Raw genomic sequence first — 126,612 nt, 5'->3', positions numbered from 1 at the left:
TGGAGACCACATTGGACCTTACAGACCCTGGAGACCACATTGGACCTTACAGACCCTGGAGACCACATTGGACGTTACAGACCCTGGAGACCACAATGGACCTTACAGACCCTGGACCACAATGGACCTTACAGACCCTGGAGACCACATTGGACCTTACAGACCCTGTAAACCACATTGGACCTCACAGACCCCGTAGACCACATTGGACCTTACAGACCCTGTAGACCACATTGGACCTTACAGACCCTGGAGACCACATTGGACCTTACAGACCCGGGAGACCACATTAGACCTCACAGACCCTGGAGACCACATTGGACCTTACAGACCCTGAAAACCACATTGGACCTTACAGACCCTGTAGACCACATTGGACCTTACAGACCCTGGAGACCACAATGGACCTTACAGACTCTGGAGACCACATTGGACCTTACAGACCCTGGAGACCACATTGGACCTTACAGACCCTGTAAACCACATGGACCTCACAGACCCTGTAGACCACATTAGACCTCACAGACCCTGGAGACCACATTGGACCTTACAGACCCTGAAAACCACATTGGACCTTACAGACCCTGTAAACCACATTGGACCTCACAGACCCTGTAGACCACATTGGACCTTACAGACCCTGTAGACCACATTGGACCTTACAGACCCTGGAGACCACATTGGACCTTACAGACCCGGGAGACCACATTAGACCTCACAGACCCTGGAGACCACATTGGACCTTACAGACCCTGGAGACCACATTGGACCTTACAGACCCTGAAAACCACATTGGACCTTACAGACCCTGTAGACCACATTGGAACTTACAGACCCTGGAGACCACAATGGACCTTACAGACCCTGGAGACCACATTGGACCTTACAGACCCTGTAAACCACATTGGACCTCACAGACCCCGTAGACCACATTGGACCTTACAGACCCTGTAGACCACATTGGACCTTACAGACCCTGGAGACCACATTGGACCTTACAGACCCTGGAGACCACATTGGACCTTACAGACCCTGTAAACCACATTGGACCTCACAGACCCCGTAGACCACATTGGACCTTACAGACCCTGGAGACCACATTGGACCTTACAGACCCTGGAGACCACATTGGACCTTACAGACCCTGGAGACCACATTGGACCTTACAGACCCTGTAAACCACATTGGACCTCACAGACCCCGTAGACCACATTGGACCTTACAGACCCTGTAGACCACATTGGACCTTACAGACCCTGGAGACCACATTGGACCTTACAGACCCTGGAGACCACATTGGACCTCAGATTGTGGACTCACTGGAACTGTTGCTGTCACTGTCTTGTAATTGTTCATTTCATTTCTTCAGATCCCCATTGAGTCATCAGTTGCTATTCTTCCTGTGGTCTCCTCTACATTACAATTTTGATTATTTACATTCATCTGACACCATTCGCACACACACACACACACACACACACACACACACACACACAAATGGGACATACACAACAGCCCAATGCAATAAAAATAAACAAACAGAATAAGTGCTGTACATTTGTACTCCTTCACCACCCAGCAGCTGTCTGATACAAATCATAAGACATCTTTCAATATTATCAATACTCTTTCTATTTCAGGCCTGCTGTGTAAACAAGAAAAGTTTTAATTTCTTTTGAAAACATTTTGTTATTTTCCAACAACAGAAACCCTGGTGATCCATTCCATTCAACCACGGCCCGATAAAAAACAGTTCACTGTAGCTGATGTGTTCTACCTAAAGGCAGAGCACACTGTGTTTCACTGGTTTGTCTTGTACAATAATTATGTTGATCAGCAAAAAATGACAGTTTTCTGTGAATAATTTCTGGACTTTGTGTTGTTACAATGTTATGAATAAATGATAATAAAAAAAATTTCAATCTAGATTTTAGAGTTAACCATGTCAAACTGTTGTGCATGTGGTTATATTAGTTCTGTATGCACTGTAAAAAAAACAAAAAGCAAAAACAAAATGAAAAAGGGTAATATTCCGGCAGCAGGGGTGCTGAAAAAATACTGTTAAATAAACGAAAATAGCGATCTCATAAAAATATGGTAATTTTCAATAATTAAAATACAGTTTTTTGCCCTAACTTCACATGAGATATTTCTTTTTTTTTTTTTCTTTTTTTTTGACTTCTTTAATGTTTAATAAAGAATATTTTCGTGTATTAAAACAATCAAATTTCCTATAAATAAATAAATGAATATATATGTATGTGTATATATATATATATATATATATATATATATATATATACGAGGGCCATTCAATAAGTTCATGGCCTCACCCAGAAATACTGGTTGTTATAATACAGGATGTTACATTCTTTCGTGATGGGATAGTGATGCTTGAACATCAATGGACCAAGTGCATTGCTGTAAATGGAGATTATGTTGAAAAATAAAATATAAATTATCAGTCTGTGTTGTTCTGTTCTGGGTGAGGCCATGAACTTATTGAACGGCCCTCGTGTATATATATATATATATATATATATATATGTACAGGGTGGGGAAGCTAAATTTGCAATGAACATTTAGTTGTTTTTTCTCAGCAGGCACTACGTCAGTTGTTTTGAAACCAAACATATATTGATGTTATAATCATACCTAACACTATTATCCATACCTTTTCAGAAACTTTTGCCCAAGTAAATCTGTCTCATCAGATTTTGAATTATAAAAACCACTGAATTTCTAGCGCTGAATTTTTTTGCACTGAAATTAAGTATCTGAATTTTTTTGGCGTCACATGACCAACCTAATGTAACTTGATTGGCTGGTTGGCGGTTGGACTTGAGATAGAATCATTGCTTATCCTTAGTGTCCTGGATGCGGGATCTCAATTTTTTGCTTCTGAATTTTTGCATCTGAATTTTTTTTTTTATTCTAAATTTATGAACATAGTAAAATTGTGAGACAAAAAATTCAGATAGTTAATTTCAGTGCAAAAAGAATTTTGGATACTTAACCCTTTCATCCACGAATTGTGGGAACCTTAGTTAATATTTTTTTCTTGTGTGTTTTTGTTCCTCTTTAGGCATGAAAGACACAATGCAATTGATTTATTTATTTTTTTTAATGAACATATTTTTCATGGAGTCACAAAAATGTCCACTCAGCTGGACACCATGCATGTAAGTTTTAAAGCAAAGAAACATTTATTTAAAAATCATCATCAGAAAGTGATATACTGTGTGAAAACTATGAAATAAAAGCATTTTTAATGCCGCTAATTGCTAAATTGCTACTGTTTTCTCACATTTTATCACACTCTAATATTAGTTATTACTCATTTCATGGAGAGAATATTCTCCTGAGACCCTGGAAATGGACAGTTTTAGCTTCTTTACATTAAAAAATTGTCTTGATTGGAAACTGCATAATGCAACAGTTTTTTCAGATACATTTTTAAAACTTTTTTTATTTATTGATTGATTTTTTTATTGGAATGTCCTTTGTAATGGACAGCATTTCTAAAGTAAAATTGTCAAACTTTTGTCCCCTACAGAGGACAAAATGCACTGCTGGGTCCCAGGAGGATACGCAAAAAAAAAAAAAAAAAAAAAAAAGTTTGTTAATTACAGTCTAATAACAATTAGCAATTGATTTCCACTCAAACATGTTACTGCAGATCAGGTTTATCAAGAACAGCAAAGTTACAGTAATGGTATGAATTGCAGTGTTTTGGATGATGCATAAGAGTCCTGATATGGAACTAAAACAACAAAACCCATGAATAAACAATAGAACAGCTGTAGAATAGCTGTCCACTGGAGTGACCAGTATGCATGAAAGGGTTAATTTCAGTGTAAAAAAAGGAAAAAATTTCAGATACTTAATTTCAGTGCAAAAAAATTTAGCGCTAGAAATTCAGTGGTTTTTATAATTCAAAATCTGATGAGACAGATTTACTTCCATATTGTTGGTCTTGGTTTGCATCCTACTTAAAGGGCAGGGATTATTTTGTGTCAATAGGTAACTTTAAATCTGAGCAGACCAAAATTATATGTGGAGTCCCCCAAGGCTCCATCCTGGGGCCCCTTCTGTTCAACATCTACATGCTTCCACTGGCTCAGATCATAGAAAAAAACAAAATAGATTACCATAACTATGCAGATGACACACAGCTCTACATTTCAATGTCCCCAGGTGACCATAGCCCCATACAAGCACTGGGTAAATGCATGGAGCAAATATCTGAATGGATGGGCCATAACTTCCTTCAGTTAAACAGAGAAAAAACTGAGGTAGTCATTTTTGACCCAAGGAGGAACGTCTTAAAATCAGCATGCAGCTCCAGTCACTTCAGTTAAAAACATCAGACCAGGCCAGGAATTTGGGTGTTGTCATGACCTGAATTTTAAAAACCACATTCAAATAATTACAAAGTCAGCTTACTATCACCTCAAGAACATTTCTAGGATTAAAGGACTGATGTCGCAGCAGGACCTTGAAAAACTTGTCCATGCATTTATCTTTAGTCGAGTTGACTACTGTAACAGTATCTTCTCTGGTCTGCCTAAAAAGTCTGTTCGACGACTGCAACTGATCCAGAATGCTGCTGCTCGAGTCCTCACTAAGACCAAGAGAGTGGACCACATCAGTCCAGTTCTGAGGTCTCTACACTGGCTCCCTGTCTCTCAGAGAATAGACTTTAAAATTCTCTTACTAGCATATAAAGTACTGAATGGTTCAGGCCCAAAATCCATCAGAGACCTTCTAGTCCAGTATGAACCATCCAGACCACTCAGGTCATCTGGTGCAGGTCTGCTCTGTGTTCCCAAAGTCAGAACTAAACATGGAGAATCAGCGTTCAGTTTCTATGCTCCATAAATCTGGAACAAACTACCAGAAAATATCAGGTCTGCTGAGAGTCTGAGTTCTTTTAAGTCCAGGTTAAAGACTCACCTGTTCACTGCTGCCTTTGACTAAAAGGCTTTTGACTTTTGAAATTTTATATTCTCTTTGAAACTCTGCACTGCAACTTTTACTTTAATATGTGTGTGTTTTTATTTTTATTTTATTCTATATATATATATTTTTTTATTTTATGTGTTGTTTTATTACTTGCTGTTTTTAATCACCTTTTCTTTTATAATGTTTTAAATGTGTTTCTTTTGTTTCTTTTATTTCAATGTCCTGTGTGAAGCACCTTGAATTGCCTTGTTGCTGAAATGTGCTATACAAATAAACTTGTCTTGCCTTGCCTTGTAATGTGTGCATAAATGACCAAAAATAGTCACTTGCCCGATAAAGGGTTAAACCAGTCAGTCCTGCTCGTGCATCCTGACACTGAGCCTGTCCAGTATTTACCCCCAGATCTGATCCTGATCCTCAGGTTGCCAGACAACTCCTGGAGCTGGTGGAGTGTGTGTTTAAAAGCCACTAAGTCAATATTGTCAAAGCTGCATGATCCTGTGAAGCACACTCAGTCATATGTGGAGACTTGTTGGAGGAGGATGGAGCAGTTTATTTGGTCTTTTACACATCTGAATTGTCCAAAAAAAAAAAAAAAAAAACAACAATAAGAATCCAAAATACTAATAAATGCTGAAATGCACCCGCCTGTGTGAGTCTGTGGGATTACCCTGGGTTTCTTTTCAGCTCTATCTAAATATATTCCGGTGACAAATCATCCAAATACAGTAGCAACCCAACTGTGATGTGGGGGTGGTGCGTAAAGGACAGCTCCCTCTCTGAAGTCCCCACACTGGTGGATCCGGATTCCGTCAAGAAGACCACAGAGGGACCAGGACCAGCGGCTCCACCTGCACCTGAACGCACCACACAGGGACGCACCAGACGCACACTTTGGATTGTCCTTTTTTTTTTTTTTTTTTTCCTTTTTTTTTTTTTTTTTTCCTTCTTTTTTTTTTTTTTTTTTTAGTCCTGGATCATGAAGAGACAGAACGCCCGGACCCTGGCCCTCATCATGAGCATCCTCACCTACCTGGTGGTCGGAGCCGCTGTGTTCGAGACCCTGGAGTCCAAACAGGAGAAGAGTCACAAGAGGCGGCTGGACGCGCGCAGGTACGAGCTCATGCGTAAATTCAACCTGACCAAAGACAACTACGACGAGCTCGAGCACGTCGTCCTGCAGCTCAAACCTCACAAAGCAGGGGTCCAGTGGAAGTTCGCAGGCTCCTTTTACTTCGCCATCACTGTGATCACGACCATAGGTGAGTACCAGGATGGGGGGGGGGGGGGGGGGGGGGGGGTCTGGGGGGTCCTGATGGTGCTGATGGTCCTGATGATGAGGTAACCATCAGCCTCCATAAACGAACCCACGCAGACACTGAACTCACCCACATTCCAACCCCTGGGACTCCATCTGGAAGCAGTTCCATGAAGGAATCTGTCTCAGCAGATTTGGAGTTAGAAAAGCCACGGAATTTATAACACTGTGGTTTTTGGCACTGAAATAAAGTATCTGAATTTTTTTTTTTTTTTTTTTGCACTGAAATTAAGTATCTGAAATTTTTTGTAATGAAATTAAGCATCTGATTTTTTTTTTTTTTTGTTGGCACTGAAATTAAGTATCTGAATTTTTTTTTTCACTGAAATAAAGTATCTGAATTTTTTTTTTTTTTTTTTGCACTGAAATTAAGTATCTGAATTTTTTTTTCACTGAAATAAAGTATCTGAATTTTTTTTTTTTTTTTTTTGCACTGAAATTAAGTATCTGAAATTTTTTGTAATGAAATTAAGCATCTGATTTTTATTTTTTTTTTTGTTGGCACTGAAATTAAGTATCTGAATTTTTTTTTCACTGAAATTAAGTATCTGAATTTTTTTTTTTTTTTTTTTGCACTGAAATTAAGTATCTGAAATTTTTTGTAATGAAATTAAGCATCTGATTTTTTTTTTTTTTTTTTTGTTGGCACTGAAATTAAGTATCTGAATTTTTTTTGTACTGAAATTAAGTATCTGAAATTTCTTTGCACTGAAATTAAGCATCCAAATTTTTTCACACTGAAATTAAGTATCTGAATTTGTTTTTTTCAACTAAAATAAAGTATCTGAATTTTTTTTTGCACGGAAAATAAATATCTGAATTTTTTTTGCAGTGAAATTAAGTATCTGAATTTTTTTTTTCACTGAAATTAAGTATCTGAATTTTTTTATTTATTTATTTATTTTTTGCACTGAAATTAAGTATCTGAAATTTTTTGGACTGAAATTAAATATCTGATTTTTTTTATTTTTTTATTTTTTTTTTAGCACTGAAATTAAGTATCTGAAGTTTTTTTTTGCACTGAAATTAAGTATCTGATTTTTGTTTTGCAGTGAAATTAAGTATCTGAATTGTTTTTGCAGTGAAATTAAGTATCTGATTTTTTTTTTTCACTGAAATTAAGTATCTGAATTTTTTTTTTTTTTTTGCACTGAAATTAAGTATCTGAAATTTTTTGTAATGAAATTAAGCATCTGATTTTTTTTTTTTTTTTTTGGCACTGAAATTAAGTATCTGAAATTTCTTTGCACTGAAATTAAGCATCCGAATTTTTTCACACTGAAATTAAGTATCTGAATTTGTTTTTTTCAACTAAAATAAAGTATCTGAATTTTTTTTTGCACGGAAAATAAATATCTGAATTTTTTTTGCAGTGAAATTAAGTATCTGAATTTTTTTTTTCACTGAAATTAAGTATCTGAATTTTTTTAGTTATTTATTTATTTTTTGCACTGAAATTAAGTATCTGAAATTTTTTGGAATGAAATTAAATATCTGATTTTTTTTTTTTTTGGCACTGAAATTAAGTATCTGAAGTTTTTTTTGCACTGAAATTAAGTATCTGATTTTTGTTTTGCAGTGAAATTAAGTATCTGAATTGTTTTTGCAGTGAAATTAAGTATCTGAATTTTTTTTTTTTTTTTTAGTGAAATTAAGTATCTGAATTTTTTTTTTTTTTTGCACTGAAATTAAGTATCTGAAATTTTTTGTAATGAAATTAAGCATCTGATTTTTTTTTTTTTTGTTGTTGGCACTGAAATTAAGTATCTGAATTTTTTTTGTACTGAAATTAAGTATCTGAAATTTCTTTGCACTGAAATTAAGCATCCGAATTTTTTCACACTGAAATTAAGTATCTGAATTTGTTTTTTTCAACTAAAATAAAGTATCTGAATTTTTTTTTGCACGGAAAATAAATATCTGAATTTTTTTTGCAGTGAAATTCAGTATCTGAATTTTTTTTTTCACTGAAATTAAGTATCTGAATTTTTTATTTATTATTTATTTTTGCACTGAAATTAAGTATCTGAAATTTTTTGGAATGAAATTAAATATCTGATTTTTTTTTTTTTTTTTTTTTTTTTAGCACTGAAATTAAGTATCTGAAGTTTTTTTTTGCACTGAAATTAAGTATCTGATTTTTGTTTTGCAGTGGAATTAAGTATCTGAATTGTTTTTGCAGTGAAATTAAGTATCTGAATTTTTTTTTTCACTGAAATTAAGTATCTGAATTTTTTTTTTTTTTTTTGCACTGAAATTAAGTATCTGAAATTTTTTGTAATGAAATTAAGCATCTGATTTTTTTTTTTTTTTTTTTTTTGTTGGCACTGAAATTAAGTATCTGAATTTTTTTTGTACTGAAATTAAGTATCTGAAATTTCTTTGCACTGAAATTAAGCATCCGAATTTTTTCACACTGAAATTAAGTATCTGAATTTGTTTTTTTCAACTAAAATAAAGTATCTGAATTTTTTTTTGCACGGAAAATAAATATCTGATTTTTTTTTGCAGTGAAATTCAGTATCTGAATTTTTTTTTTCACTGAAATTAAGTATCTGAATTTTTTTATTTATTTATTTATTTTTTGCACTGAAATTAAGTATCTGAAATTTTTTGGAATGAAATTAAATATTTGATTTTTTTTTTTTTTTTTTGGCACTGAAATTAAGTATCTGAAGTTTTTTTTGCACTGAAATTAAGTATCTGATTTTTGTTTTGCAGTGAAATTAAGTATCTGAATTGTTTTTGCAGTGAAATTAAGTATCTGAATTTTTTTTTTTTTTTTTTTAGTGAAATTAAGTATCTGAATTTTTTTTTTTTGCACTGAAATTAAGTATCTGCAATTTTTTGGAATGAAATTAAGTATCTGATTTTTTTTTTTTTTTTTGGCACTGAAATTAAGCATCTGAATTTGTTTTTTGTTTCAGATGCAAAAATTCAGAGGTAAAAAATTCAGATGCAAAAAATTGAGATCCCACATCCGGGACACCAAGGATAAGCAATGATTCTATCTCAAGTGGAACCACCAACCAGCCAATCAAGTTACATTAGGTTGGTCATGTGACGCTGAAAAAATTCAGATACTTAATTTCAGTGCAAAAAAATTCAGCGCTAGAAGTTCAGTAGCTTTTATAATTCAAAACCTGATGAGACAGATTTACTTCCATCCACACAACAGTAGTCAGGATACAGTAAAAACTATTAAACTATTAATTAAGTATCTGAATTTTTTTTGCAGTGAAATTAACCGTTTCATGCATGAGTTTTGAGAACCTTAATCCAGATTTTTTTCCTGAGTGTTTTCATTCCTCTTTAGGCATGACAAAAACAATGCCATTTACATTTTTTTTAATGAACCTGTTTTTTATGGAGTTGCAAAATTGTCCACTCAGCCGGAAACCATGCGTTTAATTTTTGAATCAAAGAAACATGTATTTACTGACATGCTGTGTGAAAACGATGGAATAATTCTTATGTTTTTTTAACCTGTCTTGTCTGGCAGCATCCTGACAGCAGAGTGGTAGTCTGGCTGCCTTTTTGTGCTGAACTAATCTGCTTTGCTGAGGGAAACTTCAGTTAGGCTCTCCTTGATGTTCTACTGTTTGTGTTATGAGTTTTGTTGAATCACAGTTCGATGCCGGACCTGACAACGAAACATGTATTTACTGACATAGTGTGTGAAAACTATGCTGCTAATCGGATGTTTTGTCACTTTAACATACTCTAATACTAGTTATGACTCACTTTATGGAGATAATATGAAAAAAAAAAAAGTAAAAAAAAAACAAACAAAAAAAAAAAAACTGTTAATTAGAATCAAATAATAATAACAAACATTTGATTTCCACTCAAACATGTTACTGCACATCAGGTTTATCAAGAACAGGAAAGTTACAGTAATGGTACTGTGTTGGCTGACATGGAACTAAAACATTAAAACCCATGAATATACAAGAGAACAGCTGGAGAAGAACTGTCCACTGTAGTGACCACTATGCATGAAAGGGTTAAGGATCTGAATTTAGTCCAACAAAAGTAAAACTAATTCTGAAAATATTTTCATTTACCACCTATCCTCTCAGAAACAATGAAGAACCACAACAACTTGAAATTTATTAAGAAAAATAAGTACGTTTGAGTGATATTATGCCTCAACTGTGCATTACAACAACTCAAACCGTTTAGTAAAAGGCATAATATTGTTAAAATTTTAGATTTAATTTGATTAAATTAAAATAAACTTTATTTGGTTTGTATGTGGAACCTGAACTCAAATGATTTGGACACTACTGATTGTTAAATTCTTCAGTGTCATTTTTGCTTTTCACTAACTGGTCCCACAGGTTGGACTGGACCCTTCGGTGGCTGGTTTTGGCCCTTGGGTCGTATGTTTGACATCCCTAATCTGTGGTCAAAAACCGAACGTAGCCTTCTATTTCCAATATACGCAGCGGTGTGTCACTGTTAGGGATGGGAATCGAGAACCAGTTCTTTTTGAGAACCGATTCCCAGTAGCTCGATTCTTTGGAATCGTTTGCCTGCCTGCTTAATGATTCTGCTTATCGATTCCGCCTTCGCTGTGCATGCGTGATGACGTCACATGTATGCTGCATTGTTTTGGTCAGAACGTAGCCAACATGGTGTTGAGGCAGAAACGGTCTAAACAGACGACACCAGGTCCACCTGAACACTGGCAAAGCTTCCATGTCTTCAAAAGGGTGGAATCCCTCCAATCTGCTCAAACATTTGTCCACAGCATGTGAGTCATTTACAGGAATGTCACGTATTTGATACTCTACTTAGCGGCGCTTGTGAATGTAGCGGCAGAGTGAACGCCGGGCCGGTTCCGGTGTAGGTAACAAACGTCGTGACTCCTCAAATACAAGTTTCTGAAGGGAAGAAGGGAAAGGAAATGATGCACAACAACGGGAGACAAGCCGAGCCGAGTCGAACCGGTTCCACGCAGTAGAAATGCAGCAATAGAGGAATTAGTAAAGTGTCTTTAGTTTCACTTTCACTGCACCCCCACCCCCCCGAACTGGGCCAGCGTCATCTGTTATTATTATTTGTACATACTGTATATGTTCTATTTTCTGTGCAGATGGAAATATAAAAGACACACCTGTTTGTACTCTTCTATTCACTCACCCAATGAGAATCGATAAGAGAATCGATAAGGAATCAGACTGACAAGCAAGATTGATAATGGAATCAGAATCGTTAAATTCTTAACAGTTCCCATCCGTCACTGTACTGATGACTGAATCCTTACGCTCTCACAAATACTTTATTTCTAAAGTTTTACTGATTAAGTGAACAGTGGAAATCGTATTTACTTGAAGCAGAAGCAGAGCATCTCAGTTCGTTCTACACATGGAAAGCCTTGAAATTGTTCTTACTTTATTTTACCAGGTCCAATCAGTTGAGAACACCTTCTTATGCTGCGTTCCAGTCCACCAGTAACTCATGTTTTTCCGACCTTCTATCGGTGAAAATGCACTGGAATGTCAGTCAAACCTGGGACCTCCCACCTGTGAACTCGTACTAGATCGATGTACTCCCAGTTCTGACGTCATGTAACCTGGTGTTTATGCAGATTGTTTATTTAAACAAGGTATTGCTCTGATATTATTTATCTGCAGATGTTCTGCATAATCAGCAGCTACTCTAGCGTTAGCTAGTTTTCAGTCCAATCGGTGCAAAAATAAATTAATACCAAATACATATGCAAATATACAAATAACATAAAAGGTAGAACAGCCTCTCTTGCCTGATGTGCTGTTTTTCCTCCTGTTTCCCTCAAATAAGCGAAGAACAAACACCTTTGGCGATAGAAATGACTATAAATGAACATAACGAATGGTCCACCATGCTGGTTTGTTTACATCTAACTACCACAACTCCTTGCGCTCAGGTAGTTTGGCGTGACTTGCCTGGAACGTTACAAAGTTGTGAGTCGTGGTTTGAAGTCGTGATTTACGGGCTCAAAAACTGACCTGGAACGCAGCATTATTTACACTGATGACCTGGCAAGAGGCCCAACAGACGAACACTGTGACAAAACAAAACACATCAATAATTTTAATAAAACACTTTTATTTGGATATGTGAACGTCATCTGAAGTCAGATCTGAAGGTTAACTTAAAGGTTAACTCGCTTTATTTTCCCTGTAGGGAAATTCAGTCTCTGCATTTTATCCACAATAATACACACAGTAGCTAGCATTAGCATTAGCATTGTATTTCTTTCTGTAGACAGGGACACAGTGTACATGAACCTTAAACAGGACAGACGGAGTGTACCAGGCTGTAGCACTAGTGTTCATTTCCACCTGTAGACCCTGTTCAGGCTGATGTTAGCATGACAAAAACAGACATTAATAAAAACTAAAACATACAAAAAACAGTAAAAAATGCATTTCTATAACTCCATTTATATAAAATATTAATTCCCATCCAACAGTTCACTCTTACTGGTCCCACTACAGTCTGTCACACACTGAACATGTTTACATCACATTTCTTTACATCTGCAGGTGTGGTTTGACAGTAGCTGTTTATTCACTGTGTGTAAATGTGGGATAGTTTGTAACTGTTCATAGTTCTGTTGGTCATGTGATCCACTGTCGCATGGCCACACATGATAAGGTAAACCACAAAGTAAAATCACTCCAAAAGACTAGATTTGAAAACATAATTTGTGGCAATTCTTTCTGGTTAATCTTTTATAGAAATACACCAGAAATCATCGTGTTCTTATTAAGTGTAAATATTACTGAAGTTAAGTCTAAATAACTCACATGAAGCAGTCCAATTAGGTAGAATCTGCTACTTTTATTTTGATTAAAAAAAAAAAAAAAAAAAAGATTATTAAGTGCTTAAATACAAGTTTTATTTAAGTTACTGGACTATTTCCATTTCCACCAGTAACTATTGTACTTTCTACTCCATTACATTTTTTTTTTTACATTAGGTGATACAGTTATAAATATCTTTAAGGTAATATCCATTTTCCCTTTAATTTTGGGGTTTATTTGTTTGCATTCTCAGTTACATCAGAAATCATAATTTCTTATTATCTTTTATTAAATGCAAATATTATTTAAGTTCCTGGATTATTTCTATGTCATGCAGGTAATGTATTTTCACTCCACTATATTTGTCTGGAAGCTTTTCTAGTTACATTACAGCAGGTAATGTAACTTTCAAGTAATATATATTTATATTTATATATTTTTCCTTAATTTAAGGGTTTATTTGTTTGCATTCTCAGTTAAAATATCAGACAGTGTTTGTGGTCTTAAACAACAGTCTAAATAAGGCTCATAAAACAGTCCAATAATTAGAATTTGGTTCTTTTGTTTTTTTGTTTTTTTTAGGTAAAATCACTTCAAAAGACTAGATTTCAAAACATAATTTGAGGTAATTCTTTCTGGTTAATCTTTTACAGAAATACACCAGGAATCATCATCTTATTATTATTTCTTATTAAGCACAAATATTATTTTCACTCAAAATCATTTCTATTTACATTAGGTGATACAATTATAAATATCTTTAAGGAAATATACATTTTTCCTTTGATTGATTGATTGATGTATTTATTTCAAACATGAATGTCAAACAGAAGAAAATAAATAGACAAAACACTTAAACATAAGACATATAATACATATTCAAAAAGGAGTGAGAAGAAGTACAACTTATAAACTCCCACCCCTACTCCTTATATAATTAATAACAATAATAACCTTCCTCGTCTAATCGTATTTATACACTATGCCATAATATGACTGATACTTACCAGTAAATAATTTGGTTTCTGGCTTTATATTATTATGAACAAATATAATATGATTTACATAAACACATAATACAATAACACATAAATGTAAATACATATTCATACACAGATCTATATACACACACCTATACATACATATACACACACTTACCACATACTTGTACATCTTTATATCACCCAGTGATCCCCAAGCCCTCCCTCATCCCTGTACCTCTGAAAAATTGTGTCTTTGTACCTCTTTTTAAATTCTTTCATGCTTCCTTTAATTTTAGGGTTTATTTGTTTGCATTCTCAGCTAAAATACCAGACAATGTTTGTGGTCTTAAACAACAGTCTAAATAATGCTCATAAAACAGTCCAATAATTAGAATTTTTTTTTTTTTTTTTTTTTTTTTTAAGGTAAAATCACTTCAAAAGGCTAGATTTGAAAAAATAATTTGAGGCATTTCTTTCTGGTTAATCTTTTATAGAAATACACCAGAAATCATCGTGTTCGTATTAACTGTAAATATTATTGAAGTTAAGTCTAAGTAACTCACATGAAACAGTCCAATTAGGTAGAATCTGATTCTTTTATTTTATTTTTATTATTTTTATTATTATTAAGTGCTTAAATGCAAGTATTATTTAAGTTACTGGACTATTTCCATTTCCTCCAGTAACTATTATACTTTTTACTCCATTACATTTATTTGAAAGCTTTTCTATTTACATTAGGTGATACAATTATAAATATCTTTAAGGTAATATCCATTTTTCTATTCATTTTAGGGTTTATTTGTTTGCATTCTCAGTTACATCAGAAATCATAATTTTCTTATTATTTTTTATTAAATGCAAATATTATTTAAGTTCCTGGATTATTTCTATTTCATGCAGGTAATGTATTTTCACTCCACTATATTTGTTCGGAAGCTTTTCTAATTACATTACAGCATTAAAGTAACTTTAAGGTAATATATATTTACATTTGTATATTTTTCCTTAATTTAAGGGTTTATTTGTTTGCATTCTCAGTTAAGACATCAGACAATGTTTGTGGTCTTAAATAACAGTCTAAATAAGGCTCATAAAACAGTCCAATAATTAGAATTTGGTTCTTTTTTTTTTTAGGTAAAATCACTTCAAAAGACTAGATTTTAAAACATAATTTGAGGTAATTCTTTCTGGTTAATGTTTTATAGAAATACACCAGGAATCATCATCTTATTATTATTTCTTATTAAGCACAAATATTATTTTCACTCAGAATCATTTCTATTTACATTAGGTGATACAATTATAGATATTTTTAAGGCAATATCCATTTTTCTTTTAATTTTAGGGTCTATTTGTTTACATTCTCAGCTAAAATACCAGACAATGTTTGTGGTCTTAAAGAAGAGTCTCATAAAACAGTCCAATAATTAGAATTTGCTTCTTCTTCTTCTTTTTTTTTTTTTTTTTTAGGTAAATCACTTCAGAAGACTAGATTTGAAAACATAATTTGAGGCATTTGTATAACTCCATATAAAAATTCATTCCCATCCACCCGTTCACTCTTACTGGTCCCACTGCAGCCCGTCACACACACTCTAAACATGTTTACATTATATCTACAGGTTTGGTTTGACAGTAGCTGTTTTGAATGTCTGTTTGTAATTGTTCGTAGTTCCGTTGGTCATGTGATCCACTGTCCCATGCCTCGGAATCCTGCACTCACCATGGGCTGTTGGTTGAGTAATTTGAGATGTTTTTCCAGAAGTCCAAACTCAATCCATTAGCATTAGCATTAGCATTAGCATTAGCATTAGCATTAGCACATTCAGAGCAGTGAGCTGCCACTGCAGACGTTCAGGGACTGACTCCACATCAGCGCCATGGTCAGAAGAATTCACCTAAATGCACCTGTTTTTAACGGTTTAAAGGTTCTGAATGTATCCTGACTACAGTTGTGTAGTCTACAGGGGGCGCTGTGGCGTCGTCTCAGGTTAAGAAGACTGACTTAAACTCACTAATTTTGAAATATGAGAATTTGAGAAATACATGTCTATGTTACAATGATATAATCCCTGTAATATAAACATGTTTTTATTTTCATTTTAGAGACATTTTTAGCTGGAATAGCATAGATCACAGGTGTCAAACATGTGGCCCGGGGGCCAAAGGGTCCAATCTGACCCATGGGATGAATTTGTAAAATGCAAAAATTACACTGAAGATATTAATAGTCAATGGAGTTAAAATAATTTTAGGTCAGTTCAGTCTAAAGTGGATCAGACCAGTAAAATACAATCATAATAACCTATAAATAATGAAAACTGCAAATATTCCTCTTTGTTTTAGTGTAAAAAAAAAAAAAAGTAAAATTACACAAAAATGGTTACATTTACAGACTGGCCTTTTACAAAAATGTCTGAAATGTGGAATTGTACCAGTATTCTGCCTGTTACTAAATTATTTTGTGTATTTGTAGATCCACTGTGATCTGCAGGTTGTGATGCACGTGCATAAATGATAAATTAAGGCGTAAGACTGTTAACATTGCACTTATTTTTCGTAAGATTTTCAGGTTGTTCATATTTGTTCATGTTTTGCTCAAGTACAGTTCATCGATGTAAACATTTTCAGTACAGAATTTTACTTTTTTCACTCAAAAACATAAAGAAAACTTTGGTGTCAGCATTATTTCTAAGTTCTTAACCTGAACCTCATCTTGTCCTGGTTTAACCTGTGGTCCTTCCTCCGTCAGGTTACGGCCACGCAGCCCCCAGCACCGACTCAGGGAAAGTCTTCTGCATGTTCTACGCCCTCCTGGGGATCCCGCTGACCCTGGTCATGTTCCAGAGTCTGGGCGAGCGCATCAACACGTTCGTCCGGTACCTGCTGCACCAAACCAAGAAGTGCCTGGGAATGCGTCACACGGCGGTCTCCATGGCCAACATGGTGTCGGTGGGCTTCTTCTCCTGCATGAGCACCCTGTGTGTGGGGGCCGTGGCGTTCTCCCACTGCGAGGGGTGGAGCTTCCTCCATGCCTTCTACTACTGCTTCATCACCCTCACCACCATCGGGTTCGGAGACTACGTGGCGCTGCAGAGGGACGACGCGCTGCAGAACGACCCCCGCTACGTGGCGTTCTGCTTCGTCTACATCCTCATGGGCCTGACTGTCATCGGCGCCTTCCTCAACCTGGTCGTCCTTCGCTTCCTGACCATGAACATGGAGGACGAGCGGCGCGACGCCAAGCAGAAGGCGCTGATGTCAGTGGGTAAACCCAGAGGGGAGGTGGCGTGTCTCATTCCGATCTCAGCCTCGGCTTCGTCCACGCCTGTAGCAGAAGACGCCGCCAAGACTAAAGACCTCAAAGGCGTCTACACGGAGGTTCTGCACTTCCAGACCATCTGCTCCTGCCTCTGGTACCGGAGCAAAGACAAACTGCAGGGTTCCACCGTCATCCCCCAGGAGCTGACCTTCTCCGACCCCTACCTGCAGCAGAACAGTTCTTGTCCTCACTACGTGGAGCCGGGCTCGACGGGCTGCGTTTGCAGTCCACGTCAGTGCGCCAGCATCAGCTCCATAACCACAGGCCTGCACATTCTGTCTCCGTTCCGGATGTTTAAGAGACGCAGCTCCGTCTAGCCTTTGGACGCGGCAGGTTCCGGTTCTGTTCGACATGTCCGCTCTGCCGAGACCGTGACAGACCCTCAAAGGGGCAGGACTCGCAGCAGAGACAGGACTGCGACCTGATGTTTGTGGTGCTATCATCCCAGGAAATCCAAGAGTAGGACGGAAAAAAAGGGAAAAGCACATCAAGTTCTGTAAACAGTCAAGTCTTACTCACATATGTGTTTGAGGAAGCACAGCCCCTGGTTCAGACCTGAGGTTCTATTCTGGGACCAGCTCTGGGTTTGGGAGCTCTAGGAAAAAACAACACCATGATGACGACGATGACGACGATGACGGCGATGACGGCGATGACGGCGATGACGGTGTGTATCTGTCGACAACGTTACACATGGATTCACTGCATGTGTTCGACAGGGAACACAACGTTGAGCAACAGAGGGTACCTATGTTCCCCAGTACCTGTGTTCCCCAGTACCTATGTTCCATAGGACCTATGTCCCCTGGTACCTATATCACCTGGTGCCTATGTTACCTAGTACCTGTGTTCCCCAGTACCTATGTTCCCTGATATCTATGTTACCCAGTACCTATGTTTTCCACTACCTATGTTCCCCTATACCTATGTTCCCTGGTACCTTTGTTCCCTGGTGCCAATGTTCCCCAGTACCTATGTTCCCCAGTACCTATGCTCCCCGGTACCCACATTCCCCAGTGCCCATCTTCCCCAGTACCTAGGTTCCCCTATACCCATGTTCTCTAGTACCTATGTTCCCTAGTACCTATGTTCCCTAGTACCTATCTTCTCTTGTACCTATGTTCCCCGGTACATATGTTCCCTGGTACCCATGTTTTCCAGTACCTATGTTCCTTAGTACCTATGTCCCTGGTACCTATGTCCCCTGGTACCTATGTTCCCCGGTACCTATGTTCCCCGGTACCTATGTTCCCTGGTACCTATGTTCCCTGGTACCTATGTTCCTCAGTACCTATGTTCCCCGGTACCTATGTTCCTCGGTACCTATGTTCCCTAGTACCTATGTTCCCCGGTACCTATGTTCCTCAGTACCTATGTTCCCCAGTACCTATGTTTCCTGGTACCAGTGTTCCCCGGTACCTATGTTCCCCAGTACCTACGTTCCCCAGTACCTATGTTCCTCAGTACCTATGTTCCCCAGTACCTATGTTTCCTGGTACCAGTGTACCCCGGTACCTATGTTCCCCAGTACCTACGTTCCCCAGTACCTATGTTCCTCAGTACCTATGTTCCCCAGTAACTATGTTCCCTGGTACCTATGTTCCCTAGTACCCATGTTCCTCAGTACCTATGTTCCTAACCCTAACCCCTAACCCTACATGGGTACCAGGGAACACAGTGCTGACCCCCAGCAGACGGTGGACTGGACTGAAGGTCCTCCAGAGAAGGTGGACCTGAACCCAGACCACATCCGAACCACATGAGCCCAGTCCCTCAGACTGGTACTGTTTTAGAACCAAACTAGTTCATGTTCTAGTCGTAGCAGCACAGGAAATGACCCAGAAAAGTACCTGAAAGGAAGGTTAGTTGAACACAGTCACAGGTTTAATGACAAAGTAAAAGTACATCTGAGACCAGACCCAGACCATCAGACTATTACAGACCAGCTCACCTGGACCTCTCAGCTCATGTCAGGGATGGAACTGGAAAATCATCAGTTATACTCCAGCCTCCTCCAGCACAACAAAGCCTCTTTATTTTGTATGAAAATTTGTTATTTTTTCTATTTGAATCAGGATATTTTATTAATCACAGACGGAAGATATTGTGTGTTACAGTCACTCCATTCAAGCATAAAAAAAGAAGCAAGAAAGAAATTAACAATACAACAACAACAAGATAAATAAATAAATACATACATACATACATAAATACATAAATACATAAATAAATATTAAAGCACTTAGAACAGCAATTTGTACAATATGTACTCGACAATATGATAATTAAAGAAATATACGTATATATAGAGGACTGAACCTGCCATATTCAAAAATATATACAGAAATACAAAAATGTGAATTTATCAAGCCATGTTTATATTTCTGTATATATTTTTAATATGGCATGTTCAGTCCTCCATACACACTATGTTGTCATGTAGGAATTATTATTTTTACCCATTTTTATTTTATTATGTGGAGAAAAAAAGTGATTTAACCACATGTGTGCAGTTCATACAGTGGCTTTCAATGCTGTACATGATGATGACAAATGAAAAAGTAGAATTTATGACACAGACATCAGTTTAAAAGTCCAGATTTTACACCAAACACACATTTGTATGAGTATGTTCACATGCACACTGTTATCATTCTGAATCTGAGTGTTTTCTGATTCACACATGTAGAATTGGATGATTTATTTGGGTTTTATTTATTGAGGATTCTTTGGAGAGTGAATTTTACTGGAAGTCGTGACCTTTGACCTCTGTTTACCATCACCTGGTGACAAGACAAAGATCCTCTATGGTACAGGTGGACACTCTGAAGGAAAATCCACATTTCAGTCTGAAGGACAAACAGCTGCTGTTAAACATGACAAAGGATGAAAACATGAGCATATATGGAAAAGTTGACCTTTTCCTGAAGGTGTTTGAAGGAAAGAAAAAAAAAACGCTGAAGGCTGAGGTTTATACTGATATTAGAAGAATGTTGATTTTTTTTTTTTTTAATTACAAAAAATATATTTACAACAGTTTTATTTTGTTTTTGTTTTTTTTAGTGATAGATAACAAGACATCGTGGACAGAAAAACAACAACACATAAACAAAGGGAAAATCAAACAAATAAACAAACAAAAAACACAAGACAAAGATCCTCTATGGTACGGATGGACACTCTGAAGGAAAATCCACATTTCAGTCTGAAGGACAAACAGCTGCTGTTAAACATAATGACAGAGGATGAAAACATGAGCAAATATGGAAAAGTTGACCTTTTCCTGAAGGTGTTTGAAGGAAAAAAAAAACACATGGACACATTAATTTTAATGAGATTTATACTGATATTAGCAGAATATTGATTTTTTTTTTTTTTTTGCTCAAAACAATATATTTACAACAGTTTATTTATTTATTTATTTATTAGTGATAGTTAACAAGACATTGTGGACAGAAAAACAACAACACATAAATCAAACAAATAAACAAACAATAAACAACAACAACAGAGTAATGACAAACAACAGCAACGACAACATCATATTACAATGAAAAAGATAATAAATGTAAAGAGCAACTAAACAGTATAGCTTGGTTAGCGAGCGATAGGGAAAAGGGGAAGAGGAGAGTGTGAATGAAAGTGAGAAAAAGAGAGGGGGACAATAATAATTGTTGTATAAATACAAAAATATATAATAATAATAATAATAATAATAATAATAATAATAATAATAATACCAGTAGTCTAATTTGCTAGTATTATTGTGGCGGCGGTAGTGGCGGAGGCAGCCACAATACAAACAATGAGTTAATTTAATATTTGTAATAATGTATTTGTATCAATTACTATCTGTTTGAGTTTATATGAATTAATTGAAACTAATATGGCAGGGACCAGACCAGCCAAATATATTTACAACAGTTAATTTTTTTTTTCAAAATTAGACAAAATAACAGAATAATTGTGTGCATGTAAACATATTCATTGAATTATCCTCCTGAGACCCAGCAGTGCATTTCTGTCCTCTGTAGGGGACAGAAATTTGACAGATTCGCTTAAAAAATGCTGTCTATTGCAAAGGACATTCCATTAAAAAATAAATAAATACATTAAAATAATATTAAAAATATATCTGGAAAAAAAAACGTTGAATTATACAGTTTCCAATCAACACAATTAGCTAAAAATGTAGGATACGACCAGTTTAATCCAAAATCAGTGACGTCTTTCCTCAGTCGACTGTGCTGAGTCAATGTAAATATTTATCTTTGTAAAACCCATGACATGAACTGGGAGAACAGGCTGAACTGGTAAACACTGAGAACTGATCTGCAGTAAATACCAACTGGAGTCATGATTTCTGTCCTTTCCAGTCAGGAGTCTTTTTGTTTTTTGACAGTTTGTGCCTTTATTTAATCTGGAATGAGAGAACTGACAGTAAAATAAAAGGTACAGCGATAGAACAGATTCATTTAAATGTACTGTCAATCTGAAACAGAAAGGAAAAAAAGGACAAATCCACCCTCACATACTGTTTCCTGTGTTTCACAGACAGTTTTGGTGCTTGACGGTGTTGACGTTACTTCTTTTTAGCTCCTCGAGATACTTGATTTATACATAAACTGCCAAAGGGAAAAAAGAAATGGTTTTGTTCTTTGTTTAAGAGACATTTCAGTCACGTTACAAAACATTGATTTTACAGAAAAAGTCACAAAATGAAGAATGAGTTTTAACAGTAGGATCTGATTTCTTGTTAAGTCTTATCTGATTCCATAAAGTAATGTTTTGACAGTTTCATAGCAGAGAAACAACAGGAAAATAAAAGAAAATTACAACAAATATCCCAGATCAGGGTTCTGACTAATGCTGCCTTCAGGTGCTGTCAGGAAAATGAGCATTTCCACCTGTGAATTTGAAATGAATGACAGTGATCTCTCTGTTATCTTTGCTTCCAAAATGCCTCAGAGATGTTTTTACTTAATTTCTCTCAGCATTGATTTTTTTTTTTTTTTTTTCCGTGATGATGATTTTAAATGTTTAACCTCTAAATTTCTAGAATATTTTTCATAATGTAAATTTACTTTTCTCACTCTCAAACATAAAGAAAAGTTTGGAGTTGACATTATTTATATATTACTATGTTATTATTTTTCCGGCCCACTTCAGATCAAATTTAGCTGAATGTGGAACTGAACTAAAATAATTTTGACATCCCTGAGTTAGACAGTACAGGCTAAGTATTTCCCATAATTCCCACAGCACCTGAAGGCAGCAGAGGCCACTCTGCTGCCTCTCTGTGTTCCTGTGTTAGTAAATGTGTGTTGGATGCTGGTGCAGTTGCGTCCTCCTCATCAGTGCTTTTACAGACACATTTGTCAGAGCCGTATTCGAGCTGACGCACACTGACTACTTTCACATGACTCAATGTGTGGCTGTTGTTGTTGTGGGTTTGGTTGTCCTGCTGCTGCTGCTGCAACAGAGAATTATGTAATGAGACAAGTGGAGAAGTTCAAGAAAGCACGATGACAGCGAAACACCATCAGTGAATAATAAGAGCAGGAATCACCAGCAGGCGCTGGGCTGAACAGACCCAAGCACAGTCAGCAGGACTGAAGCACAAACAGCACAGAGGAGCCACCACGGAACTGGAACTGGAACTGGAACTGGAGCTGGAACTGGAGCTGGAACTGGAACTGGAGCTGGAGCTGGAACTGGAGCTGGAACTGGAACTGGAGCTGGAACTGGAACTGGAACTGGGAGATCTACTGGACTGATATATGTGGGGGAGGGGGGGGGCAGGTACGGATACAGGTACAGGTACAGGTACAGATACAGGTACAGATACTGATACAGGTACAGATACATGTACAAGTACAGGTACAGATACTGATACTGATACAGATACTGATACTGATACTGATACAGGTACAGATACATGTACAGGTACAGATACTGATACAGGTACAGGTACAGGTACAGATACAGATACAGATACAGGTACAGATACAGATACTGATACTGATACTGATACTGATACTGATACTGATACAGGTACAGGTACAGATACAGGTACAGATACTGATACAGATACAGGTACAGGTACAGATACTGATACTGATACTGATACTGATACAGATACTGATACAGGTACAGGTACAGGTACAGATACAGATACAGATACTGATACTGATACAGGTACAGGTACAGGTACAGATACTGATACAGATACTGATACTGATACAGGTACAGATACAGATACAGATACTGGTACAGGTACAGGTACAGATACAGATACTGATACAGGTACAGATACAGATACAGGTACAAATACTGATACAGATACAGATACTGATACAGGTACAGGTACAGATACAGGTACAGGTACAGGTACAGATACTAATACTGATACTGATACAGATACTGATACTGATACTGATACAAGTACAGGTACAGATACAGATACAGATACAGGTACAGATACTGATACTGATACAGATACAGATACAGGTACAGATACTGATACTGATAGAGGTACAGATACAGATACAGGTACAGGTACAGATACAGATACAGATACAGATACAGATACAGATACAGATACTGATACAGGTACAGATACAGATACAGATACTGATACTGATACAGGTACAGGTACAGATACTGATACTGATACTGATACTGATACAGGTACAGGTACAGGTACAGGTACAGGTACAGGTACAGATACAGATACAGATACTGATACAGGTACAGGTACAGATACAGGTACAGATACTGATACTAATAGAGGTACAGGTACAGATACAGATACAGATACTGATACAGGTACAGATACAGATACTGATACTGATACTGATACTGATACAGGTACAGATACAGATACAGGTACAGGTACAGATACAGATACTGATACTGATACAGGTACAGATACAGATACTGATACAGGTACAGGTACAGATATGATAAGTTTTTGTAAATTTTATTCTATGAATAATTGAGGTAAACTGTATTTTCCACCAGTTATTTCCATGCATTAATAGGATCAGTGGATCAGCAGGTGTTGAACAGTTCAGGTCAGTGGATGTTTGGGTCTTTATGGGTTAAACATATTCCCTAAAACTGGAAAACTAACCTTAAACCCTTGTGTGTTTTCACCTCGTTAGTCTCATTCTGATCTTTTTTAACCACTCACTCCAGATATTGTCGCAGCTGGAACACTGAACAGACCCACGTTCACATGTGGATGTTTGTGTTTTTTTTTCCACCTGAAGGACTGCGATGCTCCTCACATTCATGTTCAGATCCGTCCAAACTGCGTCTGGATCAACGCTGTGAATGGAAACTATTTTCTGTGTCAGCGTGTAGAGGCAGATGGGAGGGAGTTTACAACACGGGGACAAAGGATCATAAGACGCTTGTCAATCACAGACAATTATTCCACAAAACTCTGTCAATCTCTGACTGGAGGCAAAGACAAAAATCCACCCTCGGATTCTCTTCCTTGTATTTCTGACACTGTTTTGGTGCTTATTGACATCACATCGTTTTTTTTGGGTTTTTTGGCTGAATTTTAATCCCAAAGGATATTTGGTTTATTCATATCTCCAAACAGATATAAAAAACAAAGCTTTTTTGTTTTGTTTTGTTTCGTTTTGTTTAAGAGATGTTTGATTGACTCTTGAAACATATTATAACGGAAAAGTCACATAAAATAAAGAAATATTGTTTTGCACTGACAGATGCAACAAATAACAGCAGGAAACTGAATACGTTTTGGCATTTGGAGAAAAAATTGGAGAAAAAATCTAAAAAGTTATTAGTTGCAAATCAAGTGCACATAATATAATAGAAGTAATAATGTAAGTCATTTATTAGTAATGATTAAAAAAAGAATGATCAGGTTATTAAAAACAAATGCACATTAATTATGGTTTTTATTATAATTGCATACCTGATTAACGGAAAACTGTTAAAATTGTTCAGACTCATTATCATATAAAACATTTCAGATTATTCCTGCAGTTATAAATGATTATAACTTATACATGTGAGAAAATTATGGAAGCGTATTGCATTCACACAAAAAAAATACATTCGGCTCTGTTTTTCAGAATTAATGAGATAATTATCTCGTAATTACAAGAAAGAATAAGTAAAAAAAAAAATAGGCTCTGTTTTTCTGAATTAACAGATAATTATCTCATAAAAACAGAGCCAAATTTTTATTTTTTAAGAAAACAGTATAAAATAAGAAAAAAAAAGAAAATGGCTCTGTTTTTCAGAATTAACGAGATACTGTTTTCTGAAAAAAATAAAAATTTTAATCTGTTTTTATGAGATAATTATCTCAGTAATTCAGAAAAACAGAGCCGAATTTAAATTTTTTCAGAAAACAGTATCTCGTTAATTCTGAAAAACAGAGCCAAATTTTATTTTTTGTGTGAATGCAATACGCTTCCGTAGATTATGTATTCCAATTTATCCATTTTTAAATAAAATAATTAAAATTTGCTCTTTTATGGATTGAAGAGATTTTTCATTATCTAAAGTAATGTAAATTTAGTAGAAAATGACTTAAATGACATGTTTCTTATCGTTTTATTATTAGGTTTGTTTTACTGGTTAATTTCCCATCTGGTCAATGGATGATAAGGGTTTAATACTGATCGATTATCTTCTGATCAAATTGTCATTTATCACAGTGGGATCAATACTGACAGTTCACATGAAGTCATCGTTGCAGTCAATTTTTCACATCAGTTGATGTTGATAATCATGACAGTAATCGTCTTTGTCATAATTGTCATAAATTGTTAAAAGTAAAAGAAATGAAGCAAAAAGATAAAAAATGAGGAAGAAAACTCACATTTTTGACAAATTAACCTTAAATTAGGATTAAATTGGTTCTTTTCATTTCTCAAAGTTACAGTGAAACATTATTTGACAGTTTTTCAGCTCAATTTTTTTTTAACTTTGTTAATTGTTGTTTGTTGACAGAAACAGAAATATGACCTTTTATGATAAAAAAAAATGAAAAAAATCAGGTAGGTTTTTTTGAATTTTCTATCTGTTATTTACTCCATGAGGTGATTCTGCAACTCAGTTCAACCGAAATATCATTGTCATGGTCAGTGTTCATATCAGATAGTGTCAATAATTATCACAATAATCGTCATAAACTTCAAATATCAAACACATCATCTCTGTTTAAGTTTGAAGGCTGATGTTTGAGTCAAAGTTGGAGAAACAAAGATGGATATTGAAACAAAAATGAGACAAAAACAAGACAAAAACACACCTTGATTCTGTGGTTCTTGTGTTATTATGATTTTGTGGTGGAAATGACATGTTGTTTCTTCTTTAAAGCCAGAGTTTTACTAAAAGTTCAGAACATTTCAGAAATCTAGCAATAAAACATTCAGTAAAATATAAAAAAATGTAAATTAAAATGAAGTAAAACAACAATGAACACTGCAACATTCGTTTTATTTGACAGTGTGAACAAAATAACCCTGAAGGACAAAAGATTTTACATTAATTTCTTTTCTTGCAGAAAGGCATCATGGGAAATGTAGGTAATCAGTTGTTTCAGGATAAACACATATTTAATGAGCTAGAAGCTGTTTTTGTCTGAATTCAGCGTCAAACATTGATGATGTTCCGAGTCTCTGAGGGTGTATTTTTCCTTTTCACTCCCCGAAGGTTATGAATTTACCCAGAATGCATTAGCCGACTGTACGCTTATGCAAGTACTGTATTAGTTCCTAAACGACACCATGTTGCACTAACGTGAACAGGTTCCTCTGTTTGTCACTTAGAAAAGCACAAAATACACTTGAAGCTCCTAAAGTTGTAAGACTTGAAATAACTGTCATGACTTTTTTATATTTATCTTTTGAGAAATAAATGTGTGTGTTGGTGAAATAAACAGCACACGTCACAATGATGTCGACAGAAAATATTAAAATCATCAATGTTTTAATCTAATGCTTGTGTCTTTGGATCTGTTTTTGTTAAAAATACAAAAGAAAAATGAAACATGGTTCAGTCTGTTGGTCTGGCCCTACTCAGCTCTACTCAGCCCAACTCAGTCCTACTTGGCCCTACCTCGGCTCTACTCAGCCCAGCTCGGCTCTGTTTGGCCCTACTCTGCCCTATTCGGCTCTGCTCAACTCCACTCAGCCCTACTCTGTTCATTCAGTGGTTCACTACCTAAGCTCCGTCTGACCGTCGCCGGCAAACTAACCTCACGATTAGGGATGGGAATCGATAAGAATTTAATGATTCCGATTCCATTATTGATTTTGCTTATTGATCTGATTACCTCCGCCAAGGAGGTTATGTTTTTGCCAGGGTTTGTTTGTTTGTCTGTTGTCTGTCTGTTTGTTTGTTTGTCTGTCCGTTAGTGTGCAACATAACTCAAAAAGTTATGGACAGATTTGGATGAAATTTTCAGGGTTTGTTGGAAATGGGATAAGGAAGAAATGATTAAATTTTGGTGGTGATCGGGGGTGGGGGGGCCCACGGGGGGGGGGGGGCACTGATCAGCCTGGCGGAGGTCTGCGCTCTCCGAGTGCTTCTAGTTCCTTATCGATTCTCATTGGTGAGGGAATAAAAGAGTACAACAGGTGTGTTTGCATTAACTGTCTTTATATTTCCATCTCTGCACAGAAAATATAACATATTACAGTATGGACAAATAATAAAAACCAGTTTGGGTGGGTGGTGGTGGTGGTGGGGGGGTGCAGTGAAAGTGAAACTGGTTCCACTCTGTCCGTCTGCAGGTTGTTGTTCACCTCATTTCCTTTCCCATACCTTTGGAAACTTGTATTTGAGGGGTACGACGTTTGTTGCCCACACCGGAACCAGAACTGGGCCCAGATGACGGCCTGGTGTTCACTCTGCCGCTAGATTCACAAGCGTCGCTAAGTAGCGAATCAAATATGTGACATTCCTGTAAATGAGTCACATGCTGTGGACAAACGTTTGAACGTATTGGAGGGATTCCACCCTTTTGAAGACATGGAAGCCTTAACAGTGTTCCAGTGGACCTGGTGTCGTCTTTTTAGACCGTTCGTTTCTGCCTCAACGCTATGTTGGCTACATTCTGACCAAAACAATGCAGCATATGTGTGACGTCGTCGGTGGATGCGCAACGAAGGCAGAATCGATAAACAGAACGTTAAGCAGGCAGGCAATGATTCAAGGAATTGTAGCTACTGGGATCCGGTTCTCAAAAGAACCGGTTCTCGATTCTCATCCCTACTCGCGATACAAAAGATGTTGCCATGGAGACGACCTGCTGCACAGTGCATCACACAACACTTCCGTGTCCGACTTAATGAGTGATTCTGACCTGTTTATGTGGAAAGTAGAGGTGATTTTCTCACAGACTACAAGGGAGGCCCGGCTTCCCCTAAAATTATGAAAATTAATGGTTTTAAATATGTTCGGTTGTGTTAACATTTCATTGACTACAACTGTGTTAGAACACGTTCATCTCACAGACCGAGTTCGTTCAGAATCATTTTTATCACAAATCATCAGACTCGATGTTGTTCACTTCTCATACATTCCCGTTGCGCTGTTTTCTCAATACGCATTCTCTGCTCAGTGCATTTGTCCGTAGACGCTCAGCGTCCATGCACTTCAGTGGGACTGAGTGGAACAGTTTTTTTCATTGCCTCAAAACTGGACGGTAATTGGATAAATGCTACGATGTTGCCCCGCCCCCGGATGCCAGCATCTCTGGGGGTGAATGGAGCTGTGGGTGGAGCTCGGCTGGGCTGGACGCCGGGCTTCCACGTGCTGATTGGAGGATCAGTCGAAAGGCTGAATCCCATTTGATTGACAGCTGTTTTCAGATCTCCTCCTTCACTGACACAGTTCAGTTTAATACCGTCACACATTCTGCTGTGAAATCAGAGAGAACCACTACGAAATGACCTTGTTCATTTCTTGCACTGTAAATAAAACACACTCATTGTACTTCCTTGTTTCATTTCAACATAATTTCAATGCTTTCTTGTTTCAGTTACATTATTTAATCATCTCTTGTTCGAGTTTAATATCGTTTTGTAGATAGTTAAATCAGTCCTACTGTTGGCTAGGTCAGAGTAAACTAGCTGTCAAGTCCCTGGAGAAGACGCCTACTTGGTACGATAAGGTCACTGATCTTTTTCTTAAAAAGGAACGGAGGGCCGAATTTATGTTTTAATAACTTGACAATTTTTTTGATGTAAGCCGACAATGAGCTTCCCCTCTGTGAAAGATTAGCAGCCGCCACTGGTATAAATAAATAAATATATAATATATATATATATATATATATATATATATATATATAGTATATATATATATATATATACATATATATATATATAAAAACTAAATATTAGCAAAGTGCTGCTGAATCAATTCATTTGCGTTGGCGAATTGATTCACTCAGCCACTTAAATGAATCGATTGTTTTGAAGGATTCGTTCATGAATCGCTGTCACTAATGAAAACTAAACAATAGAGGTTAAATTACAAAGTCCACCTTAATATTTAAAGTTGAGGCCTTAAATTAGCAGATAAATAGAAGTGGAGCCTCAGATCTCTCCCAGACTTTGAAGCCGGTCCACCTCCTGTATATGTGATATAAGCTGGGTTGGTTTGTCCCTGCTGTTTACCACATGTTGTGAGAGAAAAGCCTGCTGAATGTATAGAAATGACCGTTCGCTCCAGATGGTCCCCCCTGGGAAATCTGACAGACGTCCAGTTCCGGACAAACCTTCAGCAGGTTAGTCACGAGCTGAAGTACGGGGGTCCGGGAGTCTGCACGGGTTACGTACACTCAGAGACAAATGAAAGGAAAAAAACATACAAACATGATGATACAATGAACTGGTGTCGAACAATACCATCTCAGACTGTGGTCTGAAACTAAATAACCGATTCACTGACCTGAAATTCATCATTTATTCATCTTGTTATGGAAGTAAATCTGTCACATCAGATTTTGAATTATAAAAGCCGTTGAATTTCTAGAACTGACTTTTTTTTGCACTGAAATTAATTATCTGAATTTTTTATTTTTTTGCACTGAAATTAAGTATTTGAATTTGCTTTTTTCAACTGAAATTAACTATCTGATTTTTTTTGCACTGGAATTAAGTATCTGAATTTTTTGTCTCTCAATTTTATTATGTTCACAAACTGAGAATAAAAAAATTCAGATGCAAAAAATTTAGAAGCAAAAAATTCAGATGCAAAAAAACTGAGATCACACATCCGGAACACCAAGGATAAGCAATAATTCTATCTCAAGTCGAACCGGCAGCCAGCCAATCAAGTTACCTTAAGTTGGTCATATGACACTGAAAAAATTCAGATACTTAATTTCAGTGAAAAAAAAATTCAGTGCTAGAAATTCAGCGGCTTTTATAATTCAAAATCTGATGAGACAGATTTACTTCCACACAGTATCTTGTCCAAACAGATGAGTCTGCAGTGATTTTAGTCAATGATGCTGACCTTCATTTTTCTGTCTTTTTTCATGAAAGTCTCTAATGTTTTGCAGAAGATACTGGTTTAAAAGGAGTTTTAACCCTTTAACCCCTGACATGTCTGTGGTGGGCCTTCAAATGTATGATTTATTTTAAATATTCGTAAAAATTTAACCGTTTGCTCAATAGGAAAAATTTCCAAACATGCCTTGTTCTTTCCTTAGACATCTGAGCATGCTCAGTTCACCCCCGTCCACCTGTGGAATAGGGGGTAAAACACAGAGCAGTGAGTGAGACCGACTCACTGTAAAAATAGACGGTTTGGGCTTTTTTTTTTTTTTTTTTTTTTCCCTCCATTTTCCTTGTGGGTTTTTATTTTTCCTTTTGTTTCCAGTGTTGTGGTGAATTTTTTTTTTTTTTTTTTTACTGTGTTTTTACTGAGTTTTGTTTGTGGAACTGCTTTTATGGAGATCAACAGGTGTCAAAGAGCAGCTGGACTGATTTAGACAAAAGAGCCCAAAACATAAATGGGACCAAATTCAAATCCTTGTAACTTATTTATTTGACTTCATTTTAGTTCATTCTTTACTTATTTTTTCATGTTATTTTTTATTTCGTAAATATTTATTCATTTTTGTCATTTAGTTGCTTATTTTGTTAATTTTTCTACATTTTTTAAAATTTTATTATTTCTACTTCAATTTTTGTTCAGTTTATGGTATATTTGTCCATGTTACTTATTATTTTTGTTGGTGTATTCTTCACTTTTTGTTCATTTTATTGATTACTCTGGCTATTTTTGTTAATTTTGTTACTTATTTTATTGTTTGTTTTTTTTTGAACGTGTAACTGCTTTATGGGAGGTATACAGGTGTCAAAAGCAGCTGGACTGATTTAGAAAAAAAGAGCCCAAATCATTAAACTACTGGGACCAAATTCAAATACTTGTTGCTTATTTTTTCTGTTTTTTTTTTTTTTTTTTTTTTTTTTTTTAATTTCATTTAGTCCTTTTTGGAACATTTTATGCTATTGTTTTGTTAATATTTACTCATTTTGTTCATTTAGTTGCCTTATTTTGCTTATTTTCCTACATTTTGTTTTTTATTTTTTCTTCAATTTTGTTCTGTTTGTGGCTTATTTTGTTCATGTTACTCAATTTGTTACTTTATTCTTCATTTTGTTCATTTCCATTGATTCATTTGGCTGTTTTTGTTCATTTTGTTGCTTATTTTAGTTAGTTTTTTTTTTTTTTTTTTTACCCTGGAACTACTTTTTCTAGGTCAACCAGGTGTGAAAAAGCAGCTGAACTGATTTAGAAGAAAAAAGCCCAGAACATAAACCACTGGGCCCAAATTCAAATACTTGTTGCGTATTTTATTCCTGTGTTTTTTTTTTTGTTGTTTTTTTTTTTTAATTTAATTTTAGTCCCTTGTTGGATAGTGTTTATGCAATTGTTTTTTTTTTTGTTTTTTTTGTTTTTTCAGTCCATTTTTTTTGTTTTTAAAATATTTTTTAATGTTATTATTTTGTTAATATTTACTCATTTTTGTTCATTTAGTTGCTTATCTGCTTATTTTCCTACATTTTGTTTTTTTTTATATTTTTTCTTCAATTTTGTTAAGTTTGTGGCTTATTTTGTTCATGTTACTTATTAATTTGTTGCTTTATTATTCATTTTTGTTCATTTCATTGAACCATTTGTCTGCTTTTGCTCATTTTGTTGCTTATTTTATTTTGATTTAGAAAAAAAAAACATAAACATAAACTACTGAGCCTAAATTCAACTCCTTGTGTTCCACATCCTAAATCTCTTACTGTCGAACATTCTAGTGCCTATTTATCCCAAACCAGTGCAGTTTAAGGTGCTCAATGAGCACAGTCTTTATTATACAAGCAGACAAGCAGCAGATGAGGAGCAGGCAGAAGGTGAAGTCGGGACAGGCGAGGGGTCGGTAACCAACAGAGCCAGACGAAGCCAAAGGGGAGCAGACAGGAGCGAGGTCGGGGGCAGAGGGGCGGGTCGGTCATCGGGGATCAGGCGGAGAGATGTGGTCGGACAGGCAGGCAGGTGAATCTCCAGACGGGCCGAGCAGGTCAGGAACAAAACAGGATCAGGATCAGGAGAGCAGGCAGAAGAAAACGCTGGAGCGTAAACACAGAGGGCAGATACAATCTGGCAGAGAACAGAGGAGAGAGGAGTGAACATATCCCCTCTACCTGATGAGCCCAGCTGTGCTCACAGGTGAGGGTGTTCAATGATGAGGAGGTGTGGGCTGAGAAGTGAATAGAGAGAGAAAGAAAGAGAAAGAAAGAAAAACAGCAGAACAACTAGACAGAGAGTTACAATAACCTGTCAAACTCTCAGTTCCTCTCTTTGTCTTGTTCTGTTTTCTCCACTGCTTTACAACTAGTTCCATCTTTTTTTTTCGTCTGGTGCTCTATTATTCTGAGGCCTGTTTGCAGCATGTGGACTTCACACGTTTACTCTTATCCTTCTGGTTTCTGTGTGAAGTCTTGCTTGCTGCTATCTTTGGTGAAACGTCTTAATAAAAGCCAGATTTCCTCTATGAAGATGTGAGGAGGAGTGTAGTGGTGCACGGCTCTGATCTGAACACACTAGACCCTTCAGTTAGTTCAGGACTGTCAGACTCATTTTAATTCAGTTTCCACATCAGCTCAATATGAACTGACTGGACCAGCAGAATAATAACATAATTAACCCTGTAAAGCCTGAACCATTAAATCAGTGACAGAAAATTCCAGATCTTTGAAACTGGAGCCTTATTGGTCCTTCTGAACAACCAAAAAAAAAAAAAAAAAAAAAAAAAAAAAATTCAAATATCAATTTCCATGTATGACTTTCAATTTTGTATCATATTTGATCCATTGAGTCTCAATGCTCAAATATTATTTTTGAACAAACAAAACATAATATAACAAAACATGTCAAACAAATAGTTAATTCCTTTTCTAAATGGTCCAGTTCTTCCTCCCTCCTCATTAATGACAGTCTGTAGTGTCACTGGAAAGGCCTCTGGTCGACACTCTCCGAGTGCTTTTCTAGTTGTTTATTTGATGTTCAGGAGTTGCTAATCTAAACTTAAAGGTGCTGAACAGACTTTTCTGCGTGATCTTGAAAAAGTCTCATTTTTATATATATGCCTGATCGTACTCTGCAATTTAAAATGAGATCATCAGCACCAAAATAGGTTATTTTCCAAATGCTATTTCCAGCGTCCCTGTTAGGTCGGACAAGACTGGACTGCTTACGGCAGACTCATGTCACTATGACAAACAGCGCACTGACCGGCAGAGTTAAGTATGAGACGTAAATGAACGAGTGAGGAGTAAGATCTTGTCTTTTCCTGAAGAAAGGGATTTAATGATTTATTTTGTTGTGATGGTGAGGACACTTGGAACTGGACTGAAAGAAAGAAAGAAAGAAAGAAAGAAAGAAAGAAAGAAGAAAGAAAGAAAAGAAAGAAGAAAGAAACTGAAGGGTAGAGTGAAGTGAGCCCAGACTAGACAGCTGTAAACCTGTGCATGAACCCATGGATAGAACAAGGATAGAGTTAAAGGATGAAAACAGCTGCCGTTGCCCTCTGCCTTCTCCACAGGTGTAGAATTCTTCTGTTCTTTACACACAGCTGCAGAACATTGGATTGGTCTATAGGCGTCTGTTGGTAGCTCAGTCCAACACTTGGTAAACACTGGTGTGTTAGCCACAGGGTTAGCTCTGTGACGGACGGGGGCTAATCTTGTTGGATTTGGAGCACTGGTTCAGTCCAAACTAAGGGCTTTGGAAGGTCCCACTGAAAGGGTTCTGGATGGAGTTGAATGTTGATGCCGGGGCCTGGATACTAAAGTGTCCTTCAGGAACCAGAGTATTCTACTGGTGTAATCCTGTGAATGCAGAAGGCTGAAGCAGCGAGAGCTGAACTGAACTAATGCACAAAAGGAAGATGAAGAAGGACTGAAGGCATTTAGGAAAAGGACTGAATACTGTGGGTTAAAGCTCCAGCAGATGGATAATATTACTGGGGACAGGTGTGAACCAGCGGTGTGTGAGGAACACTGAGGAGCTCCAGAGAAAACACACATGGAAGCAGGAGTCACACTAACCAGTTTGGTTTACCTTCGCTTTTCACTCCAGTTACTAAACTACGACACAAACGGACTTTAGGAAGTTTGTTTGTCGTCTCGTTTCAAACGTCACTTTGCACCTGAAAGTTACTGTGTGGAAAAAAGAAATGAAGAGTTGGAAAGAGGATCCACTCCTCATTCATTAGCTTCAAACACACGCCTTGTCCAGAGTTATGCCCTTATGACAGTAGGTGCTAGTGCTCATGGGAAGTGGAGTCTTTGTCCCTTAAAAACACCACCGGACTCTGGACGAAGGTGTCACTGCAGTCCACTTTAAACCAGTTATCTGTACAGGACCTGTAACACTAGTCAAACTAAGTCACTGTTGTTGACCCTCAACTCTCAGACTGCAAACTACTCATCCTTACTTTGAAAAGTACTATATTATGTGACTGTTCTGCTGGTGTGATCCATGTTGGATCATACTGGTCAGAATAAGAAACCTGATCAAAAATGACTGTAACATTAATGATTACCTCCGCCAAGGAACGTGGAGGTTATGTTTTCATTGGGGTTTGTTTGTTTGTTTGTCTGTTAGCAAGATAACTCAAAAAGTTTACCGACGGATTTTCATGAAATTTTCAGGAAATGTTGATACTGGCACAAGGAACAAATGATTAAATTTTGGTGGTGATGGGGGGGGGGGGGGGGGGGGGGGGCGCTATCTGCCTTGGTGGAGGTCTGAGCTCTCCGAATGTTTTTCTAGTTGTTATATCTTCAGTGTAATTTCATCATCCCACAGATTCCGTGGGCCGGACCGGACCCTCTGGGGGGCCGGCTTTTGGCCCACAGGTCGTATGTTTGACCCCCTTGTGTGTGTGTTTTGGATGACCAGCTGCAGAACATAAAGCCTCCACGGCTGCGTCCTGGTGCAGATATGTGCTGCCTTCGCACCGTCTTCAGGCTGCGGAGGCCTGGCCCGGTGCCGCTGAGTGGGCCTTCAGCCATCAGACCAGAGCAGAACAGCAACAGAAGGAGCATCCATTCGACAAATCCCTGTATTGACCCCCCGTGGACGGAGCATCTGCTGTTTTCTGCTTTGGCCATAGACCTGAGTATCTATGTCAAAGATAAAAATAGTTCCACTGAGAAGGTCAGAGCTGGCATTACGTCAGCCGGTTGGACGGCGTCTGGATCCACTTTCGGTCACTGGGTACAAGATATGGACAAAAGTATGTGGACACGTTGGATTCAACAGGGTCTGAGATACAAAACAATAAGGACTGATGTCACAATATAGTTTTATATTATGGGATAAATATCAGTGCATTGGTTAGTTTGGGTTAAATTATTATCTTTGTTTCTAAAATGACTCAGAGATGGTTTGGATTGAATTATATCAACAATGATTTTTTTTTGTTTTTTGTTTTAATCCATGACTATGATTTTAAATGCTCTATGTCTACATTTATAAAATATTTTTAGATGAAATAATAATAGAAAAAATAAAATCTTACATCTGTAGACATGATGTGTCTCAATATTTATGTCCAAACCCACATCAGTTCAGATTAACTCAGAACCAGACCCATAAACTGAACCAAACCCACATCAGTCCAGATTAACTCAGACCACAGGATAAACATCAAACGAAGCCTGGAGATAGAACTGGTCCAGGTTTTCATCCTGTTTGGAGCGTTTTAATGTCATAAATAAATATCACTTTCAAACATTCCATTTGAAATGTATTATTATGTTTATTCTGCTGTTTTACTTGGTATTTTTATTTCACTGTTTTAATTATACAGCTGTTTTTATGTCTTCTTAATCTATTCTTGTATTTTAGTGTATCATTTTGCTTTTTTAATCTTCTGTACGACACTGTTTTTAAATGTATAGTTGCTTTATGTCTTTCTATACTTGTATTTATTTATTTAGTTTTTTTTATCATTTATTTTTTTTTCATTTTGGTTTTCCCCTGTAAGTCGCTTTGGAAAAAAAAGCATCTGCCAAATGCATAAATGTACATGTATAAATGTAAATAATAATCATCAAAATAACTCAAATATTATAATTGAACAATAAGCAAAACCAGTCAACAAAATATAGTAAAATAACACACAAATGAATGAACAAAGTGAACAAATGTCCATAATCATATCATCAATGCTCATTAAAGTAACCACAATAATAAAAAAAAAAAAAAAAAATGTAACAAACAAAAATGAACAAAGTGATGAATAACCAATATTGTGTCCCAGTATTTATGTCCATATAGTTTATAAACATCAATATTTCCTTAAAGTTTAATGGGAGATTTTTCTTCCTCAAAGTAGATGGTTAGATGTGGTAGAAAATTATTATTTACAGTCAGAGCATGACAATATTTTACAAATGTAGAGGAAGAACATTTAAAATAAGAGTCATGGATAAAAAACAAAACAAAACAAAACAAAAAACAAATTCAATGTTGAGAGAAATTAAGTCAAAACCATCTCTGATGCATTAGGGGAACAAAGATAATAATTTAACCCAAACTAACCAATGCAATGATATTTATCCCATAATATAAAACTATATTCTGACATTAGTCATTATTGTGTTGTATCCCAGACCCCTGTTAGAAAAGAAACACCTGAATTCAATGTGTCCACATACTTTTGTCCACATAGTTTACCTTTAAGCCACTTACTTGAGTTCGTTTTACTGTTTTCTTTGCTGTATTTCTGATGGGTTGACAGAATCTAACACCTGGTGGATCTAATGTTCCGCCTCAGGGTCAAAGGACGATCATGTCACTCATAAATATTTTCTGAGTGTTTAAGTTCAGGGTGGAGGTCGATCCAACTTCAGGCTTCTATAAACATTTGTTCTGTAAGGTGAGGCAGGTTTATGTATATAAAACACATTTCATGTACGAGACAATTCAAGTTCTTGTACATAACCTATAAAAACATTACAGCAGGGAAGAATAAAAAGTACAGGCATTAAAAAAAAAAAAAAAAATAGATAAACTGAATAAAACTGATTAAACTGATAAAACTGATTAAAACTGATAAAACCGATTAAAGCAATAAAACTGATAAAACTGATAAAACTGATTAAACCGATAAAACTGATAAAACCGATAAAACTGATAAAACAGATAAACAGATAAAACTGATTAAACTGATAAAACTGATAAAACTGATAAAACCGATTAAAGCAATAAAACTGATAAAACTGATAAAACTGATTAAACCGATAAAACTGATAAAACCGATAAAACTGATAAAACGATAAACAGATAAACTGATTAAACTGATAAAACGATGAAAAACTGTAAAAAACCGATTAAGCAATAAACTGATAAAACTGATAAAACTGATTAAACCGATAAAAATGATAAAACCGATAAAAAACTGATAAAACAGATAAACAGATAAAACTGATTAAACCGATAAAACTGATAAAACAGATAAAACTGATTAAACTGATAAAACCGATTAAAGCAATAAAACTGATTAAACCAATAAAACTGATAAAACCGATTAAACCAATAAAACCAATAAACTGATAAACTGATAAAACCGATAAAACTGATAAAACTGATAAAACTGATAAAACCGATAAAACTGATAAAACTGATAAAACTGATAAAACCGATAAAACTGATTAAACTGATTAAACCGATAAAACTGATCAAACTGATCAAACTGATAAAACTGATAAAACCGATAAAACTGATAAAACTGATTAAACCGATAAAACCGATAAACCTGATCAAACTGATAAACTGTAAAACCTGATTAAACCGATAAAACTGATTAAAAACTGATAAAACCATAAACCAATAAACTGATAAACTGATAAAACCGATAAAAACCGATCCAAACTGGACCCTTAATGTAACCGTTCCAGACCTGCCCTCTGAATCTAAACTGTTCAAATGCAGAACAGGTGGGTCTGGAACCTGGACTGAAATAAACTGTTTCAGCTTCTCTGTGTCTGGTTCTGACCTCTGGAACGGTCATCAGACCAGATCCAGATGAGCTGGGGGTCTGGGGGGGTCTGGGGGGTCTGGGGGGTCCTGGGGGGGTCTGGTGGGTCCATACTGTGTCTGGAGGTCACATGTTTACTGTAGATTCATGCAAAGTTTCAACGTCCACCTTAGAGTTTATTTAGAACAACAAAGAGTCTGAACCCTTAGAGACGTAGAACTGTTTCTATGGCAACGGTCAGATACATTTTTTCTACATTTACTTTTTATCACCATTTATTATAATATTATCTTCTGTTTTTGCAAATATGTTTAATGCAAATACCCAGTCATTCAAGACTTAAGACCTAGAACTATTTTAGTGAAATTTTCCTCTATATTTAACCAGATTTTTATTTTTTTCTTTTATTTATTTATTTATTTGTTTGTTTGTTTGTTTATTTGTTTATTTATTTATTTTACAAATTTCAGTCAAAATACAGTATTCTCCTTTATGTAATTCACTGATTATATAGATGTTCATAAAAGCTCAGAGTAAATTCAGAGGTTCTGTACAGAAGCATATTGCATTCACACACAAAAAAATAAATTCAGCTCTGTTTTTGCAAATTTATTTTTTTGTGTGAATGCAATACACTTCTGTAGTTCTAATATCAAAACAGAAAACTGAAGAAAAATGACTTTATCAGCCAAAAAGATCATTAACTGAACATAAAGACCAGTGTCTCCATTCACTGTCATTTACAACCTTATTTTGTTCATTTTCCTTCATTTGTCAGTTTTCTTCAATTTGTTCAGCTTGTGCTTTATTAGTTCATTTTACTTACTATTGTATTGATTTATTATTAATATTTTGTTCATTTTATTCATGACTTCGGCTGTTTTTGTTCATTTGCAGGCTTATTTGATTGTTTTTACTTTATTTTAGTACATGTTTTGTTTATTTTTTCCACTATTATTTTGTAGGTTTTTTTAAAAATACATTTTTTGTTTATTTTATTCATATTATATAATATACGTACTTAAACACGTGTCTCCATCTACTGTCATTGACCTAACTCGTACAACCTTATTTTGTTAATTTTCATTTATTTTGTTCATTTTTTATCAATTTTACTTGGTATTCAATTTGTTTTTGTTCAGTTTGTCACTTATTTTATTTATTTTTCCATATTTATTGCCTTTCGTATTTTTTCTTCACTTTTGTTCAGTTTGTGGTTTATTTTGTTCATGTCCCTTAGTATTTTGTTGATTTATTATTCATTTGTGTTCATTTTATGGTCCAGTTTGGGTGTTTTTGTTCATTTTCTTGATTATTTTATTCTTTTTTACTCCATTTTAGTCAGTTTTTTGCAGATTTTTTCCATGTTATTTATTATTTTGTAAATACTTTATTCATTTTCCTCATTATTTATCATAACCCAGTTGTGTCCATCCACTGTCACTGATCCAACTCCATGGGTTTTACCGCTGAACCAATGTTGTAGAAGATGACTGTGTTTCCATGGTAACCACAGAGCCTCTGAACGTCCAGTTGGGTCATATCTGATGACCATGAAAGATGAAGAACTGTATTTTACACCAATTATTGACATGTATGATAGAATTAGTGGATCAACAGGTATTAACCAGTTTAGATCAGTAGATGGTTTTGTTTTTTTTGACGGTTAACACAATAATACAGGGTTTCTGAATGGTATGAAACTATAAACTCTGCTCATTTTCAAGTAGTTTGCTAATTTTTCCTCACTTTAGGAGGATTTGTTCACTTTTATGCCATATTTCAAGTTTTTTTGGTTATTTTTTCCTTATTCTTCAAGTATTTGCTAATTTTATTCTCATTTTACCAAGTTTTTGTACATTTTATCCAATGAATTTTGAGCTAAAATTGTATTTTACACAATTATTTACATGTATTGATAGAATAAGTGGATCAACAGGTATTAAACAGTTTAGATCAGTAGATGGTTTTGGTTTTTTGAGCGTTAACAGAATAAATACCAGGGTTCTGGATATTTTAAACTATGAACTTTCCAAATTTTTCAAGTATTTTGCTAATTCTTCCTCACTTTAGGAGGATTTGTTCACTTTTATGCATATTTCAAAGTTTTTTTGGTTCATTTTTCTCCTTATTCTTCAAGTATTTTGCTCATTTATTCTCATTTTACAAGTTTTTGTTCATTTTATCCTATTAATAATTGAGGTAAAACTGCATTTTCTACCAATTATTGACATGTATTAATAGGATTAGTGGATCAACAGGTATTAAACAGTTCAGATCAGTGGATGTTTGGGTCTTTATGGGTTAAAAACAGTCCAACCTGAACATTTGGAGAAAAAAAACCAAAGAAGAAACTGAAACTGTCAGATGAGGATGAAGTATTAAGAGAAATAGGGGAGAAAATGGAAAATACTTGCATCTCATCTGTTATGTGACGCTGTTAGTGCATGCAGCAGGACAGTATATCATACATAAAGTCAAATATCAGAGAACGCTTACTGCTGTTTTTGCCTGAAAACTTGGCATCGCTCTACGTTTGTGCTATAAATTATAAATTCAGATAAAAACGCTTCCAGTAAAATGTAATTTAAAAACAGCTGAAATCCAAATACATGTTCAGATAAAGCCTAGATGTTCCTGTGTGATTAAAGTAAATATTAGTCTTATCAGCAGCAGACCTCCAATGTAACCCTGATGTGAGGACGTTTATGAACATTTATGAGATTAGACTGAATATGAACCTGTTTGCACAGGTGCTGAAGGCACTGGAGCGTTAATACATTTCAGCTTTAATGCCAAGCTGTTGCACATTGCAGCTAGTCTAATTTATTTATTTATTATAAATTTCTGGTCAAAAAAAGTGGCTTTGTCCAATTGTAGTTGTCTTTTTCACAATTATTTGGTATTTTTTGACAAATTAAAACACAGGTGTCAAACATGCGGCCCGGGGGCCAAAACCAGCCCACCAAAGGCTCCAATCCGGCCCACGGGATGAATTTAAAAAGTGCAAAAGTGACACTGTAGATAGTAACAGTCAAGGATGTCAAACTCATTTACACATACAGACCAACAGGATCTCAAGTATCTCAAGTAAAAAAATAGCATCATAACCCAAATATCCTTCTTAGTTTAATGTGAAAAAAAACAACATTATTCCTCCAAATAATGACAATTTATTATTTGTTTTAGTGCAAAAAAACTCCATTAAGTTATGAAAATATTTAAATTAATAAACTATCCTTTAATAATAAAATGTGAAAAACCTGAACAAATATGAACAACCTGAAATGTTTAACCCATAAAGACCCAGTGCTACTTTTGTGGCAGTTCCAAAATGAATTTGTCCTGTATTTCAACCTTTCTTATCTGATTTATTTTATAATATAACCCTCTGTATTTTGCTTTTTTTTTTTGGTGTAAATCATGTATTTTCCTATATTTAATTCAAAGATCCTGTAGATGTTCATAAAAACTCTAAGTAAATTCAAAGTTAATTATATCAAAATAGAGAAAATGAAAAAAAGTCCATTTTTCAGCAAAGATTTTGCTGACGGAATGTAAAAACAAGTGCGTCCATCCACTGTCACTGATCCAGCTCCATGGGTTTTACTGGTGAATCAGTGTTGTAGAAGATGACGGTGTTTCCATGGTAACTACGGAGCCTCTGAACATCCAAATGTGGTCATATCTGATGACCATGAAAAGATGAAGAACTGTATTTTACACCAATTACTGACATGGATTGTTAGGATTAGTGGATCAACAGGTATTAAACAGTTTAGATCTGTAGATGGTTTGTGTCACTGGTGGCTGTTTGGGTCTCTATGGGTTAAAGAAATGAAGTGCAATTTTAACAATATTCTGTCTGTTACTAAATATTTTGTGCCTTTTGCAGACATACTATTGTTAAAATTGCACTTGTTTTTCTTAAGAAATTTCTGTTTTTTCAAATTATTCTCGTCTTTTTTGTCAAAGTTTGTGAATGTAAATATTTTCAGAATTTAATGGGTTTTTTTTTTTTTTGCACTAAAACATACAGAAAATTTTAGAGTTGTCATTATTTACAGGCTGTTATGCTATTATTTTACAGCTTTGGCCCACTTGAGATCAAACTGACTGAATGTGGCCCCTGAACTAAAATGAGTTTGACACCCCTGGATTAAAATGTTAAATTAACAGGATACAAGATTTAACGTCCAGTGTATAAAAATGATTAGGATCTAGATGCAGAAATGGAAAATAATACTCATAACTATGTTTTCATCAGTATATAATCACATGACAGATAAACATGTATATGCAATAGTTAATGTTGATGCAGTCATTCAGATTGTACTTATGACATTTTAACTGATCTGGTCTGTTTGGGTCTGATTTTGCATGAGTTATTTATCTCTGTTTGCAAAAAAATGTACAAAATTTAACAAAACATTGGACAAAATAAACCAAAATGAACACAATTACCAGGTTAATGGAAGAAATAAATAAACATGAGTAAAATAATGAACAAAACAAAAGAAAATGATAGATAATCACTGAAAATAACTAAAAATGAACAATATAATGGATACAATAATAAAATACAAAAAACAAAACAAAATAAGCATTAAATCAGTAATGTTTGTTTAAATGGAGGTTTTAAGACTTTTCAGCTTTTCTTGTCAAGTTACAAATATTAGTTTATATAATTGATTAAAAAAAAATGTAGCATGTAATGGGTAATGTTGATGCAGTCATTCAGATAATACTTATGACATTTTTAACTGATCTGATCTGTTTGAGTCTGATTTTCCATGAATTATTTATCTATGTTAGCAAAAAAATGTACAAAATTTAACTGAACAATGGACAAAATAGACCAAAATGAACACAATTAACAGGTTAATGGGTGAAATAAATAAACATGAGTAAAATAATGAACAAAACTAAAGAAAATAATAGATAACCACTGAAAATAACTGAAAATGAACAATATAATAGATAAAATAATAAAATAAATACATAAAATGAAACAAAATAAGCATTAAATCAATAATGTTTGTATAAATGGAAGTTTAAAGACTTTTCAGCTTTATTATCCAGTTAAAAAACACTTTTTTATGTAATTAATAAAAATTAATATAACATGTAATGGGTAATGTTGAAGCAGTCATTCAGATATTTCTGACCCTTTGAACTCACTCACTGGTTCCTCTGTCACATTTAAACCTGGTTTGAACTCATTCACTTCTACATGTGGGACCTGGTTTTAACTTAGACCTGGTCCGTCTGGGTCCGGTTTAAATTAGTTAAAACCCTGTTTCCGGGTCTCATCCGAGTCACATGGTCACAGTCTAGTTCCGGACTGTCCGGGACGGGGTCACACCGGGACCCAGACCTTAATTAAGTAGACCGGAAGGAAGTTTACCGAGCGGCCGTGAACGTCACACGGCGGGTTCTTTATTTTCAATCAAAGTCCAAAGTCCAGCAGAGACCAGCAGGGTCCGACAGAGTCCAGCAGGGTCCAGCAGAGACCAGCAGGGTCCGACAGAGTCCAGCAGGGTCCAGCAGAGACCAGCAGGGTCCGACAGAGTCCAGCAGGGTCCGACAGAGTCCAGCAGGGTCCAGCAGAGACCAGCAGGGTCCGACAGAGTCCAGCAGGGTCCGACAGAGTCCAGCAGGGTCCGGTAGAGTCCAGCAGAGTTCGACACAGACCCCTAAAGTCCAGCAGGGTCCGGCAGAGACCTCCTTGGTTCCTCCATGGACCTGAAGGAGCTGTGGGCCCACAGGAGGACCGCGGCCCTGGTGGTCTGCGGGGCCGGAGCCGCAGTCCTGGGACTCGGTCTCGGGTACAAACTCCTCCGGAGGCCGGAGACCCGGGTCCGGGTCGGAGTCGTGTCGCAGCTGCTCGTCCACCCCCTGAAGTCCGGGAAGGCCGTGTCCGTGGCCCTGGCAGAGTGTCAGAAGATCGGCCTGAAGTTCGGCGAGCTGAGGGACCGGTGAGTCCTGGTCCGGGTCCGGGGTTCGGATCCGGACCAGTCATGATGAGCTCACGGACCGGTTCAGACACACACAGACACGGAAACAGAAACAAACAAGCAGGGTTGACCTCAGAGTTAAAACCGAGACCAGAACCAGATCCGCAGACTGAACCAAACCCACATCAGTCCAGATTAACTCAGAACCAGATCCGCAGACTGAACCAAACCCACATCAGTCCAGATTAACTCAGAACCAGATCCACAGACTGAACCAAACCCACATCAGTCCAGATTAACTCAGAACCAGATCCACAGACTGAACTGTAGATCAATCCAGATTAGATTAGATTAGATTAGAACTAGGTCCAGGTTTTCATCCTGTTTGGGGCGTTTTATTGTCATAATCATCAGAACAACTCAAAATTAAAGAAAAAATATTATAATGAATAATGAGCAAGACAGTCAACAAAATGTAGTAAAATAATGCACAAATTAATGAACAAAGTGAACAAATGTGCACAATCATTAAAGTAACCACAAACAAAAATGAACGAAGTGATGAATAACCAATATTGTGTCCCAATATTTATGTCCATATAGTTCATAAACATCAATATTTCCTTAAAGTTTAACAGGAGATTTTTCTTCTTCAGTGAGATGTGAAGAAAGTAGATGGAAATTATTATTTACAGTCAGAGCATGAAAAATATATTATAAATTTAGTGGAAGAACATTTAAAATCATAGTCATGGATAAAAAAAAATAAAATCAATGTTGAGTCCAAATCATCTCTGAGGCATTTTGGAAACAAAGATAACAATTTAACCCAAACTAACCAATGCAATGATGTTTATCCCATAATATAAAACTACATTCTAACATTAGTCATCATTGTTTTGTATCCCAGAGCCCTGTTAGAAAAGAAACACCTGAATTCAGCGTGTCCACATTGTTGTTTTTTTTTTGTTAAATAAACTGAACTAAACTAAATCCTTCTAAATTGGCAGCCTATAAATTACATTTATTTGTGATCATATCAGACTCTGAATAGATTATTATTATAAATAGAATAGAATAGAATAGAATAGAACAGAATAGAATAGAACAGAATAGCATAGAATAAAACAGCCTTTATTGTCATTGTGTGTTCAGTGTTACTCCAGTCAGTGCAACAATATAAATAAAACACCAGTACTACAGAAAATAAGAATAGCGCGAATATGAAATCACAAAAACTAAAAATAAGATAAGAAAATACAATATAAAATTTAACAAAAGTAAGATAAAAGTACAGCTAAGTAGAATAGAATATAGACATAAAATATGAATAGACACAACATTAACAGTGTACATAGATAGATAGATAGATAGATAGATAGATAGATAGATAGATAGATAGATAGATAGATCTATGAACAATATTAAAAATATCTATCTATCTATCTATCTATGAAAACAGTCTGTATAAGTGGTGATAGTAAATGGGTCTGTTTTACTGGAGGGTTTTCTTCTTTTTTTTTTTCTACATATGGTTGAAATATGATGAAACCTGTTTTCATATATCGGTTATTCTCAGTTTACTAAAAAAGTCAAATGTGATGCAAATGTGGGATTTTCTGTGTGACTCATCTGCACCGCTGTATCCACGGCAACATGTGATGTCTCCACTCTTATCTGGTTTTCCTCCCACTTGTCCCGGTGTGTGTGGTTTGATAACATGGAGGCCAAGCGTCTGAACTCAGTGTGTGTGTGTGTGTGTGTGTGTGTGTGTGTGTGTGTGTGTGTGTGTGTTTGCAGACACTGGCTGGTGGTGACGGAGGACGGTCACATGGTCACGGGCCGACAGCAGCCCCGCCTGGTGCTGGTGTCCCTGACCTGCGAGGGGGGGCAGGTTTGTCTGAACGGCCCCGGGATGGAGGAGCTGAAGTTCCCCTTAACTCAACCGGAGAACAGCGTCATGGACTGCAGGTTCACAACACGCTACATTTTACGCGCATGCACCAAATCAGCAAATTCTGTTATTGGATTAAAGTTTAACCGACCAGTTCAGAGTTTGAAGTGAAGAAAATCCAGACCCTGCAAATATACAGCTTTGGAAAGACTCTGTTTAGACTGAGATAATGTGGTGAAACAGAGTCTGTCATAAATGTGACACATAACGACATCAGGGTTTACTCATGTGTCAGTGTGAGTCGAAAAGGTGCGAAAATAATCAGCAAAATGAACAAATGGTAAACAAAAAGAATGAAACACTCAACAAAATGAACCAAATGATGAAAAGAAAACAACAAAATGAAAAGAAATGAGAGAAATAATCAGCAATATGAACAAAATAGTAAACAAGAAGAATGAAATAATGAACAAAATGAACAAAATAATGAAAAGAAAACAACCAAATGAAAAGAAATGATTGAAATAATCAGTAAAATGAACAAAATGGTAAACAAGAAAAGAGATGTAATGAACAAAATGAACCCAATAATGCAAACAACAAAATGAATGAAATATCAACTAAATGAACCAAATAATGAAAAGAAAACAACAAAATGAAAAGAAATGAGAGAAATAATCAGCAAAATGAACAAAATGGTAAACAAGAAGAATGATTTAATGAACAAAATGATCCAAATAATGAAAAGAAAGCAACCAAATGAATGAAATAATCAACAAAATGAACCAAATAATGAAAAGAAAACAACCAAATGAAAAGAAATGAATAAAATAATCAACAAAATGAACCAAGTAATGAAAAGAGAACAACCAAATGAAAAGAAATGATTAAAATAATCAGCAAAATGAACAAAATTGTAAACAAGAATGACATAATGAACAAAATGAAAAGAAAATTAACAAAAAAATAAACGAAAGAATCATGAACAAAATGAAAAGAAATGATTAAAATAATCTACAAAACTAACAAAATGGTAAACAAGATTGAACTAATTAACAAGATGAACAAAAATTAACTAAACAAGCACCAAAATGATAAACAAAAGAACACAATTATCAACAAAATGAATAGAAATGAATAAGATAATCAGCAAAACGAATGAAATAATCCACAAAATGAACAAAACGAAAAGAAAATCAGCAAAATGAACTAGAAACGAATGAAATAATCAGCAGAATGGATAAAATAATTCACAAAATGAAGAAAAATGAAAAGAAAATCAGCAAAATGAAGAAAAATGACAAGAAAATGGACAGAAATGAATAAATAAACAAGAAAATACACAAAACAATGAACAAAAATGATCAACAAAATGAATAAATAATCAAAAACACTCATAAATAAACTGTATATAAATCACTTACAGCAAAAATCCAGTTTTCTCAATAACGAGACAATAAATTGAATCTGAGGATGAAAACTAATCTATAAACTAAAGGTGTTTTATATATTTTCATTTCATTTCATTGGTCAACACTGATTTAAGTGTAGGGTAAAAACTAAAACCCAAATGTGATCATTTCGCTGCAGAGTGTTTAGTACTGACATTCAGGGGCGGGACTGTGGCGATGAGGTGTCTCATTGGCTCACCCGTTACCTGGGGGTGGAGAAAACCTTCCGATTGGTTCACTTCGAGCCCCAGATGAAGGCGAGGAGGCCGGCCGAGAAGGAGCCGATGTTCCCGAAGTATGAGGTGAACCCCCCCCCCCCCCCCCAGCACCACCACCACCACCACCCTTCAGAACCAGTGACAGAACCAGGACCGGGTCTAGCCTTGTTGACTCTGAGGCATTTCCTGATCCTTCCAGCAGGTGGCGTACCCGGACATCGGCCCCGTCATGCTTCTGTCCGAGGCCTCGGTCCAGGATCTGAGCAGGAAGTTGGACAAGGACGTCACAGTGGAGCGATTCCGTCCGAACATCATCATCAGTGACTGTGAAGCATTTGCAGAGGTGACAACTCCAATTATTAATTAATGAATTAATTAGCTCAGAGTAAAGTTGAAGGTTTTTGTATCAAAACAGAGAAAACTGAAGAATGAATCTTGGGACACACCATGTCTACAGCTGTCAGATGTCCTGTTTATGAGGATCTGACATGTAAACATCAATATTTCCTTAAAGTTTAATGGTAGATTTTTCTTCTTCAGTGTAATGTGAAGAAAGTAGATGGTTAGTTGTGGTAGAAAATTATTATTTACAGTCAGAGCAGGAAAAATATTTTAGAAATTTACTGATAGAGCATTTAAAATCATAGTCATGGATTAAAAAAGAAACCCCACTAAAATCAATGTTGATAGAAATTAAGTAAAAAAACAAAAACAAACTGAGTCATTTTAGAAGTAAAGATAACAATTTAATCCAAGCTAACCAAAGCAATGATATTTATCCCATAATATAAAACAGCTAAAATTTACTTAGGGGGTCAAATGAGTGGCCATTTTTGTCAAAAAAAAAAAAAAATTGTAATAAATGCATAGAACTGTGTTGAAATAATGCTAATACATTTGTGCACAGACTACTGATATTATTTGACAGTGGAAGCTATATTTTCAGAAATACTGGATTTTGAATAGCACGTGTATGTAACAACTTTTGCTGGTGGACGGACGTGACATTTGAGAAGGGGGGGGCATTGAAATTAATAAATTCAGTACAGAACAGCATATAGCATAAAATATAAAATAATATCGAAGAATAGAAGAAAGTAAATTAGAATAGAATTCTTAAAACAGCATTAGAAAGAGCATAAATAACTGGTGGACGGACGTGATATTACCCATGATGCTCTGGTCAGTACCAGTACTTTATTAGTAATAAACTTATATACTTACTATTGCTAATTCTCCTCTTATTCATAAATGTTAGTATTGTGGATCTAAAACAATAACAGCTGACACAAAAACACAAAATGTGTCAGTGGACGGGTGTGACATGATTGTTACAGATCCCATCATACTGATGCTCGGCAGCCATGTCACCGTTTCCACAAATGATCCCTGTGCAAAAACTAGGATCAGAATTATTTATTGTATAGTTTATCATCATACTGAACAGTAAATAACATTATAAAATTGTTATTTCTTTATAAAAATGCTAATTATTAGAAAACTGTTGATTTAAAAAGTGACGTGTGACATTCTTAATGTATGTATTGGCGTAACATAAGCAGGATGGATCAGCACCATACTCCAGATTGAACCTGTACAAATAAAACATGTGATATGTAGGATAGAATCTTGTAAGAAAAACTGAGGAACCTAAAAGAATAGAATATTGATTTTTCAGGTAAATTCAGTTCAAATATAACTTGGCCATTTGTGACATGAAAATATAGCATTAATTGTGATGAAATTGGACATTTTTGAGCTGAAAACATAGTTCATATGAGCATCAACATGTTGCAACAGAAGTGAAATCCTGTAAATTTGCAGAACTTGCATTTACCAACACAAAGTTCCTTTAGGGATTCACTTATATTGATTTCAAAGACGTAAATAAGACCTCTAAGCAAATTTTAGCCGAGAACTCTATTCTGACATTAGTCATTATTGTTTTGTATTCCAGACCCCTGTTAGAAAAGAAACGCCTGAATTCAATGTGTCCACATACTTTTGTCCACATAGTGAATGATGCAATATTTAAATGACAGCACAGAATCTGAATGTACAAACTGCCCAGATCTGTCTGTCTGTTTTGAATAAAGAGCCAAAGGCATTAAAACAGTGGATTAAAAGCCTTAAATGTGTAAAATAAATAGCACCTCACATGTCTGCACACACAGCTCATGTGCTTTTATTTCTCCTTCTGTCTGAAAAGCGATCATTTGGTCCTTGGCTGACTAATACATGCGCCCTTTTCAGTGTGAGCAGCGTGGACTAATTTTATCTCCAAAACCAAATGCTTTGCTTTTTCAGGATTCATGGGAGGAGATCCAGATTGGCAGCGTTCGACTGCAGCGTGTAATGTCATGTGGAAGGTAACACAGAAGGAAACCGGAGCCAGAATGGTTTCATTTAACCAACACAGAGAATCACAGAGCTGCACTGCCAGGCTTGAACCCCAAGACGGCAAATTCAGTTCACCGCCAGGTTTAACCCTTTAACCCCTGACTCCAGGTAAAGGTGCGGAATCCGTCTATCAGTCGTTCTTTTCATAGTCAATTGAAAATCCACAATCGGAAAACAAACAGATGATGATGATGATGAAAGTCGTTATTCAGTCATCACATAATCCAACCAGTGTCAACACTACAAACATTATCAACAGGTTAGTGCAGTGTTTTCAACCTTGGGTCTGGACCCCACGTGGGGTCGCCTGAAATTTCTAGTTGTCAAGTTGTTCTGGTTTTGTTTGATTTTGCTGTTTCCCCAACTTGAATAAAAGGACAAACGTCTGCTGGAGGTTTGGACAACTGGACTTCACCTGAAAGATAAAGACTCCCAGGATGACTTTTTCCTCTTTTTTTTTTCTTTTATTAAAGCTCAGAGACACAGGCCGTTTGGGTGCGCATACACTGAATGCAGTCACAGTCTTTAGGTCTTTAGGTGGAAAACCTTTAAACAATAAACAACACAGAAACAAACAGGTAATTGACCAACAAGTGCAAAATGCTACAAATACAAAATCACCATCATATAGAAAAATAGATATTTACATGTAGATAAAATACAGTACAAAAATAGTTTAAATTAACAGGAAATATATATTTAACACGTCTGAATAAATAGAATAAGTAGAAATAGAAAATCCAATTAACTGCACTCAACAATATTTAAACCCAACAAACTGACATAATTAAATCAAACAACTGGAAACCTGTGCCCAGGCGATTTACTTTTAAGATACATGATTATATTTACTATAAAAACATAAATAAACCAACTGTTTACCAAACAACCCACCGCTGCAGTTGCAAACAGGCAGCTTTAAGTTTAACCCTTTCACCCATCGATAAAAAATTAAAACTTACTAATAAAAATTTACATTATATAGCAGTGGTTCCAAACCTTTTTTGGCTCCTGACCCCATTTTAACATCACAAATTTCTGGTGACCCCAGACATTCAAAACAGACTTTTTTTTTTTTTTTTTTGCTAAAATTAATTTGTTTTTGATCATGTAATAGTTTGCTATACTATGTTGCAAATAAACGTAAATTTTAGACAACATTTGGACTATATATTGTAAATTTTTATTAGTGAGTTTTAATTTTTTAATTTTTTTTTTTATAAGTTATTAGAAATTTCAGGAGACCCCAGACATTCAAAATAGAGACATTTTTTTGGAGCTAAAATTAATTTGTTTTTGATCGTATAATAGTTTGCTATACTACGTTGCAAATAAATGTTGATTTTAGAGGGCATTTAGGCTATATAATGTAAATTTTTATCAGTAAGTTTTAATTTTTAAATTTCTTTTTGGAAATTATTAGAAATTTCAGGCGACCCCAGACATTCAACATAGAGACATTTTATGTGCTAAAATTAATTTGTTTTGCATCATGTAATAGTTTGCTATAATATGTTGCAAATAAACGTTAATTTTAGGCAACATTTAGGCTATGTAATGTAAATTTTTATTGGTAAGTTTTAAATTTTCTTTTTTTTTTATAAATTATTAGAAATATCAGTCGACCCCAGACATTCAAAACGGAGACATTTTTTTTGCTAAAATTAATTTGTTTTGAATCATGTAATAGTTTGCTATAATATGTTGCAAATAAAAGTTAATTTTAGGCAACATTTAGGCTATATAGTGTAAATTTTTATTAGTAAGTTTTAATTTTTCAATTAGTAGAAATTTCAGGCGACCCCATTTGAATTCCAGGCGACCCCATGTGGGGTCCCGACCCCAAGGTTGAAAATCACTGTTATATAGCCTAAATGTTGTCTAAAATTAACATTTATTTGCAACGTAGTATAGCAAACTATTACATGATCAAAAACAAATTAATTTTAGCCAAAAAAATGTCCCTATTTTGAATGTCTGGGGTCACCAGAAATTTGTGACGTTAAAATGGGGTCAGGAGCCAAAAAAGGTTGGAAACCACTGTGTTAGAGACTGAAAAGGCCCAGGCAGAAGCAGAATTCTTCTATTAATGCCTGTCCTACAGAACAAATTCAGTTACCCAGTGTTCAGTATAGGAAAAAGAAAAAAAAAACAATAATACGTACAACCAAACAAACAAGCAAAAACATAAACAAGTGAAACTAAACCAGAGAAATAGAAAACTTAACAAACCAAATTAATGGTAATTTAATGTAGAGTTGAAAATAAATTATTTACTTATTACTTCTTAGATCTTAACAATTGTATCCTTCAAAAATTGCCCTACGGACCATTTTTTAAATATCAAAAATGAGCCACACATTCTTAAATGACTCATTATTTCATTATTCATGTACAAATAAAAAAAACAGTTGTTTCCCGTTCTTTCGATTGTATGCACAAATTAAAAATAGGAAATAATCAAATGTGGGGTTTCGTGTTGACATTTTTGATGTCTGATTTGGTATGACCCTAAAATTACTGACTTCTTCATGTGTTACTGAAGTGTCTTCTCCTTAGATTGTCTACCATGGACCCACTGTATTAGACAAAACAACAACAACTGGAAGATCCTGTCCATTTTTTCAGCTGTCATGTCATCCTCCTTCACAGTAACGTGTTTGCTACCTCTGAATTACACCAAATTCTCCATTATCGTAGAATGCATTAGACAGAATACTAGCAAACCCACGACTGCCCAGAACAACACACCAACAAGTCAGGAACTTCTGGGTCAAACCAAATCAGATATCAAAAATGTTAACATGAAACCCCACATTTGGTCCATTTGCTTATTTCCATTTTTTAATTTGTGTGTACAATCGGAAGAATGAAAAACTAATTTTTTTTGTTTTGATCTCTACATGAATGATGAAATAAGTTGTTTTCATTCTTTCGATTGTACGCACAAATTAAAAATTGGAAATAATCACGTGTGGAGTTTCAGGTTGACATTTTCGATATCTGATTTGGTATGATTCTAAAATTACTGACTTCTTTGTGTCACGTTGTCTGCCATGGACCCACTGTATTAGACAAAACAACAATACCTGGAAGATCCTGTCCATTTTTTCAGTTGTCATGTCGTCCTCCTTCACAGAAACGCGTTTGCTGCCTCTGAATAACACCAAATTCTCCATTGTCGCCGAATGCGTTAGACAGAATACTAGCAAACCCACGACTGTCCAGAACAACACACCATTGAATCCATGGATTAAAAAAAAAACAACACAAAAATCATTGTTTTGTTTTTTTTGTCATTTAAATATTTATTGGTTTTATCATATTTTCAATCATTTACAAAAAGTGAAAAAAACAATGACAAAAAAAGACAAAAAGGAAAACAATAAACAAAACTACCCGCAATTTTAAAAGGCAGCTGCAAACCCCCCCCCCCCTTCAGCACCCCCACAATTCTCATACACATATACTGGAAGATCCTGTCCATTTTTTCAGTTGTCATGTCGTCCTCCTTCAGTAGTTTATGTTTTGGCTCTTTTTTTTTTTTTCTAAATCAGTCCAGCTGCTTTTTGACACCTGGTTGAACTCCATAAAGCAGTTCCATGGTCAAAATTCAGTAAAAACACAGTTTAAAAAAATAAAATGAAATTCACCACAACACTGTAAACAACAGTAAAAACAAAACACAACAAGAAAAAAAGGGGAAAAAAATGGAGAAAAAAAAGCTCAAACAGTCTATTTTTATCAACGTGATATCATGAAATCACATAAATACACACGCCACTTCTAACTTTTGGCACTTTGACACTTTTGGCGTGTTATCTGTACCAAGGTTATTATCATTAACGAAAAGTTAACGAAATGATGAAAACTAGAACTGAAAAAAACATTTTCATTAACTGAAATAAATAAAAACTATAATTAAAAGAAAAAAATGAAAACTAACTGAAACTGTATTGTGTGTTTACAAAACTAACTAAAACGTATAAAAATTATGGATGAAATTCCCTTCGTTTTCGTCTTTGTCAGATTGATATAAAATTGATTTATTTTGCTCATGCAGTTTTAGCCAACGGCACTTCACGATCCATCTCTTCTGGTCACTTGTGGTTTCCAGTCGTCTTCTGGTCCCCACTCTACCTGGAAACATGGAGACTTAAGTTGGGAGAAAGCAGCAGAGTCCTGTATGAGATTAGTTTGAATGTAAAATAAAAGATATGAAAAAACTAAACTAAAACTAAGCATTTAGAAAAAAAACCCAAAACTAATAAAAACTATCAAACCTGCTCTAAAAACGAATTAAAACTAACTGAATTAGAGAAAAAAAGTCAAAACTAAATAAAATTAAACTATAATGAAAAATCCAAAACTATTAGAACCTTGCTCTGTACGCATTATAAGTTTTCACGTGTATGTTCACACCATCTCAGATACCACACACTGAGGTTTATGGTTATGTGAGCTGGAGATCTTAGCGTAAACTGACACCCGATCAAATAGTGTTGAATAACATGTGAAAGGACAAAAATTTGTACGTATAACACGCCAAATGCCATAAGAACTGGTGTGACATACGTGATTTCATGAAGTCAGTCTCACTCACTGTTCTGTGTTTCACCCCCCATTCCACAGGTGGTGGGGGGTGAACTGAGCATGCTCAGATGTCTAAGGTCTATTCTATCAGCATGATTAGAAATTTTTCCTTTTGAGCAAACGGTTGAATTTGTATGAATATTTAAAATAAATCATACCTTCAGAGCGCTCACCTCAGACACATCAGGGGTTAAAGGGTTAAACCCATATTTAGATGGAACCTGTTTGATTGTTTATGTTGGTTTTAATCCGTTTACATGTTTCACTTCACTTGTCTGGGTCTAACTTTAAACTCGTATCGTTGTCAGATGCATTTTCACGACCGTTGACCCTGAAACTGGCATCATCAACAGAAAGGAGCCTCTGGAAACGCTGAAAAGGTGAGTGAGATGAGACTGAATAACAGTCTGTTCAGTTTGTTGTTGTTAGAGAAGCTTCATGTTTAGTTTATTATCATGAAGTGAGTTCCATTCTGCATTTTAGACTGACGAGAAAAGATAAGTTTGTCAGAGATCCTCATGTCAGAAGTTGTTGAAGGGGTGACGACCTCAGCTCAAAAATGTAATGTAAAAGTATTTTATTAAAGGTTAAAAAGTCCCTGTGTTGACCTTACAGGGTAATCCAGTCTGTATTTACTCATCTTTAACTGTCATTTAAAGGGTAAACCCCTGAAAATGACTGAACATTTCATATTTTTGAGCAGAACTGAAGTGGTTCAAGAAATTAATGCAGAGAAAATATTGATATTTGAGGATTTTATATAAACAGAGGATATGAAAAGCGTCAGTAGTGTGTAATAGAACTGTGAAAGTAACTAACATTAGATTAAAAATGTCAAACAGAAACATTCATGTCATAAACCTGTAATACAGACATGATGATCAGCAAATCAAGTAAAAAAAATGAGAAAACTGACCTGAATTTATTTATTTATTTATTTATTTATTCATTTTTATTTTTATTTTTTAATTTCGAACATGCAAAGAAACTAAACAAAATGAAGCAAATGAAAACAAAAACAAAATAACATTTAAATGAACAGAATCTATCTTCAAGTACGTACAAGTATGAATTTTGCATGTGGTCGAAAGGGAGTAGGAAGAAGTATAAACTTATTTAATCCAACCCCTCAGTGCTTTTACACCTTTATCACTAACTTAATACAACAATCAAACAACACATCTTTCGCAGTTTTAGCACCGAACCACAACAAATGCATAATGCAGTAACTGAGCCGTACACAACAGTATGTTCATGGCAGTACAGTCATACAGACTCAACAGTTTAACAGTTTTCTCCAATAATTACAGCATATTTATCAATACAACATCGTCCATAAACCACCAGGCCTCATTATCATTATTCAATACTGTACCTCCCAAGAATCAATTCTTTATATCTTTTTTATCTTTTTCTTTTTTATATCATTTTATTGTGTGTTAAGCTAACACTTAGCATTAGCTCGCCTCCTATACTCCTGTAACCCCATCCCCTTTTGTCCATATATGGTCTCTTCTGGCTCAAAGAAGCTAACATATGGATGTAGTTGTTGGAGTAAAAGTATACAGAGCCAGTACAGGTTAAGAGCTCCCCCTTCAGGTGGGGAGGGAGAAGAACATGTAATGACGTCAGAGTCAGAGTCAGTTCTAGGTTTATTTACCAATAACTGATCAATAATATGTGTCTCACTCTATATTATTCATCTCTTATGGAGGTAATTGTATTTTAACACATTGTTTTTGAAAGTTTAATTATTTGTCTTGGAGATCTGATGTGATTTTAGTGATTATAGTGAGCGTTAGTGTTAGTTGTACTGATTTTCCAACACGATGTGATGGAAAATGAGGATGTGAAGAATTAACAGGTTCAGTGTGTTGTATGAGTCTGTCTGTACAACTGTCATGTATCAGACACAGAATACTTTAGTAATCCAAGGGGAAATGATTGTGCATTACAGTTGATCCATACAAGTATATTAAAAAGTAACAGGAAAGAAATGATTAACACTATCAATCAATCAATCAATCAATCAATCAAATGTTATTTATACACCACATCATCACAAAGGTTATCTGATGACACTTTACATTTAGAGCTGGTTAAAATCAGCCTCTTAACCACTACAGAAACAAACACACATACACACACACACACACACACACACACACACACACACACACACACACATACATATATATATATATATATATATATATATATATATATATATATATATATATATATATATATATTTATATTTATCTTACTGGCCAGACCAGTAAAATAATAACAGTGAAAAAATTAAATTACATGATGAAAATGTTTATATTTTATCAGAATCCAGGGGGATGAATTTTATCATATTTGGGACAAATGGGTTAAGTTTGTGTCCTCTCGCCGCCCAGAATTTGTATCACTCCTCTGAAAATTTCTTCTTTATAATCTCCCTGTGTTTATTGTTTGCTTATGTTTTACTTTTGCATAAACATGTGTAATGTTTGAAGAACCCAGAGGTGTTGAAAGCTGTGACTGCCTTTTTTTTTTTAAGTGAGAAATACCAAAAATGTAAGCACTCAGTTCATGTTAGTTTTTTTTTTTTTTTTTGGTTTTTTTTCTGTTTGATACTTTAGTATGTATAAAATAAGAAATACAAAAAAGGATTCTAATAGATATCATATGTATGAATGGTAATGCTGAGATATCTTGCTCCTTTTCCAGTAAAAACAAAAAAAAAAGAAAAGGTTTATATTTACAAACTATCCTTTATAAATAACATGAACAATCATGAACAACCTGAAATGTTGTCTAATAATGTACACACATGTACTTTAAAACATACAGATCCCAGTGGATCTAAAAATACACAAAACATTTCAGGTTGTTCATATTTTATTCAGGTTATTCACTTTTTATGAAAGGATAGTTAATGAATGTAAACATTTTCATGTAATTTTACTTTTTTACACTAAAATAAAGTAAAAATAATCGAGTTATTATGATCTAAAGTGGATCAGACCATTAAGATATTAATCATAATAGTCTATAAATAATGACAACTACACATTTTTGGAGTTTGTTGTATTTACATTTACCAACTGTCCTCTCAGAAACAACGAATAACCACAACAACTGGAAATGAAAGAAAAATAGGTACATTTTAACACTATTATGCTTCAACTCTTTATTTACACATGTGCATTTCAACACAAAACATTTAGTAAAAGGCATAATATTGTTACAATTTTAGATTCAGTTCCATTAAATTTAAAAACCTTTATTTGGTCTGTATGTGGAACCTGAATTCAACTGACTTTGACGTCCTGGATTGTTGATGTGTGCAAGGTATTTTTTGCATTTTACAAATTTTCTAATCTTTGGTGGGCTGGTTTTATATATAAAACATGCTATAAAAACACAATTAGAATTTACAGATTAGATTTACGAAACTGACTAAAAGGTGTAAAATTTATGGATAAAATTCCTTTCGTTTTAATTCTTTTGTCAATATCTGATTGATACGAAATTGATTTATTTCACTCGAGCAATTTTAGCTGTATGACACTTCATGGTCTGTCACGTGGTTTAGAGTCGTCTTCTGGTCCGAACTGTACCTGGAAATATGGAGGCTGTAACAGCAGAGTCCTGTGTGGAATTTATGTGAATATGACGGCGATGTGGAGAAAACATATGAAAAAACTAAACTAAAACTAAGCATTTAGAAAAAAACAAAACCTAATAAAAACTAGCAAACCTGCTCTAAAAACCTATTAAAACTAACTGAATTAGAGAAAAAAAAGTCAAAACTAAATAAAACTAAACTATAATGAAAAATCCAAAACTATTATATCCTTGGTCCACATCCAGTTTTTTTTTGCTTCCGATCCGATTTTTTTTTGGGTTAGTTTTGCACATACCGATCTGATACCAATCCAATACCAACTTTTTACAATAACATTTTGATTTAAATCTGGACTCATTATTTCTAGGTTGTTATTCTATTATTTTACTGCAGATCCCAGTTGGGCTGAATGTGGAACCTGAACTAAAACAACTGTAGTCACTTTTCCATCGAACATCTGCGCAAAACTTTACCGATATTTACTAAATATCGAAAAAACAGAAGTGCATAATGTCAGTTTTTCCATTAAATCACAAATGCGATGATTTGTTTATTTATTATTGCGAGATGTCACCAGAAGTCATTCCATAAACATGGTGACAAACGTAAATATGGTGTTTATTTACAGATATATTTATTATTCTATATTCCCCCTCTATCTCCTACTAAATTAAAAAATGATGGGGTTTCCTGGTGTGTCCACACATACCCACACATGTGTCTTCTTCTTCTTTGCTTGTTGTAACGTACGTCAACAGCCGTTTTTTTTAATTCACCTGACTCTAGTCTACCATATATATACAGGGTGGGGAAGCAAAATTTACAATGAACATTTAGTTGTTTTTTCTCAGCAGGCACTATGTCAATTGTTTTGAAACCAAACATATATTGATGTCATAATCATACCTAACACTATTATCCATACCTTTTCAGAAACTTTTGCCCATATGAGTAATCAGGAAAGCAAACGTCAAAGTGTGTGTGATTTGCTGAATGCACTCGTCACACCAAAGGAGATTTCAAAAATAGTTGGAGTGTCCGTAAAGACTGTTTATAATGGAAAGAAGAGAATGACTATGAAGTGAAGGAAGCAACGAAAAACATACTAAAGCTTTTATTAAAGCTCTCAAATCCAAAATCCTAAAGGATCCAACCAAATCCATGAGAAAAATGGCAATTGAACTTGAGGTAGACAACAAGAGCGTTAGAAATGCAGTAAAATATGATTTGAAGTTAAACTCTTACACAAGAACACCAGAACACTTGTTGACAACAGCTATGAAGGAAAAGAGATTGGAAAGGTGCAAGAAAATTATTACATGGTTCAAGAAAAAGTCCTCCGTTGTAACGATCTTTTCAAATGAAAAGATCTTCACTGTCCATGCTGTTCTGAACCGCAGAAATGACAGACTTCTCGCAAAATCGAAAGCCGAGGTTAAGGGGACATTCAGAACAAAACATCCTGCTCAAGTTATGGCTTTTGGTGTTGTGGCTTCCGATGGAAAGAAAATGCCTATAAAATTCTACAAAGCTGATGAAAATATCAATGTTAATACTTACTACAAGACTCTGAGATACCAGGTACTACCATGACTTAAAGCAAACTACCCAGATGGAAATTATGTATGGACACAGGATGGTGCTCCAGCCCACACAGCTAGAAAAATACAAGATTTCTGCAAATCCAACTTTAGCAATTTTTGGGAATCATGTTTATGGCCGCCTTCTAGCCCAGATCTAAACCCTCTGGATTCTGCTATTTGGGGCGTTTTAGAACATGCTACCAATAGAACATCACACAGCAATGTCGACTTTCTTAAAGATACTATTAAAGAAGAATGGGAGAAGTTGTCACCTGAATATTTGAGGAACACTTGCACAAGTTTCAGGAAGCGTGTGAAGGCAGTTATTGAGAAAGAAGGAGGACACATAGAATAAAAACATTTTCTATTATGTCAATTTTCTCGTGGCAAATTAATTCTCGTGACTTTCAATAAACTAATTGGTCATACACTGTCTTTCAATCCCTGCCTCAAAATATTGTAAATTTTGCTTCCCCACCCTGTATAAAATACCATGATACCTAATAATAATAATAATAATAATAATAATAATAATAATGTAGAACTAACTCATGCTTTTGTTTTTGTTTGTTGTTGTTTTTTTCCAGTTATCGTATGTGCGACCCGTCTGAGAAACACATCTACCAGTCGGCGCCGTTGTTTGGTCAGCTGCACACGGTCAAACAGACGGGGATCCTACAGGTCGGAGACGTGGTCTACAAGATCAGCCGCTAAAAGAGCGACTCAGACACGGAAACGGAGCGTAAAGCATTCACACACTACGACGTCTTAGTATCAGTGGATAAACGACCATGTCACCCATAGAATATATAGTTTATCTACAGGAATAATACATGCACCAATATGTACTTCTATATATGACACCGAAAGATACTAACTGTGAATTTAAACTTGTGCTAATTAAATGTCATTAAACGCATTCGGTTTCAGTCTTAAATCTGTTCACATTAAAGACGGGGATTCTACAGCAGATTAGTTCATTTTACCTGGAAATTATAGTTGAAAAGAAATACTTCCTGTCCAAATCAGCTGAAATGTAATATGTGAATGATCAAAACTCATCCATCCATCCATTCATTCATTCATTCATTCATTCATTATCCAGTGTGTTTATTTCCACATCTGTGTATATGACAGTCTTAACTACATCTCATCATTGGAAAAGTCGAACCTTATTCAACTCGGTCCATATTTTTAACAGCTGAATATTTTCATCTTTCAGCTGTTTCCTTCAAGATCAGCCGAATGGAATCTGGAATATAATGTTTTGTAGCAGTTCAAGAATTAAAAATCTATTGAATTTCTACTCTGGTGCTGATTTTTGACAAATACATCTGATCTTGAATTTCCTTAATATCTATATTTTTTATATCTATATTTTTTCTGTCAGAAGCTCTGAGTTTAACATCTTTGTTGCATTTTGTCCATAATTTTCAACATGTTGCATATTTTACATCTTTTACATCTTCTTGTTGCATCTTTTATGTCTTTTTGACCTTTCCATCTCTTACCTCTGCATTTTACATCTAAACATGTTGACGCTCTTCCAGAGAACTTAACTGATATTTTAATTGGGGAAAATAAACCATTGTACCATTTTATGATTGAATAATAAATTTATCTTAAATGACAATATTTGCATTTATTATTTAAGTGAAATGTGGTCAGTATGTTACAAATAAACATAAACAGACACCTTATCTTAACTTATCTTAATTTATCTTATGTTAAATGACAATATTTGCATTCGTTGGTGAAATGTGGTCAGTATATTACAAAATAAACATAAAAACAAGCACCTTATCTTAAATTATCTTAAGTTATCTTAAATTATCTTAAATGACAATATTTGCATTTATTATATAGGTGAAATGTGGTCAGTATGTTGCAAAATAAATATAAAAACAAGCACTTTATCATAAGTTATCTTAAATTATCTTATCTTAAATTAACTTATTTTAAATAACAGTATTTGCATTTATTATGTAAGTGAAATGTGGTCAGTATGTTGCAAAATAAACATAAAAACACATCTTAAATTATCTTATCTTAAATTATCTTAAATGACAATATTTGCATTTATTATATTGGTGAAATGTGGTCAGTATGTTGCAAAATAAACATAAAAAGAAGCACCTATCTTAAATTATCTTAACTTAGCTTAAATTATCTTATGTTAAATGACAATATTTGCATTTATTATACAAGTGAAATGTGCTCAGTATGTTACAAAATAAAGATAAAAACAAACACCTTATCTTAAATTATGTTATCTTAAATGATCTTAATTTAGTTTATCTTAAATGAAAATATTTGCATTTATTATATGGGTGAAATGTGGTCGGTATGTTTAAGTTATCTTAAATTATCTTAGCTTAAATTGTCTTCTGTTAAATGACAATATTTGCATTTATTGGTGAAATGTGGTCAGTATGTTCCAAAATAAAAGTATTCATTTCATCCATAAACAGTAGAACCAGTTGTATTTTAATTAGTTTTTCCAGCTGTTTACTGTATATTTAGGGCCTTCATTTCCATCCAGAACAGTTTGTTCATAGATAAAACCAAACAGAAACACTAATTACACTCAGACGTGGCTGTAACTTAAAGGTAAAGGTTGGTTTTAAAGGTTAATGTGAGGCGTCTGAAACCACACGACCCCAGGGAATTACAGACCACCGCACACTAATGACACTTTTCTACTTAAAGGTCACCGTTTCAGCTCCGATTGTGAGGCCTTTGACCCAGAAAAGGACGTTTCCTGTAAAGTATACGTTGTGTTGAGGTGCAGATGTTTGGAAGGGGCTCTTTCCGGTCCCACTGACTCCGTTTGTCATTATCTGCCGCTGCGTCGCCCTTTGAAGATGCTCCACTGAGGCTGCGCAGAACGTCAACCTGGTGGTTTGGTGTCATTTTCAGGGAGCGTGGACCCACTGTGGGATTCCACCAAACAAAATGCACCGAGGGGAAGTCACGCCAATGAAATGTAGACGATTAGGACCTGGAAAGTACAGCGCCTTATTCTGTTTTCTGTGTTTTGGTCTGAGTTTGGGTCCGTTTTACCGGCAGATTAATGGTATTTTTAGGATAAGACTTTATTGATGCTGCCATGGGGAAATGTCACTGTTCAGTCTTTTACCCTCCAAACACCAGTGACACGATCAAAACTCTAAAAAAAAAAAAATCATGACAACAAACAAGGAAAAAAAAAGGCAATAAAACAGTGTAAAAAAAAAAAAAAAACTTTTATAATGAGTCAGTCTCACTCACTGTTCTGTGTATTCCACAGGTGGTGGGGGGTGCACTGAGCATGCTCAGATGTCTATACAAAGAACAAGGCATGTTTGGAAATTTTTCCTTTAAACAAACGGTTGAATTTTTATGAATATTTAAAATAAATCATACATTTTGAACGCTCATCACAGACACGTCAGGGGTTAAAGGGTTAAAACTCCATTTAAACCAGGATCTTGAGACAAAATGAGACACTTTGATGAAAAAAGCAGACCACAGTCTGAGATGTTGTTCAACAGCAGGTCATTGTATCATCATGTTTGTATTGTTTTTTCCTTTAATTTGTCTCTGACTGTATGTAACCTGTGCAGATTCCTGGACCTCCAAACACCAGTTACAGTCAAAACTCTAAAAAAAAAAAACAAAAATCATGACAACAAACAAGGAAAAAAACCAACAACAATAAAACAGTGTAAAAAAAAATTAAATAAAGCCCAAACTTTAATAGTGACTCGGTCTCACTCACTGCTTTGTGTTTTACCCCCCATTCTACAGGTGGTGGGGGGTGTACTGAGCATGCTCAGATGTCTATAGAAAGAACAAGGTCTATTCTATCAGCACAACTAGAAATTTCTTGCATTGAGCAAATGGTTGAATTTGTCTGAATATTTGAAATAAATCATACATTCAGAACGCCCACCACAGACACGTCAGGGTTAAAGCAGTGGTTCCCAGCCTTTTTTGTCACACTTTTCATTGGTTAAATCTTTCTAAAACCGTCAGGCCAACGTGAAGACTGAACAATAGAATTGTTTAGTGACAAAAAAAACAACAACCAAAAAACAAAATGGACTTACAAGGTTTCTGCCCAACAGCAACGAAATATGATACAAATGGTTTTATATCAGTGGTTCCAACCTTTTTTGTCTCCTGACCCCATTTTAACGTCACAAATTTCTGGCGACTCCAAATACTCGAAACGGAAACTTTTTTTTTTTTTTTTCGCTAAAATTAATTTGTGTTTGGTCTCGTAATAGTTTGCTATACTCTGTTTCAAATACAGGTTAATTTTTAGAGGACATTTAGTCTAAATAATGTATATTATTGTGGACGGAGGCAGTAAAGCCAGGTGTAGATTACTGCACAAAGGGAGAGTTTTATTTTCCTTGGTCAGGATATGTACAGTCAGTCCAGTTTGGATTCACAAGGCTGACAATTAATACTGAACAAACAAGAACTCAAAAAACTATGAATTATGAAAGAGCTGCAGCATCTGAAACTGACCACAATGAACATTTGACAGATAAACAGAACCACAGTGCTGCAGTTTCACAACCACAGTTTGTCTTTTATGGACTGGGATTGGCTCTGTCAACTCAACATATGTTTTTTTATTTGTAAGTTTTTTGTTTTTTTTTTAGCAATGACTAGAAATTTCAGGCGACCTCATTTGAATTCCAGGTGACCCCACATGGGGTCCCGACCCCAAGGTTGAAAAACACTGGGTTAAAGGGTTACCCATGCCATTATTCTAAACCATTATTACCTCCGCCAAGGAGGTTATGTTTTTGCCAGGGTTTGTTTGTTTGTTTGTTTGTCTGTCCGTTAGTGTGCAACATAACTCAAAAAGTTATGGACAGATTTGGATGAAATTTTCAGGGTTTGTTGGAAATGGGATAAGGAAGAAATGATTAAATTTTGGTGGTGATCGGGGGTGGGGGGGCCCACGGGGGGGGCACACTGATCAGCCTTGACAGAGGTCTGCGCTGTCCGAGTGCTTCTATTTCTTGTTTTGTTTGTGGTTTTTTTGCCTAAACCATGACCATGTGAGTCTCATCTGGGGGGTCGTGGGTCTTTGTTTGGGCAAAAAAATAATGCTAATAAACCAATCCTATGTTTTATTTTTTATGGATCGGAGCTCTGTCCGTTCCCACTCCCCAACAGTAGGTGGCAGTAATGCACTTTAACGATAATGAACACCAGACATTTCACAGAATAAAAGAACCAAAAGTTTATATTCAGATCATGGTTAAACTCAGATCTGACACCGACTCCATCAGATCTAGTTTCACCAACACTGGACAAAAACCTCAGTGTGTTTAATTCTAGAATAAGTGACTGAATGAACTTTTAGTTTTTAACTGAGTTCACATGTTAGTTTGGGTTCAAATGGACCTAATTTCTGCAACACTTAATTTAAGAACAGACGCCCTTTTTTCCAAGTAGAGTTTAAATATCGTCTTCTTTGGAACTGTTAAAACTACCCCCTACATTCCTGACACTTTTACATCGATGCCTTAAATGTTTCTGTTGTGGTTTGTCGTGGCTCCCTCTGTCGTAAATGTGAATATTTTCTGCTTCGTCTCCGTTTCTATCGCAGTAAAGTCAATGTCCTCAAATAATACATCACAGGATGTTATCTTGGGTTTTGGGAAACAGTTTTTCAGCCTTTTCTGACATTTTCAAGAACCATTTAGTCCACAGGTGTCAAACATGTGGCCCAGGGGCCAAATCTGACCCGCTAAAGGGTCCAGTCCGGCCCTTAGAATGAATTTGTGAAATGCAAAAATTACACTAAGATATTAAGAATCATTTTAGTTCAGGTTCCACATTCAGACCAATTCAATCTCAAGTGGGTCAGACCAGTCAAATACTATCATAGTAACAGATAAATAATAATGACAACTCCACATTTTTCTGTTTGTAAATGTAAATATTTTCATGCGTTTACACTAAAACAAAGTATAATTTCACAACAAATCTGAATAACCTGAACAAATATGAACAACCTGAAATGTCTTAAGAGAAGTAAGTACAATTTTAATAATATTCCATCTGTTCCTAAATGTTTTGTGTGTTTGTAGATCCACTGTGATCCTAAAGTTATAATGTACATGTGGAAACGACAAACTGAAGCAGAATATTGTTAAAATTACACTTATTTTTTCAGTTTGTTCATGTTATTCACATCTTTTGAAAGGATAGTTTGTACATGTAAACCTTTTCATTATGTAATTTTACTTTTTTCACTCTAAAACATAGAGAAAAGTTTGGAGTAGACATTATTTATATATTATTGTGTTATTATTTTACTGGTCCGGCCCACTGCAGATCAAATTTAGCTGAATGTAGAACTGAACTAAAATGAGTTTGACACCCCTGATTTAGTAATTTAATTGAGAAAATAATGAACACATAAAGAAAATAATGGTTTTATTTTGGGTTTTACCTGCAGATTTGGAAAGAAAACATGATTGTATAAATCCTTTTAAGACCTAGAACTGTTTTATTGGTGTTTTTCGTGGCATCTTTCCTAAGTGATGTATCACAATTTATTAGAATATAATTCTCTTTATTTAGCATTTTTTTATGCAAATCATGTATTTTCTTTTATTTAATTCACCAATCATGTTGATGTTTATTAAAGCTCAGATTAGATTCAAGGGTTTTTATGTCAGAAACACAGAAAACTGAAGAAAAAGTAACTTTTCAGCAAAATGTCATAAACTGAACATAAACCAAGTGTCTCCAACCCCTGTCATTCATCAAACTACTATTTACACTAGATTACACATATTTCTACTCATTGTTGAACTTATATGAATGTTTATTTATTCATATTCATGTACACTATTTACTCCATAAACAACTAGAAATATTTCTAAGCAATTTATCCCCAATTATTTTAATATTGTCCTGTGCAATTTGCAGTTTTTCAGTGTAAATCATGTATTTTCCTATATTTAATTCACTGATCATGTAGATGTTCATTAAAGCTCAGAGTAAATTTAGAGGTTATTATATCAAAACAAAGAAAATTTAAGAAAATTTGACTTTTTCTGTCAAATCTGACATTAACGGAACATAAACCCAGTGTGTCCATCCACTGTCACTGATCCAACTCCATGGGTTTTACTGGGGAATCAATTTTGTTAGAAGATGACGGTGTTTCCACGGTAACTGCGGAGCCTCTGAACATCCAAATATGGTCATATCTGATGACCATGAAAAGATGAAGAACTGTATTTTACACCAATTATTCACATGCACTGATATAATTAGTGGATCAACAGGTATTAAACAGTTTAGATCAGTAGATGGTTTTGTTTTTGAGGGTTAACAGAATAAATACAGGGTTCTGGATGATATGAAACTATGAACTATTCACATTTTTCAAGTATTTTGCTCATTTTCTCTTCACTTTAGAAGGATTTGTTCACTTTTATACCATATTTCAAGATTTTTCAGTTCATTTTTTCCTTACTTTTGAAGTATTTTTGCTCATTTAATTCTCATTTTACAACTTTTTGTACATTTATCCTATGAATTATTGAGGTAAAACTGCATTTTACACCAATTATTTCCATGTATTGATAGGATTGGTGGATCAGCATGTATTAAAGTTTGGATCAGTAGATGGTTTTGGTTTTTGAAGGTTAACAGAATAAATACATAGTCCTGGATGTTATAAAACTATGAACTCTCCACATTTTTCAAGTATTTTGCTCATTTTTTCCTCATTGTAGAAGGATTTGTTCACTTTTAGGCCATATCTCAAGGTTTTTGGGTTCATTTTTTCCTTATTTTTAAAGTATTTTGCTCATTTTATTCTCATTTTACTACTTTTTGTACATTTTATCCTGTGAATAATTGAGGTAAAACTGTATTTTACACCAGTTATTCACATGCACTGATAGAATTAGTGGATCAACAGGTATTAAACAGTTTAGATCAGTAGATAGTGTTGTTTTTGAGGGTTAACAGAAAAAAATGCAGGGTTCTGGATGTTGTAAAACTATGAACTATTCACATTTTTCAAGTATTTTGCTCATTTTCTCTTCACTTTAGAAGGATTTGTTCACTTTTATACCATATTTCAAGATTTTTCAGTTCATTTTTTCCTTACTTTTGAAGTATTTTTGCTCATTTAATTCTCATTTTACAACTTTTTGTACATTTATCCTATGAATTATTGAGGTAAAACTGCATTTTACACCAATTATTTCCATGTATTGATAGGATTGGTGGATCAGCATGTATTAAAGTTTGGATCAGTAGATGGTTTTGGTTTTTGAAGGTTAACAGAATAAATACATAGTCCTGGATGTTATAAAACTATGAACTCTCCACATTTTTCAAGTATTTTGCTCATTTTTTCCTCATTGTAGAAGGATTTGTTCACTTTTATACCATATCTCAAGGTTTTTGGGTTCATTTTTTCCTTATTTTTAAAGTATTTTGCTCATTTTATTCTCATTTTACTACTTTTTGTACATTTTATCCTGTGAATAATTGAGGTAAAACTGTATTTTACACCAGTTATTCACATGCACTGATAGAATTAGTGGATCAACAGGTATTAAACAGTTTAGATCAGTAGATAGTTTTGGTTTTGAGGGTTAAAAGAATAAATACAGGGTTCTGGATGTTGTAAAACTATGAACTATTCACATTTTTCAAGTATTTTGCTCATTTTCTCTTCACTTTAGAAGGATTTGTTCACTTTTATACCATATTTCAAGATTTTTCAGTTCATTTTTTCCTTACTTTTGAAGTATTTTTGCTCATTTAATTCTCATTTTACAACTTTTTGTACATTTATCCTATGAATTATTGAGGTAAAACTGCATTTTCCACCAATTATTTCCATGTATTGATAGGATTGGTGGATCAGCATGTATTAAAGTTTAGATCAGTAGATGGTTTTGGTTTTTGAAGGTTAACAGAATAAAAACAGGGTACTAGATGATATAAAACTATGAACTCCACTCATTTTTTCAAGTATTTTGCTCATTTTTTCCTCACTTTAGAGGGATTTGTTCACTTTTATGCCATATTTCAAGGTTTTTCGGTTCATTTTTTCCTTATTTTTAAGTATTTTGCTCATTTTATTCTCATTTTGCAACTTTTTGTACATTTTTTCCTATGAATCACTGAGCTAAAACTGTATTTTACACCAATTATTTACATGTATTGATAGGATTAGTGGATCAACAGGTATTAAACAGTTTAGATCAGTAGATGCTTTTGGTTTTTGAGGGTTAACAGAATAAATCCAGGGTTCTGGATGTTATAAAACTATAAACTCTCCTCATATGTGACTTGTCATGTTCTGTTTAGTTGTTTCTAGTTTGTTCTGTAATTGCTGGGTCATGTTTCTTTCACCAGGAGTCAGTTGTCATGCCAGTTTCTGTCCAATAATTATAAAAACACTTCAGACGTGCCTTAAAACTCAGAAAAGACAAGAAAAAAAACCCATGTAACCTCATGTCAGGACAGTTTTCCATTTCCAGCCGTCGTTATGTGAGTGGCGGCGGTTCCACGTCTGATCAGTGGTGTGGACTGAAATTACAGAGAGACACTTTCAAAAGTTTATTTTTAACTCTGGCATGTGTTCTGTAAAAACTGAAACAGAGTTAAAGGCCCGGGCTTTGATATAGTTGGTGTGTTTGATGCTTCCGTCCGCTTCAGATCTCTGTTTGATATGTTTTAAACACAGACGAGGCTGCGATTACTTCGAGCCAAATGATTTTACGACTGTCGAAAATAACACGTGGAGGAAGTTACTGAGCAGGTGTCGCACACTGCAGCGTGTTATAACCGTCACTAAACCAACACACTGTAAATATCCTCATGACGACTCAGAACGGTGTATTTGAATTATTGCAGGGGGGTCAAACATGAGGCCCGTGGACCAAAACTGGACCCACAAAAGTTCTAATCCGGCCAAAGTTATTATCGTTGACGAAAACTAACAAAATGACAAAAAATAGGACCAATGGCCCTGTAGCTTACCGGCCAAATTAAAAGCTTTGGGAAATGTATCCAGATGCCATTTATTATCACCCAGTTCTGTGTATTTATTATATTACAGAAATAGCCCATGTTTTGGTCATCTCCCCATCAGGGCTGGACTGTTGAAATTTCCACTGGATATCATTTATATTTACTGAGTTATTGCATTTATCCACTTCCTATCTCTTGTAATGGGGAAATTTTTCAAAGTCGCACCAAATCCAGAATCAGATACGGATCCAAATAATTTCACTAACTTTTGTTGACATCATCATAAAGAAGCTGTATACCAAGTTTGAAGTCAGTCGGAATTGTAGTAGCAGAGAAGAACACGATTGAAAGTTTTGTAACGAATGCCGCCGCCGCATGACGACAATAGCTTACGGCCAATCAGCCGGTAAGCTAACTAGAATTTTTAAAAACATTTTTGTTAACTGAAATAAATAAAAACTATAATTAAAAGAAAAAAAAAAAAACGTTAACTAACTGAAACTGTATTGTGTGTTTACAAAACTAACTAAAACGGAAAAAAATTATGGATAAAATTCCCTTCGTTTTTGTCTTTGTCAGTGTCGCATTGATACGAAAGCGATTTATTTCCATCGAGCAATTTTATCTGCTGGCACCATATGATATTTAACCGTCCGTCACTTGTGGTTTCCAGTCGTCTTCTGGTCCCCACTCTATCTGGAAACATGGAGACTAAAGTTGGGAGAAAGTAGCAGAGTCCTGTCTGGGATTTATTTGAATACGACGGAGAAGAAGAGAAAAGATACGAAAAAACTAAAATACTAAAACTAAACTAAAACTAAGCATTTAGAAAAAAACAAAAACTAATAAAAACTAGCAAACCTGCTCTAAAAACTAATGAAAACTAATTGAATTAGAGAAAAAAAAAACCCAAAACTAAATAAAACTAAACTATAATGAAAAATCTCAAACTATTTTAACCTCGAATCCAGCCCATGGGAGGAATCTGCAACGGGCAAAAATTACGCTGAAGAAATTAACAGTCAAGGGTTTAACCTTCTGAGACCCAGAAAAGTACAAGTTTAGGCTGTCTTTAATTAAATAATTGCCTATATTGGAAACACCATGATGCATAGGTGTATTTTTTAATACAGCAATGTTTATACATGTGCATGGTCCCTATTAAATAAACCAATAAAATAAAATAAAAAACATTTTTTTTCAGATACATTTTTTAAAAATCCCAAACTCAAAAAATGTTAACAATATTCTGCCAGTTACTAAATGTTTTGTGCCTTTACAGATCCAGTGTGATCTGTAAAACACATGTATAAATGATGAGCTGAGGCATTATATTGCTAAAATTGCACTTATTTTTCTTAGGAAGTTTCAGGTTGTGCAGGTTATTCACATCTTTTGTGAAAGGATAGTTTGTAAATGTAAACATTTTCATAATAGAATTTTCTTTTCTTGCACTAAAACAAAGAGAAAAATTGGAAGTTCTCATTATTTATAGGCTGTTATATTATTATTTAACTAAAACGTAGAAGAAGTCAGTGAGCAGGAGTCAGATACAGCAGTGTGTTATAACCGTCACTAAACCAGTGCACTGTAAACATCCTCATGATGACTCAGAACAGTGTATTTGAATTATTGCAGGGGGGTCAAACATGAGGCCAGTGGACCAAAACTGGACCCACTAAGGTTCTAATCTGGCTCATGGAATCTGCAAAATGCAAAACTTACACTGAAGATATAAAAAATCAGGGGTTTAACCGTCAGAGACCCAGGAAAGTACAAGTTTAGGCTGTTTTTAATTAAATAATTGTCTGTATTGGAAACACCATGATGCAACAGTGTGCTTTGTTTTGCAGTGGACTTTTTTTTTTTTTTTGTATTAAGCTGTGAAATTCTTGTTTGTCGTGTAAAAATCTGGAAAAATGTGCATGTTTGAAGGACAGACAGTGAAATTTACATATAACAAATGCATGACATAACATGACCAGCTTCCACTGGTCTACAGGTGGATATGATGGATGGAGGAACCCGAGGCTTAGAAATGGAGTCGACTGATGTCAATAAAACTCACTCCAGTACGAACAGATTTACACAGTGAACCTTTAAAACAGGAGTCGACACTGTTTCATAACAAAATATAGACTAAAATGACACAACTATCATCAAAAAGTGCTTGGACTTCACTTGCTGTTTTGCCTTAAATTGTTCTGTTACTTTTCACATTCAACTTAGTCCTGGTTTGATTCATAAAGGTGGGTTCTGTGGTCTTTATGCGGTTCTCCTGGTTCCCCCTTTGTTTCCTGTCCATGCTCTTCTTCTTCCTGTAGATGGCGTTGTCCTTCAGACCGTTGGAGGCGGTCGTTTGGTTCCGTCCGTCTTTCAGAGTCTTCTTGGGTTTGGGTTGGTCACTGGTGAGTTTATTCTCCTCAGCCTTTCCCTTCAGTTTCTCTCGGCCCAGGTTCGTTTTATCGTTGGCTTTAGCCGAATGCTTGTTCTGCATGTTTTTTATCCACTGCTTCTTCTTCTTGTTGGTCGTCTTCTTCTTGTCGGGTGTTTTCTTCTTGGGCTTCTTCATTGCGTTCATCATCTTCAGAGTGGCCGGGGTCGTGGTGGGTTTGCTGCTGGTTGTCGGTGCTCTGGTGGTGGTCGTCGGTTTGAGCTTTTTGGGTGGCGGTCGGGTGGGTTTATCACTCATGTCCAGAACAGTCACTGAAACAACACAGATGTCAGTCAGTCAGCGTCCACTTGGACATAATTCTGAGGTACGTTTTCAGGTGGTTACAGAATATGTCACTGTTTTAAACTACTGGTCATGTGACTGCGCATTTAGAGGAGAGATGGTGTCACCAATAAATCAACTGTGTGAGTAGGCTAACGTTATGAAAGGCTAACGTTATGAAAGGCTAATGTTATGAAAGGCTAATATTATGAAAAGCTAATGTTATGAAAGGCAAACATTATGAATGGCTAAAGCTATGAAAGGCTAACGTCATAAAAGACCAATGTAATGAAAGGCTAACATTATGAAAGGCTAAGGATATGAAAGGCCATCCCCGACCTAGTGAACAGAAGGGGAGGAGAAACACACACATATACACATACCCATGCCCTCAGGCATGTAACACTAACGTTATGAAAAGCAAGCATTATGAAAGGCTAACGTTATGAAAGGCTAGCTTATGAAAGGCTAGCATTATGAAAGGCTAATATTATGAAAGGCTAACAATATGAAAGGCTAACATTATGAAAGGCTAATGTTATGAAAGGCTAATGTTATGAAAGGTTTAATGTTATGAAAGGCTAACGTTATGAAAGGCTAATGTAATGAAAGGCTAATGTTATAAAAGGCTAACGTTATGAAAGGCTAACATTTTGAAAGGCTTAATGTTATGAATGAATAATGTCATGAAAGGCTAACGTTATGAACAGCTACTGTTATGAAAGGCTAATGTTATGAAAGGCTAATGTAATGAAAGGCTAACGTTATGAAAGGCTAATGTCATGAAAGGCTAAAGTTTAAAGGCTAATGTCATGAAAGGCCAACGTTATGAAAGGTTTAATGTTATGAAAGGCTAACATTATGAAAGACTAATGTTACGAGAGACTAACGTTATGAAAGGCTAATGTTTTGAATGGTGTAATGTTATGAAAGGCTAATGTTCTTCTATGTTTGTCTCATGTTGAATCCATTTCCATTCATACAGTACACTTGTGTGTTCAGTAAAACCTACAAACTGCTCCTGATCAAGTCATGATAATTTTATAACAATGAGTAAATTCTACTGATGGATTTGTAAACAGAGTACTCTGACATGTCACTGTTTCTAAAACAAGGCCTTTTTCTGGACTAATTTAAAAAAAGGGCAAAAACTGAGAGTATCCCCACTTCTCCAGGGACCTCTACACCACTGATTTTCAACTCTGAAGCCACATGTTACGACGAAATATTTGGCGACAGAGAGCTGAATATGCCCGTTTTAGGCTTTCTATATTGGACATGAAACAGAGGACGGCTGTTTGGAGTTTTATATATGACCTCAGTGTGATTATACAATTTGGCAGCATATAGATGTGAGGTTCTGCTGAGGACAAGAGCCCTGAGGAAAAACTGAAAGTAGGCGATTTGTCGTGGTGCCAGGCTCCGACATCAGCTAAATTGACTTGATAATATGTTGCTGCATATATTTAGTTCACCTAGAATGAACTAAAACTAAATCTGAAAACATATTTGGCTCCACTTTGTCAGACACGTCCAATCAAATAAAAGCTCCGTCTGGTATGCAGGCCATTAAAAGCACTGCATGAACGCACAAGAGGAGGGGATAAAAAACATGTAAAGGTGAAGGTGAAGCCGGTCGACTTACGCTCTCTGGGAACAAACGGAATCTTTTTAGCCTTCACTTTAACAGGAAGAGGCTTCTGCTTGCATTTCCCTGGAGGAGCTCTCCTGCAACGAACAACAGAAGTTCAAATGTTACACCAGGACACTGATCTGCAGAACGGCCACTAAAAATGACCTTTAACCCATAAAGACCCAAACATCCACTGATCTAAACTGTTTAATACCTGTTGATCCACTAATCCTATCAATACATGGAAATAATTGGTGTAAATTACAGTTTTACCTCAATTATTCAAACGATAAAAAGTACAAAAACTTGTAAAATGAGAATAAAATGAGTAAAATACTTAAAAAACAAAGAAATACTTAAAAAACAAAGAAAAATGAACCAAAAAAACTTAAAATATGGTATAAAATGAACAAATCCTTCTAAAGTGAGGATAAAATAAGTAAAAAGTACAAGTAAAAAGAAAAATGTGGAGAATTCATAGTTTCATAACATCCAGAACCCTGTATTTACTCTGTTAACCCTCAAAAACCAAAACCATCTACTGATCTAAACTGTTTAATACTTGTTGATCCACTAATCCTATCAATACATGTCAATAATTGGTGTAAAATACAGTTTTACCTCAATTATTCATAGGATAAAATGTAGAAAAACTTGTAAAATGAGAATTAAATGAGCAAAATACTTGAAAAATAAGGAGAGTTCATAGTTTTATAACATCCTGGACTCTGTGTTTATTCTGTTAAAGGTGCAGTCTGTAGGAATTCTGTTCTCAGTAATTCTAAAATGGCCTTGACTGTCAGCAGACTTTAACTCTTTAAGTGCCAGACAGTTAAGGGGCTAATAAGCCTTAAAAGTGCCACAGAATTTGGACGTTTTTCAGTATTTCGCGTCGTTTTTATAATATTTGAAGAATCCTGCAGGAAACCGCTCGGTAACATCCGACCGATTGCTGATTAGATCCAAAACGCACCGGACGCAGCCAATTCATTATTGATCGTAATTTGCATAATTTATAATAATAATAATAATAATAATAATAATAATAATAATAATAATAATCTTTATTTATATAGCACTTTTCATACATTAAAAACTGTAGCACAAAGTGCTTTACATATCAGTTTAAAAATCAGTACCGCCCCCCACCCACACCCACCCACTCACCCGCACACACACACACACACACACACACACACACACACACACACACACACACACACACATATACATGCAAACCCACAAGCTCACACATACTTAAGAAGACTGACTGAGCACGGGTAGACCAGAACAAAAATGTACAAGTAAAAGTAAAACATCAGTTTAGGAGGCGCTGTCTCAGGGAGCCATCCGCACCAGGAGGCAGCCGCCGACCCGGCGACCAGGCACCAGCAACACAGCCCCGCATCCCAACTAGTGGGAGAGGGCCAACTGGGACCCCCACCCACCAGAAAGGAGCGGACCCCAGTGAGAGAAGGCGCCGCCACAGCCCCCGGAGTCCACAGCCGCCCCCCGGCATGGAGGGCTCCCTTCTGATGAAACACCGGAGAATAAGAAACATTAAAAAGATATAAAAATATTATTCGGTCGCGTGACCTCAAATTCCCGTCTGATTGGTCTCAAAAGGGGGACACAGAAAGAATGTCATCGAAATGTGAGAAAGAAATGGGGGTGGATGGTTTGTTTGTACACAAATATGGCGTGTTCTCCAAAGCCGATCTGATCGGCCCGTGGCACTTTAAAGGTTATTTTCGTAAAGCCGATTTAATCGGCCCATGGCACTGAAAGTGTTAAGGAATCCTGTTCATTTAAATCCTGATCTCACTGACAGTCGTAGTCCAGTCAGAATATTTGCATTTGTAAAGCTCAGTGTCACCCCTGAAATGATGTTTATGTTGTCATCATGTGTTTTGGTCTCAGGCTCCGCCCATCACCTGTCTACCAATCACAGAGTCACTACCTTTGTTCATCCAGGTTGGCAGTTCCACTGAGCTGCAGCTGGAACATTTCTGATCATAAATGTCTGACGTTAATAAACCTAAAAGGACTCTGATTATTCCCAAATACGTCAAAGTGACAAAGTGAGACACAAAACAAGAACATGTAGGAGATGATTTACAAACATGGAGACGGATGAAAGAGGAGAAGAATTTGAAGACCGACGCCGGCTCTGCCTTAGTCTGACCACCAGGAAGAGCCACTGAGAGCCGGGACCGCCGTCTGCACCTGGTCCCAGACTGTCGGTCTCTTCACTGGTACCTGGTCCCAGACCAGTGGTGTCTTCTCCCGGGGCCGGGCTGTGTTCTCTTCTCCTGGCCCTGGTGAAGAGACTGCCGGTCCGGGACTGGTGAACAGACCAGGTACCAGTGAAGAGACCGGGTACCGGTGTAGGACTGGTGAAGAGACCTGGTACCTGGAGGGGGGGGGGGGTTCGCTTGTACTTCATTTCCCTTTTCTCTATCTCCTGAATCTTTGCAGACTTTCATTTGAGTGGCAGGACATTAGTCCTGTTCTATTCTATATTAGACTTATGTATAATAACTGGTGATGACTTTTTTGTATGAAATTCCCAGTGTGGTGGCAAGGATTAGTGGAAACACTAGTAGTAGACACTCATGCTGGATCTGGCAACCCCTAGTCTGGAGGGAGGAGGAGAGGATACCATGCTCTACAGTATTTGGAATGTGATTGCAGAACCAGTTTGGGTCACAATCCTACATACGACACCTTTAACCCTCAAAAACCAAAACCATCTACTGATCTAAACTATTTAGTACTTGTTGATCCATTCATCCTATCAATACAGGTAAACAATTCGTGTAAAATACAGTTCTTCATCTTTTCATGGTCATCAGATATGACCCATTTGGACGTTCAGAGGCTCCGTAGTCACCATGGAAACACCGTCATCTTCTACAACACTGATTCCCCAGTAAAACCCATGGAGTTGGATCAATGACAGTGGATGGACACACTGGGTTTATGTTCAGTTAGTGACAGATTGGACTAAAAAACTCACTTTTTCTTCATTTTTTTTCTGTTTTGATACATTAACAGTTTTCATGAACATCTAAATCAAATATAGGAAGGTAAATCTAGGAAAATACATGATTTAAAGTGAAACATGCAAAATATAGAGGATAATATTATATAAGAAAGGTTAAATAGAGATAAAATCCCCAGAAGTAGCCCTGGGTCTGTATGGGTTAAAAAACTTTCATGGTGAATTCAAACCAGTTACTTTAAGGACAAACCTCCTGTTTTTTGGAGGCCACATGTTATGGTATAGGTCTAAAAAAAACAAAGCTATTCATTGAGAATAATTAACACTAGTTTGTACATTCCTGAAAAAACACAGTTCTGAAGGATGGGGCAACGATTTCACATGGAGAGGGCCTGAATAGTTTGTGTTGTGGTTTTGGCAGAAGGAGCGTCCATGCGTTCTCTACTGCAGTAGAAGTGTAGATACTAGTTAAACTAAGTACTGGGGTGAGTCCACTGTTTTTATTATAAACCTGTGTGTGCTGCTTCCATCACTACAACATGATCTACACTCACAAAACATGTTGGTTCAGAGTTAAATGATAGGGTTCAAAGGTCATTTAACCCTCCGGTATCCCGTCCAGCAAGGTCCTTACTAAGCACCAAGTGTGCCTTTTTGGCACACTTGTGGAATAATGTCAAAAAAATTTTCATTCAGTTTGTTTTTAATTCTTTTACACTTTTTTTTTCTATTTCATCAACTTGAGCCGTAAATAAAAATACCAAATACTCAATAATTGTCACATCTTTTAACCCTTGCCATGCCGTGTCTGTAATGTAAACAAACCATTTTCTTAGATGCAAAAAACACACAAAAAATATTTTTTTCAATATACTACATAAAAAGTGGATCACATATTATTAGATTTTTGCAGCCTGGTATATGTCAATGATTAACTCCAACACTGGTTAATTTGCATTATTATTTTTGGTGCTAGGTCAAATGTTCAAAAATACTAGCATCTGTCACCAAGTGTGCGTAAAATGCACACCTATAAATCAAACTCTTAAATACTATATATTGATTAATTTTTCTGCTCTAATTTGATTTTATTTTTGTAAATCAAGGTCAGCCTTAATCATACATTTCAAATAGAAGAAATAGTGCGTTTTAGGCACACTTGGGAGACAGATGCTAGTCTGGTAATTTTCTTTTGTTTACAATGTGCAAATTTTAGTTGGTGGCCAGAATTTTAAAGATCATGCAAAAATGAACAACTTTTGAATTCTAACCTTCTTTAAATTGTGAAAAATAATAAGAAGTTTTTTAACACGAAGTGCAAAGTGTGCCTAAAAGGTGCGCCTGGATACCGGACGGTTAAAATTAATGTTTTATCTGTATGATGTACAACTATGCACACTACATATTTATATTTATGGGTCAAAACACAGGAAAGTCCCATCAGAGAACAAACTTTAATTATCATTCCAACATTTATTTCAATATAAAGCAGCTCCTCGTTTTGGATAATCCCTTATGGTCCAACTAAAGCAAAAATGAATTTAAAAGTAAAAATGTGGGTCATTTATCAACACTGATCTGTCAAATTATCTCCGAAAAAGTCCCGTCAGAGAGATTTCAAATAGCGTGTTTTGACCCTTATACAGTTCATTTACATATTTACACTTACAGCCCAAAAATTCACATAAACAACCATCAGACATAAAATAAATAAATAAATAAATAAATAAATAAAATAAGATACGGTTTATTTTTAACTTTTACTAAAGTTTAGATCCTAATAACCAGACAAAAAGTATATGTTAGCACAGACATTAGTGCTTGGAAATTATTTCTAACCATTTTAGGGCTGAATACACGACATTTAAAGTGTGGGATAACAAAAAAAAAAAAAAAATTTCTATCATTGTGAATCCAGCTGCAACACGGCCATGTTTGTAGTCCTATGAAACTGGAGACACTACTGAGGTGAATGATACCAAACAGTCTAAGGACTACAATACCCAGCTGAGGTCAAATCCATGTGATTAGACCCTTAAACACAGCACATTACAGGGGGATTTTTGAGGCGACTGGAGGATGCTAACAGTCTGTGGTTATTTGAATGAGTTTGAATGAATTTTAGCGAGTTTTACTGAGGTTTTTTTTGTGTTTTAGTGAGTTTTAGTGAGTTTTAGTGAATTTTAGTGAGTTTTAGTGAATTTTAGTGAGTTTTTTTGTGTGTTATGGTGATTTTTAGTCAATTTTAGTGAGTTTTAGTGAGTGTTTTGGCAGTTTTCGTGTCAGTAGACAATGGCAGTAGACTCCTGTAATGGCCTTAAGTTGTATTTTCTATATCATTTTCCACTTCCAGTGGAAAATGAACCCATTTGGTGCCACATTTAGTGTCCACCTGGTGGTATCTTTACTAAATCCTTTGCAGAAGTTTTATCCTTTGCTGAACTTCTATTAAATTTGGTCCATTTTTATTCACAGAGTTACTGAAGTTGATCAGTGGCATGTGTTTGGAATGACTGTTAACATGGATTAATTGTCTCACGCCAAAAACATGCATATGAACCAAGGTTTTATCGTTAACGAAAACTAATGAAATGATGCAAACTAGAATTGAAAAAACATTTTCGTTAACTGAAATAAATAAAAACTATAATTAAAAGAAAAAAAAAAAACGATAACTGAAACTGTATTGTGCGTTTACAAAACTAACTAAAATGCATAAAAGGTATGGATAAAATTCCCTTCGTTTTCGTCTTTGTCAATGTCAGATTGATACAAAATTGATTTATTTTGCTCTAGCAATTTTAGCATCTGGCACCATGTTATATTTAACGGTCCATCACATGTGGTTTCCAGTCGTCTTCTGGTCCCCACTCTACCTGGAAACATGGAGACTAAAGTTGGGAGAAAGCAGCAGAGTCCTGTCTGGGATTTATTTGAATACGATGGAGAAGAAAAGATACGACAAAACTAAAATTAATACTAAAACTAAACTAAAACTAAGCATTTTGAAAAAAATGAAGACTAACAAAAACTAGCAAACCTGCTCTAAAAATGAATTAACTAATTAAAACTAACTGAATTAGAGAAAAAAAGGCAAAACTAAATAAAACTAAACTATAATGAAAAATCCCAAACTATTCGAACCTTGCTTTTTACCTGAATGTGCTGTTCTGGGTTCTGATTGGTTAAATCCCTCTTCCTGTTTGGCTCTAGAGTCACATTGGATCCAGTGAATGTAGGCTGTAAAGTCTGGCAGCACCGACTCCCTTCTGCTGATTCTTTTTACCCAGAACATTCACCACCACTAAACAGCTTTTAGACTAACTGCAAATGTGTGCGTCAGACAAGAAAAACAGTTTATTTAATATCCTCAAATATCACGGCTCATCTTTCACTATATAATTAACGTTTGTTGAAATTCCTCCAAATTTTCACCACATCAAATACGAACTAATCATATGTTACTTCAAGAAAACACCCACAGAAGCTGAAAAAAAAAAAAAAAAAAAGGTAGACGTTGCTTTAAGGTATAATCTATAATAACTCATTAATAGAGATTTACGATGAGTTGTGACTGAATTTTTACCTGGAGGGGTCCATAAACTTGAAAACGGTTCCAAAAGGAGACGAGGAACTGGGATAGGCTGTGGCCAGGAAGTAGAGTTCACCTGAAAAGAAGAGAAAGAAACAGATAGAGTTCACCTGAAAAGAAGAGAAAGAAACAGATAGAGTTCACCTGAAAAGAAGAGAAAGAAACAGAGTTCACCTGAAAAGAAGAGAAAGAAACCGATAGAGTTCACCTGAAAAGAAGAGAAAGAAACAGATCTGGAACATGGACGTTCAACCCAGACATGTTTAAGGCAGTGGGTTTCAACCGCGGGGTCGCCTGGAATTCTTAGTAAGTGATAAAAAAAAAAAAAAATACTAATAAAAATATTTTTTTGACTCAATATATGTTTCATTATAATTAAAACAGGTCAGTGTATCTGTTGGTAATTGGATTTTCTCTTCAGAAACAAAAGAAAAACTGGTGGTTAATTGATTTTAATTTTGAAATAGAAGAATTAAAATTGAATTTAAAGGCGTTTTTCTTTTTCAGTGTCAAAACAGACCAAACCAAATTTAAAAAAAAAAAAAAAGTATTGATTTTAGTTTTCTCTTTCTAATAACAAAAAAGAAAGTGACTACCTGACAGAAACGGAAAAACGGGCCAAAAACACCCTTTTTTTTTTTTTTTTCGTTTTCTGAGGCCAGATGTTGTCATTTTCACAGGGACACAGAAACATGAACATATCCCACCAGTTTCAGCTTCACTCCATTGGTTGCCAGTGCGTTTTAGAGTTGATTTTAAAATTCTTCTAATTGCTTTTAAATGTTTGAATGGCCTAGGCCCCTCCTACCTGTCTGACCTGATCCACCCCTACCTCTCGTGCTCTCTTGTTGTTCCAAAACCTAAACAGAAGCTTTGTGGGGACCGTGCCTTTTCTGCTTTTGCTCCAAAGCTGTGGAACCAGTTACCTTTAGATGTTCAACCGGCTCAGTCTGTGCCTGGATTTAAACCACATCTAAAAACAAACTTTTTCTCATTATGAGTGAGATGTTTTTTAAATTTCCTATGTTGTTTTTACCAGATTTGAATTTGTCTTTGTTTCTATGATGGTTGTATTTTGTTGTTCTTAGCCCACCTTGCATCCTGTGTTATCACTGTTTTGACTTATTTATTTTCTTGTTTTATGATTCGTGGCCAGCTGTAGAGTTCTTACAGTGCTTTATAAATAAAGTTGGTATGATACGGTATTGTCAAGGAAAGAATACTAATGGTCACAAAGATTCTTACGAACAATGGGTTAGTACGGATTTTCCAGTTTGTACGAAATCTGGACATCGTAGACATGCTCCCTCCACAAATGTTTACGAACTCCAGATTTCGTACAAACTAGAAAATCCATACAAACCCATTGTTCGTAAGAATCTTTGTGTCTCTTTCCTTGAAAATGACAACATCCAGTCTCAGAAAATGTCAAAAAAAAAAAAGAAAAAATCAGAAAACAGGACTGAACAGAGAATGGACAGATTCCTTGGCCCACTTGGCCCTGCTAAGACATTTAAGAGAAGCTGAGGAGCAGACACCAAAAAGGTGCATTATATATACTGACAGTCAATAGAAACTTTGAGGTGGAAGTGTATACATATTTCTACTTGTAGGGGGGTTGGAATTATTCATTGTGGATTTATTGACGACTTAGTGCTCGGGTAGTTGAGATAATGATGAGTTGTCATGTTGTCACGGTTCATTGCACATGGGTTGGTCTCTTTGCAAAAGTGGACCAGATACACATTGAGCAATACTCAGTGGGGATCTGCACAATTTGAGGACTGGTTTTGAAGGCCTATATAAAGGCCCAAAAAAGGCCACCACTGTTAGTCCAGTGAACGGCATCATGCCACGTCTATCATGTGAACAACGTCTCCGGGCACTGGGTATGGTGGAGGCCGGTTTGAGCTCCAGTGATACAGCCAGGCGTATGTATGGGCTGTTCCCAACCCACAGTCACAAACCTGGTTGAACGCCACAACACCACAGGCTCTGCTGATGATAGACCACATCCAGGGCGAGAGAGAGTGACAACCCCAGCCCAGGACCGCTACTGTTGTGACTTTGTGTTTGGCAGGTGCCATTTTCTTTTGTTAAGTTTTTTGTTTTGAAATTATTCTCAAAACTTTAGATTTTTGTTTCTGTATGCCAATAACCTAAACAAATGATTAACATGAAAAAATTCCAGCTTAGGGTTTCAAAATAAAAAAATTACATCGAAAAATATGGTCTCAAAGTTTTCATTGACTGTGAATGTACAGGGTGACACAAAAAAACAGGAACTTCTTAACAATCCAATAAAACCAAGAGTGATGGAAGAAAAATATTGTATTCATAGTAACTGAAACCTTAAACCATGCCATTTAAGAAACAATGATGGAACTTTCATTTTTTAAAATTTACTTCCCGTAGATGGCGTCCTCCTGTACGATTCTTGAAATCTGCTGTTGAGATTCCTCATTGACCGCTGCAACATCTCAGCTGGGATACTGTGAATTTCATTCTGAATTCTCTGTTTTAACTCATCCAGAGTTCTTGGTCGAGTCGTGTACACTTTACTCTTGAGATAGCCCCACAAGAAAAAATCCCAAACGGACAAATCTGGTGATCTAGGGGGCCAGGGAACATTACCGAATCTTGAGATCACATGGTTACCGAACAATTCTCGCACAGCCTCCAATGATTGCCGTGCAGTGTGTGATGTTGCTCCATCCTGTTGAAACCAGGGTTCAGTTCAGGTGTAACGAAGGATTGTAACATCTCCACGTAACGATTTGCAGTGACAGTAACTGAGATCCCCTGTTTATTTTCAAAAAAATCCATGGTTACTAAAATGGGGGTGTGTTTACTTGCTCAAGGTCACTGTCTCGCAGTGCTGCCACTTGCTCATGTCTGCCAATACGCACTTCAAAAATTCCCGTTTTTTTGGGTCACCCTGTACATTATATAGACTAAATGTCCCCTGAAATTAATGTTTATTTGTAACATAGTATAGCAAACAATTACAGGATCAAAAACAAATTATTTGAGCACAAACATGTCTCTGTTTTGAATGTCTGGGGTCGACAGAAATTTGTGATGTTAAAATAGAGTCAGGAGGCAAACAAGGTTTGGATCCACTGGTTTAAGGTGAACTAAACGAGTCCTACCTGCTTCGTCTTCTGCAAAGGAGATGATGAACTTGTGGTAATGGTTGATGAGTCCAGGAAACGAGCAGGTCTTTGTGTCTCCCATACAGACAGGCCTTTCCTTCCACATTCCTGTCGTCTTCTCCTCCTCTAACGCCATGATTCGCCTGAAACGTCCACCAGGTTCCAGACCTTCATCACTCAGACTGTCAGACTTTGAATGCTTCATATATTCACTGAGATACGCTGTTATGCAGATTTATACACCCACATTCCACAAAATTTTCACCTTTGATTTGGGTAAAATTAGTTTTTACAGCTGAGAAACAAGATGCAGTTAAGACCGGTAGCTAAAAAAAAATCAGGATTTCTGAAGGAAAGTCTCAAGATTGACCAAAATTGGTGCTTTCAACAAGATATTTTTGATATTTAATGTAGGATTTCATCTGAAATTTAAATGAAATCAAACATTCTGCTTTTGGATTGAGCTTTATTAACAGTTTTTTTAAACATATAATCATGAAAAAACACACTTTTGACAGAAGAGATGTGTTTTTATATCAAAAATCCTCAAATATTTTAGTCTTCATTAGTTTTTGCAGCTGAGGAATGAGATGCTGATAGGACCAATTAGACCAGCAGCAAAAAAAAAAAAAAATCAGGATTTCAGAAGGAAAGTTTCAAGATTGACCAGAATCGGTGCTTTCAACAAGATATTTTTGACATTTAATGTAGGATTTCATCTGAAATTTAAATGAAATCAAACATTCTGCTTTTGGATTGAGCATTATTAACAATTTTCTATCATATAATTGTGAAAAAAATACACACTTTTGATAGAAGAGATGTGTTTTTATATCAACATTCCTCAAATATTTTAGTAGCAGTTTGGGTTAAATTAGGTTTTACAGCTGAGAAATAACATGCAGTTAAGACCAGCAGCAAAAAAAAATCAGGATTTCTGAAGCAAAGTCCCAAGATTGACCAAAACTGGTGCCTTCAACAAGATGTTTTTGATATTTAAAGTGGGATTTCATCTGAAAATCAAATGAAATCAGTCTGAATTGAACATAACTTACAGTTTTTTTTTTTTTTTTACAGTATATGCCTAAAAAAACCACACTTTTGACAGAAGGGATGTGTATTTATGGCAATATTCCTCAATTGTTTTGGGTAAAATTTGTTTACTCTACAAATGTTGTTAAAACTGTGCAAAAATAATTATTCCTTAGGAAAAAAATTGAACAAAATGAATGTTAAATGTTGGTTTCTTTTATTTAATGTAGGATTTCATTTCTTAATTTCAACTTAAACTAAATTCCAACATGGTGCTTTAAACGCATCATGGCTTTGAATAATTTATTAAAAAACAACGTCACTGGACAACAGTGATTCATATTTTTAATGTCTAATTTAGAAACAGATTAATTTATGAATCTCCTTCATTGTTTAACCCTGTAAAAGGGTTATCATGTAAATGATAAGTTGAGGCATAATATTGTTAAAATTGAACTTATTTTCCTAAAGAAATTTCATATTTTCCAGGTTATTCACATCTTTTTTGTTTGGATAGTTTATAAAAGTAAGTATTTTCATAATTTAATGGGGGGGGGGGGGGGGTTGTACTTAAACAAAGACGAAAATTTGGAGTTGTCCTTATTTATAGATTATTTTGTTTATTATTTTACTGGTTCGGCCCACTGGAGATCAAATCAGGCTGAATGTGGAACCTGAGAGAAAATGAGTTTGAAACCCCTGCCCTAGCCCTAACCCTAACCCTAACCCTAACTTGTCCTGTCCTCAGTGACATTTTTCGGCCTAAACAAGTTGAATTAACTTTAAAAGGCAGGAACAGCTGCCATGGATAAAGAAATTAAACTGACATGGTGTCCAAAGTGTTGATGCTGTAACCTGGCAAGTCTGTGGAAAACAAGATGGACGCCCATCGGCCCCTCCCATGACCTTTGATTGGATTTAAATCCCACCGCTACTTCGTGCAAACCAGTTTTAACTCAGATTGCGCAATTTTCCCCTGCTCACTCATACATGAAAACCTGGGTCTGTAAATTTGGACAAATATCCACCAGTCCCCTACCTACTGCGGTCCAGAAAAGAAAATTCCAAAAAAAAAAAAAAGATCAAATGCGGAACTGGGGGAAATTTTTCAAGATGTACAGTTTTTTTTTTTTTTTTTATACACCCTGTAGATTGCACAGACTTTTTAAAATTAACCCTATAACACCAAACGTATCATATTTGATACATGAGTTTTGAACAAAGTTATAATAGTTTTGGATTTTTCATTATAGTTTAGTTTTATTTAGTTTTTATCTTTTTTTCTCTAATTCAGTTAGTTTTAATTACATTTTAGAGCAGGTTTGCAAGTTTTTACTAGTTTTGTTTTTTTCTAAATGCTTAGTTTTAGTTTTTTTTGTATCTTTTATCTTCCTTGCTGTCGTATTTACAGGACTCTGCTGCTTTTTCCCCACTTTAGTCTCCATGTTTCCATGTAGAGTGGGGACCAGAAGACAACTGGAAACCATCAAGTGTCGTACGGTGCCAACAGATAAAACTGCTCGAGCAAAATAACTCGCTTTCGTATCAGTCCGACATTGACCACGATGAAAACGAAGGGAATTTTATCTGTAATTTTTATACATTTTAGTTTTTTAAGCACATAAGACAGTTTCAGTTAGTTATGTTTTTTTCTTTTAATTATAGTTTTTATTTATTTCAGTTAACGAAAATGTTTTTTCCATTCTAGTTTTTCATCATTTCATTCGTTTTCATTAACGATAATAACCTTGGTTTTGAAGCCCTCTACATGACCAGTGTGATATTTTTTCCCTTAAAACCTGATGTATACAATTAGATACATGCACTACACAGATAATCCACCAGGGGGAGGAGTTCGTTCACCAGAGGCCTTTCCAGTGACACTACCAGACTGTCATTAATGAGGAAGAAGGAAGAACTGGGACCATTTAGAAAAGGAATTAACAGTTCATTAGACATGTTTGTCTTATGTTTTCGTTTGCTCAAAAATAATAATATTTGAGCATTGAGACCCGATGGATCAAATATGATACAAAACTGAAACTCTTACATGGAAATTAATACTTAAAAAAAAAAAAAAAAAAAAAAATTGGGGGTTGTTTAGAAGGATCAATAAAGAATCCAGTTTCAAAGAACTGGAATTTTCTGTCAGTGATTTAATGGTTCAGACTTTACAGGGTTAAACAATGAAGGAGGATTCATACATTAATCTATTTCTAAATTAGATGTTAAAAATATAAATCCCTCTTGTCCAATGTCATTGTTTTTTTAATTAATTATTCAAAGTCATGATGCGTTAAAAGCAGCATCTTGGAATTTAGTTGAATTTAAGGTGAAATTAAGAAATTAATCCTACATTAAATTAAAGAAACCAACATTTAACATACATTTTATTCAATTTTTTCCTAAGGAATCATTATTTTTGCACAATTTTAACAACATATGTTGAGTAAACTAATTTTACCCAAAACAAGTGAGGAATATTGACATAAAGACACATCCCTTCTGTTAAAGTGTGTTTTTTCTGTAGTTTTTATTTATTTCAGTTAACTAAAATGTTTTTTCAATTCTAGTTTTTCGTCATTTCGTTAGTTTTCGCTAACGATAATAACCTTGGTTTTGAAGCCCTCTGCGTGGTCAGTGTGATACTTTATGTGTGTTGAAAATCCTGATTTATACAATTAGATACATGCAATACACTTTTTTTTGATGCACCCTGTATAATGACAGTAAATATTGGGATCTGATTCAAAAAACCCACTGAAATGATGACAGAGTAATCCGAGTCTTAAGTGACCAGACTTTAAAAATCCAACACACAGATGTAGGAAGAAGCCGAGCCAAAAACAGACTCTCATTCCAACAGTTTCTTACCCGCTCATGAAGTCTCCAAAAATGTACAAGCCGTTCAGATTGGGTGATTCACATCCTCGGTACACAAATCCCCCTGTCACAGACTTCCCAACATGATGGCTGTACGCAAATATAGGCAGGATGTCATCTGTGGAGGCACACAAACGCACACGGTTCAACTGCGATCTGAGGCACCGCATTTAGACACAAACAGGTGGGTTATTTCAAGATGCAAGATTCAAGAAAAGTATTTGGCACTGGTGCACATACACACAGGAACTATTGTGTGGTCGTTCAGAGTCCAACAAAAAGACACAAAAAAGACGCATAATTCTATAAAAAACACACACACACACACACACACACACACACATATAACAGTGGTGGCTGCTTACATCAAAAAAATTAAGTTATTTAAACATAAATTCAGCCCTCCGTTCCTCTGTAAGAAAATGGTCAGTGACCTTATCGTACCACGTAGGCGTCTTTTCCTGGGACTGGACCAGTGTCCTCTGAATGTCCAGCAGAGCTAGGCTGCTCAGATTGCCTTGGCCCAGTGTGTTGTAGGTGTAGGACTTCAGCCTTTTTAAACTACAGAAACTCTTTTCTACACCTGCACATGGAGCTGCAACTGTTGTCACTAACGCTATTAAACTCAAACAAGAAATGATTAAATTATGGAACTGAAACAAGAAAATGTTGAATTATGTTAAATTGAAACAAGGACATCCAATGAGTGTGTTTTATTTACAGTGCAAGAAATGAATGAGTAATTTCGTAGTGGTTTCTCTCTCCATTTCCCAGCAGAATGTGTGACGGTATTAAACTGAACTGTGTCAGTGAAGGAGTAGATCTGAAAATAGCTGTCAATCAAATGGGATTCAGCCTTTTGACTGATCCTCCAATCAGCACGTGGAAGCCTGGCGTCCAGCCTGGCTGAGCTCCACCCACAGCTCCATTCATTCCCAGAGACGCCGAGTGTCCGAGGGCGGGACAACATCGTGACATTTATCCAATTACCGTCCAGTTCTGAGGCAATGAAAAAAAACTGTTCCACTCAGTCCCATTGAAGTGCATGGACGCTGAGCGTCTACGGAGAAATGCACTGAGCAGAGATCGAATGAGAAAACAGCGCAACGGGAATGGATGAGAAGTGAACAACATCGAGTCTGATGATTTGTGATAAAGCTGATTCTGAACGAACTCATCTGTGAGATGAACGTGTTCGAACACATTTGTAGTCAATGAAATGTCAACACAACCGAACATACCATTTAATTTTCGTAATTTTAGGGGAAGCCGAGCTTCCCTTGCAGTCTGTGAGAAGTTGCCTCCGACACACACACACACACACACACACACACACACACATATATATATATATATATATATATATATATATATATATATATATATATATTTTTTTTTTTTTTTTAGGGATGCACCGATACCACTTTTTTCCAGACCGAGTACGAGTATGAATACTTACATTTGAGTACCTGCTGATACCGAGTACTGATACGAGTCCTTAATAATCCCATTCCAGTTCTTAGTTCCTTTTGTAAATGTGCTTTATTGTCGTTGTCATTAGTCTGACTGGAACAAAGTGCTGCTACTGACATTTAATGTGTTGGAATGAGCGTTTGTCAATTAATCCACCAGGGGGCGCCGCTCTGAATTAACCATACTGGACAAATACCACGAAGAAGAAGAAAGTTTTATGAAGAAGAAGAAAGTAAGTAATAACAAACATGGAGACGACAGAGGTAACACTACTGTGATACTAATATTGCAGCGTTTTCACTGGTAAGGTTTAAAAGTTTAGCTTCAGCAGGAAGAGAAAAGAGAAATGAGTGATACGTTTCGTTTTCACTTCCGCTGGCGGGGGTCCACACCGCTCCGTTCTCCTGCTGGTATTCTCTGTCTCCACCAGCACCTGGAAAACAGATGGAATGTACGCAGAGGACGGACAGAACGCTGTGTCCGTATCTGTGTCTTTAACGTTACTTGCAGTCTTACTTTTATCACCGTCATTTATTTGGTTAAATCTCCACTCTTCACACTCCACACACATTATTCCACCACTGTGTACGTGCTGCACTGAACTGTGAATGTCACACGGTATTGGTGCATTTGTATCAAATTACTTTACGAGTACAAGTACACACACTGAGTATCGGAGCCGATACCCGATACTGGTATCGGTATCGGAGCATCCGTAATATATATACACACACACACACACACACATAGATTATATTGCACTGTGCTCAGTTATTTTGTGAGCCTGTTTCTAAAGGAAGCAGACACAGAACATTAATAAGTACGTTTACTCCAGAACTGGACTGGATAAGTGTCAAACATGCGGCTCATGGACCAAAACCGGCCCCCCAAAGGGTCTGATCTGGCCCTTTGTGAAAACTTACACTGAATATATTAAAGGTCAAAGGTTAGAGTTCAGGTTTCACATACGAACCAGTGTGATCTGTAGTGAAATAATAATAATAACCAGTGGAGGGTCGTCAGTAGAGGGCGCTAGGGGGACGAGGCCCACTGGAATGGAATAGAATAGAATAGAATAGAATCAGGGTTATTACTTTATTCCATAGTTATTACAAAAGATGAAAGTAATCACATTAAATAATTGTACAAAAACATGAATATTTAAATAAACCAGCTATACAGGTTTATATATAAATATATATGTTTAATGCAGGATTTCATCTGAAATTCAAATGAAATGAAACATTCTGCTTTTGGACTGAACATAATTAAAGTGCTCATATTTGTCTAAACCCACTTTTCTCAGTCTGTGGTTCATTTCTTTGTGTATTTGGACCCTAATAGTTCCTAAAGTTTGAATTTGAACCCTCCAGCTGCTGCAAAACTATCTTTATATTCATTCTGCCAAAAAGCCGGTGGATTTCTACAACCTGTTTGAATTCCTGCTTAATTTGTTCCATTTTATAACTAGTTATGTCGCGACACTTGCACGTATAAGGTCCAGACTGAAAATATGTCCAAACCTGGAGCCCATTACCTCAAATGTTCAGTTGTTGGTTGAACGGGACAGAGCAGCGCAGCTGACAACCTGGAATGGGCGGGGCCTGAAGTGGCTCATGTGCATTTAAAGGGCCAGCGCTCCAAACCACCTTTGTGGTGTCATTACTCAGAAATAGAAAAGGCTTTACTGTCATTGTACTCCATGTTACAACGAAATTGGTTCAGGATTCCCTTACCAAAGTAAGAAATAGGGAGGAGGCGTTACCATGACGACCGCAACAGACAGTGGGTTTATATCTATATCAGTGTCTTTTGGTTTTAGAATCTCAACATTTTGCTTAATTTTAACAATGTATATTTTAATATTGAAGAAATAGTGTTGAAGATGGACCTGTGGAGTTGAATGAATGAAGAATTCAGACCCAAGCAGAGCATTTACAGTTTATGGAGACCACAGGGAAATGTGGGAAAAGGAAGAATTACATTTAAAAAAGACAAATATAACTGCTTTAAAACTGTGTATGCTGTTTGTCACCAATTTTGGGATTTATTCACTTTAATATGATATTTATTTATTTATTTATTTATTTATTTATTTTTGGTAAAAATCTTGCTTATTTTTGTAGTATTTTGCTCATTTTATTCTCATTTTACAAGTTTTTTTGCATTTTACCCTATGAATAACTGAGAAAAACTGCATTTTACACCAATTATTGACACGTATTGATAGGATTAGTGGGTCCAAAGTTATTAAATAATATAAATATGTAGATGGTTTTGATCAACGATGGCTGTTTGGGTCTTTAAGGATTAAGGTGGAAATCCAGGAGATTTATGTCACAATAGAAAAAGAAAAAGACAAGAGTGAAATCTAAATAAACAGGAGCGAAAAGTGAGGAATGTTCTTCTGTATTTTAACAACTTCAACAGGTACCTATAGTCAGTCTGAACATCAGATTCATGCGATAATATGAAAAAAAAACAACAAAAAAACAAATAAATTTCACTTCCTCTAAATGGACCTGGAGGGGGCGGGGCCTGAAGTGGCTCATATGCATTTAAAGGGCCAGTGCTCCAAACCACCTTTCTGGTGTCATTACTCAGAAATAGTGTTGCAGATGGACCTGTGGAGTTGAATGAATGAAGAATTCAGACCCAAGCAGAGCATTTACAGTTTATGGAGACCCCAGGGAAATGTGGGAAAAGGCAGAATTCCATTAAAAAAAAGCAAAATATCACTCCTTTAACAGTTTTCTACCGTATATCCATGAAAAATAAAACACACTTTCGACAGAATAGATATGTTTTTCTATCCATATTCCTCAGATGTTTCAGTCAGTTCACTGAGGATCATGTTGGATTGTATGTGGAACCTGAACTAAAACCTCTTTGACCCTAACCCTGGTCTAAAGGGACAGTTTAGGTGTCTTCTGAAACCCTCTGTGCCTCAGTAAAAACAGTAGGTATGACACAAGGGTGTGAGTTTGAGTGAAATCAGAGAAAACCAAACCATCCGTGGAGGAATGTAGACGAGGTTCTGGTCCAAAAGCTGCTTCTGTTGGAAGACGTGTGTGTATTAAAGTGAGAGGACAGATCTGAGTCCAGGTGTGAAGGTGGTCTGGGACACATATGTCCACGTGGACTCAGTCTGAACAGGAATGTGGTTTGGAACAACACCTGACCATGACTGCAGCCATCTGCCTGTTAAACTGTGATGTCACTTCCTGTTTCTGACCCGCCTCTGTTCATTGGTCTGTATATCAAACACACCCACTTCATTTTTTTTTATGTTATTCCTGGTATCTTTATATATTGTACCAGGAATTCTATCCGTCTTTTGTAATTTTTTGCCCAGTGGATATTTCCCAAACTATTTTTTTCACATTTAACACATTTTCTTTAATGGCCTGTTTTTTAATTTTTGGACTTTTTACAACTGATTTCTCAAAGACTTTTAACCAAGTTATAGAATAAGGTTTGCCTTGGTTTGACTAAACTACCCAAAAACCACAGTTATTTAGTTTAATCTAGTTTACAATTATCTTTATCTTCTAATTCATAATTATTTCTTGAGTAGGGAAGGCTTATGCTGCCTTCAGGTGCTATAGGAAAGATGATGCTTTCCACTTGTGACTGCGTTGTGTTCAAGTGCTTTCATTGTCGTAGCAAAATGAACTAGAAGCACTCGGAGAGCGCAGACCTCCGCCAAGGCTGATCAGTGGGCACCCCCGTGGGCCGCCCCCGAATACCACCAAAATTTAATCATTTCTTCCTTATCCCATTTCCAACAAACCGTGAAAATTTCATCCAAATCTGTCCATAACTTTTTGAGTTATGTTGCACACTAACGGACAGACAAACAAACAGACAGACAAACAAACAAACAAACAAACAAACCCTGGCAAAAACATAACCTCCTTGGCGGAGGTAAAAATGGCTGAAACACAATTTCTGGTGACCTGTTACTTGAATGTTTTGGGTCAAATGACATTTTGTATTTTACCTGAATTATTTACATGTATTGATTAGGAGTGTTAGAAAATATCGATTCTGCAATATATGACAATATTTCATTTCACAATACTGTGTCGATATTAAAAAGTACTGTATTGATATTTTTAGGTATTTATTCAAATGCAGATATGGCAGAGGTTCGTTTTTGTTTTTTGATTTTCTCTATTATTTATATTTTATTTATTATTATTTAACACTTTTATTAAATAATGGTTATTTGAATCATCCTAAAAGCACTTTTTACTGTCTGAGAAGCAGATGTTCGTTCCTTTGTCAGGATTGCACAAAAATAATGTTCTGATGTTAGTTCTGAACTAATAGAATATGAACATTTGAGCAGGATCTTAAACTGTAATGTCTGTAAAATATAATTTTAATATAATTTAGGTTTTAACACGGGAACATTTTGTGATATAACATTAGACCCTGTTCTCATCAAATAAAAATGTGTTTTGTATTTGTGCAGATTTCTGGTGTTATTCAATTCTTCCAGGAAATAATAATTTTAAAAAACGAAACAAAAAAATTGCGTTTTTTAACAGTATCATGATATATCGTGATATACTGTATCATGATCCTAGTATTGTGATTTGTGTCGTATTGCCAGATTATTGCCAATACACAGCCCTAGTATTGATAGGATTAGCGGTTCAACAGTTATTAAACATTTTAGATCAGTAGATGCTTTGAGTCGCTGATGGATGTCCATGTGATTACTGATGTGTAGAAATAGGAATAAAAAGAGGACTGTGTCTGGAAATTAAATTATTTAAACTTTAAGGGCATCAGTGTATAATTATTTACACAATAAAACAAACATAAGACAGTGAGTTCTACATGAGACTGAAAAGCCAAAGAGTTTTATATGAATGTCTACATAAGTAACAGGACTTTCTATTTCTTTTCCAGTTTCAGTAACACAACAATATTTTTGCACATTTATTCATGTATATTTCTGTGATTAGAATATTGATAATATTTGTCTAGTACATATTGTACAAATTGCTGTTCTAATTGTGTCTTAATAGAGTGAGATGCAGACAGATGCAGACGAATGTTATGAAGCAAGTTTGGGTTTATTTTAAAAATAAATACTTACTGAGATAAAAGAGAAACTATTTTTAAGATAAAACATATTTTTACATTATTTTACATTATATTTAATACAAAACTCTGCATGTAACACGGTCAAAAGGATGCAAAAATTACACACTACTATATTTTTTCATATCTCTTTATTCTCTCACAGGTAAATTTTGGAAATTGAACTAATTATTTAAAGCAGAGTGTTTGACAAAAATGACCACTGTTGCAAAATCGCTCACGATTTATTTGTGTTTAAATGTTCAGGTTCTGTGTGAAACACCAGTGGACGCGATGGGTTACATACAAAACCTGGAAAGACACTGAGATTGATGAAAAACCCACGTGTGGATTAGAAAAACCACTAGGATCGACACATGTAATACAATGTTTTTATTTAGAGTCTATAGAAGACCGTTTACACAAGTTTTCACATCTAATGCACTGACACCTAGGAACATTTAATGTCCATATTTGGGTCCAATTTTTGTACCCAATATTTGATTAAAAATTCATGAATTATGGGATGGCTCAGAGCATGAGTATAATTTTTTTTTGCATTTATCTGAGGTCATCATTAGGTCCATCTTGGGGGAAATATGTCTAAATTTACCTTTTATTATTGGGTCTAAAAAGATGGAAAAGTGACAGATACTAAAGTAAACCTAGTTTCATAGAAGCACCCATATATATATATATATATATATATATATATATATATATATATATATATATATATATATATATATATATATATATGTATTTAATTTTTTTACACACACATACACATAAAACTCTAAATGTACAAACATATTTATTTGTTTGTTTATTTGTTTGTATTGGTATTTTTTCCCCGGTACTGTCATCTACTTGAATGGAACCACTCTTCACACTCCATAATTTCCTCCTGTCATTAATAACGTGTTCTGATTCTGATGGTTCATGTTGTTACTCACTTAAAGACGAGTTTTGACACAGTTTGAGGTCGTAACACTCGAATCCCTCCTTGGCCCTCCATCCGTAGTTCCCTCCCTTCTCGATGATGTCCACCTCCTCGTAGCGGTTCTGACCCACGTCTCCACAGAATATCCTCCCTCTGCCGTGGCGGCTGACCGGGTCGCCTCGATCCACCGAGCACCGCCACATGTTCCGGACCCCGTACGCGAACACCTCCGGACGGGCGCCGGGGTCCGAGACGAAGGGGTTGTCAGGGGGGATCCGGTAGGGCCTCCCGTCGGGGTCACTTCCATCCACGTCGATACGTAGAACCTTACCCAACAGAGCGCTCCTGGAAGACAGAACCAGACCACTGGGTTTAAGGCTAGTCTTTGAGGTTTTTTTTAACTCACCAGCTGATTGGCCATGAGCTACTGAGGGTGGCGGTGTCAATGTTAGCAATTTTCCTCAAACATCTCTAATGAAACTACTGGTCGGATTCATGTATGTTCCTTGAGACAATGTCTACTGAGATATTTAGATTTTTGAACCATTAAAGGTGGGGTAGGAGATGTTTTCCTGGAGCATTTTTGACTATATTGCTTAAAATCCCCTTCACACCCTGACTGCAACCAATGAATTAAATGCTCTAACGCAAAAATAAAACATTTTAGTCACCTGTGGAACAGACGGGACTGAAAAAACACCATCCAATCATTTTAACCGACCCGTCAAAATGACTGAATGGTGACATGTCTATCAAACTCAGCTGCCATTTCTCCCTCCCCCCTCTGTGAGTATAATCTGGTACTCTGGAGGCGTGGCTTCGGGGGGAAGTCTGAAAAAAGGGGTTTGGACTTTTGAATTGTGTGTTTTCAAAATGTAGCTTTCTCGAACCGTTTTTCCAAGATCTCCTACCCCACCTTTAAAAATGTGCCTTTCCTTCTACTGGTCCATATTTTAATGGTTTTGTCATATCAGTACCTGGACTCTTGTATGTTTTGTCTGTCTTGTTTGTCGTTTCCTGTTTTATTTTGTTAAGTTCTCCTCTTGTGTCATGTCTGGTGTCTTTGCTTCCCTTCCCTGATTGTTTCACCTGTGTTGATTACCTGTCTCCGCCCTGATTTGTTCCACCTGTGTCTCATTGTCTGCTCTCCCTTCTGTGTATATAAGCCCTGTGTTTTCCCCTGTCCTGTGCCAGTTTGTATTCCTCCCTCGTGGTGTGTTTACCTACCAGCGTTTCTTCTGATCCTGTTTGTCTGCATGCCTGTTTGTTCCTGACCTGGATTGTTCCCCGACTTCTGAGATTTGCCTGACTCCCTGCCGGTACTTCAGCCTGATCTGCCACTCTGGTGTTCAACCTTTTTTGCCCGGATTCATGGTTTGTGTTTTTGCCTTTTCCCTTATGTACCGTTGCCTGATTGCTAGACTCCCTGTGTATGACCTGGTCTGTCCCCTGACGTTCCTCTGCTTTCTCCTAGTCGGGTTCCCCTCGTGTACTCCCGACCCGGGCAGTGAGGTTCCTCTTTTGGATTCGGACGCTGTGATGAATCCACGCAAACAATCCTTCAAGGATTCACTCAAGACCCCTTTGTGTGAACTGTTTATCCTGTCTGTGTTTAATAAACACCACTTAATTGTACTTTTGTCTGTTGGTAGTGCATTTGGGTCCAGACCTCGTACTTCTGGTTCTAACAGGTTTAGACCACAGCTGTCAAACATGCGGCCCGGGGGCCAAATCTGGCCAGCCAAAGGGTCTAGTCTGGCCCTTGGGATGAATTTGTGAAATGCAAAAATTACACTGAAGATATGAACAATCCTTTTAGTTCAGGTTCCACATTCAGACCAATTCAATCTCCAGTGGGCAGGACCAGTAAAACACTATCATAATAACATATAAATAATGACAACTCCAAATGTTTCACTTTGTAAATGTAAATATTTTAATGTATTTATACTAAAACATAGTATAATTTTGCAAAAAATGTGGATAACCTGAAATGTCTTAAGGAGAAGCAAGTACAATTTTAATAATATTCCACCTGTTATTAAATGTTTGTGTATTTGTAGATCCACTGTGATCTGTAAATTATAATGTACATGTATAAATGATAAACCGAGGCATATTGTTAAAATTACACTTATTTTTTCAGTTTGTTCATGTTATTCACATTGTTGAAAAGTATAGTTTGTAGATGTAAACCTGTTCATAATGTAAATTAACTTTTTTTGCTCTAAAACATAGAGAAAAGTTTGGAGTGACATTATTTCTATATTATTATGTTATTATTTTACTGGTCCGGCCCACTGCAGATCAAATTTAGCTGAATGTGGAACTGAACTAAAATGAGTTTGACACCCCTGGTTTAGAACATGTAAATGGTTCCAGATATCAGTCTAGTTCTTATTGATCACTGATAGAAGTCATATATGGACTTTGACTGGATGAGTTGAGTTCTCCTCAGTGAAAGCCCCGCCCACTTCTGTTGTTAGGTTGATCTGCCTCCAGACCACAGGACTGGAACATAGAACAGAACCTGACAACCTCACACATTCAACTGGGATTGATTCACAAAGAACATGACGCTCACATACAGGGACACTGGAACTATTTTTTTTTTTCTTGAAGGACAGTGGAAGTTTCGTACTTGTTTTGCGCGTTGCCGTACTTCCCAAATGGATCTCCAGCTTTCCCACCGTCTCCAGTGAAGATATACAGATACCCATCCAGACCGAACAGCAGCTGACCTCCGTTATGATTCGCAGCTGGTTCTTCAATCTCTAAAATGACCCTGAAAGGAAACAGACATAAATATGTGGTTGCACTGACTCTGGAGTAAACACTCGTACAGCTCTTACTGTTGTTTTTTAACACAGAAGCAAAAGAATAGAAGAAAACTTCACCGAAAGATAGATTTCTCAGCTCTGCATCAAAAAGAACCTGAACTCAAACTCTTTTATACGTGGCATTTTTGTGAGAAAACACCACTGGAGTTTATTCTTGTTTATTCTTTATTGAGGATCCCATTAGCCAACCCACAAACACCAGGCTAGGCTTCCTGGGGTCCTCTAAAAAATAAAAAATAAAAAGGTTCAGGATGCAGAATTACAATACACAGATCCAGTTACAATACATACAAAAATCCAGTTACAGTAAAAAGAAAGGAGAGGAAGAAAAGAAAAGTACGGAAGCGTATGGCATTCACACAAAAAAATTGAAATTCAGCTCTGTTTATCTGAATAAATGAAATAATTATCTTGTTAATTCAGAAAAACAGAGCCGAATTTTTTTAAACTTATTTTTTGTCATAATTATGAGATAATTATCTCATTAATTTGGAAAAACAGAGCCGAAATGTATTTATTTTTTTTTGGTGAATGCAATACACTTCTGTAGAGAAGAGAGAGGAAAAAAAAAACAACCCCCCCCCCCCCAAAAAAAAAAAAAACAACAACAACAAAAAAATCAATTCCCAGAATGGTAACATAAAAAGCACTAGTAACTCTCAAGCCTCTCAAGTTATTCCTTGGAAGCAGCAACAACACTCTGAAATAGTTTTTACAAATACTAAAACACACTTTATGACATTTACAACACACTAACCCTGTAAAGCCTGAACCATTAAATCTTAGACAGAAAATTCCAGTTCTTTGAAACTGGAGCCTTTATTGGTCCTTCTGAAAAATAATTTTTTCAACTATCAATTTCCATGTATGATTTTCAATTTTGTATCATATTTGATACATTGGGTCTCAGTGTTCAATTATTATTATTTTTGAACAAACAAAAACATAAGACTGAAGTGCAGACCGAAGCAGAACAGATGTTTGCTCTGTGTACTTTTGGTTCCTATATGAGGGATAATTACAACATAAGGAGAATTTGCTTGACGAAATCATCAGAAACTGTCTCTGATGCTTCATGTTCATGGTTTCGTGACAGTAACGACTAGTTTTACAGAAAGACAAAAACACAGCAGGCCTGAGGCAGTGAAGGGTCATTTACCAAAATGACAGAAAAAAGTGGTTTCCTAAGCATCATGGTATGCAACAATAGCTCTTTGTTCCTCCGTCACTGCAGTAATCCAGGCTTTAAGACAGAAAAAAATGAATTTAAAGGTCTAGTGCACAGGTGTCAAACATGCGGCCCAGGGGCCAAATCTGGCCCAACAAAGGGTCCAGTCCGGCCCTTGGGAGGAATTTGTGAAATGCAAAAATTACACTAAGATATTAACAATCATTTTAATTCAGGTTCCACATTCAGACCAATTCAACCTCAAGTGGGTAGGACAGTAAAATACTATCATAATAACAGATAAATAATGACAACTCCAAAATTTTCTCTTTGTAAACGTAAATATTTTCATGTATTTCCACTAAAACAAAGTTGAATTTTGCAAAAAATGAGAATAACCTGAAGAAATATGAACAACCTGAAATGTCTTAAGAGAAGTAGGTGCAATTTTAACAATATTTCACCTGTTATGAAATGTTTTGTGTATTTGTAGATCCACTGTGATCTGCATGTTATAATATACATGTATAAATGATAAACTGAGGCAGAATATTAGTATAATTACACTTATTTATTCAGTTTGTTCATGTTATTCACATTGTTTGAAAGGATAGTTGGTAGATGTAAACCATCTCATAATGTAAATTAACTTTTTTCACTCTAAAACATAGAAAAAAGTTTGGAGTGACATTATTTCTATTTTATTATGTTATTATTGTACTGGTTTGGCCCATTTCAGATCAAATTCAGCAGAATGTGGAACTGAACTGAAATGAGTTGGACACCCCTGCTCTAGTGTGCACATTTTACAGGGTTTTAGGAGGATATAATTGCAGGAACAGAATATAATATTCATAATCTTTTATTCTTACATAATAAGAGTCATTGTGTTTTGGTCACCTTGAAATTAGCATTCCTCTTCTTCTTTTTTCAGTTTTACATCAGGTAGTGTCAGATTTGATAGTCTTATATTTAAAAGGCCTAAAACAGACAAAACAAACACCAGAACTTGCACTGGAAAAAATGCCTCTTTGAAAAGAAGTTAAAAAAAGTAATACAAGATATTTTTGCTTGAATTAAGCAAAAAAAAAAAAAAAAAAATCTGCAAATGGAACAAGTGAAAATGATCTTAGTAAGATTTCTTGAACTAAGATTTTCCAGATCTATTGTCCATAAATCAGTTCTTATATCTCACTGAAAAGTTACTCTTTAGGTGATTCTGCCTTATTTTAAGTGGGATGAGATATTTGGACTAGAAATGTGAAAAATACCTTTGGTAAGATTTAGATTTTTTCCAGTGTGTACATTTTTGCAGCTGCAGCGGAAAGGGCGAGTCTAAAATTTCAGCAGTAAATATCCAACACCATCTTTAAATGTGTATTTTATGAGAGAACTACTGCTGAAAATGACCATAAAACAATTCATTATTAAGCTAGAAAGACACGTACCTCGGCCAAGGCCCCACTGTAAAAAAAAACTTCATTCCACTGTGTTAGAGAAGGTGAAAACATTTAGTTTCTACTTTTCTGGATTGGTTTCTCTTAAACTCGTGCTAGATTTTATGTAAATTGGTGACATATGTTTGTTCAAACCTGCTGACAGACAGGTTTTTTTTTAATTAATTAATTTTTTATTTATTTATTTGCACATCATAAAACAGCAAGAGAAAATAAAAAAACAACAACATTCAAACAAGTAACATCATTGTGCAGGAGAGGTTGGAAGCCAAAAAAGGCTTGTATGAATACCCCCCAGGAAATGAACAAAACACAGGAAAAAAAAAAGAATTAAAAATACAATATAACTAAAATAATAAACTAAAGTAAAAACAATAAAAATGCACATCACATTACAAATCATCAAATACAAATCAAATGATATACAGCAGGGGCGTAGAATTGCGTAGGGATGATAGGGACACATCCCCACCAATATCCAACCACTACTGTGTACTCACTATCAGTCCAACCGCTGTCTGTAGTGTTTCAAATCCCACATCAATAACGTCACCTGGTCCGCATATTTCCACCTGCGCAACATCAACCGTCTCCGCCCCTCCCTCACCCCCCGTACCACCTCTATTCTTGTACACAGTCTCGTAACCTCCCACCTCGACTACTGGAACTCCCTCCTATTCGGTCTCCCCCAAAAGTCCCTCCATGAGCTGCAACTGGTCCATAACTCTGCCGCCCACATCATCACCAAACCCACCCCCACCACCACCACATCACCCCCATCCTCCAGGAACTACACTGGCTCCCAATCAAACAGAGAACTGAATTCAAACTCCTCCTGTACACATTTAAATCCATCCACAGTCTCACTCCTCAGTACCTGTCAGACCTCCTCCATGTCACCACTCCAGTCCGTTCCCTCAGGTCCTCCTCCTCTATCCACCTCACCGTGCCCCCTGTCCGCCTCAGCACCATGGGAGGCCGAGCCTTCAGCCGCTCTGCTCCTCAGCTCTGGAACTCCCTCCCTCCCACCATCCATCCGTAACTGTGATTCTCTCCCCACATTCAAATCCAGACTCAAAACTCACCTTTTCAGAATAGCCTACCCCCCATAAGCTCTACTCTCCATTCTACAACTTCATTTCTACATATAGTAATTTTTTATCTGTTTATTTCTTTGTATTTTATGGACTGTTTATTTTATCTTGTTTTACAGCGTCCTTGGGTGTCTTGAAAGGTGCTTATAAATAAAATGTATTATTATTATTGTTATTATTATTATCATTATTATTATTATTATTATTATTATTATTATTATTATCATTATTATGCCCTGTGATGAAGTGGCGACTTGTCCAGGGTGTACCCCGCCTTTGCCCCTATGTAGCTGGGGTAGGCTCCAAGCGACCCCCATGACCCTAGTGAGGATAAAGCGGGTTCAGAAAATGAATGAATGAATGAATATTATTATTATTATTATTATTTTTTAGTCAGTGATTATGGCACACAAAGGGTTAACAGTCGGTCTCTGGTAGAAGTCCCGCCTCAAAACCTATATATCGCTGTCCGATTGGCTCTTTGGTTTTGCTAACATACATGTGATTGCTCGTCCCCGCTGTCACTCCATCTACTTGTAAAAGGAACCTGCTAGTTGGACCACTAATATAAGCTGTCAGCATGTTTGCATTTGTTCTGTCTGGGTCACGTCAGCTAAACAGATTTGAATATCAGCGGTGTTATTTACATGTACATTTGTACATGTGTGTGTTTGCATGTGCGCACGCGCCCATGCATGTGTGCTTGGTAATTAGGATGTAAAGGATGTCAAAAAAAGAAAACTGGGCAGAAGACCCTTCTTTAGGAGTCAAAGTGTAAGTTAGTTCAAGGGTTTAGAACTGTAGAGGCTCCACACAGATACTGAATAACAGACACTATTTAATACCAAACAGATTTTAAAAGTTATTTTTACTGATTATTTTCATATATTTGTGTGGACGAGAGCAACTGTTTAAAAACACAAATAAAGAAAATTTGTGGGGAAAATACAGTAAAACCTCAGAATCTAGATGCTCATGTGATTTTATTTCTATTTTTGGAGAATAAATTACATGTAATAATTGAAAATAAAAGCCTTTTTTGCTCAGGCAATAACTGGACCATTAAACTGTATGAACAGTGGATCCAGAATCTGATCATATGTCATGAATTAACATATTTATGTCAGGAGACAGACAGTAGAGAGGAGGGAGGAGGAAGAGGAGGAGGGGAAGGAGGAGGAAGAGGAGGAGAAGAAGGAGGAGGTAGAGGAGGAGAATAAGGAGGAGGAGGAAGAGAAGGAGGAGGAAGAGGAGGAGAAGAAGGAGGAGGTAGAGGAGGAGAATAAGGAGGAGGAGAAGGAGGAGGAAGAGGAGGAGAAGAAGGAGGAGGTAGAGGAGGAGGTTGAGGAGGAGGAGAAGGAGGAGGTAGAGAAGGAAAAGAAGGAGGAGGAGAAGGAGGAGGTAGAGGAGGAGGAGGAGGAGGAGGAAAAAGGAGGAGGTAGAGGAGGAGGAGAAGGAGGAGGTAGAGGAGGAGAAGAAGGAGGTAGAGGAGGAGAAGAAGGAGGAGGTAGAGGAGGAGAAGAAGGAGGAGGTAGAGGAGGAGAAGAAGGAGGAGGTAGAGGAGGAGGAGATGGAGGAGGTAGAGGAGGAGAAGAAGGAGGAGGTAGAGGAGGAGAAGGAGGAGAGTCAGGAGGTTCCCAGGTGAGGTTCATTTATAATTCATACTTTAGTCATGAGACTAACTTTGCAGAACGCATTAAATTCTTGTATTGTCTTAAATATTCAGATAAACTTTCTAAACGTGTCAGTTACTGATTTTTTTCTCTGACTGTGTTTGTTTACTTGTTTGATCAGCTCCACATGATGTGAAATTATGATCGCAAATGCACAAAAACCTCAACTTTCAGGAGTGCTGTGTTGGAGCGCTCTTGTGTCCACACTAATGTCCAAATCCAACCTGCCTCCTCTGATTTACAGCCTGACAGTTTTTCAGGAATTCGACTCCTGTTCAGATGCTTTTAATTTTTTTTTTTCCAGTGTCATCAATAAAGCTGGTAATTCGGTTTATTTACTTCTTCCAGAGGAGTTCTGTGCATCTGTCAGTGTCTGTCTACAGGATTACACATAAAGGTCAGCTCCAGATTTCATGACGTGGCCCAAGAATGAACCTGTTAAAACATGGAGTCGCTCCATGAAACCACCAGTGGTTGGACGGTGGTTGAACCGCAGATGTGACCTTTTACCACACTAACTGTGGGTCAAACTAACCAGAAACACCAGAGGAAAACATCACTTATAATTTCTGGTTTGTTTACGGTTTAATAAAACTGAGGAATGAGACGTAGAGTGGACTGGACTACTGGATGTGGATCTGCCAAAACCTACCGAACAAATGAAAAGGCCTTGGACTCGCTGACAAACACAGTGTGGTTCACAAACATCTCAATCATTTCAACTGCTGTGTGTTTTAGTCATGAAAAAAAAAGAAAAATCCTCTGAAAAAGTCATGTGACATCTTTTGTTTGCCAGAGTTTTGGCAGGAAATTAGCTCCATATGTTTTGGATTTGGCCGACGTGTCACTGAAACAGGAATGTGTATTTTTCTGTTCATTTGATTGATTTATTTTACTCATAAATCTGCATATTTTCACATTGCAAAGCTGGAAAAAATAAATTACAACGTGTGTCCTTGAAGGTTTTGGCGGACCCTGATGTGGTTCACTATGTTAACCCATAAAGACCCAAACCGCCACTGGAGACCAGAACCACCTGCAGATATAACAGGTTTAGGAACTTCTGAACCACTAAACCCATCAAAACGTTGAAATAATTGGTGTAAAATACAGTTCGTCATCTTTTCATGGTCATCAGATAAGACCCATTTGGACGTTCAGAAGCTCCATAGTTACTGTGGAAACACCTTCATCTATTCAATGACAGTGGATGGACACTGGATTTATGTCTTTGAGTACCTAGAAATGTGATATATAAAACCAATGTATTATTATTGTTATTATTATGTTCAGTTAATGATAGATTTTACTGAAAAAGTCACTTTTTCTTCAGTTTTCTCTCTTTTTGATATAATAACCCTCAACTTCACTCTTTTTTTTAATGGACATCTACATGATTAGTAAATTAAATGTAGAAAAATACCTGATTTTCACTGAAAAAACACAACATACAGAAGATAATATTACAATAAATGGTGATAAATCAATTAAAGAGGGATAAATATGGAAGAGAAATGTATTTGGGAACGGCCACAAAATAATAAATAATGTGGAAAAAAAAAACAAGCAAAAATATGCTAAAATAAAGTAAAAAAGAATAAAATAGCCAACAAAGTGAACAAAAACTGCCCAATAAATGAATACAAATTAGTAATAAATCAAACAAAACAATAACTAACTTTAACCCTCTGGTATCCCATCCAGCAAGGTCCTTACTAAGCACCAAGTGTGCGTTTTTAGCACACTTGTGCAATAATGTCAAAAAAAATTTTCATACAGTTTGTTTTTAATTCTTTTACACTTTTTTTCTATTTCAACAACTTGAGCCGTAAATAAAAATACCAAATACTCAATAATTGTCACATTTTTTAACCCTTTAAATGCCGTGTTTGTAATGTAAACAAACCATTTTTTGGATGCAAAAAACACAAAAAATTAATTTTTTTCAATGTACTACATAAAAACTGGATCACATATTATTTGATTTTTGCATCCTGGCATATGTCAATGATTAACTCCAACATTGGTTAATTTGCATTATTATTTTTGGCACTAGGTCAAATGTTCAAAAATACTAGCATCTGTCACCAAGTGTGCGTAAAATGCACACCTATAAATCACACTATTAAGTATTATATATTAATTTATTTTTCTGCTCTAATTTGATTTTATTTTTGTAACTCAAGGTCAGCCCTAATCATACATATCAAATAATCATTCACTTTAGATTTTTTTTTTAACCCTTTAAATGATCTCTTTTCATCATGATGTCACTACATTTTTTGATGCAAAAAACACAAAATATGTTTTTGTTTTTTGTTTTTTTTCTTTCAAAATACTACAAAAAAATTGGATTCCATATTATTTTATTTTTGCAGCCTGGCATATGTCAATGATTAACAGCAACATTAACAACGTTAATAAATTAATTTAGACCCTCACCTCTCAAATGAAGCCCAGTTATCAGTAAAAGCAGGATTTATGCCTTAATGGCTGTCGGATCAAAAACAGTGGTTATAATGGAAGGAATAGTGCGTTTTAGGCACACTTGGGAGACAGATGCTAGTCTTGTAATTTTCTTTTGTTTACAATGTGCAAATTTTAGTTGGTGGCCAGAATTTTAAAGATCATGCACAAATGAACAACTTTTGAATTCTAACCTTATTTAAATTGTGAAAAATAATATGAAGTTTTTTAACATGAAGTGCAAAGTGTGCCTAAAAAGCGCACCCGGATACCGGAGGGTTAACAAATAAGCCACAAACTGTACTAGGCTCTGTAGTTACCGTGGAAACACTGTCATCTTCTCCAACATTGATCCCCCAGTAAAACCCATGCAGCTGGATCAGTGAGAGTGGATGGACACACTGGGTTCAATTATTAATATTTTCACTGAAAAAGTCACTTTTTCTTCAGTTTTCTCTGTTTCTAATATAATAACTCTCAACTTTAATCTGAGTTTTTATGAACATCTACATGATCAATGAATTAATTGTAGGAAAATACCAGATTTATACTGAAAAAACACAAAATTCAGAAGATAATATTATAATGAGTGATGATAAATCACTTAAATGTGCAGTAGACTTTTGTGACCAATCTTTCATCTCATGTGTCAAACCTCAGTCATATCCTCAGTGTCATGAATCTGTCAGTCTGTCTGTCAGTACTCACCTGAACCTCTTCCCTCACAGTGAACAGTTTCTTAGTGCCATCCACCAGAAACAGTCCATGTGTTTACAAACAAAGCCGGGAGGGAACTCGGGCATCTGAGGAATTTTGTTGCGACTTGCATTTTGGGAAACAGAGGTTTGCACAGCCACCTGACAGCGGCAGTGGCAGTGCAGCCATATGGTATTATATGGATGAAACAAACACGACGCGGAAACGGCTGAAAGAATATGCACAGAGGGAAGGAGCTCCTGCCGTTTCCACATCGTGTCTGTAGCTGCTGCCGCTGTCAGGTGGCTGTGCGAACCTCCATTTCTCAAAATGCACGTCTCAACAAAATTCCTCAGATGCCTGAGTTCCTTCCCAGCTCTGTTTGTAAACACATGGACTGTTTCTGGTGGATGGAACTAAGAAACTGTTCACTGTGAGGGAAGAGGTTCAGGTGAGTACTGACAGACAGACTGACAGATTCATGACACTGAGGATATGACTGAGGATGGACAGAGCTGATGAAAAAATGGTCATGAAAGTCTCCCACACCTTTAAAAAAAAGTTAAATATAGAGAAAACTATATTTTGGAACTGCCACCAAAGTAGCACTGGGTCTTTACGGGTCAAACCCAGAACATGTTCACGCAAGATGAGGTGCAATTAGGCTACGTTCAGACTGCAACTAAATGTGGCACAAATCCGATTTTTTTCTCCATCTGTGGCCTGTATCTGATCTGTTAAAGACCGTTTGAACAGCACTAATCCGATTTTTTTCAAATCCGACCCAGACCACTTTCATATGTGGTCCTAAATCTGATACGTATCCCATATTTTGCAATATGACTTCAGTCTGAATGGCCAGGTCGCATTTATCCAAACTTTTATGTCCTTGAAATGCGACAAATGTCACAATTCTGCGTCCCAGGAGGAGCAGGAAAAACATATTTACTTCTGTAAACACTATGGGCCAGATCTACTAAGATCATAACTTGCTTGTGCAATCCAGAATTTTTGCGTGTGGGGTGTGACCACAGTTTGTGGGTGATTTCCTCAGATTGTCTGAGCAAATTACAACAGGTGTGAAGTCTTGCAGACCACCCTATTTAAATGAGGGTTTTGTGTGCACTACTGGAGACAGTACACTGTTAAAACTGCTGTGGAATACACCAGCACTGATGGGAACTGTGACTGAATGATCCAGATGCACAGAAATGTGACGTTGGAGTAGTTGTAGAAGGTATTGCATGACGCATTCATTCATTTATATTTTTACGTGTACACGCACGCATGGGGTGGGGGGGGGTGGGGTTCAGCTGGATTGAATGACTGTCATGCGTACATAATTTTGTCACACTGTAGCTGAATGTCAGAGCGTATTTTTAATCACAATCATCAGGAGTGGAAGAGTTCTGTAAAGTGTGTGTGTGTGTGTGTGTGTGTGTGTGTGTGGTGGGGGGGGCATGTGTCTCAATTATTTTTTCTTCTGTTATTCCAATAATGTTCACACGACAGTGAAAAATGCGTTCTCTGCATCTGGTTTCATCATTTCTTTGTCTGCTAACCACTTCCATGTGTGTGTAATTACACATCCAACCCGTTTGCTCCTTTTCAGACGTGTTAAATATAGACACAGTTTCTATCAGCAAAATTGCTTTTGGGTTTCATAAATCACTTTGCGTGTGCTAAATTAATACATTTACATTTTCTCCTCCCAGCACACGCACAACTGTGTGTAAACGCCCACAATTGCATATTCATTGTGCCAAACGTACTAACTGGATGTAGACGTGGTTTTTTGTACCTTTGAAAGACACAACCCTTGGTGTGCACTGTTAGGAAATCAGTTTGTACATTTTTCTGCGTGTGCGATGAGTTTGCACACGTTTTAATACACGCAAACCTTTGATAGATCAGGCCCAGTGTGTGTGTCTGCGTGGTCACGTATTCCATCAGGACCTCTTTAGGCCATGTGGGTCACTTCAGGGTCACATTCAGTTCATACTCAAAACTGATAAAAGTCACATTTAATGTGGAATATGAACGAGCACACACAAAAAAAACGGATTTCACCGAAACATCCGAGACCTGCGGTGTGAACGGAGCCTTAGAGTCTTCAGTCATACTTGATAGTGGCAGATCCATCCATTATCAGACAAACTTTGAAGTTATGTAACATCACTATCGGGCGGAAACCTCTTATTTCCAATACAGTTATTTTTAACCCTTTCATGCACAGTGGTCCTTACAGTGGACAGTTGTTCTCCAGCTGTTCTCTTGTATATTCATGGGTTTTGTTGTTTTAGTTCCATATCAGCCAACACAGTGCCCATACACTGACATTCATACAATTATTGTAACTTTGCTGTTCTTCATAAACCTGATCTGCAGTGACATGTTTTGAAGTAAATCAATGGCTAATTGTTATTAGACTGTAATTAACAGTTTAATTAAACAAAAAGGGTTTTTTGTGCAAATTATCATCATGAGGTGAGTAATAACTAGTATGAGGGTATGTTCAAATGTGAGAAAACATCAGATTAGCTGCATTAAAAATGTTTTTTTTCTCATAGATTTCACACAGTTTATCACTTTCTGGTGATGGGTTTTAAATATGTGTTTCTTTGTTTCAATAATTAAATGCATGGTTTCCAGCTGAGCGGACATTTTTGTAACGCCATAAAAATAGGTTCATAAAAAAATTTCAAGTCCATTGTTTTTTCATGCCTAAACATGAATAAAATCACTCAAGAAAAAAAAATTGACTTAAGTTCTCCTAATTTATGCATGACAGGGTTAAGGAAAATGAAAAACCTATGTATATAGTAAATAAGTGAATGGAGTTCAGAGATGTAGCCATTTTCAACACTTGTCATTGGTTAAATCTTTCTAAAACTGTCAGACCAACATGAAGACTGAACAACAGAATCATTTTATGACCAAAAAAAACCCCAAAAAACAATGGACTTACGAGGTTTCTACCTGACAACACCGATAAAATGAAGTCGTACCTCTCTGAATACGGATCCGCCACGTTCATGTCGTAGGCCGACACCTTCATCTCGCTGATCCTCACCTTCTCCACCTGACTGTTCACCTGGATGGAGTAGTAGATGAAGAAGCGTCCGTTGTGGCGGTACTGTGGGTGGAAGGCCATGCCCAGGAAGCCCCTCTCGTCCCCCAGCCAGGGCGTGGTCATCACCTCCCCGCTGACGTCCAGGAAGGGTCGTTCCAGCCGGCTGCCGTCGCGCAGGTACACCCACACGAAGCCCACCTGCTCTGCGATGAACATGCGGTGGGTGTGGTCGGCGCTGTGCAGCATCAGCACGGGGTTCCTCAGGTTGTTGGCCACCTCCGTCAGGCACAGCTGGAGGCAGCCCCCGGGGTCCTCCGCCACCCGGCCCAGCTTACCGTTGAGGTCGGAGGTCTTCAGGACGTTGGGGTAGCAGTAGTCCTGGTCCGACAGGTCCACCATGCTGCAGAAGGTGGACATGTCCCTGTCGCAGGTGTCCTGCAGAAGCCGGTTGTCCGTTAAATACTTCAGCACATGACGACATTTACTGTGAAACTCTGAGCAGAAGTTCAAGCAGAGGCCGGGCAGTTCTCGGACTGGGGTGTAGGGGTCTTCAGCATCATACAGGTGGGCGGCGTAAGGAGAGCACTCCTGCAGAACACACAGCAGTAGAGGTGGGGATCAGCAAGAATGTAGAGATACCATACAAATCACAATACTACACTGTAAAAAAAAATCTGTAATTTAACTAGAGCTGCAACCGATTAATCGACTTAAAGTGACCCAAACAAATCCTTCCACCACAAGTCTCCTGAATCAAAGCTTTGTTTCCTTCATTTCTCTGCTGTTAAACATTGGTTCCACTGTTGTGTTTCACACGGACGCTTATTGTGACGCACACAGAAGCTTCATTTCAGGAAAACTGCAATAGAATATTTCCCTTCAATCAATTTGAGTCGATTAATCAAATCGGGACTTTTTGCATTGACTTCAAGCACCTAGTCAATTCATTGGTTGCAGTTCTAAATTTAAACAGAATTTTTACTGTTTATTTTACAGATTTTTCCTGTATTTTTAAGATACAGGAAAATATCAATGAAATGACAAAACTAGACTGTGATTTTACATGTCAAATGTAAAATAACACAAAAAACTGGAACTGAATAACCATAAAATTTCATTTTTTTAAAAAGAATTTTTTTGTATTTTCACAGAAAAAAACAGTTTAAATACATTTGCAAATGTAACGTAATTTCACAAATCTTTCTTTTCTATTCATGAGATTAAACTATTACTTTAGAGTTTAATACTGTAAAATAAATGAAAAAATAAATAAAACGAGATAAAATTACTGACAATTAACTGTTAAAGACGTATTTGTTCTGTAAGTTTAATAAGACTTGTTTGTTAGTTGACAAATATCTTGTGTAATTACAGGAGGTTTCACAACAAAAATGTTAAATAAATGTATTTTTGTGAATGTATAACATGTATAAGCACTGATAAACTGTCCAAATACAGTTTTTATCAGTGGATTGTACAACTTAGTCTCATTGAAAATTATATATATATATATATATATATATATATATATATATATATATATATATGTATGTATGTATGTATGTATGTATGTATAGGTAATTTGATTGTTTTACTACATGTAAATATTCTTTATTAAACATTAAAAAGTAAAAAAAATATGCAAAATTAAAATAAAGTTAGGGCAAAAAACTGTACTTTAATTATGGAAAATTACCGTATATTTATGAGATGGTTATTTTCTGTTATTTAACAGTATTTTTTCAGCACCCCTGCTGTAGGAATATTACAGTGTTTTTTTTACGTTTTTTTTTTTTTTTTTTTTTTTTACAGTGTAGGATCACGATACGATATATCACGATATATCATGATACTGTTAAAAAGGCAATTTTTTGTTTGTTTCTTTTTTAAAAATGATTACTTCCTTGAAGAGTTGAATTACACCAGAAATATGCACGAATACTAAACACATTTTTATTTGATCACAACAGGATCCCTGGTGGATTATCGTCCCACTACAGCCAGTGGAGAGGCTTTTTTTTTTTTGTTGCCTTTTTCAATATGGCCGCTAACATTTAATCATCCAACACATATTTTGTAGGAAAGTCTTTGGTATTTTTCAATAAGTTACATTAAGAAGAACACTTTTATTGTTTTTATATTATTATTATATTGTTATTGTTATTGTTATTATGAAATGTTCTATTATATAGAACATATTTTATACACCTTCATGGTACCCAAAGTGCTTTACAAATCCACCAGGTCTGGCTGGGAGCCATTTAGGGTTCAGTGTCTTGTATGGACACTTCCACATGTGAACAGTTGGAGCCAGGATTCGAACCGCCAACCCTGCTCTACTCACTCTACATGTTAATTTACTTTAATTTGTTTAAAATGTTAAATGTTTATTTTTTTATTACTTTTTTGTTTAAAAAAAAAAAAACAAAAAACAAAAAACTAATAGGCTGTTATTTCAATATTGTGGTCTTGTAATTTAAATGGCACCACATTGTTTTTCAATGTAAAGTTTTATTTTCTCAAAACAATAAAAATGCAGAATTTCTACATACAGTTTGGTTTGGTTAACATACTCCTCCTGTCAAAACTACAGCTATATTTGATTTAACTGTTTACACAAAAATCTTTTTAAATACACAACCTTGTATGAAAGTGTATTACATTCATGCAAAAAAAAAAAAAACAATTTGGCTCTGTTTTTCCGAATTAACAAGATACTGTTTTCTGAAAAAATTTAAATTCGGCTCTGTTTTTCCGAATTAATGAGATAATTATCTTGTAAAAACAGAGCCGAATTTTTTATTTTTTCAGAAAACAGTATCTTATTAATTTGGAAAAACAAAGCCGATTTCTTTTTTACTTATTTTTTCTTGTAATTACGAGATAATTATCTCATTAATTCGGTAAAACAGAGCTGATTTTTTTTTTGTGTGTGTGAATGCAATACTCTTCCGTATGATTGTATTTTCACTTACAGTTTATTTTATGTTGCAATTTTACAACTTTTTGGTGTTAATTCTACGGTCATTTTTTTTTACAGTGCAGCTTTAAGGATGTTTCTGAAACATGAGCTGTCAAGTTGTGTCAGAGGACTGGACTAAAATCATTCAGTTCTCGGCAATGATTATGTGAATAAGAGGAGGTCACAAAATACCATAATCAATAAATGTCGTATACTTATTGAATTGGGCTCCTGTTATTAGGGCTGTAAGAAAACATTGGTTCTGCAATATATCGCAATATTTCAATTCACAATACTGTAACAATATTAAAAAGTACTGTAACGGTATTTTGATGTATTTAGTCAAATGCAGATATTATGGAGGTTTGTTTTTGTTTTTTTTGTTTTTCTTGTTTGTTTGTATTTTATTTATTATTATTCAACACTTTTATTAAATAATGTTAGTTCCTTTGTTGGGATTGCATATAAATAATGTTCTGATGTTGGTTATGAACTATTAGAATCTGAACATTTGAACAGGATCTGAAACTGTAATGTCTGTAAAACAGAATTTAAGTTTTGACATAGAAAAATTTTGTGATATAGCATTAGATTCTGTTGTGAGCAAATAAAAATGTGTTTCGTATTTGTGCAGATTTCTGGTGTAATTCAATTCTTCAAGGAAATAACCATTTTTTAAAAAGAAACAAACAAAATATTGCCTTTATAACAGTATCATGATATATCATGATACATCGTGTCATGATCCTACTATTCTGATTTGTATCATATCATCAGACTCTTGCCAATACACAGCCCTACCCATTATTTAGTTTTATCATAATTTTGTTCAAATTTATGAAGGAAAAGAAAAAAAAACAACTAAGTGTTCACCAACTGTTAAGCACCACAGTATTTCCCTGCTTCTTTATTCGTAAAACAAACTAATGATTAAGTGAATTAAGTGAGTATTTTACAACATTACGCCTGATTTGTTTAATCAAATCTTTACTGCTGCTGTGGATATTTGTATTTTTACAGCAACGCATCATATTCTGTACGATTACTGTGTTTGCAGCAGGACAGTAGCTCTAAAAAGTCAACTTTCAGCTTTGTGATGATGCATTTTACAGAGAATCTGACAGTTCATTCAGTGAAAGAAAGAGTTTTATTTTGGCTTTTAAGGGGACATTGGACTCCCCATCCCTTGGGTTATCATCATTTGGAGATTTGGAGAAACTGTAAATGGAACCAAAGCTGGAAAAAGGGAAATATTTTCCTCTGAGATGAAGAGGAGGAGAGGGATAAATCTGCTGGAAATACAGGAAAACTACTTACCTGCATTCCATAGTGTTGAAGAGTGTCCTATCATACACACTGTAGCCCATAAAGCTGGAATAATGTAGTTTTCAGACACATTCCATTGACACCAGGTGCAATGATCACAAACAATGGATAAGATAAGATAAGATAAGATAAGATAAGATAAGATAAGATAAGATAAGATAAGATAAGATAAGATAGAACTTTATTCATCTTGAAGGGAAATCTTGTGCACAAAAGGCTGCTGATATGTGAAAACTGATGAGATAAAATAACAATTACCCAATTAAGAGTTACACATTATCTATCAAGAATAAAGTTAACTTCATAGAATTATTCCTTAAGTCATATTTTTGGCTAAACTGTGACGTGTGTAACTTTACTCTCCTAACACTGCTGTTTCATTTCATGCGGATTTAACAATTTGGCCCAAAATATGACTTGATATAAGGCTAAGAATAAATAACTATGTCACAATCATTTCATGTGGAAAGATAAAACATATTTTGTCATAAATTTATGGGGAACAGTGCAGGGCTTTTATCTTCATGATGTGTTTTATGTCTGACTTTGTCTTGGATCATATGATCTAAACCACTTCCATAAAACTTCACTATAGCGCCCTGCACTGGAAGAGAGAAAATCCTACCAAGTGTATTTTTATCATTTCTGGTCCAAATATCTCATTGCACTTAAAATAAGACATAATCACCTAAAGAGGAACTTTTCAATGAGATAGATTGAGGCAGAGTGAGGCAGAATTTTTTTTTTTTTTTTGCTCGAATTAAGCAAAAATAAATAAATAAATAAAAAAATTTAAAAAAAAAACTTGAATTAAGCAAAAAAAAAAACAACCTTGAATTAAGCAAAAAAAAAAATCTTGAATTAAGCAAAACAAAAAATCTTGAATTAAACAAAAAACATCTTAAATTAAGCAAAAAAAAAAAAAAAAATCTTAAATTTTGCAAAAAAAATCTTGAATTAAGCAAAAAACAATCTCGAATTAAGATTAAAAAAACTTGAATTAAGCAAAAAAATCTTAAATTTAGCCAAAAAAAATAAAATAAAATAAAATCTAGAATTAAGCAAAACATCTTGAATTAAGCACAAAACAATCTCAAATTAAGATTAAAAAAAAACTTGAATTAAGCAAAAAATTCTTGAATTAAGCAAAAAAAAAAAAAAAAAAAAAAATTAATTAAGCTCCCCCCCCCCCAAAAAAAAAAAAACAAACAAACAAACAAAAAATTTAAAAAAAAATTAAAAAATCTTGAACTGAGAAAAAAAAAATCTGCCGATGGAACCAGTGAAATTATCTTGGTAAGATTTGTTGAAATCAGGTTTTCCAGATCTATTGTCTAAAAAAAGTTCTTAAATCTGACTGAAAAGTTCCTCCTTAGGTGATCCTGTCTGATTTGAAGTGTGATGAAATACTTGGATTAGAAATGAGACAAATACACGTGGTCAGATTTAGACTTTTGCAGTGTTTAAAGCTTAAACCCGTCCAGCTCATCCTGTAGACAGTAGACTTGTGTACCTGACACATGATTTCCTTCAGAGTATCTGCACACAGCTCCTGACCCTGCGCCTCCAGCAGGTCAATAATGTCCCAGTATCTCTCGGCGATGGTGTTGTCCGTCCTCTGGTCGCAGCAGCCGAAGTCCTGGTACTGCGTGCAGAACTCCAGGTGCCACGGAGGCTGAAACGGCGGCTCGAAGTCCAGGCATTGTGGATGCGCCGACACCGGCTTCAGAATGAGGAGCGCAACGGCCGAGAAGACCGGGATGAGCTCCAGGAGGGTCCTCTTCATGGATGAGCCCGGTTCTGCGGCCGTGCGTAAAAGCGCGCGCATTTGGAGCGCACCATCCCGAGGACCTGTCATTGTTCCCGTCTGCGCTCGGAGTCCTTCAGCTGGTTATGTAGGTGCCAAACTGAGACACCCCCCCTCCCCACCCACCCCTTGGAGCTCCGTCTCCAGCCAAGTCCATTAAAGCCAAACGGATGCGTAATGACCGTGAGATTAATTAGATATGTGTGTGTTTGTGTGTGTTTTTTCTTCTTCTGCGGTTTGTTTGTTTCGCCCTGGTGGTGGATTTGGCAGAAAAGAAAAAGCCCACAGAGGAACCTTCAAGGCCACGCGCTTTCAAGCACGCACCCGCAGACAAACCCAGTGTTAGGGCATGCCAACATCATAGGCCACCAGGACCCAAACTGTAATTATGGCTCCCATCCACGTCCCTCCAGGCGGCCCCGCTGTTTGTGCAACATCCGACGGATCCGCTGTCCCGGCATGTCAACGCTCATTTGAATACACACGGTGAAGAGCGTCTGTCATCATGTGCACCGGAGCCAATGAGCAAAACATGGAAGCAGACACAGCTCCATTAAAAACCTCTGCCTCCACTTCTCAAACCATAATTGGTGCGTTTTGCTCTGGTGGAATGTTCTGCTTCAGTTACTGTACTTACATGTGAGCCCCTTGAACTTATAAAAGGGGGGATTATTTACGACAGTTATCATCATCTTACTGTACATTTTCATTTGTCTCGAGGCTTTATTTTGTTTTCATTCTCAGCTGAAACACAAAATGTCCCCTTGTTTTACTTTGTTTTGGATGTTGTGTGTTTATCTTAGGCTTACATTCCTGATGTACTTTATCAACTAATGCTTTTCTTTCCCTGTGTTATTTGTGTCAAGTATTTTTTTTTTTAACTCATTTTAAGTTGTACATTAATTTATTTCTGTAAAATTGCAGGAGTTGAAGTTGCTATAATATGGAAGAGGATTAGGGCCACTGGAAAAAAAACAACAACAAAAAAAACAAAAAAACATTATGGTCCAGTATGCTCATTTTTCATTATTATTATGAGAAAAAATAGGACCAATGGCCCTGTAGCTTACCAGCCAAATTAAAAGTGTGTGTATTTATTATATTACAGAAGTAGCCCATGTTTTGGTCATATTCCAATCAGATCTGTAAAAAATTCAAATTCCAACTTGATATCATTGATACTTACTGATTTATTGGATCAATCCACTTCCTATCTCTTATAATAGGAAAATTTGTCAAAGTCGCACCAAATCCAGAATCAGATCCAGATCCAAATAATTTCACTAAGTTTTTTTGACATCATCATAAAGAAGCTGTATACCAAGTTTGAAGTCAATCGGAATTGTAGTTTTGGAGAAGAAGACGATTGAAAGTTTTGTAACAGACGACAGACGACAGCAACAGACGACGCATGACAACAATCGCTTACGGCCTGTCAGCCAGTAAGATAAAAAGTCACAATTCTGAGACTAAAGCCAGAATTCTGAGAAAATAGTCAGAATTCTGAGGAAAAAGTCAGAATTTGAGAAAAAAAAGTCAGAACTCTGAGTTCTTGAACTTATAAAGGGGTGATTATTTTCGACAGTTATCATCATCTTACTGTACATTTTCATTTGTCTTTAGGCTTTTATTTTGTTTTCATTCTTAACTGAAAAACAAAATGTCCCCTTGTTTTACTTTGTTTTTGATGTTGTGTGTTTATCTTAGGCTTACATTCCTGATGTATTTTATCAACTAATGCTTTTCTTTCCCTAATGAGCTTTTTATGCTGTTGTGTTATTTGTGTAAAGTATATATATATATTTTTTTAACTCACCTTAAGTTTTACACTAATTTATTTATGTAAAATTGCAGGAGTTGAACTCGCTATAGTATAGAAGAGGATTAGTGCACTGGAAAAAACCAAAAACGTTAAGGTCCATTATATATTTTTTTCATTATTATTATTATTATTATTTATTTATTTATTTATTTTTAAATTATTATTATTAGAAAAAAGTCAGAATTCTGAGAAATAAGTCAGAATTCTGAGAAAAAAGTTAGAATTCTGAGTTTAAAGTCAGAATTGTAAGGAAGTCAGGATTCTGAGAAACAAAGTCAAAGATTTGATTCTAATTCAGAATTCTGACTCTTTTTTTCAGAAAACTAAAAATATATATATATTGGACCTTTTTTTCCTAGTGGCCCTAATCTTCTTCCGTACTATAACCTTCACTGTGCAGCTCAAATCTCATTAATTTAACTATTTAAGAATATTTTGACACTTTCTTTAGAGCTGTGTAGCCATTGTTAGTACACAAAAACTTTCACTTTTAGATTAAAAAAAAAATACAGTAAGAAGTTTGTGAAAGGGCTTGAAATATTGCACTGCTAAATATTTTAATATCAGATAGTATAGATAATTATCAGAATGGATGTCAAATTATTATTTGTGGGTGAAAGTTGAAGGTGGTTGTTGTTGTGGGCCATAATATTAGGACTCTGACAGTACAGTGGTATTAATGCTGATGATCTCATTCTAATGGGGCCTGTCAGTGGGTGGATCTGTTCGACACCAAATGAACATGTAGACCTCCAAGCTGATGCGTTAGAAACAGAAAAATCTTCACGAGTAGAAATCTGAACAACTTTGACAAAGAACAAATTGTGTTGAAATCACGTGGTCAGATCATCTGCAGATCCTGCTGTTCATTCCCAGTGTAAAGTGGTTAGAACCATAGGTGGAATTAAGCAGGGGGGGGGGTGTTACTCCACTAAAGTGGCAAAAAATATCAGTTTTTGGCAGGTCGGATAATTCCTCTGATCTTGAGAAAAAATGATAATACAATACAAATCAATTCACATTCTTAGTGTAAGAACAGTTTACTGTAAAACTATTTCAGACACCCCTATTATGGACTGTACCATTTTAACCACGACGGCGCTAAAATCAGCTGAACTGACTTCATCTGGTTCATTCTTCAGGGTCCTGACGTGGGTTTGTAAATGTAAGTAGCTAGCAGATGTCTAGCTTGTTGAAAATGTATTATTTTACAACCTTATTTAAGTGTTTTGTTCATTTATGGAAACAAGTTGACGTCTTTATAAGTTGAATTACTTAACATTGTTCCACTGAGGCTGGTACCGTCCATGTTAACGTTAGCTAACTTCTTAGCAAGATAAGCAAAGTCTGTTTCAGGGCTCTGCAACCTTTATTATCAAAAGAGCCATTTTACCCCCTCTTCTGCCAAAAAAAAAAAAAAAAAAAGTCTGTAGCCGCAAAAAATAACAGAGCTTATAAATTTTTAAAAGTTTATAAAGGTGACGGTGTAGCTATTTCTGTTAAATCAAGATTTGATGCTTCAACCAGATGTGCAGTGTGGAATGGATTCTGGAGCGTGATTACTCTACAAGTACACAGTAAAAATAGTTCATCGTGTTTGTGATAATAATATATGAAGTACTAATACCAAAAATACCAAATTCACGAGGTACTTATTGGAAAAAAATATTTTATACATCATTGAATTTAGTCTTAAAGCCTATTTCAGATGAAAAAACTAAAACTTTTGGAGCTTGGAGGGGATTTTTTAAGTATGATTACTCCAAAAGTACACAGTAAAAGTAGTTCATAGTATTTGTGCTAATAGTATATGAAGTACTAATACCAAATATACCAAATTCATGCGGTACTTATTGGAAAAAATAATTTTATTCATCATTGAATTTAGTCTTAAAGCCCATTTCAGATGAAAAAACACACTCGTAGCTTGGAAGGGAATCTGTTGTAGGATTACCCCAAAAGTACACAGTACTCATACTCATACAGTCACTCTATGAAAAGTATCGCTATTTATGGAAATGATTCTCTTCAAAACTCAACACTTCCTCCGCAGTTCCCAGTTGTACTGTTCCATATTCTCCGTCTGGGTTCACATCCGCAAGCTCCCAGAAAACAGACAGAATTAAGTGAGTATTATACAAAGGATGGACAGAACCCTTCGTCCATATCCGTCTGCGTCTTTAACGTAAATGAACCCTTACTTTAGTTGTCTGGAAGGCACATTCGCTCCATGCAGCTCATCTACTGTAACTGTCGAATGAGTAGTGCACAAGAAAAATGCTAGCGGCTGGCTTGACCATGCAGAGGAGAATCGCGGCTGGCTTGACCGCAGTAAAGGGAGGAGCCACTACAAGGAGGATGAAGAGACGCATGAGGCTCCAGAGCCACAGGTTGCCGACCCCTGGTCTATTTAAACCCAGCTTATTACGTTTTTTTGAGGTAAAATCGATTATAATTATCCAAGGAGATAAACTCCCTTTGTTTCTGTTGTCATTTTATGGTGAATAATAAAGTACAGTCAGTGACAGTGTTGTGCAAGTTTACACTTCACATGAACTAGTTCAAAGTTCAGTTCATCCAGAATAAAATAAATTAATTCACATTCATAGTTCACCGTTTAAATTGAAAACTAGTTAACGTTCAATTCATAAGTGAAGAAAAACCAAGTATTTCTGTGCTTATCTTTCTAAATAAACCCAGTTCATATTATTGCCCATCACTACTGTCCCCAACTGTTGTGAATATTATTTACACTTGTTTTATTGATCACAGCTGAGGCAGTAAACCCATATTAGCAAGGTTTTACCTGGATCGAAAACATTCAGAATCTCACTAAAAGTCTGAACTGGTTCAAGTTCTTTAGTTGTAAATATGTGAAGTTCAGTTCATAGAAAAATAAATGAACTAGTCCATACACAACACTGATCAGTGAAACCTCTGGGGGCAACATAAAAAGAACCAGCTGGTAGGTTAGGTTAAACAGTACACCCTATTTTTTGAAATCAGTTTGTATTGTTTCTACATTCCATATTTTCTTATTTATAGTTAGATATTTGTAGCTTCACCTGAGAGCCCACATACTATTTTATTGAATTAACATTCGATTTTATTCACAGAGACACTTCAAAGAAAAGGAAAGGACACACTGACATCAGGTACTTTTTTGGTGCTAAAAGAGTAAGTAGGAAAAACTAAGATCTGCAGACAATTAGCCTACAGTAAAAGTGTTGGTGCAGTCAGGTTTAACACACTGTTCATGTGTATGAAGGAAAGTGGTGGAACAGCAGACAGAAGAGGCACAGGAGGAAAGACATGAGCAAGACATTCATCAGGAGGAGGACAGAGTGGAGGATGCTGAGCAGGTGGAGACATACGCCATGATGAGAGCAGAGAGCACAACTGTCCTTCACTTGAACACTAGTCGTGGTGGTGAGTGCAGCTATTTGTATTGATGTGGTAGTGCAGCATGATGGTCATTGTAGAGGACCAAACATAAGGACCATGACAAAGGTGGTAAATTTAGCAAAAATGATAATTTAATCAAGTTAGAAAAATGTTAACACAAGCTCCAAAAAATGTCAGTTAACAAAATGAACAAAGATGGGCCCAACTGAGGTCAACTAAACCAAACTGCAACAGATGAAAAACTGACCGAACCAGACAAAGAACCAAGGTGGGCTTAAATAGAAAGGACTAACCCAAATCAAACACAATGGGGAGGCATTACACTATGAAAGTAAACAAAACCATTAACTTAGTCAAAATAACATAAACAAATAAACATAACAAGACACAAGTTATTAACCGTGTGAAACCATTGTGATTTAAACCAAGAATTTAAACAGCTAAATTAACACAAAGAAACAAACTGTTTCCCCTCTCAGTCTTGTGGTATTAGTTCCTTCCCCCATCTTAAATGCTAGCTAAGCCCTTTTTTCTGGTCTTTTGTCTGCAGTTGAAGAACAATGTGAGTAAATAATTCAAACATAACTAATATGCATGCACCCACATTAGAATGTTTGAATAAAATACTTAAACTAAACTGTGTTATGTAATCATTAACTGTAACTTAAAAAAAACTCATGAAACAAAAACTACTAACACAAGATGGTGGTGGCAGGAGATCCACCACAGTCATATCACAGTAAAAAACAGAGTGTAAATTTAACTCTTAGAGAATTGAATTTACACTCTGTTTCATGTAACATTTGGTCCCACTCAAAATTAGAGTAAAATTTACTCTATGACTGGTGTCAAATTCATTCATTTTCTGAACCCACTTTATCCTCACTAGGGGCATGGGGGTCTCTGGAGCCTATCCCAGCTACTTATGGGTGAAGGTGGAGTTCACCCTGGACATGTAACCAGTTCATCACAAGGCTGAACATATAGAAACAAATAATCACTGTCACATTCACATCTATGGGTAATTTAGATTAACCTATCAGTGCATGTGTCTGGATGGTGGGAGGAGCCAGAGTACCCAGAGAGAACCCACGCAGACACGGGGAGAACATGCAAACTCCACACAGAAAGGTCCCAACCCCATCAGCCAGTGTTGGAATCAAACCCAGGACCTTCTTGCTGTGAGTGCTAATCCCTCCATCACCGTGCATCAGAAATCTAATTAATTAATCCCTCTTCTTCCTTATTAATCATGTGATGAGGCCTCAGATTTATCTGCGGTCTCAGGATCTACATAAATAATTTTGCCTGATACTTTAGGTTCATTTACAGATTTTCATTCCCCTTTTATCCTGTTAAAATTAAACATGTCCAAATGTGTTTCCTCTGGTGAATGAGTGTCAGATTCTTCTCCTTAATCTAAATTATTTCTTTTTAAAATCCCGTTTTATTCACTGGAAAATGAGTGCTTCTATGAAACTGAGTACATTTTGGTACCTGGCACTTTTCCAGCTTTTTAGACCCAGTAATAAAAGGTAAATGTAGACATATTTCCCTCTCAGGATGGAACTAATGATGACCTCAGAGAAATGCAAAAAAATTATACTCTTGCTCTGAGCCATCCCATAATTATTGAAGTTTTAATTGAATTGGGACAGTAAAACCTACCTAGGTGTCAGTGCATTAGATGTGAAAATATGTCTATAAATGGTCTTTTATAAACTATAAATAAAGACAATGTGTTAAATGTGTCAATCCTAGTGTTTTTTCTAATCCACACATGTGGGTTTTTCATCAGTCCCATTCCAGGTTTGGGGTGGAACCCATTGTGTCCACTGGTGTTACATACAGAACCTGCCCAGTTAAACGCATATAAATCGCAAATGATTTTACAACAGCGGTCATTTTTGTGAAACACTATGTCTTGCATAATTACTTAAATTCCCAAAATGTACCTGTGAGAGAATAAAGAGATATTCAAAAAAACTGTAGCATGTAATTTTTTTGGCCTTTTGACCGTGTTACATGTGGATTTTTGTATTATATATTAAGTAAAATTATAAGAAAATTGGGTTCTATCTGAAAAATAGTTTTTCTTTTATCTCAGTAAGTATTTATTCTAACAATAGACCCAAAGTGCTTCCAAACTTGCCTCATAACATTAGTCTACATCTGGTTTGAATTTTCAGCCCCATGTCCTGTTTTTAGGACCAGTTTCATAGAAGAACCCAAATGCATTAATCTTTAATATAAAAGTCAGTTGCATAACCACAGAATAACACATGCCCTGTATTTTTTTTATTTTGTAACAGGACCGTGAACATGGAGTGGATCTGTGTTCCATAGTTATGACACTCATTCAACATTGAACCCAAATCAGTAGAACAATAATCAATCACATAGAAAAAAATGATAAATAATCAGTTACTGCTCTTATTTGACCAGTCAACTAAGGAGGTTTTATGGCAGGTTTTAATACTACAGTTTTTACAAATGTCCAACAGAGGGTGCTAATAGTAATAATAATAATGATAGTAATAATAGTAGTAGTAATAATAAAAAATAAAAATAATAATAATAATAATAATAATAAAAATAATAATAATATGTTTCTGTATTAGTTTCTATTAACCCTGTGCTTCCTCTCAGGCTGTTACACCTGATAACAATCTGTACTTTTACCTACTGTACTTGGTTACTATATTTCTCCTCTATGGTTTTTCTAAATTACTCTCCACTGTCTGAAGGTGTCTGCTGCTCCCAAGTGGACAAATAGAATCATTGCAGATTTGTCCTTAATTTCAGTCCTATAAGAAACACTCATCTGGGATATAGAAGGTCCAGATCAGAAGATGAAACGTTTGATAAAATGCCTGAAAATCAAGTTAATTTGGTGACATAAATAAACTGTCCTGCTCCGTGTAGATGTAAATGTCCTGCATTAATATAAGGCAGATATTTAATTGAGATGCTTCTTTATGAAATGCTGAATTGATCATTTCTGTTTTGTTTCTGTTTGATTCACCTCTTCTCGTCATAACTAAAGCTCTCAGCACATCTACACTCAGTACTTCTGTCAGCAATGAATCAAACTGATAACAAAACCTGCAACAACAACGGGTTTGTGAGGAGAAACACCTCCTGTAACAACACACACTCTGATAGGCCAGACTCCACATCCACATGAGCTGGTTCATTAGAACTGGATCAAACCATTTTTTTTTTTTTTTTTGCTGCTGCTGCATGAGGTCGGACCGGTCAACTACAGGGGTTTCAGAATTTGTCCCTGGGAGATGAGTTCTGGGATATAGACGGGGCCAGCATTACAGAGGCTAAATGTTTACCTGCATCTTCTGCTCTGGAAAACTCCACAAACCACCGATCAAAAAACTAGAGAACAAACCACCAGCAACCCCAATGACAGGCGCAACCCCAGTACCCACCCTACCCCAGGCCCAACACCAGCCTCAACCCCAGTACCCACCCCAGGCCTTACCCCTGTACCCACCCCAGGCCCAACTCCAGCCCTTATCCCAACCCCAGCCCCAAACACAGCCCTAACTAGAGTCCCAGTACCAGCCCCTGATCAGGTCCACTTTAAAAGGACTGAGTTCAAAGGTCAACGCTCAGTTTAGTCTGGTTAAACTGGACTGTGGTCTGTTTAGTTAAACTGGACTCTAGTCTGTTTAGTCTGGTTAAAAGAAGTAAGTGTCATTTTATCAATATTCTGCCTGTTATTAAATGTTTTGTGTCGATCTTTGTGGGTCCACTATGATCCTTTTCATGTTATTCACATTTTTTAAAGGATAGTTAGTAGATGTAAATATTTTCAGAATATAATTTTACTTTTTTTAGTCTAAAACAAAGAGAACATTTCAGAGTTGACATTATTTGTAAGTTATTCTATTCTCATTTTACTGGTCTGACCCACTTTAGATCACATTGGTCTGAATTGACTTTGACAGCCCTGGTTTAGTCGATGAACTCTGTGGAAAGACGTGTTTGTGTCAAAGTGCGTAGGAGGAGGTAGTTGATCAGATCTGAATGTGTTCTCTGTGGTCATTAGACAGTTGACAGAGAATCAACACTTCCTGTGTTCAACAGCCTCCACATTCACACCAGATTAAACCTCCATAGAAATACAGTCCAATGCACAGCTCTGTCTGTCTGTTAAACACCAACAGCATGAAAAGAATGCAGACAAAAGTCCAGTTGTGTCAGTGATTTGAATTATTACATCTGTTTAGAAAACATTAAACAAACAAAAACATTTAGATTCTCTGAGCCTTAATCCTAAATTATACTGAAATGTTGAATATTTTCATTAAACTTTCATTATAATGTGAATTACAGACTCAGCTCAACAGGTTTTCATTTAGAGATGGAAACAGAAAAAACACTGAATCGAACATGTCAACCTCATGTTTGATCAAAGGTTGGTTTATTTATTTGTACAAACAGAACCACGGCCTCTTCATGTCAAATTATTTCCCCACTTTAACAAGAAAAATATTAAACATCACTGAGTCATTCACTAACACAGTCTGTTCATTTACTGACTATTAATGACTATTAAAAATATAATGGACAAGTTTATGAAAAATACTTAATAATAA

At 35.8% G+C, this 126,612-nt stretch overlaps 3 protein-coding genes across 4 annotated transcripts; 2 read left to right on the top strand and 1 right to left on the bottom strand.

Annotated features, from left to right (window-relative positions):
- The first annotated feature begins 5,944 nt into the window (after positions 1–5,944).
- On the top strand, positions 5,945–17,705 carry kcnk3b (potassium channel, subfamily K, member 3b). Its single transcript, XM_030127282.1, has 2 exons — positions 5,945–6,227; positions 16,819–17,705. Exons 1-2 carry the CDS (start codon positions 5,945–5,947, stop codon positions 17,703–17,705), a joined length of 1,170 nt encoding a protein of 389 aa, XP_029983142.1.
- A 26,593-nt stretch (positions 17,706–44,298) lies between these two features.
- marc1 (mitochondrial amidoxime reducing component 1) lies at positions 44,299–61,578 on the top strand. 2 transcript variants are annotated; one of them, XM_030125878.1, is made up of 7 exons: positions 44,299–44,922; positions 46,702–46,872; positions 48,386–48,548; positions 48,667–48,807; positions 50,772–50,833; positions 55,766–55,837; positions 61,247–61,578. In XM_030125878.1, the coding sequence occupies exons 1-7, from the start codon at positions 44,684–44,686 to the stop codon at positions 61,371–61,373; spliced, it is 975 nt and encodes a 324-aa protein (XP_029981738.1). In that variant the 5' UTR covers positions 44,299–44,683; the 3' UTR covers positions 61,374–61,578. The 2 variants fall into 2 exon arrangements, with proteins under 2 accessions (XP_029981738.1, XP_029981737.1); XM_030125877.1 differs by having other exon boundaries at positions 48,664–48,807.
- Positions 61,579–72,873: 11,295 nt separating this feature from the next.
- hhipl2 (HHIP-like 2) lies at positions 72,874–116,748 on the bottom strand. Its single transcript, XM_030127067.1, has 9 exons — positions 116,476–116,748; positions 110,610–111,262; positions 98,849–98,992; positions 96,221–96,552; positions 88,686–88,812; positions 84,777–84,922; positions 81,619–81,700; positions 75,041–75,123; positions 72,874–73,385 (listed from the first exon to the last, which is right to left on the bottom strand). The coding sequence occupies exons 1-9, from the start codon at positions 116,746–116,748 to the stop codon at positions 72,874–72,876; spliced, it is 2,352 nt and encodes a 783-aa protein (XP_029982927.1).
- Between the last annotated feature and the right edge of the window lie 9,864 nt (positions 116,749–126,612).

Source organism: Sphaeramia orbicularis, chromosome 22, assembly GCF_902148855.1.
Source record: "Sphaeramia orbicularis chromosome 22, fSphaOr1.1, whole genome shotgun sequence".
In the NCBI taxonomy this organism is placed as follows: domain Eukaryota; kingdom Metazoa; phylum Chordata; class Actinopteri; order Kurtiformes; family Apogonidae; genus Sphaeramia; species Sphaeramia orbicularis.
The sequence above is the reverse complement of the archived record's forward strand: the minus strand, read 5'-3'. Positions and strand labels throughout refer to the sequence as shown.

Bases quoted from the DNA above. Each gene is read 5' to 3' on its own strand.
- kcnk3b (XM_030127282.1), top strand. From the start codon at position 5,945: ATGAAGAGACAGAACGCCCGGACCCTGGCCCTCATCATGAGCATCCTC. The intron at 6,228-16,818 runs GTGAGTACCAGG...TTCCTCCGTCAG, and splicing joins CACTGTGATCACGACCATAG to GTTACGGCCACGCAGCCCCC.
- marc1 (XM_030125877.1), top strand. From the start codon at position 44,684: ATGGACCTGAAGGAGCTGTGGGCCCACAGGAGGACCGCGGCCCTGGTG. The intron at 46,873-48,385 runs GTTCACAACACG...ATTTCGCTGCAG, and splicing joins AACAGCGTCATGGACTGCAG to AGTGTTTAGTACTGACATTC. The intron at 50,834-55,765 runs GTAACACAGAAG...TATCGTTGTCAG, and splicing joins CGTGTAATGTCATGTGGAAG to ATGCATTTTCACGACCGTTG.
- hhipl2 (XM_030127067.1), bottom strand. From the start codon at position 116,748: ATGAAGAGGACCCTCCTGGAGCTCATCCCGGTCTTCTCGGCCGTTGCG. The intron at 111,263-116,475 runs GTACACAAGTCT...TGTGTTCTGCAG, and splicing joins TGAAGGAAATCATGTGTCAG to GAGTGCTCTCCTTACGCCGC. The intron at 81,701-84,776 runs GTAGGACTCGTT...TCTTCTTTTCAG, and splicing joins CTTTGCAGAAGACGAAGCAG to GTGAACTCTACTTCCTGGCC.